The 139,836-nt window shown below is 50.8% G+C and overlaps 4 protein-coding genes across 35 annotated transcripts; 2 read left to right on the forward strand and 2 right to left on the reverse strand.

Moving 5' to 3' along the window:
• Positions 1-11,668: 11,668 nt before the first annotated feature.
• Positions 11,669-65,998, reverse strand: SENP1 (SUMO specific peptidase 1). Of its 4 annotated transcripts, XM_089304832.1 has the most exons (19): positions 65,865-65,998; positions 58,890-58,937; positions 57,003-57,133; positions 54,895-54,979; positions 54,050-54,091; positions 49,880-50,039; positions 44,149-44,320; positions 36,845-36,948; positions 36,476-36,762; positions 32,902-32,956; positions 30,033-30,071; positions 29,427-29,511; positions 29,062-29,217; positions 26,923-27,054; positions 16,325-16,528; positions 15,724-15,803; positions 14,798-14,882; positions 14,198-14,293; positions 11,880-13,345 (listed from the first exon to the last, which is right to left on the reverse strand). In XM_089304832.1, exons 1-19 carry the CDS (start codon positions 65,914-65,916, stop codon positions 13,283-13,285), a joined length of 2,076 nt encoding a protein of 691 aa, XP_089160958.1. In that variant the 5' UTR covers positions 65,917-65,998; the 3' UTR covers positions 11,880-13,282. The 4 variants fall into 4 exon arrangements, with proteins under 4 accessions (XP_089160957.1, XP_051706402.2, XP_051706401.2 ...); XM_089304831.1 differs by lacking the exon at positions 54,050-54,091 and having other exon boundaries at positions 11,669-13,345; XM_051850442.3 differs by lacking the exon at positions 54,050-54,091 and having other exon boundaries at positions 11,669-13,345; positions 65,549-65,902.
• PFKM (phosphofructokinase, muscle) lies at positions 65,082-98,834 on the forward strand. Of its 19 annotated transcripts, XM_051850433.3 has the most exons (25): positions 65,942-66,079; positions 66,464-66,554; positions 67,101-67,223; positions 81,980-82,072; positions 87,243-87,316; positions 87,884-87,961; positions 89,882-90,071; positions 90,280-90,445; positions 90,788-90,832; positions 91,198-91,306; positions 91,403-91,498; positions 91,690-91,782; positions 92,247-92,372; positions 93,306-93,370; positions 93,685-93,748; positions 94,186-94,335; positions 94,653-94,723; positions 94,935-95,022; positions 95,456-95,608; positions 95,946-96,110; positions 96,792-96,853; positions 97,025-97,136; positions 97,836-97,935; positions 98,014-98,119; positions 98,328-98,834. In XM_051850433.3, the coding sequence occupies exons 2-25, from the start codon at positions 66,473-66,475 to the stop codon at positions 98,470-98,472; spliced, it is 2,556 nt and encodes an 851-aa protein (XP_051706393.2). In that variant the 5' UTR covers positions 65,942-66,079; positions 66,464-66,472; the 3' UTR covers positions 98,473-98,834. The 19 variants fall into 19 exon arrangements, with proteins under 19 accessions (XP_051706400.1, XP_089160950.1, XP_089160954.1 ...); XM_089304824.1 differs by lacking the exons at positions 65,942-66,079; positions 66,464-66,554; positions 67,101-67,223 and adding exons at positions 65,083-65,222; positions 80,161-80,266; XM_089304828.1 differs by lacking the exons at positions 65,942-66,079; positions 66,464-66,554 and adding an exon at positions 65,154-65,222.
• Positions 98,835-100,840: 2,006 nt separating this feature from the next.
• On the reverse strand, positions 100,841-108,709 carry ASB8 (ankyrin repeat and SOCS box containing 8). Of its 11 annotated transcripts, none has more exons than XM_002723441.6 (4): positions 108,656-108,709; positions 107,267-107,426; positions 103,421-103,525; positions 100,841-102,544 (listed from the first exon to the last, which is right to left on the reverse strand). In XM_002723441.6, exons 2-4 carry the CDS (start codon positions 107,381-107,383, stop codon positions 101,912-101,914), a joined length of 855 nt encoding a protein of 284 aa, XP_002723487.1. In that variant the 5' UTR covers positions 107,384-107,426; positions 108,656-108,709; the 3' UTR covers positions 100,841-101,911. The 11 variants fall into 11 exon arrangements, with proteins under 11 accessions (XP_002723487.1, XP_089160959.1, XP_051706405.1 ...); XM_089304833.1 differs by having other exon boundaries at positions 103,070-103,525; XM_051850445.3 differs by having other exon boundaries at positions 107,267-107,873.
• Positions 108,710-124,539: 15,830 nt separating this feature from the next.
• CCDC184 (coiled-coil domain containing 184) lies at positions 124,540-126,423 on the forward strand. The gene has a single exon (XM_008251863.5). The coding sequence runs from the start codon at positions 124,833-124,835 to the stop codon at positions 125,376-125,378; it is 546 nt and encodes a 181-aa protein (XP_008250085.1). The 5' UTR covers positions 124,540-124,832; the 3' UTR covers positions 125,379-126,423.
• Positions 126,424-139,836: the final 13,413 nt, after the last annotated feature.

Below are 139,836 nucleotides of genomic sequence, written 5' to 3' on the forward strand. Positions count from 1 at the left end.
TGACACAGATCCACAGAGGAGGGAGAGCCGCTGGAGTCCAGGATGCCTTGCAGCAACTCCTGCAAGCGGAAATGAAAACCTGAGACTGCAGGAAGCTCTGCCTTGGGGGTGCACATCCAGGCAGCACAGCTGTGCCCTGAAGCCAGCACAGGGCCTGGAGGCTGCAGAAGCCGGTGTCTGTGACCTGAAGCTGAGCAGAGGCCCGAGACATGAGGGACAGCCCTGTGCTGTCTCCTCACAGCCTACATCAGCCTCTGAAGGAGCTACCAGCAGCCCTGCTCTCACGGACCAGGGCACAGTGGCCGCCGCTGCGGTGCAGCAGGTTCAGCCGCCACTTGCACAGCCAGCGTCCCGTGTGAGTGCCTGGTTTGAGTCCCAGCTACCCTGCTTCTGATTCAGCTTTCCAGCTAATGCACCCTGGGAGTCAGCAGATGATGGCTCAAGTGCTTGGGCCCCTGCCACCCATGTGGGAGAACAGGATGGGGTGTCTGGCTCCCGGCTTGTTGTTGTGTCTGTCTGGGAGTGATCCAGTGGGCAGAAGACCCCCCTCTCTCTGTTGCTTTGCCTTTCAAACAAATCTTAAAACAGAAAACACGGACAAGGGAACAGAGGCTTAAAGAGGTACAGCAACATGCTCACCATCATGTACTCATAGCTCTCAGAGCAAGAGAGTGAGATCTGAATCCAGGTCTGGGTAAGACCCCGGGTGCAGGGCCTGCTCCTGTCTTTGCAGAGGGTTTGCCTGGTCCCCACCAGCCCTGCCATTCCAGAGCCAGGCTCTCCTGCGCAGGCCACCGGTGTTTGCTCAAGGCGGGCTTCAGGCCTAGCAAGAAAAGCCTGCCTGCCTGGGCCCAGGCATCTCCATCTTACGGTGGCTGGGGCAGGACCAGGTGAGGGCTGGGGTCCGGGCCAGCTCTAACATTCCAGCGCTCTGGAATTCCCGGAGGCGGGCCTTGAGGCCAGGGTCTCAGCTGGGGGAACAGAGGCCCTGCTGTTTGGCTGGCTTCACAGAACAGTGCGCTTCATTGAGCTCGAGGTTCCTGAGACAGAAAAGGGCCAGGCGGAGCAGCGAGATTGGACAGAGCCGTTGGGTCTGGTGCAAGGCGCTGAAAATAACGCAGTACTGGAGACCTCCAAGGAGAGCCCGTGTCCAACCTGTAGCTGCGCCTGTGACCCCAGCGGCAGGAGCAGCCGCCTGCTCCCCTCTGCCCTGCCGAGGGCTGCCTGAAATCTTGAGCAGCCCCCCAGCCCCGGGAACCAGCCCCTCTGGATGCAGGGCTCCTGGTGGCAGAGCCCTCTCCCCGATAGGCCTGGGTTGGGTCTCTGAAACAAAAGAAGTCCTTTAGGAAATTCTCCTCGAACTTAATCCACTGTTGTCATGCGACCAGAAGGAGTCATTTCAGCAACAAGAGACCACCCTCGCCAGTTTGAGCCCAGAAGTAGAGCAGGCCTGGGATGACTTGCTGAAGGCAGTGTCCAGGAGGCAGACCAGAGGCCACCATGAAGCTTCTGGACCTCCCCTCCATGCGCAGGAGTGACCACTTCTGATGATCCATTTTGGCCTTGGCAACCTCATCTGACCTTTACCACAGCCCACTGAAATAGCTGGAAATGTGGTGCAGACAGATGCCAGGCAGGCAGGTGACACTCGGTGCAGCTAAGCCGCAGTTCTGATTGCGCTAGAGGCCCCGGCCCAGAGCCACTGCCGTGCTTCTGCAGCACAGGCCTGTGAGGCTGAGGGTTGACATCCTCAGAGCCGCGGAAGCTGAATGCATACCACCCAAGCGGCACTGGTGTTTAAAGCCAAAGCACCACTAATAGCAAAGTAGGAATAAAGGAACCTCACCAAGTTCTGACTTTGGCCAGGGTGATAGCTTTGATGTTTTTAAAAAGTCAAAATTAATTACGGATCATGTACATGGCACCCGCCCCAGAGCCCTTTGCCACGCCGCCCTGCACGGAGGGGTCTCTGGGATGGTCCGTGGAATTGGGCCAGGCTTCCACAGTGGGAAAACAACGGCACAGGAATAGAGATTGGGGTACCTGAGACAGGTGTTCTGAGAGTGGCCCAGGGGCGCAGGAAGAAGTGGATCTGTGTGAGCACACTTGGTGCCCTTCCTCATGATGGGAAGGGGAAGGCCGGAAATGAAGCCACAGCCAGGGAGGCACTTGCCCTACGGTGGCAGACCTCAGCCCAGAGGGCCAAGGCGAAGAGTGAGGAGGCCCTGGTCCCTGCTGGAGTCAGCTCCACCCACAGCACCCTGTTCCTGTGGGCCTGTCTGGGGACAGAAGAGCTGCGGCTGAGTCCAGGGCGTCCACTAAGAAGCCAGCTGACAGCCTCTCAGCTTTCCCTGTCCTTTGACACCCCTGAGACTGGAAGGCAGCAGTGGGAGGAACTGGGTGGGGGAGGGGGTTGAATAGCATGCAGAGTGGCTGGGAGAAGCCTGAGCCCTCAATAATTAATAATAAACAAATTCTGTCAGTCCAGATCACAAATTAATATTCATGTACGATTTGAGAAGCTCTTTTAAGTCACATAAAAGGAGTACAATGTGTTTGATTTGGGGGCAGCTGGCGTGCAGGCCCCCGGGCGCCACTCAGAAACCCAGGATGGGGGGATGGCTGCTCTCTGCTGAGCCCCCTGCTCACTGGTAGAGCGACCCAGGGGCCCTGAGGACCAGGGGAGGGAGCGCTGCCTGTGCAAGCCCAGGCAGGGAACAAAGTGGCCTTTGAGCCAGGTCTTGGCAGACGCTCTGTGGAGCCAGGACGCCCGGCCCCGGCCTCCTCGCTACCCGCACACCCCAAGGGCTGGCTGGAGGACGGTGGGCCCCGGCCTCTTCTCCCCAAAGGGGGTTCCTCCTGCAGCTTGTGCCCCAATTCACCTGAATCGGCACTGGGAATGTGTCATCATCTCTCCCTCTGGAGTGGAGGCTCGGACAGTCCCCCCATTTGTACAACGGGAGTGATGCTACCACCACTCCACTGGTGGTTACGTGGCAGGCGCTCAGCTAATGTTGGAATCATGGTGACTGTCCGTCCCTCCGCCCACAGCCCCGGCTGGGCTCGGCCCTGGGAAGCAAGTGGGTCTGTCAGAGAGAAGAAGGCACGGACACGTGACTGCACAGCCTGCGGCTGGGAAGGGAGCGGTGAGGGGAGCTCCGGCACCAGGGAGGGTGAGGTTGGCACTGACCTTGCATGAACTTGTGGACTAGAGAGACAAAGAACTAAAGAAACTGGACTCCTAGGAGTCCTGGAAAGTATCAGAACTTCCCTGGTTCTTGAATTCTGAAGAGCTTCCAGGTACTAGCTAGGGGCAGCACTTCAGACACCACTTGGGACACCCCCATGTCCTATCAGAATGCCTGGGCTCACGTCCTGCCTCTGCTTCTGATCTGGCATTCCTGCTAAGGCACACCATGGGACGGGAGGCAGCAGGTGGTGGCTCAAGTGGTTGGGTCCCTGCCACCCAGGTGGGAGACCCAGACGGAGTTCCTGGCTCCTAGCTTCAACCTGGGCCAGCCCCAGCTATCGCAGGCATTTGAAGGGTGAATCAGTACATAGAAGATCCCTGTCTCTGCTTTTCAAGTAAAATAGAAAAAAAAAAAAAAGTTCCAATAAAGGAAAGGATGTTGGCTAAAATTAGGACAGCCATTTCCAGCAGAAGGTGGGGTCTGTGTCTCCATATCACCCCTGTGGGCTTCTCCGTGACGCAGGCGGCCTTCCCATCTCCCCAGAGTCTGGAATCCAGAGTAGCAACAACCTGTGTGGAGTCCCATGGCTGCCAGCGGCACAGCCTGACTTGAACCTGAGTACTGCTCCCGGGCACTACTAAGCTCTGCCAGTGCCCCAGCAGGCTCCTGGGGTCCTGGGGTCCTGGGGTCCACGGCTGGGCGAAAGGGACTAAGAAGGACAAAGCAGAGGCCAGAGCCCCAGCACCTGGGGGAGCACGGCCGCGTGTGCGAGGCGCACGTCCCTCACTTGCGCGTGTGGGTGGCACAGGACCAGGACTGCAGGCCAGTCTGGGAGAGGGGCCGCGGTGTTCCTGGCATGAATGGGCCTCTGTCCTCAGGCTGTGTGAGCTCTGTGTGTGAAGGTCCCATTAACTCATCCTCAGCCATATGTGGAAAGGGGAGGAGAGGCCCAGAGAAGCCCAAACAACTCAGAGACCTCGAGTTTAGAATGAAGGAGACACAGAAGAAATCACAGAGGCCTGAGCTCTCAGCTGCATCCCCCACACCCTCAGTGCTGCCACAGCCTGCTCTCCCCAGCTCCATTGTCAGCCTCCTGGAATCCAGGTGGGCACTTCTGGGGGAAGAATCCTCAGCTAACACACAGATTCCAGAAGGCAGGTCCTGTTTGTTTCCCTGGCTGCCTCAGCTTGGCGCTGTGTTTGCCTTGACGCAGTGAGTCCGTGAGGTCCTTTCTTCCGCTGCACCTGCAGCTCCCGGGGTGCACACTCACTCCTCCGTCCCGCCAACAGGCCTCACATGCACTTTTGTGCCTGCACTGGACAGTCCAGTTCAAGTCTTCTCCTGGTCCCTGTGTTCCCACTCCCTTCCAGTCCTCTCTGGGCCTGGGCCGCTGTTGCCCTTGGCTATGGTTCCTTTAGTGGAGTGCCTCCTGTCTGGGGGCAACTCAGAGCTCAGGACACAGGGAGACAGTTGTCTGAGGTTCCTATGTTTTTCACCAGAGGAGCCAAACCACAGTGTGGGCTCAGTGGCCTGGCTAGGTGCCTTCCTCACTCCTCCAACCGCTAGCCTGGCCTCCCTTCCTTGTTACCAGTGGCCTCTGGCTCAGGACTTCAAGTCACCCACTGCAAGACCTTTCACACAAGGTGAGAAGGCAGACCTGGGTTCTGAGGGAGTAGCTGTGGCGCAGAGTCATTCCAGAGAACAAAAGCCAGGTCTACAAAGAGCAGCAACCGTACATATCCTCCCCTCTCTCCTAGTCCCTGGCACAGAGTAGGTTCTAGAAGAGGTGAGAAGCAAGAAAGAGTAGACCGGATGCATGAACAGATTTGGTAGATATGTGGATGGAGAGATGGATTGATGAATGGATGGGTAGATGGATAGGAAGACTGGTGGGTAGCTGAGCGGGTGGATGGGTAGGTGGTGGATGGTTGGGTGGGTGGACAGATGGATAGATGGATGGATGGAGGGGGGATGGATACATGGGTAGGTGGACGGATGGATGGAAGGATGGATGGGTGGGGAGATAACTGGGTGAATGGATGGACAGATAGATAAGTGGATGAGTGGAGATATTGGGACATATCTAGATGGGTAGATAGGTGGAGATACGATGGGTGGGTGGATGGGTGAATTGATGGGAAGACGGATAAATACTATTAGATCCATAGAGACATTCTAATCTGATCCCCTGGCTCAAACATGGGAGAGTCCAGGATCAAGAAGGTGCAACCATCCCATTCCTGAGCTAAAAATAAGTATGGCATGCCTTTGAGGCTCCCCAGGTCTGCAACCAGCAAAAAACTGGGTTTTCTCCATCCTGTCTACTACTACTTTTTTAAAAAGATTTATTTATATCTTTGAAAGGTAGAATTAAAGAGAGAGGAGAGAGAATTTTTCATCCACTTGTTCACTACTCAAGTGGCCACAATGGCCAGTGTTGGGCAAGGCCAAAGCCAGGAGCCGGAAGCTTCATCTAGGACTCCCATGTGGGTAGCAGGGTCCAAGCACTTGGGCCACTTCCGCTGCTTCCCGGACATGTTAGCAGGGAGCTAGATTGGAAGTAGAGTAGCTAGGGCTCGAACCGGTGCCTGTATGCAATGTCAGCCTCGCAGGCAGTGGCTTAACCAGCCACACCACAATACCAGCCTCCCGGGCCTGTTCTTGCAGAGGCTGAAGTGCTTCCTAAAATGAGCTCTGCTGCTGGGAAAAGTGGTGATGAGCTGGGGGAGAGCCCGAGACGGGGCTCAGGATGCTGTGCGTGCCAGGTCCCACCGAACTGGACTCTGGCTGGGGCCAGAATTCTGTGCTTGGGTGAGGCGATGTGGACGTTTCCAGCACCTAACACAGGGGCCAGGCATTTAGTAGGCACTCAGTCAGTATTCACTGAATGAATGAATAAAACATTTCTGTGTCTTCCATTCTCTGGCTGACTCCCCCAGATCCTTTCCTAGAGGTAGATAGGATTCTTAAGAGCTCTGGACCACCAGGGACCCACCTGCCTGGGGAAAGGTATAGAATGAAGCACTGCCAGCACACCCTGAAGGAGAAAGGCACAGTGTGCACAGTACCCCAGTCTCTAGGGCTCCCCTCCCTCACACTCACCCTCCAGCCCCAGCCCCAGCCCCAGCCCCACTACTATTTACCATGGCACTCATCCAGAAGCTGGGGGCACCAGGAAGGAGCAACACAAAGCCACCTGTGTGCCTGAACATGCGTATGCATCGGGGCATGTGTGTGCACACGTGTGACTGAGTCTCAAGCTCCGGGAGAATGCTCATCGCTATGGCTGGGACCAAGAAGAGCAGCACAGGGACTGGGCAGAGTGTGGCCCCCTAGGTGGGACTAGCTTGGCAGAGGGAACAGGCAGCCCATATCAGCAAGGCGAGCGCTGCGGGGCCTGGAGGCTCCTGTGGTCCCTGCCCGCTGTCATGCAGAGATCTTCGGGGAAGGCAGTGCTCAGAGCTCCCAAGGGCCAGTTTCCTGGGCAGGCAGCCTTGGGAGTCCCTCTGCATCAAGTCTAGAAGGCAGAGTTTGAGACCCACAGGGCCTCTTTCTGGGTGAGCAGAGGCAGGAGTTGGCTCAGGCAAGCAAGGAAAGGCTTGGTCAGTGAGCAGGGGAGACAATTAGGAGCAATTACCATCAAGAGAGGCCTCCCCTTGGTGGGAGTGCGGAGGCCACTGGGGAGGGGGAGGGTGAAAGCGCAGACTGATCTGGGGGAAGTGGGTCAAGAGTATCTCTGTCTTCACTGAAAGAGGTGCATGACAAGCCCCCCTCCCCCGCTTCGCTGCCCCCAGTCTCCAGCTAGGACCAAGTTCCCTTACCTCTAGGAGCAGAGGTCGGGATATGGAGTGGGAGGGAGGAGGGCCCTGTGCTCTGCATTCCTGAGATTCTCAAAGCAGAAGGAAAGCTGGAGAAAACTCTGAGCTGAGGAGTGGGGAGGAGGTCCCCAAACATGCCCCATCCCATCTGGGCACGCCATGCCTCCACCTCCCCTTTCCCAAGAAGGGTTTCACTGAGTTTTGAAGACCAGAGGGAGGGGAAGGGGCTTTGTGTCTGGAGAAGCTGAAGAAAAAGGGGTCCAAAGGCAAAGCAATAGGCCGGCGCCGCGGCTCAATAGCCTAATCCTCCGCCTGTGGCGCCGGCACACCGGGTTCTAGTCCCGGTCGATCCTCTTCCTGTCCAGCTCTCTGTTGTGGCCCGGAGTGCAGTGGAGGATGGCCCAAGTGCTTGGGCCCTGCACCCGCATGGGAGACCAGGAGAGGCACCTGGCTCCTGGCTCCGGATCAGCATGGTGCACTGGCTGCAGCACACCAGCTGCAGTGGCCATTGGAGGGTGAACCAAAGGAAAAGGAAGACCTTTCTCTCTCTCTCACTGTCCACTCTGCCTGAGAAAGAAAAAGGAGGGAAGGATGGATGGAAAGGAAGGAAAGGAAGGAAGGAAAACAAAGGCAGAGCAATCTCTGTACCCCACTCTGCTCTCCAGACCACGGTGACAAGTGCCAAGAAGGGGGGACCATGTGGCCCTCAGGAAGCAGGCCCGCCCCGGCTCACAACAGGGGAGTCCTCTGCCTTCACTCAGGAGCGCCCCGGAAGTCCAAGCCAGGAAGCAGAGACCCTTGGGCTTTGAAGGGCGGTCCTATGCTCCTGTGACTCTGGGAAAGTTAGTCTCAGTGCTGGCAGCACCTACGTCAGAGGCTTGGTGGGTTAAAGGTCTGAGGCCAGGCCTCAATAAACATTTACTGCAATCATTCATACTAACGGAAGATAGCTCTGCCAAGTGGACAATGAACCTGAAGCCAGAGACCCAGAGATAGGGTGCCCTGTAAACCACAGAAGCCAAGAACCTGGAGGTAGATGGAACCAGCCGAAGGGGAAGTGAGGCCGCACAGAGATGCTGAGAATAAGAGCAACTCCACAATTCTGTCAGCTGCTAAGGCACGCAGGACACACAATGAACACACACAGGGGAAACAAAACAGCAAGTCAAATGCCAGGAAGTACTGTGGTGAACAAGGAGTGCAGGGAAGCTACGGAGCCTGAGAACTGGGGCCGACCTCCCACCCCTGCCCAGCGGGAGCTTTGACGGCAGGGGCCCTGGCAGGCACTCCAGTCTGGCTCCCAGCGAGCCAGGGAGCACGGTGGGGCTGCTGCCCCCAGTCAGGCAATGCTCACTGGCCAGTGGTGGCAGACACAGGGAGGTAAGGAGAGGGCACCCTGCTCCCAGAGAGCAGGCACCCAGGGAGCAGGTGGGGGCTGTTCTGACGCCTGTCAGCCAGGCTCCCACTGACTGTCTGGTGATAGGCAGGGCCATTCAGACCCAGGCAGGCATGGGTTTCTGTAACCACATTCATGAATCGGATCTTCACTCTCCATTTGCTAATGCTACAAAAATCACAACTATGCCCCCCAAACCATTAGACTGCCCTAGACACCGTTTCTTGGTGTTTCACTCTCCTGAGAGTTCCAGACAGAGCCCGTGGGAAGCACTTCTTTGAGGACGTGCTGCAGGGAGGGGTGGGAGCAGCACAGACAAGGGGCCAGCCGGCAGGGTGGGCTGGAGCCTGGCTGGCGGCTTTGGCCTCAGAAGGGCTCTCTGGCCAGCTTCACAGACAGGTTTGGGTTTTAAAAGTGCCAGAGAGCTGCGGATTTGCATGTTATTTACGTTCCAGGCTTCACTTCCAGGTATGTGGAATGAAATGAATGAATGAACAGTATTGAGACTCCTGGTTAAGGGGTGGGCTCAGAGATCCAGGCCACCTGGGGCACCCAATCACCGGCCTAACATGGATCAGGAGACATAGACACAGAGCAACACAGAGACAAATATCACCCAGTCCTTCTGACCAGGGAGTTTCCAATCAAAGCAAGGAGGCAAAATCCACAGAATTTATTTTAAATAAATCACCTTTTAATAAACCGGGGAGTCACAGAGACAGGCTAATAAAGGCGACACCGTCCCTGACTTATGTCCATCTCTGCTCTTCCAGCCTGCCCTCTGGCTTCCTTTGGAGCCAAGTGTGCTTGTCTGGACCCAGACGCCCGAGCTAGCTCAATGATGAGGTCCATAGACACAGCCCCCCCAAGCAGGGTGGCTTTCAGGCCGTTGCTCAAACCGTGCCCAAGCCCAAGGCCTACAGGTCCACTTGTAAGAGACCCCGTGCAAGCGCCACCTCAGGGGCTGCCTTGGAAGGCTAAGGCAGAGAGAAGACAAGGGACACAAACCACCACTGGAGATCCAAAGGGAGGAGAAAGCTGCATTTAGCATGATGTGTGGTTTGAAGACTTTCATGAGCCCTTGGAAGAGAGATGGAGAGCCCTGAAGGGCACGGTTTAGCTGAGGAAGGCAACCCAGCTGAGGGCAGAGCGGGCACTGGACTTGGCCCACAGAGGAGCCTGCGTGCAGCGTTCTCTCGCCCTGTTAGAAGGGACCTGCCTTGGTCTGCTCCTGACGCACAAGACAGATTGGGGTTCCTGATTCTGAGGGCGGCACGTGTTCAGACAAGAGCCTCAGGGAATGTGATCAGCAAGGGCTTCAGGATGGGACCTGGGTGTAGGCCAGCACCCTGGACCCTGCCACACCCTCTTCTCCTGGCACCTGAGCTCTGTGATGTGCAGGGAAGTGTCCAGAGGCCAAGGAAGTGACGGCCACTCCTCAGCCCAGAATGGAGGTTTGCAGCGAGGGACAGGACTCTGACCAATGCCTTAACTCTGAATCAAGACAACGTCAACATCAGCCTTAAAATTTACAGCCCAGAACCCAACTTGAGTCCAACAAGACCCTGAGTATGTGCACCAGGCCTGAAGCAGCCCGCACAGGAAACTGGGGGTGCACCTGCACACTGCTCCCAGCAGGACCTCCTATTCTCTCAGCACTTCCCAGCCTTGGAATGGGGTCGGCAACACCAGGGTTCAGCACAGCTCGAAGCAGGGCCCAGGCCCTGGCCCTGGGCTCCACGGAAGGTGCTAGGATGATGCCCTACCTCGAATTCTGGGACAAATTAGCAGCTGAGTGTGTGTGGGCAGGGGGGCATTGTGGTGTAGTGGGCTAAGTCTCCACCTGTGCTGACATCCCATACAGGTGCTGGTTCAGGTCCCAGCTGTTCCTCTTCCGATCCAGCTCTCTATTGGCCTGGTAAGCTGTGGAAGATGGCCCCAGTGCCTGGACTTCTGCATCCACGTGGGAGACCCGGAGGGAGGTCCTGGCTCCAATCAGCTCAGCTCCAGTTGTTGCTGCCATTTGGGGAGTGAACCAGCAGATGGAAGACCTTTCTTTTTGTCTCTCCTCTCTCTCTATGGCTCTCTCAAATAAATAAATAAAAGCTTTAAAAAAACAAAAACACGTGGTAGGTACAAGTGCAGCATGCCGCCCGTTTGGATCGACAATAGGTCAGGCAGCTAAGACTGCCCTTTCAGCTCTGAGGGGAGAAGCAGTGGCAGGACAAGCCACGTGCCAGCCGTCCCTCCTCTGGCAGGGCCACAGCAGAAGCACTGGGGCTCCTGCACAAACCCTCCCCTCCAGCACCACAGAAAACCAGCTGTTAACAGGCTGAGGTGGTTCTGTCCACCCTGGGCCCACTATACCCTGGGGTGGCACTGCTGCGGCAGCGAGTGGAAGCTGCTTGTCTGACCACAGGAGTGACAGCACATAGTGGCAGGAGGCACCTCACAGAGGAGTCAGCCCTAAACAGGACTCCTGGGACCAACAGGATGTGACCAGACACCGTGCCCGACTGTCCTGTCCCCAGGGACGGGGCGGCTGCCCAGACTGGCATCTACGCTTTTCACCCAAGTACTCCCTTTCTGGTGGAAGAAGACTATCGTGAGGGCCGAACACACAGGGGAGCGGAGGGTGGGACAAGAAAGCAGGAGCTACACGACAGCAGTGATGCCCGCAGCAGGGGATGCATCAAAGCCCACCCCAAACGAAGGACACGGCTCCCTGATCTGGTCCCACTCCCACTGCTGGAGCTCCGCATGTGGTTCCCACGGAGCACCAGGCCACAGCCTCTGCCTCAGACTGCCCCATCCCTACCTGGTCTGGGGTGGTGGTGATGTCAGGGTCACTCCCTTCTGCCCTGCACAGAACTGCAATGGAGAAAGGGGTCAAGTGCAGACCGGCTCAACAAGTCCTTATATATTTTCCAAAGTGCTTCTCTTGCATGTTTCATTTTCTGCTACACATGGCAATAAATACTTTTGCTTTGGTCTATACAAAAAGTCTCTGAGAAAGGTAAGACAGATGTCTAAATGGAAACAATAAATACAGAACTATCTTCTTTAGAATCTCCTCAGACAAAAGTGAGATAGCCTGAAAAATTCAGGTCTTTCGCTTTGCAGTACAAGTCCACATCACAGAGCCACCTTTCGATGATCACTTAAGTACAGGAAGTACCAGGAACTGGACAGTATTCCAGGAATCTTGCAGCAAGCCTGGAAGTCACAGCTTCCTAAAAGAGACTGTGAAAGGTCCCAGTAACTCATGTACAGAAAGCTATTTATTTCCTACAGAAAACATAAAGGGGGGGGGGTGGGAAAGGAGGAGAGAAGTAGAGAAGGAAGACAGCGAGGAGGGGGTGGGGGAAGAAGCACACACACGCGGCCCCCAAGGCAGGCAGGTATGAGAAAAGCAGGACGTCAAGACACCCAGTCACTGGAGTGAAAACAGGTACCATTCAGTTAACAATGGAATATTTAAAAAAAATAGTTTTCTTTTCAAATTGTAACTTGTGGTAAAACATAGAAAAATGTACTAAACAAGCTTGGTATAAAACAGAGTAAAATCTTCCATAAGCCCAGGGAGAAAGCACAACGCTGCAAAGGGTGGGTCCAGGGAGACTTCATACAAAACTACCTATGACGATACAGAAAAGTAGAAAACGTTCCTGTCTGGGAATGAAGTACAAAATGACACTGGCACAGGGTCATCTCACTATCTAAGCCTGAGGAGCTCTCAGGGTGGGGGAGGTGCCAGGAAGAAAAAAGGAGCCGCCGCTCTAGGCCTCAGGTGCATCAGCCCAAACCCCACGCCGCCACAGCCTCGGCCCCTCAGCCGGAGCTCATCCGGGCCTCAAGGCGCCCTGTTGGGAAGTACACAGACACCCTACGCATAGGGCGGGAGCTGTGTGTGCTGAAATTTGGAAAACGGGAATCAATCTACAGGCTAAATGGTGAACACATTCAGTCTTTCTTTTTTAAAAAGCATATCCCTGTAAAATATATAAAATTCTCTGCGGTCAGAAATGCAGTTAAACTAAGTCGCCACAGACCAACCAGACCTGCATTTATCTAGTGTGGAATTTCGGGCTCAAGACTGAGGCCCTTCTTCTTGGCCAGGGGCAGGCGGCAGTGTGAGTGGCTTCCCCACTTGGCTGCTCTGCTGAGCTGCTCCTTGGTGGGTCTTCCCTGTTATCATGTTCCTTCCCTATGCAAACCCTACTTTTAAGGAAAGGACTGCTTGGGACCTTGGGGGTCCGCCCAGGGCTCAAGTGCTGTGCCTCAGGGTGGGAGCAGCTACTGATGAGAAACAGCCTTGTCTCACACACGGGGCACTGAACAGCAACAGTCCTGGAGGAGGGCTCAGCACCCCAGAGTCCAGCTCACAGTCACATTCCTGACTACGCAGGGTGGAAGTTGTCCTCGTGTGTACGGATGCTCGTGCACGGATATGCTGGTGGTTCATAGCCCTGCCTTCCGCCCATGCCCTTTCCTACATCCTAGTAAGGCCAGAGAGGAGTTTATAGGGAACCAAGATTCTTTCCAAGCTTTTCTCAGTGCCCGCATTAGGGGCCAAGTGAGGCTGGAGCCCTTAGAAAACAAGATGGCAGAACTGAAGACGTGAAGAGAGACGCTCTTCAGCTCAGTCAGGGATGTCCCTCACCCCTTTCACAGCACCAACATTTCTTTGCAAAAATAGTATCTGAGATACAAAAGGAAAGGCAGATGTGCTTGTGAACGCATCTCGCCAGGGCCTGGTCCGGAGCAAGGGTTCTACAAGAACAGAGGGCCGGGAGCAGCTGTTTCCAAGGTCTCTGGCCACAGACAGCAAAGATCTGGTCCCTCACAAGGTCGACGCCTGCCGACCAGGACAGTCTTCACAAGAGCTTCCTGTGCAGGATCTCCCAGGCCATCCGCTTCCGGAAGTACGGCATGTGTTGCTGTGGGGACAGAGACAGCCTTAGTTTCCACTCCCTTCACCTCCACCCAGGTCTGTGTCCCCGCGTTCCTCTCTTCCTCATGGCATTCCACTATCACCATCACAGGTGTGCTTTGGGTCTTTCACCTTTATCCATTTTTGATGACGTGTGGCTTTTTTCTTTCCATTGCTTTTTTCTATTGCTAGTCCTATTGCTGCAGCCTTGGAAGTCACACTGGACGTGGCCAGGAGTTCCCAGGCTATGCAAAACTTTTGAGTGGTGTCCAACAAGTCCTCTCTGTTGAACTTTTAAGAGGAGATGACCCTGAGGCCTAAAAGGAAAAGCTCACCTGCCAGGAGACGAGTTAAGGGAAACTCAAGACCAGCTCAGTCTGCCAAAGGGTTAATGTGAGAAAACCTGACAAAGCCACTAGTTCAGACACAGGGAGAGAGACAAGTGGAGAACACATCGGAACAAGCCTCCACCCACCTCAGTCCCTGAAGGACCACATGGACAGAAATGACCCCTGTGCACTAACGAGAGGGCTGGCCAGCGGCATCAAGGGAGCAGCATAACTGGACGAGGGTGCGGCCTGCTCTGAAACCTGAGGCTCACCCTGAACAGAGCAAAATGGAAGGAAACCTGCTCTGCTCCCAGCTCTGTTTCTGAGAGGCTCTGAAGAAGGCTGGGGGAGGCAGGCAGAGAAGAGGGCTCTGTACTCAGCTAGCATTCCTTAACTCCAACAGTGCGGGATGCACAGTCACCCGATGCAGCCCATCATTGCCTGTCTTCTGTGATGGGTACAGGCAAGGGAGCACCAGTCAGGGCAGAGTCCCCCATGGAGAGCGTGTAAGCTGCCGGGGCTCAGTTCACCTGTGTGAAGTTGATTGGTCTGTCTTTGGTAATACAGTCAGCATATTTGCAGGCAAACATGCCACAGTCACTTCCATTCATCTGCTGTGGAATTTCCTGAAAGATCAACAACAAAGACAAAATCTGTCCAACTTTCCTTCTTAGATTAAATTAGGAACCAAAGGGTATACATTTTACAGGTTCCCCTATTCTGAGTGGCTGACCCTGGTCTCCTGCTCAGGACAACAAATGCACACAGAAAACAAGACACTGGTGTTTCAGCCGGGTGCGTGCATTGTGTGTGATGAACCACAGACGCAGCTCAGATTTCCACGGTTCCCAGGGTGTAAAGACTGGTCCTTCCTCCACAGGTCCGTGTGTCAGCAAATGTTTCCCATAGGAGTGAAAAACGTGGCAGTACTGTTGTGCACTTATAAAAGGCAGTTCTACATCAGAAACTACCACCAGATTTCCCACAAAAGGCTCGATCAGGGCCAAACAACCAAGATGAAGTCAGGCTGGGAACTAAGAGAGAAGGGGACCCAGGAACCAAGAGGGGAAACCCTTTCCTCCCCCAAACGTAAGCTCTCCGGGGCTCCACCTCATCTGCATGAAATGTACCTGGCTTTTCTTGCTGAAGAGCTGCCAGCCGTTGGTGTCAAACTCTTTCCTTTTCTTGTCCATGCTTTCTTGCTTTAGGTATTGCCTAAGGTGTTGGAAGAGAATGAGATGAGCTGTGGGACATGCAGGACAGCTGCTCCCCAAGAACAGGCACAGTTCTGGAGAAGACGGGCCCTGACTGGCAAGCTCCCTCTGGAGCAGTGCTGCCTCTCCCAACTCCCACAGCTGACGCCCCCAGCCCACGGGGGACATGGCCCCAGACTATGCCACCCAGGCTCCTTCCACTTAGTGCCCCTTCTGAGGAAGAACCTCTGGCTCTTTGCCCTGGTTGTCTACGGTCTTTCAGGACTCAATCTAATAGACAGAAATCCATGTCTGCCAATGTGGAGGCACCTGCTGGCTCGGCCTGGCTCTCCTGTGTGAATCGCAATCCCAACTGCCACAACTCAGGAGAACGAAGAGCACAGAGCGTGCAGAGACTGCAGATAGCCTGCCTTTCTGGATCCGACCTCTTCCTCCCATTCAGGCTACACTGAAGAATGGCGCAGAGACTGGAGTGCTACAGTGAGCAGTGGGACGGGGCATATGGACTTTGCATTCTGGTTCGCAGCAGAGCCACTAGCTAGGATCTGGCAATGCACAGTCAGCGCTGTGGGTCTTGGTTTCTCCGTGTGAACATCAGGAGCTTGGATTCAAAGATTCCTAAGAAATGCTGGCATCTCCATCTACCCATCCACTCTGCATTTTAGTGCACCAGGCCAGCAACTGCCCCATGTTTCTGGCAATGTTACATTATGTTTACAGTTTACTTGGATTTAAAATATCCATTATTACTAAGTAGGAAGATTTTTTAATCACCTCACTGAAGAAACACACAGTTGGATTCGGTTGCCAGAAACAATCTAAGCCCTCAAAGGCCTACTTACAAGAGGGTCCTGCAGGCTTCCGTGTTTACCCCTCCCATCGAGTCGTAATACGTAATGCTCTTCTTTCTGAAGTCCACCACCTAGGAATAAGAGGAAATCTATTTAAACACTGCAAAAGATCGGTTTCTCAGCTGGACCCTGGAACCTTCTGCTAGACTTCCTGCAAAACCACAGCAAGTGCGGCTGGTGCTCCACTCACAAGGAAGAGCAAGGGCAGTATTTACACAGACCCACGGGTGGCCCCACTGCCACCCTGAAGCCTTTCTCTGGTGCTCCTGGCCTGCTCTTAAGAGAGGGAAGACGGACACCTTGAGACCCTCCCCCTTGCAGACTCAGAAAGCGGGCGAGGACTCTACCCGCAGAAATTTCCTTTCAGCTTTATCAAGTGTAATTCAAATCAGATCGTGAAATAACTTTTACACCTTTATTACCACATAAAGTATCTGCCACTCTTGACAAGAAGCACATCAACTGGCTCCTTAGCCAACCTGCTGCTGAATGCTGCTCTCGGTGGTAGTGCTTCTCATACCAGTGCCAGTGCCGTGCTCCCCGACGATGCACACTGCTTCTAGATAGTATCCAAAGTACAGGATGTACTCACGGCAAGACACCAGTGCACTCCCAGGTGAATGGGCACCAGAAGAATGTCAACAGAAAACACATCCACTTTCTTTGTCCAGCGCTTCACTGCCTGATAACCGGCTGTTTTTAACTTAGTGAAGAAAAAAGTGTTGAATGCATGTACACTTGGAAATCCCTTCTCTTTACTTCGCTCCATCAGCATATTCATGTAGAAATTGATGATCTGTGGGAGGAAATGATACGTATTAGAAGACACACAGACTTTTCAAAATGGTTCCAATACATAAGGAAAAACCAGTTTCTTACATTATTGTTTCCTCATCAATCCCATTAAATCTTCAATACCCAAGAGTCTCCTTTCCCTATATCAAATTCTCACTAGAAGCAAGAGGCTCACGTAGTTGCTACAACAAGAGGAGAAAGAGCCGGTGTGTTTCCTAGGCCACTGGAGGCACAGACGGACAGATGCCAGCCAGAAGACCAGTACAAGAGTGAAAGTCGGGGGCCGGCACTGTGGCATAGCGGGTGAAGCTGCCGCCTGCAGTGCCGGAATCCCATATGGGCGCCAGTTTGAGTCCTGGCTGCTCCACTTCTGACCCAGCTCTCTGCTATGGCCTGGGAAAGCAGTAGAAGATGGCCCAAGTGTCTGGGCCCCTGCACCCACACTGGCAACCTGGAGGAAGCTCCTGGCTCCTGGCTTCAGATCGGTGCAGTTGCAGCCAACTGAAGAGTGAACCAGCAGATGGAAGACCTCTCTCTCTCTGCCTCTCCTCTCTCTGTGTAACTCTGATTTTCAAATAAAAATAAATAAATCTTTAAAAAAGAAAACAAAAAGACTGAGAGTCGGGAGGAAGGACTGTCCAGAGGGAAAAGGGAGGCAACGCGGGCAGCTGATCAAACACATTAGCTGCTACTTTAAGTTACAGGGACTGCGAGAGTGAGCGGAACACCAAAATGCTGAGTTCAGGTGGAGCTCATGCTAATTCAGCGCCCATCAAGAATTTAAACCTAAATGAGGGTCCCCTGCTTTCGCACAGGGACGAGAGCGCTGCTCCTTGACTGAAGACTGCCTTTTCAGCCTCAACAGCTGTGCTGCAAAGGCAAACTGCTTCTGTTTCAAGTAGAACCAATTCCTAGGACCAGCCACCAGCAGTAAACTGACAGCAGCTCAGCCAAATCACATGGCTGTGGGATAAGCAGGAGTCTGCCCTGTCCGTTCTCTCGTCGTCTTCATTTCTGCTGATGTGCTTTCAGATGCCAGACGGGCGAGGGCTGTGCCTTGCTGTTAACGAAACAATGCCTCTGCGGACAGTGACTCTTTGGTCTTTGGTTCCTTTTAGGCCCAGGACTCCCTGATACCAAACCCTGAAAGTTTCTGGGCCAGAATGTACTGCAAGCGGACTTTACGTGGCCAGCTGAGGCCAGGCCGGTGTCTGTCAACTCCCAGGAATGAATGGCCTGACTGATCCAGAGCTTGGAAATACGACCAAGAAAACAGGCACATTTTTCAGAATGCGCTTTGAGAAATGGGAAAAGGCCCCCATCCTTTGACAAATATTTACACACCAGGATGCCAGAGCAGTGAGCTACCGCCCAACAGTAGGCAACTGCATACTAGGTAGGCAGCAGGGAACTGCCAGGAACACACCGGAGCCCGGTCTGGACCAGAGAAAGGGCCTACAGAGGAGGGTGCCAGGCAGCCACAGGGAAACCACTCAGCCCAAGGCAAGGCTCTGAGGACTGAAGGAGGACACTGTTCTCCGGCTGCTGTGCTCACGAGGGCATACCAGCCCTACAGACCCAGAGGACCCAGATGTGGCAAATTCTCTAACACATGGTACCTGGTAGAAAACTGGAGCTTAGCTGTTTTAAGCAACAACAACGAGTCAAGGAACAGTGTCTCAACTCCAGGTTTGTTTCCATCCGAGTCTCCCTGAGACCACAGTGTGGAAGGTGCCTCCAGGTCTGCAAAGGTACCAGGCACACAGGAGGGCCCAGCTGGTACGCACGGGTTTCCAGAGCATAAACCACACTCCCCAGTAAGCAGGGGCCAACTGACTCCCCTGGTTTCCCAACCATCCCATAACGAGCCATGTTATGCTATACCCTCAACCAAAGAGGAAGTGAGGATACAGGGGATCTGCCAGACCTATGAACCAAACCTTCCCAAGGGGCAGACAGATTACAACCTAACAGGCCCAATGACTAGAGGGAGGGGAAGGGAGTCGTCAGGCAGAATTAAGGCCAGCCACAGACGGACCTCCATGCACGAAAGCCATGCAGGTGAACGAGTGCCTCCCCCTCCAGGGCAATCCGAATCCTGAAGGACACCGACAGTATCGTGTATGCGTGAATGTTCTGGTTTTCATCAGGACGGAGCTCCAGAAACCAAATGACAGCTGGCTGGACTTCTACGACCTGAGTTTCTTTCTCTTCACATTCAGGGTAGGCAATGAAGCTGGAGACCGGAATGGCAGAGCAGCAACAGAGCTGGTTCAGGGTGAGCAGAGACCAGCACAGCAGAGCCGCAACAGAGCTGGTGCTTCCTGGGAGCACCTCCCTTCACTGCTGTCCTCGCCAAGTGTTCTCCACTGACAGCAACAATTTCCTCCACAGCCAACGGGCTAATCCCTGCTTGAGGGAGACCTGCCATCTTTCTCAGTTCCTGCGTCCCAGCAGGAGGGAGTATGGTGGCCTCAATGTTCCATCCCTAACTTAGCTAAGAATGTGTCATCTGACTGATACCTGGGGCAGAAGTCACACCCAAGTCTCTCGCCTCAGTTTTTCAGCTACTGCTGTGTTCGAAAGAGCAAAATGCCTGTCGTTCAGCCAAAACACAATCACACCACAAAAATCAGCTATGGCCGAGTACAAAGAGTGCTCCATGCCATCTCACAGGCGAAGGCTGAAGATGGAGGAAAAGGAAAGGAAGCTGTGGTGGTCACAGCACTTGCCAATGCTCTGTGAAGACAAGGGTCGCCCTCTTCTGCACACAGACTCTCTGAGCTATAGCAGACCCTAAGTCCCCTTTGAACAGGGGCTCAGAGCCGACGGGCCCATGACATCACTGCTCGTTTCTCTTCCTGGAGCCCACACTTGCCCTGTGCGCTGCTGCAGCTCCTGCTGCCTTCACAGCCCGGGTCACGAGCGTCTGCTTGTCTATGCAGTTCTGTTCGGGGTTGGCAGGGTTGTTTATAGTGTCCCGTTCCTTTGTGATTTTATTTGAAGCACTGCCAGGCTGAAGCTGAAAAAAACTCTTTAAAGAAAAGCTTACAATGTTTCAAACTAAGGATTCAACCCTCTTCCTGTGTGTGACCACGAGGACACAGATGACCATCTCGCCAACCCTGAAGTCTTGATTTTCAACCCTTCCCATGTTTATATTTTGAACCCTTCTATTTGGCTTGAAACAAGTTTTCTGGCAGTCACAAGAATGACAGTACTTCTGAGCAGAGACCAGAGCAACTTGTAAGGCACCACAGTCATTTTTCTAATTTTATTTCTCTAGACTGTCATCTTGACCTTCCCATCCTGACTCTTCAACTCCAGTTATCCTTGTCAATCACAAAGCCCAAAGATGAACCAAGCAGCAGCACCTGTGTGGCAGTGCAGAAGGCTGTTCTCATGACGGCTGACCTAACAGTAGCAAAGCCAAGAGGGCAGGCGTCCCTCACAGTGCACATGTACACAGGTGCTTCTCAATGCGAGGGTTAGTAAATTACTAGAACAACTGCTAAAGCCAGAGAGAGAGGACAGGCAGCACTCATTTTCATAGTCATTTATGGAGACTACTCTTCTCCATGCGACCTTGCACAAATACTGGACTGGCTCTAAGAACCTCTTCAAAGACGTAAACTCTAACAGTGTGGGAGTCAAAGAATCCTTTCCGTCTAACCCACCACACCCGCTAACCAACCTTCCTCACATGGCCTGATTTTTTCCCTTCTGCATTCAGTTTTGATTCCCTAAGGAAAACTCCTTCCAGTGCTGGGTTCGTCTAGCTGGATTAGCTGTTCCTTGTCTTTACTGAGTGCATGCTGACTTAACTCCGCCTCAGAACAATTCTGAGGCTATGACCCATGTTCACACAACTGCACTCCACAGCCAGGCTGCCAGACACAAAGCACCTACCCTGTTCCCAGCTGACTCTGGTCCTTCCTTACCAGTTCCTGCTCCTTGCCCACTTGTCCCCATTCTCCCGTCGACAGACCAGCCTAGTGATGCAGGACCTCCTTCCAGGGATGACGCTTACCAGGCAGGCAAACACCCACCCAGGCAGCCAGGCCTCTGTCTGAACTCCTCTTCCCCGTCCCTCACCCCTTACATTTCCTGATTTTTTTTTTTTTCCTCATGCTACTTCCCTAGTAAGTAAACTGAAAAATACAGTATCCTAGTGGCCTATTGCTTTTCTGATCTGAAAACTTGTAATAATTAATATGGATTTGCAAAGTAAAACCAAGAGAGGTCTGTTGGCTATTTTTCTGACTCATCCACATAAATCAGCAGCGAGGACCTGGAGGGAAGGGACAGAAACAGGCAATACTGCACAGTCACCATGCTTCTCCAAATGGCACTGGGCACAGTGGGCTCTGTCAGGGAGAAAGAGTTCCCAGCCTCAACGTCTGAGTGCGTGGATTCACCTACCTGTTTCCGTCTTCCATGGCTTACTGCTCTTCTGTCTATTTCTTCTATCAATGACTGAGAGCAAAACCATGCAACCTAATTTACGCCATTTGCCTACTTCTCCTTTCAGCTGGCTCAGTTTTTGCTTCTCACATTCTGAAGCTGTTTGTTACTGAGCTTTAAGTATTCAGGCTGCTAAGCCTTCCTGATGAACTGACCCTGGCATCATTACATGCTCCCTTGATCACTGGCAATATTCCTCACTCTGAAACCCACTTTGTATAGTATTTAGTCACTTTTCTCTTTCTTTTGCTTACTGTTTGGAGAGTATATTTCCCATTCTTTCATTTTCATAAATTTTTCTGGGTCTTTACATTCAAACTGGGTACTTGTAGACAGCCTTTTTATTTATTTTTTTTTAAACTTAATCTGATCACCTCTGCCTTCTACCTGGATGTTTTCCCTACTCTGTCCAACATGTAAGCACCAGCCAAGGTGCTTGAGCACCTAACTATGCCTGACTCACCTCAGGTGTGCTCCACGTGTAAAATGCACACATTTCAAAGAAATCTCTAATGAGATTTTAATATTGATCATACGCCAAAAGACATATTTTTGATATACTGAGCTAATAACATACATAACTGAAGTTAATGTTACTTGCTGATTTCTATTTTAATGTAAAGTAGACAGTTTCAAATTAGACATGTGGGTCAATTTTACACAAACGTTTACACAATCCCCTGGATGACACACATTTAATATTGACAGGGACAGCTCTTTTGTTTTGTATGTCCCATTTGTTACTTGTATTTTTTTCTACTTTTGGATATTTATTTCACTTTTTCCTTCATTATTGACTTATTAACTCTCTATTTTGCTTTTTGGAGGTTGCTCTAAGGCTCACACTCTGCTTCTAACTTTATATCTAACTTCACACGATACCACGCCCCCTCACATACAGCCTAAGAAACCTACAGCAGAAGTATACACGTCTGTTGTCTCTTCCTTTGTCCCACCCCGGACGATCTTACTTGCTGGTGAAACAGACCCCACAGTGAGTAGCTTCAGTTCTGCTTCAGTCAGCTGTCTTAAAACGAGAGCATTTCCACAGTTCCTCCTTCCTCTGTGTAGACCGACCGATATTTTCTTTCTCTTCAAAGAATACAAGGTTTCGGCCGGTGCCGTGGCTCAATGGGCTAATCCTCCGCCGCGCTAGCACACCGGGTTCTAGTCCCGGTCGGGGTGCCGGATTCTGTCCCGGTTGCCCCTCTTCCAGGCCAGCTCTCTGCTGTGGCCCAGGAGTGCAGTGGAGGAAGGCCCAAGTGCTTGGGCCCTGCACCCGTACGGGAGACCAGGAAAAGCACTTGGCTCCTGGCTTCGGATTGGCACAGTGTGCCGGCCGTGGCGGCCATTGGAGGGTGAACCAACAGTAAAGGAAGACCTTTCTCTCTCTCTCTCTCTCTCACTGTCCACTCTGCCTGTCAAAAATAAAATAAATAAATTTAAAAAAACATTTAAGAATACAAGGTTTCTTATACGTGTCTGCTGGTGATCAATTTTCTTAGCATCTGTGTGTCTGAAACAGGAGAGCTTATTTCTTGAAAGCTGACACCTCTTTTTTACCTTCAGACTTCCTCCCTGGCCTGTCTGGTTTCCAAGAGTTTAAAGAGGTAGCACGGTTTCTGACTCAATTTATTCTTATCTTTGTTCGTCTATACCTAATGTCTTTTTCCCTGTGGCTGCACCTAATGTTTTTCTCTTGATCACTTGGTTTTCAGTAATTTGACCATTACACACTTTAACGTAGTATTTCTGCTACTTGGGAGTACAATGAATTTCTTCTATTTGCCAGTTTACTGGTTTCAAATTTGGAAAATTCTCTACGGTTACTTCTTCCAACGCTTTTTCTGCTATCACCCATGCCCCACCCTTCTCTCTGCTTCGAGGCCGGGTGCCACTCACAGCTGCCCGATGCTCATGTCACCTTTCTCTTGCTCTTTCCCGTTTCATTTTAGATGGTTTCCAATGCTCCATCTTCAAGTTCACAATTTTTTTTCTTCTGAATTGCACAGGTACTATTACTGATATCACCGCTTGTACTTTTCTTATTCCAGATACACTTTCATCTCTGGAAGTTCAAAGTGAGTCTTTCACAGCCCACAGTCTTCTCCTGGTAACATCTGCTTTCTGCCCCTTCCTGAACACCTGGAGTAACCCTCTCATACCTGCTCTGATACTGTTTGCCAGCTCTATCATTTTGTTCATTTCTGGGTGCTTCTAGAGGTTCATTTTCCCCCTGATCCTAAATCCCATTTCTGTTCCTGTTTGTGTACCTGGTAATTTTTTATTGGATGCTGGGCACTGGGCATTTTATGCTGCTGGGTTTTGCTGTAGCCCTTTCAATATTGCTGGTTGTTTTCTGCCACACATTACTTGGTCAGTTTCCAGTCTGAGGCTTGTTTCTAAGTTGTGTCACAGCGGGTCCAGAGCAGTCCCACTCCTGAGGGCTCTGTTCCACACCCACTGACTTAGCAGGATATCCTCCCTGACTGCTTAGAACATGAACTGTTCTCATCACCTGTGCTGGCCGTGAGACCGCTCAGACTCCATCTCTGGGCAGTCTTATCCCCAGCCTTTTAAAGCTGCTTCTCATACTCACACAAATCAGTTTCTGCCAAAGACTCGGGAGCTCCCACGCACAGTTCTGTCAGGCTGGAGAAATCACACTGCTTCACTCACCAAGAGTCTCTCAGGAACTGCTGTTCTGTATTGCCTGTTACATGGGATCTGAACATTCCATTGCAAATGAAAGGGTCACTCTTGTCCCTTGTCACACTATGACCTGGACTTGCACGTCTGAGTCAGGCCCACATCTGTCCAGTGTTCTGAAAAACTGGCCTCAGAGCTGCAGAGACACCTGGCCACAAGCAGAAATACAAAGCCCACAGGAGGCTTCTCAGCTCACTGACTTCACTTCTTTAAGAGCCAGGGACTCCGGAGGTCATCTCAGGACTCAATCTCTGGGAGTCACTCGGTAATTTCTAGTATTGACAGCCATTTGAAATATTTCCCTGTGTGTCTTGGGACTTATGGTCTCCTTGTACAACTAATTCCTTCTCTCTTTTACCTTATCCTGTCTACCTATCACATGTTTCTATGAGTAACAGATCTCCTGATCCACACAAAAATCTCCATCTATAACCTCCCTCTCATTTTATCAGTCCTCAGCCTTTTGTAGTCTTTCCAAGGTATGCAGTTTCTACAGGCCACTTTTGAGAAATCAGATTTTCTTATATTGAGGTAAAATGTCAACCCCGTTAATCATTAGTCCTTTGAAACTATACAGAATTTAACCAAATTCCTTATATATAAACCTATTCAAGAAAAAAATTTTTTAATTTATTTGGGAGTCAGAAAGACAGCAAAAGAATGACAGACAGAGTTCTCATTTGCTGGTTCACTCTACAAATGCCTGCAACAGCCAGGCCTGGGCTGGGGACAAATCCAGGAGCCCAGCACAATCCAGGTCTCCCACACGGGTCTCAGGAACCCAATCACCTGAGCCATCACCAGTGCTTCCCAGGGACTGCATCGGCAGGAAGGTGGAGTCAGGACCTGAAGCTAAGAATCAAACCCAGGCATTCCGACGTGGGATGCAGGTGTCACAATCACTAAGCTAAATCCTTGCTCTCACAGAAAAGAAAAAAAAAAAAAAAACAACGTTTGAACGCATTACAGGCACAGGCACTGCAGTATGTTCTTCTGTTAGGAAAGAGACCAGAGAAAGGGTATCCTAATGGCTTTCTGTACATATACATCAAATGTAAGGTTTTTGGATTTTATTTTCTCTGGAAGTGAAATCTAACTCTTTGAATTCCTGGTTTCATATTCCTCAACTATAAAATGTAAAGCATAGTATATCAGCAGCTTATTTTGGGAAAAGCTTTAATATGTCCTGTGAAACTGACAAGATACATATAAAAAGGGAATGGTTTATCAATGAAAACATCTATTTGAGGGAAGAATAGGACTTAAGAGAGGGCAAAGTACTTTCAAAAGGAGACTGAGTTCACAATTGAGAAAAAGAATTAAGTGTCTATAAGTGTGTACCAGCACTTTAGCACTAACACTCCATCACAAGGTAGCTTCTGCAGGGCACTAACTACAGCCTGAGAGGTGTGGTACTTTCAGACATACTTTTCACGATCAGCCGGGACACTTTGAAGGTTAACATTATTCTGAATTCAGAAGAAAAGCCCTCCCTAAAAAGGTATGGGTAGGTGTGGAAGGGATAAAGCAGAAGGAACCTCTCTTTCCTCTCATCTCCTCTGCACGCTAGAAACCCAGCCTCTGCCGGTCCAAGGAATGGGGAAATTGTCCCGGTGGCTGTTGCTCCTCATCCAGGCAACTTCCACAGGCAACAGCATCAGCTCAGACCCTGCTCATTGGTGCCCCCTAGCAGGTTCTACAGAAACCACTGCAAACAGGCAACAATCCCTTTAAATCTACCTCTCCAACAGTGGCAGGCAAAAAAATGGCAAAAGACCCAAGATCAAGAACAATTTATGAAAGGACACTTTTGATTATTCTGGATTTTTAATTCCCCTTTTGATTTGGTAAGCTCTTTTTTTCCCCCTATGATTTGACTCAATCTTCTAATATATATACGAGCCAAAAGAAGGGGAACTTCCTCCAAAGAAAGACAATACCAAACCAAGCCTTCACTACGGTTCTGGGTCATAAATATTAGGGAGTGATGAACTTCGGAACCTTTCATGTTATAAACTGACCAGTGGCAAAGAGATGGAAGCTAGTCCACCGGGCCCCAGAGAAAATCAATAATACCATGTATGTGAAACACAGATCCTAAATTCTGTACATCTCATTTTGAGACAGAATCCAATGTAAGATTCTGAGGCAATATGACACAGTTTGGTCTGAATCTTGGCTCTGCTACTTACTGGCTGTATCACCTTGTTTCTCTATCTGTAGAATGGAGATGATGAGACGACAATATCTACGTCCAAGGGTGTGGTGAGTATTCCAAAAGCAGAATACAGACACACTTAGAATAGTGCCCGTGAGGTAACATGTGCTCAAAATCTATGCTCCAACTCCATTACTTAGATCGCTGTGGGCACACAAGAAAAGGACTTGGGTCTCTGGAATGTCTGGTGCTTACTACTCTGACAAAGCAAAAACCCGCCACAGCTGTGAGGTCTGAGTACACAACGGATATCAGGCAAGGACACTCCCAGAGGCTTAGGAGAGGGGGTATTCAGGAAAAGGTAGCCCAGCCTGTTTTCCTCTTTTGTTGTAAAAACAACCCTGTGAGACGCAGAGTGCTCCTACAGGGTTAGGGATAGGACACATCAGTTTAAGGACTGTAGTGTAATCAACAAACTTAAAGTAACTGAAATTGGAAGGTGAGGATCCTGATTTACTTTTTCTTGCACTATTTAGTTAGAGTGTAACTTTTTCAGTAGCAGTCTAAAAAAATACCATGTACAAAGGGAGGCTATCTTAGAAAAATCCATCATTCATAATGTAAATGAGCTAAAACAAGTAGACACACAAAGGGACGTATCGACTTATCCCTATAGAAAAGTCCCAACGTTTTCCTTCGTGCTGCAACATGGTCAACTATTACATATTTGCTCAGAAGAGGCAATTTGCTCAGTAGGTGCTTTAAAAAAACATGAGAACACAAATGAGTGAGTGAGCTCTCCCTCAGTGTACAAATGTTACTGTAAGAAAAAGTAAATTCAATGTTTTCAAGACTTCAAAGTGCACATAAATCAACTGAGATGTCTGTCACCAACACCTGGCTCCCCGACATGGCCTCAGCCTGAGGAGAAGGGAGAGGGCTGAGAGGGGTTTCGCACAGGTCACCTGAGGACCACCTCTTAACAAACAGTGAAATACCGTCTTAATTCAGCTTCTACCTCATGTTCACTTCCTAGTTGTCTATAAAAACAAGTGTAGAAATACCTCATCATTGAGCCAATTCAGATGGTTTAGAGTCTGAATATCTTTGCGGGTAATAGTCAAACGGAATGCTTCACTGAGAACTTCATCCTGGTTGCCATTACGAAATACATTCTTTATTTCTTTCTCCATTTCCTAAAGGAACCAAAAGGTGTCAGAGATTAAACATACGCAAGTACATGGCTTTGAACAAAACAGGCTTTTCACCCAGCCGCACAATCCACAGACTATACAACAATAAACTAAGCAACAGTTTATCAATTTGCTGTTAATCAATTTACTTCCATTTAACATTCTGGTTCCTATTCTTCCAAACCATCTGATCCTCCCTTCTCTTTTTCAGAACGCGTTCAGATTCTGCTTCAAATTAATTTTTTTAAAGATTTTTTTTTAATTTGAAAGTCAGAGTTACACAGAGAGAGAAGAGGGAGGCACGGAGGGAGGGAGGGAGGGAGAGAGGTCTTTCATCTGCTGGTTCACTCCCCAGATGGCCACAACAGCCGGAGCTGTGCCGATCCCAAGCCAGGAGCCAGGAACTTCCTCTGGGTCTCCCACATGGGTGCAGGGGCCCAAGGGCTCGGGCCATCTTCTACTGCTTTCCCAGGCCATAGCAGAGAGCTGGATTGGAAGTGGAGCAGCCAGGTCTCGAACTGGCGCCCATGTGAGATGCCGGTGCTTCAGACCAGGGCTTTAACCCACTGCACCACAGCGCCTGCCCCCTCAAATTAATCCTTTAAAAAAATTTTTTTTTAAATTTTTTTTGCCAGGCAGAGTTAGACAGTGAGAGAGAGAGAGACAGAGAGAGAGTTAGACAGTGAGAGAGAGACAGAGAGAAAGGTCTTCCTTCCGTTGGTTTACTCCCCTAACGGCCACTACAGCCGGCGCTGTGCCGATCCGAAGCCAGAAGCCAGGTATTTCCTCCTGGTCTCCCATGCAGGTGCAGGGCCCCAAGTACTTGGGCCATCCTCCTCTGCCCTCCCGGGCCACAGCAGAGAGCTGGACTGGAAGAGGAGCAACCAGGACTAGTACCCGGCGCCCCAACCAGGACTAGAACCTGGGGTGCTGGCGCCACAGGCGGAGGATTAGCCAAGTGAGCCACGGCGCTGGCCTCAAATTAATTCTATTTTTTTTTAATTTTATTTATTTTTGACAGGCAGAGTGGACAGTGAGAGAGAGAGAGAGAGAGACAGAGAGAAAGGTCTTCCTTTTGCCATTGGTTCACCCTCCAATGGCCGGCGCGGCTGGCGCACCCGGCGCACCGCGCTGATCCGATGGCAGGAGCCAGGTACTTATCCTGGTCTCCCATGGGGTGCAGGGCCCAAGCACTTGGGCCATCCTCCACTGCACTCCCTGGCCACAGCAGAGAGCTGGCCTGGAAGAGGGGCAACCGGGACAGAATCCGGCACCCCGACTGGGACTAGAACCCGGTGTGCTGGCGCTGCAAGGCAGAGGATTAGCCTAGTGAGCCGCGGCACCGGCCCTCAAATTAATTCTTGAAGTCTAAATTTGCTATTGAATTTTCTAAGCCTAAGAGATGACTTAACTGTATTTTCTGTTTCTGGTCCAAAAGACTCCCTGAGAAAAAGCAGCTTTCACAAAAGGCAGTAAGGTAGTCAGAAAAGTATCTTTAGCAGCTGGTGGTGTAGCACAGGAGGTTACAGGAGTACCAGCTCGAGTCCTGCCTGTTCTGCTTCCAGCCCAGTTTCCTGCTAATGCTCCTGGGAAGGCAGCAGATGATGACCCAAGCACTTGGACCCCGCCATCCATGTGGGAGACCAGAACGGCCTTCCTGGCTCCTGGCTTTGGCTTGACCCAGACTTGGTTGTCGTGCCCACTTGGGGAAGGAAGCAGCAGATGGAAGATCTGCCTCTCTATCTCTGTTGCCCTGAGCCAGGAGCTTCTTCCAGGTCTCCCATGCGGGTGCAAGGGCCCAACGACTCAGGCCATCTTCTACTGCTTCCCCAGGCCGTAGCAGAGAGCTGGATCAGAAGGGGAGCAGCCAGGACTCGAACGGGCGCCCATATGGGATGCTGGCACTGCAGGCGGTGGCTTTACCTGCTATGCCACAGTGCTGACCCCAAAGCATTCTTTCTGAACAGAATAAATACTTACTGGTACAGGAATCCACAGTATGTAACTCACCTCTGTAATTTCAGGAAATTCATCTTCACTGTCAGTTAATTTATGACTTTTCTTTTCTGTTTCTTGGACGATCGTGACAGGGATCTCCTTCTCAAGAGGTACACGAAGACGCAGTTCTACTGAGTCATGAACTGAATGCTCCTGCTCGTGCAGTCTCTGGAAGACAGAACTTCAGAGTAAGTGGGATAAAGAAATCCACTATTTGTCTCGGGCACACTGCATATTACTGGCTAGAAAGATATAATACACTGTGCAATTAAACAGTAAATTATTCACAACTAAGTAACTCTTCCCGAACAGGTTCAGTTTGGATGTGATGTTTCTAAGTCTACCCCGCATGACCGACTGACTGATTGACTGGTCACCTGGTTTTGAAGCTGTAATGCCAGTGCTTTCTGCTCTTCAATCTGGCGCAACCTTTCCCGTGCTCGAGAATCATAAACACTAGTTCTAGGGAAAGAAAAGGGAAGAGACACAAACGTTTATCCCCTCATAGAACCATACACTGGGGCCGGTGCTGTGCTGAAACCATATGGTACAACTGAAATTCTTCCATTTTTATGGAAAAATTACAAAAATCAGAGAAGATGACACTGAGATTTTAATTTAAATGTTATATTTTGATTTTTAAAAAAATCACCAAGACCAGGAGGTCTGGATAACTCAGGTTCTTGAAATTGGACACTAAAGGCTTCCAGTGATTTTGAAAACTCCACAAACTTTACTTATTCAAAAAAATCAGTTTCACCAATGTCAAATAAGGGTGTTTACTTTCCTTCCTACATGGTAGCTAACTCTGAAACATCTTCCAGTTCAATTTAGCTTCAACAATTGTTATAGTTTTAATAAACCTGAGTATACAACTATATCATTTACAATAAAATTTCTAAAAAGTCAACAACCTAATTGGTAACACTTATTGACTGAAGTGAAGTGATTGAGAAGGAAAAATAGTATAAAAAACTGCTTACAATTCTTTGATCCACAGCTCTGCCTGGAAGAAAGTTGGGCTATGGGAGGGAGAGGGGAAGAAAGTGTGAAAAATGAACATGCAGCTTCTGAGAAAATCCACATATTTCACCAATCGCAGCCATCATTCAATAGTTTATAAGAACATTTTACAAGTACAGAACAAATAAAAGCTACCTAAATGATGGAACCTGGAATAATGGATGCAAATATTAATCATTTGCATACATATTAGTAAAAAGATGACCCAAACTTTAGCAGAGAAATTAAGTTTAGCATTGTTCCCTACTCACAGGAGAGGCCCACAATATGCAGAAGAGCAAAACACTTCTCAAGAGAAGATGTTGGCTACAATGTTACTTTTCCCAAGGACCCAGAATAACAGAGTCCTTCAGGATCTAACCAACTCTTAAGGGTTCGTGGGCTTTTTGCTAGTCTAACTGAACCAAAAGGGACCCAATCAAGCCACAAAATCACCCGTTCCAACAGCGAATGATCCAGTGAGCGAGGGCAGGGAGTCTGCAACACACCCCACTCCAAGACAAAGGCCAATACTGCTCCACAGGGCTCTTGTGGACAGTTCTGGTCACCTGGTGCTCAGCAGAGTCATAGACATGTGAACTGTCCTAGGGTCTTTGCTTTTCTCAAATTTCCCCAACTCCTTGAAAACCCCCAACTAAAGAAATCTACGAGAAACACATGGAAGACCAACAAACACTTCTCCAGAGGAAACAAGCGAACAGAATGTCTGCCTGGGAGTTAAGAGATGTGGAGTCCTGGAGCTGCCCCTAATTAGCTTTGGGATTCTGAGCCAGTCACTTCCATCGTCTCCAATTTCCAGATCTGTAAGATATGGTGACTACAGTCCTTTTCAGCTCTCCGATGTCTAAAACCTGTCTCTGTGAGAGCAAGCACAAGGGCTCCCAGGCCTCCCTGGCTCTTTGGCCTAACTCTTGTAAGCTTTTTTTCTCAACTAAGCTCTTTTTCCCAATCATCTTGTGGCTGGGCTTTGGCAAGAGAAATGCTGCCCTTCTTTTTTTTTGTTTTTAATATGTATTTATTTATTTGAAAGTCAGAGTTACACAGAGAGAAGGAGAGGCAGAGAGATCTTCGATCTGCTAGTTCGCTCTCCAATTGGCCACAACGGCCGGAGCTGAGCCGATCCAATCCTTAGCCAGGAGCCAGGAGCTTCCTCTGGGTCTTCCCAAATGGATGCAGGGACCCAAGGACTTGGGCCATCTTCTACTGCTTTCCCAGGCCACAGCAGAGAGCTGGATTGGAAATGGAGCAGCCGAGACTCAAACCAGCGCTTGTACAGGATGCGGGCACTGCCAGAGCGCCAGCCCCGAAATGCTACCCTTCTAATGCCTCCCTATTGTCACTGACGTTACGGGAGCCTATCCCCTTGGTTTCCTTATCAAAGAAATTTAACTTGACCAAAGTTACCTAAGGCTGAGAACAGAAGCCAGGTCTGACTTCAGAAATAAGGAATCCAAACTATAACATCTCTCTGACTTAACAAACAAAGAATTTTTAAAAATATCAAACACTCAGAACATACACAGGAGCCACCAAGAAGTAGGGGAACTGAAATGAGGAAGACTGTTGAGTGACCGCTAACCTTCTCAAGGGAAAACCCGTATGTGGCAAAGGCATAGCAACCTAAGTAGTGACCTACTGGGTTACAGATGAGAAAATACTTGATCCCTCCCTGAGAAGTAAGGCTTCATCCACAGAAGCCCACAAATGAGTGGAGACTTAAAAAGATGACTACTTCCAGATACACAAGCTCAGGAAGAGAGCATATTCCACACAGAGGGACCACAGAATGTGAAGGCCACAAAATGAATACCACACTCAGAAACTGAAAGCAACTCAGCACACAAGAGTGTGACACAGAGGCTGATGTTGTGGCATGGTGGGTTAAGCTGCTGCTTGGGATGCTTGCATCCCAAACTTTAGTGCTGGTTTGAGTCCCAGCTACTCTGTGCTTCCAGTCCAGCTTCCTGGTAATGCACTGGGAGGCAGCTGATGATGGCTCAAGTGCTTGGGCCCCTGCCACCCATGTGGGAGACCCTGAGGGAGATTCTGGCTCCTAGTTTCAGCCTGGACTAGCCCTGGCTGTTGTGGGCATTTGGACAGTGAACCACTATATGGAGGATCTGCCCCTCTGCCTTCCAAACAAAATAAACTTTGAAAGAAAAGAAAGAGAGGGACAGAGAGACCCACATTTCCACATGGCTCTCTCTGGTCAACTGTTCCGGGATCCTAGACTTGCCCTGAGCACCTAGGTTGTGAACCCAATCCGAGGCTTGTTTCCTTCACAGCACATACTACCAAGCACATGACAGCACCTCATAAAGGTTGTGGGAAAACAGAATCAGAAAGTAAGTTCATTTTGGTGCAAAAAACTTTGAAATACATGCAGAGTTCTTTTGTAACACATTTTCCACAAACTTGCAGAAGACTTCCATGTTCAATATCTGTTCCCCAATATTACCCTAGACTAACATGCCACCTCTTGGAGAGCAGGCACTTCAGCTTGTCCTCCGCACACAGCAGGTACTCAACAAACACCTACTATAGCAAAGGATGCAGGACGGAAAGTGAGACCTGTGGTAGAATTGCTCTGCACACCCATTTCAGAGTCTGGTCTTAACTCGACACCCAAGAGGCCAACCCCGAAGGGATTTAACAGATGACCATCAAAGGAATCTCATGAATGAAAGCTCCATCTGTCTGCAGGATGCAAGATCAGTTACAAAGTCACTGAAATGACCCAAACAACACACAACAGATCTGAACGCAGGCAGTGAAGAAAACACGCGTAAAGAGAGGAAAAACAGTAAGAAGACCTTTTTCCAGAATTACCTGGGAGTGGGAGTCTGGGAATCTTTCACTTTGAGTAAAATCACAGAGTCTGATCCTAAACAAAGAAACACAAGAGCATCTCATTACTAGCAGAACTCCACACAGCTAACACTTTGTACACGTCTTAGTTTAAGTTTTCATACTTTGTTACACTCTATTTTCACAACTCTTTGATATTTTATGAATATAAAAGCAGCATAACATCTAAGGACAAAGATAGGATGGGAAAGGGAGAGAGAGAGACAGAGAGACAGAGAGAGGCAGGAGACCAGAGTGAGCCTGCTTCACAAGGACGGAAGCCACCTGGACACAAGCATCAAAGGCTTTCGTGTATCATCCGCCGTGAAACTGATGAGGAGCAAGAGAAGGAGAAGGGAGGGGCTGTGGAGTGAAGAGGGAGGAGGAGGAGCAAGAAATGGCACTACAGGAAGAGTCTAAAGCAGCAGATTAAAAAAAAAAGATACAGAATCTATCATTTATTCTCTGTGACAGGAATCCCACAGTGCTATGAGCAGAACCTCATTCAGAGTATTTACCAAATCGCACAAAGAGGGAACCACACACTGCACTGCAGTGCACTTGCTCCAGGTTACCTGTGTCTAAACATCTGCCACACAAAGTACATTTATGAAGTTAAAGAGCATTCCGGGCTTTTCTTAAACGACAGTTCACAGGAAATCACCTCACAAAATGAAATTCACGTGTTCACGAGTATCTGTGGCTATACAATGATGCCACCAAAAATTTTAATCCCTAAATGAGAATTTTCAGAATGTGATGAAGGAAAGGATAGTATCCAAGAGAGTGCTCCATCAGCCAAGGTCGCAACATCAAAACCTGTTTTAAGTTATGCACCTAACTACATAACAAATATATACACCATGTATCCAAAGGAAGAGGAAACTAAGAAAACAAAGAAACCCACAACAGTAAAATCTTTTTTTTTTTTTTTAATTTATTTGACAGGTAGAGTTAGACAGTGAGAGAGAGAGAGACAGAGAGAAAGGTCTTCCTTCCGTTGGTTCACCCCCCCAAATGGCCGCTATGCATGGAGCTATGCCAATCCAAAGCCAAGAGCCAGGTGATTCTCCCTGGTCTCCCACGCGGGTGCAGGCACCCAAGCACTTGGGCCATCCTCCACTGCCATCCCGGGCCACAGCAGAGAGCTAGACTGGAAGAGCAGCAACCGGGACTAGAACCCAGCACCCACATGGGATGCCAGTGCCGCAGGCGGAGGATTAACCAAGTGAGCCACGGCACCAGCCCCTGCCACAGTAAAATCTTACCTGGAATACTAAGAGACTAAATATTCTGGTTAACTTAAAGTTAGATAAAGACTGCTTTTGTTTCTAAAACTTGCTGACAACAATTCTAAGATGCATAAACCCACTACAGAGGTACAGTATTTTATATACTTAAGTATTTATAATACTCACTTGATGTCTCAAAATTTCAAAAACCTCAGAGCACTTCATTTTCATTGCAAAGTAACAAAAACAGAGAAAGTGCTGAAGAAATTGGGCTGAATATATTGTATATTGTGACTCCAGACTCTGCTCAGGAAGTCAGTTCTTTTTTTTTTTTTTTTTTTTTTAAGATCTGGCCGGTGCCGTGGCTCACTAGGTTAATCCTCCACCTGCGACACCAGCATCCCATGTGGGTGCCGGGTTCTAGTCCCGGCTGCTCCTCTTCCAGTCCAGCTCTCTGCTGTGGCCGGGAGGGCAGTGGACGATGGCCCAAGTGCTTGGGTCCCTGCACCTGCATGGGAGACCAGGAAGAAGCACCTGGCTCCTGGCTTTGGATCAGTGCAGCACTGGCCGTAGTGGTCATTTGGGGGGTGAACCAAAGGAGGGAAGACCTTTCTCTCTGTCTCTCTCTCTCTCACTGTCAACTCTACCTGTCAAATAAATAAATAAATAAAAAAGATTTGTTCATTTGAAAGCCGGAGTTACAAAGAGGAGAGGAGAGGCAGAGAGACCGAGAGAGAGAGGTCTTCCATGCGCTGGTCGACTCCCCAATCAGCCACAACTGCCTGAACTGTGCCGATCTGAAGCCAGGAGCCAGGAGCTTCTTCCGGGTCTCCTACATGGGTGCAGGGGCCCAAGGGCTCGGGCCATCTTCTACTGCTTTCCCAGGCCATAGCAGAGAGCTAGATTGGAAGTGGAGCAGCTGGGACTTGAACCGGTGCCCATATGGGATGCTGGCACTGCAGGCGGCAGCTTTACCCGCTCTGTCACAGTGCCAGCCCCTAGTCAGTTCTTAAAATATCATAGGGGGGCCAGCCCTGTGGCATAGTGGGCCAAGCCTCAGCCTGTGGTGCCGGCATCCCATATGGGTGCGGGTTCCTAGATTGTCCTCTTTTGATCCAGCTGTCTGCTATGGTCTGGGAAAGCAATAGAAGATGGCCCAAGTGCTTGGGCCCCTGCCCTTGCGTGCAAGACCTGGAGGAAGCTCCTGGCTCTTGGCTTTGGATCAGCCCAGCTCCAAAGGTTGAGGCCATCTAGTGAGTGAACCAGAGGACAGAAGACCTTTCTCTCTGTAACTTTAGCTGTCAAGTAAATAATAAAATCAAATCTTAAAAAAAAAAAAAAAAAAGTAACTGTTTACCATTTTAAAAAAAATTTACAGGGGCCGGGGCTATGGCATAGTGGGTAAAGCTGCCTCCTGTAGCACTGGCATCCCGTATGTGCATGGTTCGAGTCCTGGCTGCTTCACTTCTGATCTAGCTCCCTGCTAATGCATCTGGTAAAGCAGAAGACACCCCAAGTGCTTGGACCCTGCACCTGGAAGAAAGTCCTAGCTTCTAGCTTCAGATTGGCACAAGTGGCCATTGCAGCCATTTGGTGAGTGAACTAGCAGATGGAAGATTTCTCTCTCCCTCTTTCCTTTTCTTTAACTCTTTTGAATAATTAAATAAATCTTTTTAAAAATTATATCAAATTGGGGCTGGCAATATGGTGCAGTGGGTTAAAGCCCCGGCCTGAAGTGCAGGCATCCCATATGAGCACCAGTTCTAGTCCCGGCTGTTCCTCTTCCAATCCAGCTCTCTGCTATGGCCTGGGAAAGCAGTAGAAGATGCTTTCTCCCTGCACCCACGTGGGAGACTCGGAAGAAGGTGCATGTCTTTCAAAACCATAGGAAAAAAATGATCTGTTCAAGGAAATAAAGAAAGAAAAAAATACAAAGTAAAGGGAAATGCAAAGCTCTAACGTGAAAGTGATTTACTCATCGAAAGACAATTCCCACACTGAATTAAAACGTATGATCTAGCAATACACAGTCTGGAAGAGACAAGTTTTTAAAAAGGGTAGGACAAATAAAAACAAAGGAATGGAACAAGGCAAATATGAACCAAAAAAAAAAAAAAATTATAACAAATCACTGCATCTCAATGGAAGAAAACAAGACTCTGTAGGTTTAATTTACCCATGGCAACGGTCAGCTGAATTAACTATATTTAAAGTATCTTATATGCTATTTAAGTTATATGTGTATTATAATGTTGCCTGTGATAGATGCAAAATAGTTAGTTGGCTATTAAATTAAAAATGTAGTGGTGCAACACCATTTTTACCTTCAGATTGTGAATTTGAAGCTGGTAAGTTGTCTGGCTGATGTGGAAGAGGGTGATGACGGAGGGGTTGATGAAGAGGGTCTGGATCTTTGGATCCAAATATAACAACATCTGGGGTGTAAGAGGAGAGGGAACATACACTGTGGGGTGGCTGTTCTTGTGCAGCTACAATGCTGGCAGATCCAGAGGACGAAGTATCAGAGCCAATTATCTGAGATGCACAAGAGCTTCCATTTTTAAATAGTGAGTCTTTCAAAACATTCTTACTGGAACTAAGACATCGAGACCTAGCAAAAGAAGAAAATAGTTTGACTATCAGGTAACAAACTGTAGAATCAAATTCATCTGAAATGTACTTCTGCAACTTACAAGTGCAAAGGAAAATGTGTCGTGGGTTTTGCTACAGAAAACTGTTTCCCTGTGACCATCTGTAGCAGCTGTCTGTAGATCTCCTTTTCTTCTTCTTGAACTGTCTGTGGGAGAAAACAAAACTTTTACACAATTCAATGATGCAAGTACTTCTCAAAGGATCATCCAGATGGGGTCCCAGAAGCTTGGCCAAGACTCAGGCACAGCCATGAAAATGACTGAGAAACACAGTAGTACGTTAAGGGTATTCTAGAAAATTATGAAACATGTGGAAGAGGAATTGAGTAAAGTAAGTAACAGTATACTTTGGAATATTATGCGGCAGCCACGTGAGAGTACACAGACTATACGGTATGAAACCAGAAGGCTAGTCATTTTTGCCAAAGGACAGAGTCCTACAATGAAAACATGTGAGGACCTCCACAGTAAGATCTCAACAAATCCCTTGGCTCCTGAGATCCTGCTAGAAACACAAGAAAGTAAGCAGAGCAGACACAATCAGTTAGGATGGGAGAGCTCGCCCACAGCGCCCCACTCCACCCAAGCACAGCGCTTTCCAGACCTGACTTTCATCTTCAGCACTCACAAGAGCATTTCAAAAACTTCAAGGAAAAGTTTATCTTGGTGAAAAAATGTCGCAACCCCTGGGGCATTCAAAACAATCATGAAAATGTTAATTATGAAAAAACAATGCAGTTCACAACTTTTTTGCACCAAAGTATCTTCTAATTGTTTTTTCTATGAACTTTCAAAAGCACCCTCATGTTTACTTTCTGTTCTCCTGTAAGTCTCAATGCTAAAGTCAGAGAACATCACACAATCCCTGACACTCACATGTTGACTGTGACACCCACCACGCTCCAGTCATCGGTGACACTACTGAGTAAAACAAGGCTCCTGCCCTGGGGAGCTTGTGTGGCAGGTTAAAGGGACTGACAGATGAAGACGCCCAATCAGGCAGCAGGGACCATGAGTGACAGAGGGGACTTCAGGAAGGGCTGCGATCTCTCGGTAAAAGGTGGTGTTTCAGCAGACACACCGAGGGAGTCACTTAAGTGTACGAAGGGGTATTCCAGGTAGAGGAAGAGCACACGGAAAGCCCCAGAGGCAAGTGCTAGAGCTGTGCAAGAGGTGGTAACGATAGCGAGAATGAGCAGGGTCTGCAGGGACTCACAGCACTGGTGAGGCCTCTACACAGAACCCCTGAAGCATTGGGCAACTGCATGAACTAACAGGCTCCAGTGTTTTTTCCTTACATAAACACAGAAAAATAATTTCAAAAACTGTGCCGAAATTAGCAATTTGCACTGTAACATAAGCATCTTACTCCATTATAAATGCCTGATAAAAACAGAAAAGAATTAAGCAATTAACTGTACAAAGCTAAGTAGGTGCTAAGCTTCTCCTGTGTATATGTACATACACATGGACATCTATTTTGCTACACAGTAAATGACAACTGTACTGTCAGTACAATGTTGCTCACCTACCAGAATAGGGCTCAACTGTGAGGCATGGCAATCCCCTCGGGAGCATTACCCTTCACCACGCATAGCTACAGGACCAGAAAATGAAGAACTGGGGACTGGTGTTAGACTGCAGCAGTTCAGACACCACCTGGGACGCCTGCACTTCGTATCAGGGGACCTGGGATCCAGTCGCCATTCTGCTTCAGACCCAGCTTCGGGCTAATTGCGCACACTGGGAGGCAACAGTGATGACTCAAGTGGTTGAGTTCCTGCCACTTATGTGGGAGACAAGGATTGAGTTCTCTGACTTCAGCCTGGCCCAGCAATGGCAGCTGTGTGACACTGGGGAATGAACCAGAGACCGGGGGATCTCTATGCTCTATCAACATGAAAGTGCTTTAAGCAGACAGCAAAACGAAGCAACAGTGCAGACTGTTAGGTTGTGAGAGATCACGATCGACTGAGCTGTGATCTATAAACAGAAAGGTGGTGCTATCTGGCACTGACCAGAGCTTTGGAATGCCTTCCATATAAATACTGATTTTACTTTTCCACTACAAAAAATCATGTAATCACAATACCACAGGGTAGCAAGGGATTCAGGGGCAGTGAGCTAGAGAAGGGAAAGCCAGGCTATGTGGTTCATGGAAAGGAACTCTATTACCCATGAACTCTAGTTCATTTTCACAGCAGTGTCAAAAAGACAGAAAACTTTGACTATCACTTAAGAGAGGAGAGCAAGGTGGACAGACTGGTGTGAGAGGGTACTCTGCACAGTACCTTTTAGTACCAGGGGAATGCTTAAAAAAAATCATTCCCATTCTGAAAGATCTCCAGAGAAGACTGAAAAAGTAAAACAGAAAGGGTCTCTGTGCTACCCTTAAAGACATCCATCACAGAAGTTAAAAAACACTTCTTCCTCACATCACATAGCAAAATGTTTAAACAAACTTTTACACTTTTAAGTATGACAAGAACCAAGAGATCATGAAGTGACTTTGCTAATGAATATTATGAAAAATTAATTCAGTGTAGAAGTTAACTTAACACACCCAAGTCCCCTCAAATCATTTCCACCAACACACATATCTTTGAAGAAAAATTCTGGGGCTGGCTCTGTGGTGTGGAGGGTGAGGCTGCCACCTTGGACACTGGAATCCAATATGGGTGTTGGTTCTAGTTCTGGCTGCTCCACTTCAGATCTTGCTCCCTGGGAAAGCAGTAAAAGATGGCCAAAGTGCTTAGGCACCTGCACCTATGTGAGAGGCCCAGAAGAAGCTCCTGGCTCTGGCCTGACCCAGGCCTTCCTGGCCCATTTGGGGAGTGAAACAAAGGATGGACGATCCCTCTCTCGGTAACTCCTTAAAATAAATCTGAGGGGGGGGAAAAAAGGAAAGAAAAAGAAAAGCTTCTGAGTCCAACAACCCCAGAGTCACAGATGAGGCTACCTGAACAGGAATACAGCACCGTGCTGCAGAGGCCTCGTCATGAAACCCCATGCATCTGAAGCACCGTGCCTTCAGTTCAAGCTGATTTATGAGCATATCAGGATGAGGACTTTTCACTGTTCTACATGTAGAACAGTGTAATGTAGAGGTCACAAGGATCTTTTTTTTTTGACTGGTAGAGTTATAGACAGTGAGAGAGAGAGAAAGAGGAGAGAAAGGTCTTCCTTCCGCTGGTTCACTCCCCAAATGGCCGCTACGGCCGGCGCTGCGCCAATCCGAAGCGAGGAACCAGGTGCTTCTTGCCGGTCTCACGTGCGGGTGCAGGCACCCAAGCACTTAGACCATCCTCCACTGCCTTCCGGGGCCACAGCAGAGAGCTGGACTAATGAAGAACCAAGAAAAGTTTTTAGAAGCATAAGGATAATTAATGTGCAGAATTTTATTTTAAAAAGAACAGATTGCTGCAAATGTTTCTATTCTTCTATTAAAAAGGCTCCACTATAAATATCTTCAATTATAACAATTTAACAGAACACAAAATGAATTTTAGAAATTAGTAAGCAATTTTATTAAAATTACCCTAATCTAATTTTAACACAATAAATTTCATTTTGTTTAAATAACCTATATGAAAAGTACACAATTTGATAATTTTCTGCTAAGTCCAAATGCTTAGTTTATACAGCACACTGCAAGAAGAAAAATCTCGCTGACAGGCTCTCTCGAAGCCCAGCTCTCTCAAAGGCTGCTCAGCAAGGTGCAAAGCAGTGTTTCTGGCAACACATAACTGAAGAGAATTACTTGGTTTTTTTTTTTACCATTTTAAATTTTTACTGTCACTAGTATTTTCTTGTTCCAAACAGAAATTTAGAGACTCTAACAGCATTACCCAAACTTTTTTTTTTTTAAGATTCGTTTCTTTATTTGAAAGGCCGAGTTTACAGAAAGAGACAGAGAAACATAGAGAGAGAGGTCTTCCATCTGTTAGTTCACTCCCCAAATGGTCGAAACATCCACAGTGAGGTCAATCTAAGCCAGGAGCCAGGAGCTTCTTCTGGGTCTCCCACACAGGTGCAGGGCCCCACGGACTTGGGCCATCTTCTGCTGCTTTCCCAGGCCATTAGCAGTGAGCTGGATCAGAAGTGGAGCTTCGGGGACTTGATCCTGTGCCCATTTAGGATGCCGGCTTTACCTGCTATGCCACAGCACCAGGCCCTAGCCAACAAACTTCTGTGACAACAAAAATGCTATCTGCCCTGTCCAATATGATGGCCAGGAGCCACGTGTGGCTACTGAATACTTGAAACATGGCCAGTGTGACAGAGAAACTAATTGATTTGTCATTTTAGTTCACTGGAATCAGCTAGTTGTGCTGGTGGCTGCAGATCACCCTCAGGATGACACCGCTCTTAACAACTGCCCTTCAAGACACTGTCTCATAGCCACCATGTGCCCATTTCCAAATTCTTCCTTTGTTGTCCTTGAACCCTCACAAGACTAAATGGTGGCACAGAGGGTTAAACTGACCTCTGCAGGGTCAGCATCCTATATGGGTGCTGGTTCATGTCCCGGCTGCTCCACTTCAGATCCAGCTCTCTGCTAACACACCTAGGAAAGCAGCAGAGGATGGTCCAAGTGTTTGGGCCCCCGCACCCGCGTGGGAGACCCAGAAGAAGCTCCTGACTCCAGTCTGGCACAGCCCCAGCAATTACAGCCGTTTGGGGGAGTGAACCAGCGGATAGAAGACCTCTCTCTCTCTCTTTCTCTCTGTAACTCTGCCTTTCAAATGAAGAATTAAATCTTAAAAAAAAAAAAAAGAAAGAAAGAAAGAAAGAAAACTGAATGGTGCGGGGGTAGCCGCAAATTAATTATTACTCTTAGTAGATTGTTTTATAATCTTGAAGCTGATGGACAAATGCAACCTCTACAGTAATATAGTCTTCCTTCTTTAGCCTAGGATAAATGCAAGTTTCATGGAGATCCCAATATTTTCTTTCTTTTTTTTTTTAAATATTTATTTATATTTATTTGAAAGTCAGAGTTACACAGAGAGAAAGGCAGAGAGAGAGAAAGGCAGAGAGAGAGAGAGAGAGAGAGAGGACTTTCATCCGATGGTTCACTCCCCAATTGGCTGCAATGGCCAGAGCTGCGCTGATCCAAAACCAAGAGCCAGGAGCCTCTTCCAGGTCTCCCATGTGGGTGCTTTCCCAGGCCATAGCAGAGAGCTGGATCAGAAGTGGAGTAGCCGGGTCTCGAACTGGTGCACATATAGGCGCTTTAGGCCAGGGCGTTTACCTGCTGCACCACAGCACCAGTCCTTTTTTTCTTTTTTTAAATATTTATTTATATTTATTTGAAAGCCAGAGTTACACAGAGAGAGGAGAGGCAGAGAGAGAAAAGAGAAAGGGGAGACCCCAATATTTTCATGGAAAATAACTTTTCCTCCATTTTATAAGTTCCCATAAAAAATTCTCCAATCCAAGGAAAATAAGCATTGTGCATGGGTTATCTGTAATATCCAATACTAAATATATAAAAATTGGTTGCAAGTTTCCTAACACTCAGCCCAACAACACTCTGTCTTTCTCTTATGGTTTATTCTGTAGTACAGGTAATTTTCCTGTCAAAGCAGAATACCGACCTAAAAACAACGGAGGCAGGATGTCCTGGTCCTCTCTGCTTCACAGGATTCAATCCTCAGCATCTTTCTTATGCCACAGGAAGAAGAGACTCCAGCTTCCTGTTCTCCACTGGCCAGTCTGTGGCCTAGGGATTGGTTACTAGTGTGAAACACATCAGCCTCAGGTCCTCAGGCTGGCAGAGGTGGAAGGAAGTGAGGCTGAGTGGTCCACAGGACTGGCAGGTGGGAGGAAGGCAGGCTCCAGGTGAACACACAGGCAGCACCCCACCGCTCCTACCTCCTCCCCACAGCCTGTGTTCCTTGTGCTCCCTAGCATTTTTACTAACCATATCACAGATAATCAAGTTTTGCTGCCTATGCGATCTTCAATTACCAAACTGTTTGGCATGCAGTACCACCTTGCTGGCTCCAAGCTCAGTACACTCCTTTGCATGCTCATGCCAGGTAACAGAAAACACACCTCTAAGAGCTGGTGCCAGACCCACTGCTCCGAGCTGTGTCATCTCTGACCTTTCCCATCACAAATTTTAAAATATGGTGTTACCTCATAATTGCCTACCTCACTTGGTTAAAGGAATTGTAAATAATATATGTAGGGCCGGCACCGCGGCTCACTAGGCTAATCCTCCGCCTTGCGGAGCCGGCACACAGGGTACTAGTCCCAGTCAGGGCGCCGGATTCTGTCCCGGTTGCCCCTCTTCCAGGCCAGCTCTGCTGTGGCCAGGGAGTGCAGTGGAGGATGGCCCAAGTACTTGGGCCCTGCACCCCATGGGAGACCAGGAGAAGTACCTGGCTCCTGCCATCGGATCAGCGCGGTGTGCCGGCCGCAGTGCGCCAGCCGCGGCGGCTATTGGAGGGTGAACCAACGGCAAAGGAAGACCTTTTTCTCTGTCTCTCTCTCTCACTGTCCACTCTGCCTGTCAAAAAAAAAAAAAAAAAAAAAAAAAAAAAAAGTAGGATACACACTGGAAACTATAATGCTATGCAAATGTAAGGTCATTATCATTTGTTTGCATCTTCACAGCAACCAGTCCAAAGCTGATTAGATGCACAATAAACATGTAACTGAGCAGAGATAAGTATACTCCCTACCATGCAAGCTATAGGCTGTTTTACACTCATCTCCTGGAGGACTATGGAAACCCAAGAGTCGACATAACATATTTGAAGGGCTGATTCTTGATTTTTCTTTTACACTGAGGAAAAATTTCTCCTAGTAAAAAGGGCAGGTATTTTATCAACTCAAATTTTATCAAACAAAAGTTGTTTAGAGGGGCAGCTGTTGTGACACAGCAGGTTAACCTGCCACCTGCGATGCCAGCAGATGGAAGATTTCTCTCCCTCTGTCCCCTCTATAACTCTGCCTTTCAAATAAGTAAATAAATCTTTAAAACAACAACAACAACTGTTTACAGCAAGGCTATCAGTTTTGCTATACAAAACAAGAGTCAGAAAGTGTGTAAAAAGAGGGAAGAGAGAAAAAGAGTCTGATACACGACAATTCATTCAGGAAACATGGAAGATCAAGTTGGCTGTCCTCAGAAGAACGATGAGAAAAATACTGAAGTCCTGCTAAAACACCTCTTTACTTCCTTAGAACACATGACTGCACACAGACAGGGTCATTAAGAAACAGCACAGGAAGGACTAGGTACACAGACAGCCAATGACCATCTAAGCAGAGGGCTCGAATGGCTCCACGGAGAGCGCCTGACCTGCAGCAGCTCCCCCGGCAGGTGTCCTTACCTCTTCTGCTGTACTGACATGTCGTCTCTGAGTCTTCTTGGGGCTCAAAAGACTTCGACGGCATGAACCACTCCAAGATGGACTTGGAACAGGCTTAATAGGAAAAGATTTTTCATATGCAGACACATGGCAGTGATGGTTTGACTTTCCCGTGTAAGTGTTTGATAATCCACTAAAAAAAATTTGTAAGAAAGATAACAGTTAAGCAAGACAAATATAGTGATTATTTTCACTTTAAAGAAAAAAAAAAAACACCACCAGAAACAAACTGGTAGAATGACAGGGATCAGATAGGAAATGGCAGATGCGGCTGCTGCATCAGGTTCTTCTTAGACTGCCAAAGTAAATATCAAATAATCAGAACTGTTTCTTGGTCAGGAACCAGCAGCCAGTATGCCAGTCTGGAGCTCCTCAGGACCCTGGGCTCTGGTGAGCTCTCACACACACACACTGTCTCTGATTCCCACTGCCTCTCCTAAGCCTCTTACAGGAAACCACTGCAGTTGAATGTGTAGACGGGTGAAGCAGAAGCCTCTCCAAGAAGCTTCAAACTGAATCTTTCCTGAAAGACCAACAGGGTGCCTGGCCTTCACTGCAAACCACCAGAGGACACAGTCTCCTTTCCATGCCACTGTTCACCCCTTTGCAAGAACTTTTTCTTTCCTTATACGATTTGTGCCTTATCTAACAGGAAAAACTAGCATGAAAATATTTTTATGAACTCAAAAACCCAGTCTTGCTTCTAAGGCTTAGTAATTTTAAGTTCTTTCTGGGTGCTCTTCTGTACATACTGCTACTCAGCAATTATGAAGTAGTTTCAGCATAACGAACTTTTTTTTCCTCTAACAAGGACTCACAATAAAGGTAAACAGCTAAGCTGAGTTCAATGAAATCAACTCTTTAAATCATTACTTCCTGTCTGGACCCACATAAAGTCAGACTAGGTCTAAAGAAACCAAAAAATCACTTCTACTCTAATTCTTACTATGGTGGGGTCTGTGTGTGTGTCTGTGTGTGTGTGTGTGTGTGTGTTAAAGAAGAACTCAGATTTTAGGAAGGATAGATGCAGATAGGAAGAGACAGCAAGGGCAATGTAACTGGGGATGACAGAATGGAGTTTCCAGGATGTCTTCCCAGAGTGAGCACATCTGTGTTTATAATGAAAAAGACTTTTTTTTTTTTTAAAGGATAGCAATGTTTGTTTATTTGTTTGTTTAAAGATTTATTTATCTGAGAGGTTGGTGCTGTGGAGCAGTGGGTTAAAGCCCTGGCCTGCAGGGCCAGCATGCCATTTGGGCGCCAGTTTGAGTCCTGCCTGCTCCACTTCTGATCCAAATCCCTCCTAATGCACCTAGGAAAGCAATGAGGATGGTCCAAGTCCTTGGGTTCCTGCACCCGTGTGGGAGACCCGAAAGAAGCTCCTGGCTCCTGGCTTTGGACCAGTGCAGCTCCCGTGTGGGATTCCCGGAAGAAGCTTCTGGCTCCGGATCAGCACAGCTCTGGCCATTGCGGCCAGTTGGAGAGTGAACCATGGAATGGAAAACCTCTCTCCCTCTCTCTGTCTCTCCTCTCTCTGTGTAACTCTGACTTTCAAATAAATAAATCTTTCAAAAAAAAAAAAAATGTATTTGAAAGGTAGATATAGAGAGGAGAAAGGGTAGAAGTAGAGAGAGAGAATCTTCCATCCACTGGTTCACTTCTCAAATGGCCTAAATGGCTGGGGCTGGGCCAGGCTAAAGACAGTAACCAGGAGCTTCTTCTGGGTCTCCCACATGGGTGCAGGGGCCCAAGCACTTGGGCCATCTTCCACGGCTTTTCCCAGGCACATTAGGAAGGAGCTGGATCAGAAGCAGAGCACCTGGGACTTGATCCATTGCTGATACAGGATGCTGGCACCGCAGGTGAAGGCTTAATCCTCTACACCACAGCACTGGCCCCTGAAAAAGATTTTGCTATAGAAACAGTGCAAAGGCATCCTACAATGCCAGAAAGCAAGGGTACGACCAAAAATTAACGAGACTGTAGGCAAGCCTCAAGGGGCTCCTATGGGTCAAAACTGTGAGAAGAGCACTAAAGAAGTTACAATGGTAGTGGACTGAAACACACTGAATCTATAATGACATCCAAAAAAACACAGAAAAAAGATAATTTGAACCAAACTAACTGGCTATTTTTTTTTTACAGGCAGAGTTAGACTGTGAGAGAGAGAGACAGAGAGAAAGGTCTTCCTTCTGTTGGTTCACCCCCCAGATGGCCACCACGGCCGGTGCGCTGCACCGATATGAAGCCAGGAGCCAGGCGCTTCCTCCTGGTCTCCCATGCGGGTGCAGGGCCCAAGCACTTGGGCCATCCTCCACTGCCTTCCCGGGCCATAGCAGAGAGCTGGACTGGAAGAGGAGCAACCGGGACAGAATCCGGTGCCCCGACTGGGACTAGAACCCGGAGTGCCAGCACCACAGGCGAAGGATTAGCCTAGTGAGCCACGGCGCCGGCCAAACTGGCTATTTTTAAAATCACTTTGAAAATTGTCAATGAAACAAGAAAAGATTGAGCCATTCTCCTGCATTTCCCCGAGGAACCCACTTCAGGGTAGCCAAACAGCTTCAGCAAATCAAAGAGCAACCAGAGGGCTCGATTCCTAAGCACAGAAGTGATGAAATTGGAAAAACACCATTTTATTAACTCTAATGAAACCAAGTCAGGAGAGGACTATCAACTGACATTAACAGCTACTAGACAGAAGGCTGATCTGTTCACAGTGAAAACCCAACCACAACAATGGACCAGACTTTCATCTCCTTGGTCCAGAAGTCATGGCATCACCAGCGACAGAACCTGAACAGCGTTATCATCTGCTTCCCAGTGTGATGTAACACATCATCATTGCCTACTCAAGCCCAAAGTCTAGTTTACAAAAAAACACAGGGGCTGGAAAGCACAGCTTTATACCACGAGGAAGCCATGTTTCAAATCCCAAAGGTGGGGCACAACCCACAGAGTCACGTCATCTTAGAAAGGGGTTCTCGGGGCCGGCACCGTGTTGCAGATTAATCCTCCGCCTGCGGCGCCAGCATCACATATGGGCACCAGTTGTAGTCCCAGCTGCTCCTCTTCCAATCCAGCCCTCTGCTGTGGCCTGGTAAAGCAGTAGAAGATGATCCAAGTGCTTGGGACCCTGCACCCACATGGGAGACCAGGAAGAAGCACCTGGCTCCTGGCTTCAGATCAGCACAGTTCCAGCTGTGGTGGACATGTGTGGAGTGAACCAATGAAAGGAAGACCTTTGTCTCTGTCTCTTCCTCTCACTGTCTGTAACTCTACCTCTCAAATAGATAAATAAATAAAATCTTTTAAAAAAGGTGGGGGGAGGTTCTCCTGGCACCAGCACTATGGTGCAGCAGGCTAAAGCCCTGGCCTGCAGCGCCGGCATCTCATATGGGCACTGGTGGGCGTCCCGGCTGTTTTACTTCTGATCCAGCTCCCTGACAGGGCACCTGGGAAACCACTGGAGGATGGCCCAAATGTTTGTGCCCATGCACCCATGTGAGAGACACAGAAGCTCCCAGCTCCTGGTTTTGGACCTCTCCCCATCTGTACCTCTCTCTGTAACTGTCATTCAAATAAATAAAATAGATCTTTAAAAAAAAAAAAAAAGAAACAAAGAAAGGGATTCTCCTAGGCTGGTGCTGCGGCACAGCAGGTAAAGCTGTTACCTGGGATGCTGGCAAGCAATATGGGTGCCAGTTCAATTCCTGGCTGCTCCACTTCCCATCCTGCTCCCTGCTAATGTGCCTGGGAAGCAGCAGAAGATGGCCCAAGTCCTTGGACCCATGCACCCACATAGGAGACCTGGATGAAAACCCTGGCTTCAGTCTGGCCCAGCCCCACTGTTGAAAGAAAAACTTAAGGACAGTTAACTACAACATAGAACCCTAGAATGGACAATGGTGTGGACAAACTAACTCTAGAAGATACTTGGGAGTCAATGGGGAACATTTAAATATAATTTAGTGTATCAGATAAAGCTTATTGAATTGGAAAGGAGATGAATGACTAAAAAAAGCAGATTACAACGGAGTATATACTGCAACGAACTTGTTTTTGAAAAAAAAATGTGTATGTCAAGGCAGAGAAAACTATCTGGAAGGATATGTACTTTTTTTTTTCAAAGATTTACTTATTTATCTGAAAGGCAGAGTTACAGAGAGAAAGAGGCAGAGAGAGAGAAAGAGAGAGAGGGAGGGAGGGAGGGAGGGACAGGTCTTCCATCCGCTGGTTCACTCACCACATGGCTGCAACGGCCAGAGCTGTGCCGATCCGAAGCCAGCAGCTAGGAGCTTCTTCCGGATCTCCCACAGGGGTGCAGGGGCCCAGGCACTTGGGCCATCTTCCACTGCTTTCCCAGGCCACAGCAGAGAGCTCGATGGGAAGCGGAGCAGCAGGGACTTGAACCAGCGCCCATATGGGATGCCACTACCAGGCAGCAGCTTTACCCACTCGCCACAGTGCCAGCCCCAGGATATGTATTAAGATACTACAGAGTGGATCTTACACTGGTTGTAATGTGATACGTTTATTTTGTATCTGCTTATCTTTATTTCTGAATTTTTACAAAGCCTATGTGCTGTTCCTGTAATAATGAAATTTTTAAAAAAGGAACGGAATTGGTGCAGCAGATTAAGCCACTGGTGATGCCAGCATCCCATATGAGTGCCAGTTCTAGTCCCAGCTGCTCCACTTCCAATTCAGCTCCCTGCTAATGCTCCTGGGAAAATGAACCAAGTGCTTGCTCCCCTATCATCTAGGTAGAAGACATGGATGGTATTTCCAGCTCCTGGCTTCAGCCTAGCCCAGCCCCAATTATCGTGGCCATTGAGGAATGAACCAGAGGATGGAAGATCTCTCTCAAATTCTGTCTCTCAAGTAAAATAAAATAAAATAAAAGGAAATAAAATAAATAAATAAATGTATGGCATTACTGAGTTTAAAAAAGAGCCGCTTGCTGAATGATGCATGTAGAAAATTTTTAATGACAAAATAGCATCACAGAATTCACAATATTCACAGCACATATATCATGCTACAGCAGTGAGCAAGAACCAAGCATAACAAGAAAAGTGTTAGAAGAAAACACACAATGGCAGAGGAATGAGACTATGGGTAGTGATCAAGGAATCTTTAGTTATTAGTCATGTTTCCATTTTCACAATGTGAGTAAATTAATAAACTCATGAATAACTAAAATTAAATTACGAAGGGGAAGATGAGGGGCTGCACAGGAGGGGCTCAGGAGCCGAGACAATGAGGTTCATGAAGCTCTCCGCAGCCCTTCTGTGCTGTGGACAGAGGTAGCCTGCATCTGCTGACCAAGGCAAAGGGTACAGCTCGCACAGGCTGGGCCAGGTCTCCGCAGTGAGCTGTACTACCCTCTGCTACTGGAGTGTGCAGACTGATTGATCTTCCCTTTAAAACATTTAACAGCCACAATGGTCCTGATACATTCATACTCACCAAGACTTCCCCCCAAATCCTCTCTACTAAAGGTACAAATTGGCTATCACCGATATTCAGCACCAAGTACATCTGAAGTTGAAGGTTGAAAATGGACTCATCTACTTTAAAATCCAAAAAGGGTGTTACAATTTCAAAATGCCAATATAACAACTACCCACAGCCATTTTCCCTTGTATATGAGGAAGGGTTTTAGAACTAAGCAGAGAAAATAACAAACCTTGAGGTCTTTCGGGCTTCGAGGTAAAGACTTCGGCTGTTTCTTGATTTCTGTAAAGCTGAACTTGACGTGGGAGTGGAGTTTCTCCACTGTCCATTGGCACTGTGGCCAAAGGTTCTTAAGTCTCCTGAGCCAAGAAAACTGTCTAAGGAAGGGTTGTCTAAAAAAACAAAAAAGTTTGAACAATTAAACAAATAACCACAGCTGGTTCTCCTAATGCCTGCAACCATGTCCAACATCCAACACTGTATTCCTAAGTAATGTAGCATATCACCATGTCTCTCATGGAAGAAAGGTCCCAGTCTGAACTGCCAGTTAAGTCTGCAGCAAGGGAACATCTACAAACTATGACGACTCAGCCATACTAACCTGAAAATGGGTGAAGGAGCTGAATCCTGCCACAGCCATGTGCCTGATCTGCATCAATGTGACTCCGTGGTGTCCACCAAAAGTCAACATTTTACCCCAACTATATCTTGCAAGCACTCCCAGGCCTGGGCCTGAAAGAAGGTAGGCCAGACCAGTAAGAAAGCAGGCGGAGGGCCAAGGAGAATGTAATTCAAATGAACAACAGTTATCGCTTAAGAAGCAGCTGATGTCACTTTCTTCTTTTTAATTATCATGTTCAAGACTCAGGGACTCTCACAGAGCAAACACCCCCTAACTGCAGCCTACTCTGGCTGGCCCAGGGCAGCACGACCCACCGTATACACCTGGTTCTGGGACCACACTCTTCCGTCACTTCATGCCATTGTCATCAGACACGTGAATACTCCAACACTTGTGAATGCAATCAGACAGATTATTTTTCTATGTGTGGATCACAGCTTGGGGTGACAAAACCCTTTAGATTTCAGCTGAGAGTAGTAGAACAATTTCTGCACTCCTCTCCTTATTAGCAGGACCGGAAAATTTAAAGCAGCTCCTTTAAAGGAACTTCAGATATTAGCTTAAGAACTGTTGGGAACTCCAGTGAGAAAAACGAGAATGAAAACTCTTGATTCCTTCAATTTTGTTAAAGCTGACATCTTTTTGAAGATCCCTTTTCAAAGCTTATTACTAGAGAACTTCACACAATATTGTATACTTATGCTGTTTACAGCATTTAAGGCAGCCTTCCAAAGCACAGTTTTGTTATTTCTTAAATTAACCAGGATATCAGGATTCAGTGAATGAATAAGATGGCAAGGGAAGCAGTTGGGTGGTACTAGTACCAGTTCATTCACCGGTAGGAGCTTAACATACTAAGTATGCTACTCATACTTCAGGAACAGAGAAGTGAGGCTACTAGAAATGAGTTTCAGAAAATTAGTAACTACAAATATATAGTATTAACAGTAGAAATCTTGTCTCACAACTTTTGGCTAAAACCTGATTAGGGAAGTAATCTAACTTGAAAAGTGTTATCTGAGGAATAGTCTGTCAAAAATGCAAATTACTCTACCAGGTGTAAAATCTGTAGCTCTAGTACAGAGGGAAAGCACAGCACAGGAGGGGGACAGTGGGCCTCCCAATTCCCCAAAACCACCCACAGCCCTCTGCTGCTGATGGCATCAGGCAAAGACAGAATGAGAGAGGCTGCAGGGACTTTCTTCCTAGTGAGGGCTAAACCTGATACTCTGTCATTACTAAGAAATCAGGATTGCAAAGGATGCATACACACACACTCACACATACAAAACAAGAAGGAAACACACTACAAATTTAATTACGGCTGTGTTTTCAATGATAGGATGACATGTATCTTTGGACTTTGGTCTACACATTTTCTTTAGGGACAGGCAAAATTTTCATGGACAGAAAAAAATAAACCTGAGGGCCAACACTGTGGCTCAATGGGTTAAACCCCGGGCCTACAGTGCTGGCATCCCATATGGGCACCAGTTCAAGTCCTGGCTGCTCCATTTCTGATCCAGCTCCCTGCTAATGTGCCTGGGATAGCAGCAGAGGATGGCCCAAGTGCTTGGGCCCCTGCACCCATGTGGGAGCCTTGGAAGAAGCTCCTGGCTTTGGCCTGGCTCAGTCCTGGCTATTGTGGCCATTTGGGGAGTGAACCAGCAGATGGAAGATCTCGATCTCTCTCTCCTCTCTCTAACTCTGCCTTTCAAATACATACATAAACCTTAAAAACAATCAAAAAAAGAATGAAGCAAACTTTACATAAAAAACAAGTGACTCAGATACTATGAAAGTAACCATCAGGTGCTCATGTTAATGTTAGGACTCAATACTACAATAGTGGGGTGTTTTAATTCCTTTTACTGCTCATTGCCAGCTTGGCAACCTAATTTATCATTAAAAATAATTCTAAGCATAAGCAAAATCATCTTTCAATTGAATCCACTTTTCTTGGTTGAGGATTAAAAAATGTTTTGTTACTGGGTTGGTGGTAAAACTGGGAGTCTTGAAGCCTGAACACTACTAAGTAAAGTAAGACAACATTGCACCAGATTTTTCATAGTCTAATCTTGAGTGGACTGACAAACAGGTTTTTAAGAACCTTGATCTAGAGAGGTGGATCCAAAAAAAAGGTAACTAATGAGAAGCTCCAGATCCTGACTCTAAAGTCTGGCCCATCCAGCTCATTTTCATCCTGGGACAGTCAGGTGAGAGCTTAGAAAATAACCCAGCTGAGATCAGAAGACTGGGCGGGCAGGGCAGGATGCACATTCGGCCCTGTCCAGAGGGAGGAATGTGACTGACCAGAAACATCAGCATGAGTATCACCAGAAAAGAACACACACAAAGTGCGTAGCAGTCAGACATCGGTTGACTTGCAATGGACAATGAAGAAAAAAGCATATGGAACCTTGGCATTCAGACCTAAATTTCTAACTGCTGGGGAGTTATCCCTGAGGTCTGTAATGTGCCATAAGCTTGTTTCATTAGGGGCTAAATGGAATCTCACAGAGGCCCAAGCTTCAAATTCTAAGTGAGAGAGGGAGGCTGGCAGAGAGTTTGGCTTCCCCATTTCAGTATGAGTTTGTTGTTTCTGGGTATTATCATGTAGACAGTAACTATTATGAAGTAATTTCTTTCTTTACCTAAAAATTGCTATCAACTGAGAGAGAAAACATTACTGTCAGATTTTTGATACAGGGATCATTTGTGGTAGGAAAAATAAACCAGAGGAATCCAGTCGAATATTGCCACATCAGGAACACAAGGATGGAGCTGACCTCAGATGTATCCTTTGTGAGTATCAAGGGTCTACTGGAATTTAAAAGCAATTTACAAGTGCTTTAAAGTAATATTATTAATACTAGCTGCAAATGATGATGGTAAAGTGGACCTAAATCACAGGGCAAATGATGAAGCAAATGAAGGCACAGGCCCATTATCTGGGATCAGAAAGCCTATTTCTGAACTTTAACTTTTGGAATTTGAGGAAGATAACCTGTATACCAAGTAACATTTCTAGCACCCTGTCATTTTGAGTACTGATCTATCTGCAGTAAAATGTGGAAACGCTGACAATCAGAGATGAATAAGATAAACAGTTTCATGTAAGTTCACGGAGATTTTGCCAAGGAATGAAGCCAGTTCAGGTACTGATGCCAAATGAATGATTAAACCTTTTTTTTTTATTTTATTTTTTTGAGCTTTAAGATTTTGGAATTGTACGTTAGGGATGGTATATGTGCTTAAAAATTCCACAAATTAGAAATCAACAGAAAATTATAAAAAAATTTAAAGAGATGGAAAAGTAGAAATACTAAATTAAAGATGTGTCCAATTATACAATGTGCACCATGTATGTTACACACAGATAAAAATCGAGAAGCCACAGAGAGATGAGTGTAGTCAGAATGGAGTTCATCATTAAGCAATCATTCTCAGCTTACAGCAAGGTTCTCCCCAGCGAGAAGCAGGCACACGAAGTCACAAGCACGTGCAGCCTGTGTTCAGAGGGACGTACTCGCCTGCGCCTCTCAGGGTCAGTAATGAGTATTCACACCACAGCGCAGGCGTGAGGGCCTTTTCAATTACAACGACAGCACAGCTCCCTTCTGAGCAAATTAATTTATGATTTTCCGTAAATTATGCACATACTATGTAGAGACCACCGCCCACCCCCAAGAGAGGGATTCCAGTGACCAGAGTAGTAAAGTGCCACCCACCTACGTCACATTTAAGTATAATGCAAATCTAAGAGAGCACCATACTAACGTCTGTTTAGGGGAGGAGATCTCATCTTGCTGACAAAGAATCCTGAGGAAGCCAAATAACAAGAATAATTATTATTTCATGTCATATTTATCAATTCAATTTACCCTTACAAAAACCCCAGTTAGGCAAGTTCAGTGGTATGACTAGCCTCCCCACATTTATGGCACAGGGTGACAGTGACTCGAAGTCTGAGAAGTGAAAAGGCCTGGGAAGGCCATCGGGACGCTCCTCACTTAAACTGCCAAGAGGCTAAGCACCAGGATTCTCAGCTCCCTGGGCAGAGGCAAAGGACTAGTGGAAGTCCCAACCTTAGGAGAAGGGCAGGCGCTCAGGCAGGCAGGCCAAGGGACAGGAACAGCCTAGAGAATGCTGACTTCTGTGGTGTCTCACAAGCTGCCTAGGCAAGCACATGGCTGTGGCAGGTGCTGGATGAAAACACACAGTTAACATTTCCTGCAGAGATGGGGAACAAACTTGGGCAGAGATACACTTCCAAGTTTCATGGCTTCAAATCAACACAAAACACACACTTTTGTATCACATACACATATGCACAAAATAAAGGTAAAAAACAAAGCTGCACTGCTTTTACAATGGCATAATGTACGAGAAGAAAAAGTTCTAAAAAAGTTTTCCACTAAAAGATTAATATCTGGTTGAGACAAGCTCAAAGTCTTATAGCAACCACATACACGCACACCAAATGCTTATTAAAATGTTGTTTTAGTGAGAAAACATCCTTTTGATTTTGACAATATTTTTTCTTTTAGAAATGGTAAATAGATCATTTGCTAGGGAGCAACCTGAAACACACATGTGTCTTGACTCCAAGCAAAGCATCCTACCTGAGTCATAATTTGGGTGGTAAGCTGTACTTCTTGTGGGGCAAATAAAAGATGGGTCCAAATTTCCTTGCCTGGAAGGTAAAATCTAAACAAAGCACAAGATTTTTCTTAAATTACATCTTTACAACAAAACAAAATAAAAGTTTACATTAAGTAAAACATACTACCAAACAAGATGATGCCACATTTTAGAATCTACTATAATCAATTATGTTACATTTATGTACATTGTAAGTGAACTACATACTAGTAAAAAATGAAAACATGTGGACACTTTGATAAAATGATTCAGGTTTCAGTGAGAAAAATGGGTAAAATGTTACACTATGGAATTCAAAGAATGTTTATTAAAAGGTTACTACATATTTAGATACCCAGCCTGAAAGCCAGTTATAACAAATAGGAAAGAGGCAGGGAAAACCAAGCTGGTTTTTAATTCTTGTGATAACTTTATAGTTGTCATCAGAGGTGGTGCTGTGCTCCCAAGACAAATCTGGAAACATGCAAGTAAGCAGTCATCAGCAAAGCTACTGGGCTGCAGGGGGAGATGCTGGATTTTAAATGCTGGGGGGCCAAGAATGCATAGTACCCTACCCTGCCCAGGACAGGTTCAGACAGAAGAATTACCTCACCCAAATTACAAATGGCTCTTCTCATGAGAAAGGCGCCTGTATTAACAATGTTCCTGGGATATTTACAAAATACAGATCGTGGGGTAGGGATTTGGTGCAGGAGTTAAGATTCCACTTACAAACCCCTCAACCCCATATCAGAGTGCCTGCTTTGAGTCTCAGCTCTGCTTCTGATTCCAGCTTCCTGCAAAGACAGACTCTGGCAGGGAGTTAGTGACGGCTCAAGTACTCGAGTCCCTGCCACCACGTGGGAGACCCAGATTCAATTCCAGACTCCAGGTTGCAGCCTGGTACAGCTCTGATTGTTGTTGACATTTGGGGAATGAATCTATAGGTGGAAGATCTCTCTCTCTGCCTTTCAAATAAATTTAAAATGATAATATTTTTAAAAGTATGTTAAATACAACATTCTGATTCAAAGGTAGAGGGTAAGGCCTGAGATTCTGTGTTTCTTTTTTTAAATTTACTTGAAAAGCAGAGTTAGAGAGAGAGAGAGGGGGAGGGAGGGAGGGAGAGATAGAGAGAGAGAGTGAGATCTTCTGTATGCTGGTTCACTCCCCAAATGGACACAATAGGCAGGGATAGGCCAGGCCAAATCCAGGAGCTTCATCAGAAGTCTCCCACATGGGTACAAGGGCCCAAGCACTTGAGCCATCCTCCACTGCAATCCCAGGTGCACTAGCAGGGAGCCAGATTGGAAGTGGAACAGCCAGGACTTGAATGAGTACCCATATGGGATCCGGCATTTCAGGCCACGGCTTAACCCGCTGAGCCACAGCACTGGCCCGAGAATCTGAATTTCTTTTTTTTTCTTTTTTTAATTTATTTGACAGGTAGAGTTACAGACAGTGTGAGAGAGAGACAGAGAGAAAGGTCCTCCCTCCATTGGTTCACTCCCTAAATGGCCACCACGGCCGGCGCTGCGCCGATCCGAAGCCAGGAACCAGGTGCTTCCTCCTGGTCTCCCATGCAGGTGCAGGGCCCAAGCACCTGGGCCATCGTCCACTGCCCTCCCGGGCCACAGCAGAGAGCTGGACTGGAAGAGAGAATCTGCATTTCTAACAACCTCCCAAGGTGTACTGACCCAGCTAGTCCTGGACCAGACCTTGAGAAAGGAAGCTGAGGGCACAACAGGTACCTTCAGAGGGGATGTGTGCTTGCTCCCTCCCCACCACCCCTAGCCCCAAGTCTTGGCAATTCTAAGGCACCAGTTAAAAAGAACACTCATGTCTGTATTGGCAACTCTAACGCTTAGGAACAACAAAGATGCTCCCAGAAGGTACTGTTCTCAAAGAACTCATGTACTAGCCTGTCTTGTGTTAATCTCAATGTATCAGGCAGAATTCCCAATACTGAGATTACTGACTCTCAAAAATTTAGAAACACTTGAAGTGGAGTGCATCATTTAAGCTACAGACAAAAACTTACAATGAGCTAAAATAATTGATGAATTAATGAAAGAAAATTGTTCCTAACCTGCTGGTCAGAACGTGAAAGCTGGTCCTCGGGAACGCCTGTCTGTGGCAGGAGGTGAGATTTGAGGATGGAGCCGTGGTTCACGACCGTCACCTCGCCAGCATCCATCCTCACCCTGTCAGCAGGATCATCTGAGGAGAGAGACCCCATCAGCTCAAGCCATGTAATTCTTCAACACTTTTTACCTACAAACCCACTTTCTCATCTAACAAAAACGATTCACAAAGATCATCTCTACAAACATACCCCCACCCACGCCTCTGCTTCATACCTAGTCACTGGCAAAAAAAAAAAGTCATTGTCTAAAGAGGTCCATATACAGAAACCAGCTCGTCTGGAACTCAGATTACACATCAAATAGTTCACAAAAATAGTCTTAAGTTTTAATAATCATGAAATTTTCTCAGTTTTCATATAAAAGAAATTGGAGCAGGTGGGACCAGCACTGTGGTGTAGTGGGTTAAGCCGCTGCCTACTTAACTGGTTCATGTCCCGGCTGCTCCCCTTTCGATCCAGTTCTCTGCTAATGGCCTGGGAAAGCAGCAGAAGATGGCCCAGCTGCTTGGGCCTCTGCACCTGCGTGGGAGACTAGGGAGAAGAAACTCCTGATGCATGGCTTCAGATCTGCCTAGCTCCAGCCACTGCAGCCATTTGGGGAGTGAACCAGCTGATGAAGACCTTTCTCTCTGGCTCTCCCTCTCTCTGTAACTCTCAAATAAACAATACAAAATAAAAATATTTTTAAAAAAGTCAGAGGAACTGTTCACCATTCAGAAACAAACACTGTTAACACTGCCTTATTTCCTCTCTGCTAACTCAAAAAAGTACTTTAAAAAAATGGGGCCTGTAGCCGGCGCCGTGGCTCAATAGGCTAATCCTCCACCTTGCGGCGCCGGCACACCGGGTTCTAGTCCCGGTTGGGGTGCCGGATTCTGTCCCGGTTGCCCCTCTTCCAGGCCAGCTCTCTGCTATGGCCAGGGAGTGCAGTGGAGGATGGCCCAGGTGCTTGGGCCCTGCACCCCATGGGAGACCAGGAAAAGCACCTGGCTCCTGGCTCCTGCCATCGGATCAGCGCGGTGCGCCGGCTGCAGCGGCGGCCATTGGAGGGTGAACCAACGGCAAAAGGAAGACCTTTTTCTCTGTCTCTCTCTCTCACTGTCCACTCTGCCTGTCAAAAAAAAAAAAAAAAAAAAAAATGGGGCCTGTGCTGTGGCACAGAGGGTTAAAGCCCCGGCATGCACACTGGCATTCCATATGGACTCCAGTTCGAGTCCCAGCTGCTCTACTTCTGATCCAGCTCCCTGCTAAAGCACCTGGGAAAGCAGCAAGGATGGCCCAGATCCTTGGGCCCCTGTAACACTTGAGAGACCCAAAAGAAGCTCCTGGCTCCTGGCTTCGGAGCAGCTCAGCTCTGGTTGTTGCAGCCATTTGAGGAGTGAACCAGGGAATGGAAGACCTCTCCTCTCTCTACCTCTCTCTGTAACTCTTTCAATAAATAAAATAAATCTTAAAAAAAAAAAAAAAGGCAATCAGAGAGGACAGCACTGTGGCACAGCCAGTTACGCTGTTGCCTGTGATGCTCGCATCCCCTGTAAGCGCTGGTTCATGTCCTGATTGTTCCGCTTCCGATCCAGCTCCCTGGTAATACACCTGGGAAAGAAGCAGAAGATGGCCAAGTGCTTGGGCCCCTGTTTTCCACATAGGAAACCCAGACAGAATTCTGGGCTCCTAACTTTGACACTGCCAGCCCTGGCCATTTTAGAATCAGCAGATGGAATATCTGTCTTTTCTCCTTCTGTAAGTCTGCCTTTCAAATAAAGAAAGAAATCTTAAAAAATTAATCAGGGCAACTAAAAAACTGAACCACTACTTTATGGTTAGTCTTACCCATGTCAGGTCTTTTCACATCACTGACTTTACCAAAGATACAAAGTCCTATAAAAAAAGACACAAAAGAGAAACATTACATACTGAAACACACCCACTTCATTTAATTACAGAACATGAAGCCACTAGCAAGTATCAGCTGCTTGTCTCTTCAGTAGTGACAAGCCTAAGGTTATGGCAAGGAGGGTTGACTTTAAGGGAAAAGAGAGGGAACTATGGTCTGAGATGCTTCCAAACATTTTTGAAACTTGTGCTACACCAAACAGCAGTCACAGCCAATCTCCAGAATTCCAAAGCAAGCAGCCAAGCTGTGAGAGTCACCCCCAAAACATATGACTGTACCGAAGTCACAACCTGGGTTCTTCCTGACCCACTGCTCTTTCTGTTATGCTGAACTATTTTATGAACAACTGAAAGACCTAATGATGGCCCTTATGAATACAGCAGGGTTAAGCCATCACTTGCAATGCTGCCATCCCACATGGGCACTGGTTTGAGTCCCGGCTGCTCCACTTGTGATTCAGCTCCCTGATAATGAGCCTGGGAAAGCAGCAGAAAATGGTTCAAGTACTGGGGTCCCTACCACCTACATGGGAGACCCAGGTGGAGTTCCACAATCCTGACTTCGCCTGCCCCAGCCCCAGCCATGGGGGCCAATTGGGGAATGTACCAGCAAATGGAAAACTTCCCTGTCTCTCTGACTCTTCCTTTCTCTGTTAACACTGCCTTTCAAATAAATTTTTTTTAAATTTATTTGACAGGCAGAGTTAGAGAGAGAGAGAGAGAGAGACAGACAGAAAGGTTTACTCCCCAAATGGCCGCTATGGCCGGCGCTGCACCTATCTAAAGCCAGGAGCCAGGTGCCTCTTCCTGGTCTCCCATGCGGGTGCAGGGACCAAGCACTTGGGCCATCCTCCACTGCCCTCCCGGGCCACAGCAGAGAGCTGGACTGGAAGTGGAGCAACCGGGACTAGAACCCGGCGCCCATATGGGATGCCGGCACTGCAGGTGGAGGATTAACTAAGTGAGCCATGGCGCGGGCCCCCTCAAAATAAAATTTTTTTTTTAAAAATTATTTTTAAAGAGTTCTCTCCATACATGGTACTCAGGGCCAAATATAAAGCTACTGATACCAAGAGGACAGGCAGGAATGTTCCACAGTTTGAACAGAGCATGATCTCCCCCCACCTCATCAATCAAACTGCAACAAATCAAAGCCCGTCTGCCTACAAAGTATGGCCCCTCTCAGTGGATACGGGGCGCTGCAGATTATGCCGAACCCTAGATATCCTGTTTTCTCCTGTAAGAGAGTACTCCAGGGGCTGGTGCTCTAGCATACTGGGTAAAGCCACTGCCCGCAGTGCTGGCATCCCATATGGGCACCGGTTCAAGTCCCAGCTGCTCCACTTCCAATTCAGCTCTCTGCTATGGCCTGGGAAAGCAGCAGAAGATGGTCCAAGTCCTTGGGCCCCTGCACCCATGTGGGAAAATCTGGAGGAAGCTCCTGGCTCCGGATCTATGCAGCTCCAGCCGTTGCAGCCAATTGGGGAGTGAATCAGTGGATGGAAGATGTCTCTCTCTCTCTCTGCCTCTCCTCTGTGTAACTCTTTCAAATAAATAAATAAATCTTTTAAAAAAAAAAAAAGAGTACTTCAAAAAGGTCATAGCAACTAGAATTTAAAGAAGTTTATTTTGGAACAAGAAAAAATGAAATGCATGCATAGTTTTTCCAGACTATGTGCTTACCACAATTTTTGAAAAAATTTACTTGAAAGGCAGAGTTAAAGAGAATGAGGCAGAGTGAGAGGGAGAGACAGGTCTTCCATCTGCTGGTTTGTTCCTGAAATGGCTGCAATGGCCACAGCTGGGCCAGGCCAAAGCCAGGAGCCAGGAGCTTCTTCCAAGTCTCCCATGAGGGTGCAGGTGCCCAAGCACTTGGGCCCATCCTCTGCTGCTTTCCCAGGCATATTAAACAGGGAGCTGGATTGGAAGTGGAGCAGCCAGGACTCAGGTGCCCTCATGCGATGCCAGCACTGCAGCAGGTGGCTTTACCTGTTAAATCCACAACGCTGGCCCCTCCACAAATTTTTTAAAACTGCTGGTTTGCATGGATTTCAAAATCTTATTTTCCCATAAACTTTCTTAAGTGCACTCATACATACAGCTGATGTAAAGTTCCAACATAAATTAGGCACAGTTACAGAGTAACAAACAATGAAACAGAACAATTCTACCAATATACTACAAGAAAAGTACGTGAATATGGTCTCTCAAAATACAGAATAATCAAGGGGCAGGTGTTGAGCCACTGGGAGTTAAAATGCCACTTATGACAACAGCGTACCATATCAGAGCACTGGTTCAAGTCCTGTCTACTCTGCTTCCAATCCAGCTCCCTGCTAACCTGGGAAGGCAGTGGAAGATAGCCCAAGTCCTTGAGCCCCTGTCACTATGTGGGAGACCCAGATGGGAGTTCCTGGCTTCAGCCTGGCCCAGCTCTGGCTGTTGTAGCCAACTGAGAGTGAACTAGCAAATGGTAAAAATCTATTCCCCACCCACCCCGGCCCACATGCCCCTCTTGGTTGTTCTGCCTTTCAAAGAAACAAATAAATATTTAAAAACATAGGAAATCTTTCCCTTAATGTTTCTGGACCAGAGCTGATCATGGGTAACTAATACTATGGAAAGCAAAACCTTGGGTAAAGGGGACTGTTGTACAAAAATACTTTCTCTTCTGATGTATTCACTTTTTCCAGAAAAACAGAAGTGAAAAACCTAACTTCTTGAACCTAGGTTAATAGATGTGCCCTTGGCACATTGCTTCTTGGAAGAGACAGCACACCTGCATCTATACAGGATCTCAACAGCCTCTGTGAAAAGGATGGAGCACGACCTCATCCTCACACCAGTCCTAGGGCACCAATGTTGCTGACGGGACGGGTGTGCTTCATGGTCGCCATGGCGAAGGACACGCACAAAGGGAGGGTGACAGCCAAGCACAGTTATCACCACCTCATTACCTAGTCCTGCCAGACAGGATCCCCAAAGAATCTAGGCCTTAGATTTAGGCTTCAAGTGCATTTCCAAATGTTCAACCTAAAAAAAGGCTTCTATGTGTAAATTCTCCAGGTCATTCTTCCCTTTCTCTCTTCTTTTAATGGAGAATTCCCTGGGTTCCACATTAAGGGAGAAATCACATCAATCAGTAAATTAGTGCTTTTTCCATGTTTCACTCTTTCAGGTCACTTCAACTTCTTTGTGTTGTTTGTTTGTTTGTTTGTTTTTTATTAAGAAGATGCCAATCTAAAAGTTTGAAGCCCAGCACAATCCAATGCTACTGCCCTCTGCATTTTGCTGACATAGATGTGAAGAGGAAAGCAAGTTAGAAACCCAGAGATTATGCCCAAAAAGGTTAAATGAGCCATCTGAAGTCACCGAGATGGAACCAAGGAAAGACCCAGGGAAAATGCACATTTCCAACCTCACACTTCCTTTCCTTTAACCCATCCTCATGCAAAGACCGTATAGTTTGCAAGTAATGCTTAGCTAAACCTGGGACTCCACACCGATTTATCACTTTAAACAATTAAAGCCCTACATTTACAGGGTCATACAAACCTATCTGGCTTCTCTAGTGTGCCATCAGTGGTTCATTTTTGCCAGTTTGCACTTATATTGGGAGAGGGAGTATTTCACCCCAAGAATTTCCATGCAATGCTGGATCTGGCACCTTTCAGACCACCAAATGCTTTCAAGTATAAGAATTTTCCCCAGGGGCCGGTGCTATGGCATAGCAGGTAAAGCTGCCACCTGCAGTGCCAGCACCCCATAGGGACGCTGGTTTGAGTTCCCGCTGCTCCACTTCCTATCCAGCTCCCTGCTAATGCACCAGGGAAAGCAGTGGAGGATGGTCCAAGTCCTTGGACTCCTGTACCCATGTGGGAGACTAGGAAGAAGCTCCTGGCTTTGGATCAGCCCAGCTCTGGCTGTTGTGGCCATTTGGGGAGTGAACCAGCAGATGGAAGATTCTTTATCTTTGTCTCTCTGGCTTTCGAATTAAATTTTTTTTTCCCTCGGGACCAGCACTTTGGTATAGTAGGTTAAGCCACCACTTGCAGAACTGGCATCCCATGTGAGCTCCAGTTTGAGTCCCAGCTACTCCACCTCCAATCCAGCTCCCTGTTAATGTGCTGTGGAAAGCAATGGAAGATGGCCCAAGTGCTTGGGCCCCTCCCACCCACATAGGTGTCTTGGTAGGAGCTTCTGGCTCCTGATTTTGTCCTGGCCCAGCCCTAGTTTATGCAGCCATTGGGGAGTAAACTAGCAGATGGAAAAATCTTTTTCTGTGTAACTCTCCATTTCAAATAACTATGTAAGTTTTTAAATAAAAAATTTTTTCTCTTAAAAACAATTTTAGTAATTTCCTTGTACATACTGATCATTTAATTTACTGAAAGGATGTAAGCGGCCGGCGCCGGCATCCCAGGTTCTAATCCCAGTTGCTCCTCTTCCAGTCCAGCTCTCTGCTGTGGCCCGGGAGGGCAGTGGACGATGGCCCAAGGGCTTGGGCCCTGCACACGCATGGGAGACCAGGAGGAAGCACCTGGTTCCTGGCTTCGGATGGGTGCAGTGCGCCGGCCGTGGTGGCCATTTTGGGGGGTGAACCAATGGAAAATGGAAAACCTTTCTCTCTGTCTTTAACTCTGCCTGTCCAAAAAACAAAAAAGGATGTAAGCAATTACAGTATTTGAGGTGAATCAGATTAGAAACTGAGCAAAAGATAATTAATTGAGGGCCGGCGCCGCGGCTCACTAGGCTAATCCTCCGCCTAGCGGCGCCAGCACACCGGGTTCTAGTCCCGGTCGGGGCGCCAGATTCTGTCCCGGTTGCCCCTCTTCCAGGCCAGCTCTCTGCTGTGGCCAGGGAGTGCAGTGGAGGATGGCCCAGGTGCTTGGGCCCTGCACCCCATGGGAGACCAGGAAAAGCACCTGGCTCCTGGCTCCTGCCATCAGATCAGCGCGGTGCGCCGGCCGCGGCGGCCATTGGAGGGTGAACCAACGGCAAAGGAAGACCTTTCTCTCTGTCTCTCTCTCTCTCACTGTCCACTCTGCCTGTCAAAAAAAAAAAAAAGAAAATTAATTGAAAATCTAAAAAATGATACAGTTCTGACTGTAACATAGTGTAAATGTACAGGAAAACATGTCTGAGTTCACACAAAGAGGGGATTACAATTGAGACTGTTTAGGCTATAATGAAGTCAGTCGAAAACATGTACTTAGGGCAGGCACCGTGAAATCCACACTACCCAGGACCAAGATGAGGCTGGGACAATTTAGGGTATCACTCTACCCTGGGAAGCAACTGTGTGTATGACACTGTACCACACCCGCCCACCTCGGTCATCTCTCCCAGTTGGCCCCTAGCATCTTGAAGGTCCTAAGCACTGGCTATTTAACATACACGGACATACACTGTGCACCAGCTGCACGGGCGGTTGCGGGGGACACCAACAGAGCAAGGACAGGTCTCTGCCTGGGAGAAGCCAGGGACGGTGAGGCGGGGCCTTCCTAGGTGCGCAGGTGGGGGACTTGCGGGGCCGCAGCCAGGAGTTACATCACCGAAGCCAGAAGCAGCAGAACCTGTTTGTGTGCCATCCACCCCCTGACTTCACCCCTCAGCGAACAGACACCAGTGGGGTAATTAACTGAACAGGCAGGAATGAAGCTTCCACGACGCAGGGGGAGGGGTCGGTCCCTCGGCCGGGGGAAGGTGAAGGGAGCGCATCTCAGCAGAGGCTCGAGACCCCCGAGTCAGAGTCGGCGCGGCCAAAACCGAGGGGATGGGGAGCTCTCCCCCGCCCGGAAGAGCCCACGCCAACAAAGACCCCGGCCAGAGTCGTGAGCCCCCACCCGCGGCTTTCGGTAGATTTCAAGGAATCACCACCGCCCCCGGACACAATGCGTGAACTCCACGTGAACCGCAACAACTAACGAGGCTGACTCCAAAGTGATAAAGGAGCCGGCTACTGCCGGCCAGATAGTGGGAATCCTGCAGAGGCGCTGATAAGCAGAAATCACCAAGCTCGGGACCTGCTCGGATCCGGAGGGCTCACGTCGGGGTCGCCGGGGAGGCGGCGCCCCAGGAATTACCGGGCGGCGATGAGCCGGGTCAGCGGGTCTCCCGCCTGGGCAGGGGCGTCCGGCGTCTCTGTCTGGCGGCGGCACTAGCGGTCGCACATCTCGGGGAGGGACCGCCGGGCAACCGCGCAGGGGAGAGGCGCGCGCGGCACGCACGAGCAGTCGCGAGCCATCACTGGGTCAAGGCAGGCAAGAGGTGAGCGGGGGCGCGCCGCGCGGAGCTCCCCGAGGGAGGAGCCCCGCTCCGGCGGGAAAGCCCCACCGGGGGGCGGCGCCGAGTGGGGCCGCAGTCGGCGGCGCGGCGCGCGGACCCCCGGCCTCGCGGCGCCCGCGAACCGCCACCCGCCGGCCCGCGGCCGCCGCGCGGCGCGCCAGGGGAAGGGGCGCCGGGGGCGGGGCCGGGGGGACGCGCCGGCCCGACGCCGCCTCGCCCCCTCCCGGCCGGGGCCAGGCGGCCCGACTCGGCCTCGCGGCCCAGCTCCCGCCATCCTCCCCCTCCCCCTGCTTCCCGCCGCCACTCACCGAACCGGAACCGGCTGCTATGCGAGGGGGTTTCCGGCCGGTCGCGGGACGCAAAACCCGGGAACCTCCGCGAACCGGAACCGCTTTCACAACGCCGGAAGGCCCGCTGGCGACAGCGGCGGGGGGGGGGGTCAGCGGGCTCCGGGGCCCGCGGGACGCCTGCGCGGTGCGGCGAGGCCTCGGAAGGCGAGGGAGCGTTGACTGCTGCGGTCACGACTTCCCTGCTGCCCCCTGCTTGTGCTGTTTCTCTTCCTCAGGCTCGGAATACTTGGCGCGCCCTTGGTCCTTTCTTTTCTCTGTCCCTCGGCCCCCTTACCCGCCGCTCTCTGGTTCCGCCCCGCCGTCCCGGCTCGCGCTGCGGTTTCCATGGCAGCCCGTTGGCGGCCCGGGATCTGCGGGAACTTGCGGGCGGCTGCCCTGAGAGGAGGGGACCCGGGGTCCCGATAGGTCTCAGTTTGTGGCGGGTCCCGTGGAGGCTTACAGAGCGTGCGCACTCGAGAAGAGGCAGTCAGAGCTGGCTGAGGCTAGCAGGTTCCTCACTTGGCAGCGCACCGCGCTTGATTAAGTCGGGGGCGCGGGGGGCGCTTTGGGGGCGGCCCTGGCGGCGTGTGGAAACGCAGGCCTGCTTTCCTGGGTGGACCCGGGCCTTCGCTCCGGGAGCACACTGGCTGACCTGCAGCCCGTGCCATGCTGAGGGGGTCCGGTTGTTGGTTCATTCAGACTGGCGGGCCTTGCCTGACCAGGCCTGTCCCGCGGTGCTGAGGCGGGCTGGTGAGGGCCACCTGGCGCGCCAGTGTCTGGATGGCTCCACGCTAGGGCCTCGTGCCGGTACCGTTGGACATACCTGCTCCTGCCAGTCATGGACACCTAATCATGGCGCGATCTGCTCATTTGGACTTAATTCTGTCTCTCTAGGAGACAGCCATGCGTGAAGAGGAATTTCATCTGAAATTTTTCATGTGTGTGATTCGGTCTCACCAGGTAGTCAGGACTCCTCAAAGCACAGGTACCTGAGTCTCCTGACGGTGCTCCTGCGCACTGCCTGGGTTCTTGGATGGGAGTCTCAGAGCAGGCGTCAGGGGCAAGTGGCCAGGTGTGTTCCCTTGTCTTACCTTTTCCTAACACAAGCACCTGCATAAGTGTGTGGATAGGCCCAAGCAGGTAAGGAGGATTTGGGAGCTGAGAGAGAACCAGAGGCAGAGCCCACGAGCTGGCTGTTGGCTTCTGGGTCCTTAGTCTAGGCTCACCTCTGGGAGTCCCAGTTCCCACTGTCACTGACACCCCAAACCTGTAAAGTCAGTCAAGCCCCAAGGAAAAATGACCTCTTCCTCGGCAAGTATCTGGCTGTGTTCTGCTTTTCCCGTTTATGTCAGAGGGATAGATTGCTTTGGACGAAAGATGGTTGTTGAGAAGAGTCACTGCTTCTCTTATTTTTCACTGGATTTATGGAAAGAGTGTCATGGACAGCTGAGAGTCAGAAAATGAACGGGAGGAAGGAGTGCTCCTCCCTGAGTCTCACCTCGAGGGTAACCCAGGACTCTTTGCTTCTCAGCTGTGGAAGCTTCGACTTCCAACAGGCTCATACCAAGGCCACCACCCAAGACAGATGCCTCCCAGAGTCTGTACACTGATGATGACCCAGGCACCGAGGAAGGCATACCTCATCTTCAAACTGGTGAGGCATGCGGGGAAATGAGGGGTAGCAATGTGCAAAGGAGTGTTGGAGAGTGAGGTACTCAAGCGCGGGTGATCAGCCAGGGTAGACCTACCAAACTTGAAATAAGAGCTAAGACACAGGGAGAAAGTGTGAGTGTGTGAGAAAGGGGAAGAGAGAGGTCGTTTGGAAAACTAGAGAAAGGAACACCCACCTCAGGAAGCACAGGTTTTTTTCCTCTTTACTGCATCAGTTGTCCCCTCATCTGTGAGTTGCTGGTTGGCTTCCCGAACTTCCGTCAGCAAGTTTGATATACAAGCATGTGAAATATTATTTTTAGTTAATGTTTATTTATATATTTATATCTACTTGAAAGGCAGAGCAACAGAGAGAGATTGAGAGGGAGAGAGAGAGAGCTTCCATCTACTGATTCACTTATCAAATACCTGAAACAGCCTGCCTGAGCCAGGCCAAAGCTGGGAGCCAGGAACTCTACCCAGGTCTTCCATGTGGTTGGCAGGGACCCAAGCATTTGAGCCGTCACTGCTGCCTCAATGTTGAGTTCACAAGCAATTTATATTAAAGCTTAGAAACAATTCTTTTTGATTAGGACAGGGCTTGTGGTGCAGCAGGTTAAACCACTGCTTGGGATGCCACATCCCATGTTGAAGAGTGGTTTGACCCTGCTTCCAATCCATTGCCCTTCTAATGTACACCCTAGAAGTAAGCAGGTGATGACTCAAGTACTTGGGTCCCTACCATCCACACAGAGACCCAAGTGGAGTTCTAGGCTCCAGACTTTGTCCTGGCCCAGTCCTGGCTGTTGTGGAAATCTGGGGAGAAAGCCAGCATATGGAAGAACTCTTGTCATTCTACTTTTTATAGTGGATGAAAATAAGTAAATATTTTGAAAGTATGTGTATATCAGAATCAGTTGACTGCAGACATGTGTTGAATTCCCTCTGTTGTCTCCAGTAATACACTAGAAGTGATAGTTTATGATGCATGTGGTAGGCCTGCCCTTGTCATTGTTCTGATGGTTTACCTTAGAGAATATTTAGTTCAACTCTTGTATTTTCAGAAGGAATTTAGGACTAAAAAGGTCTTCCTTGAGATTCAGCAATTTCATTAATCACTCCCAGCACCTATTAAATATATAACAGTATTTGCTCATAATTTTTAGCATTTGTCATTTGAAATCATGACTGGGAGAGCTGGTGATCAAGGAAAGGAAGTGGAAGGAGCAATGTGTAGGGTAAGAGCTTGGGAACATTGGTTCACAATGTTGAATTTCAAAACGAGATGCTCTAGAGATGGAGAGAAAGGAAGGGCTTGTTTGTGGAGGCTGGCACTGTGGTCCTGCACAGTCTGCATTAGTACAGTCTCCTTAGTGTACCCAGACTCGACCACACTCACGGGAAAGTGGCTTCTCACAAGAATTCCAATTTGTTCAGGTTTGGGCATTATCTATCTATCCGGAGCCACTCTGTGTGGTTTCGGTCCAAAGCCTTGCTTTGCCCATGCATAGAAGGCATCTAGAAACAAGCATTAAACCCAGCTGCTGGCTTTCTTGAATTTGTGCTTGTGATTTTCCATTTGTCCTCATCTTTCCTGCCTCCCCGTTCTCCTGCTGGCTCTAGTCCCAATACCTCAGACTTCCTACATTGAACCTGCTTCTGTGGTTTGAGCTCAGAATTATCCCATGGACAAAATACTGATGTATACTTCCTGTCTTTAAACACTGGGGCTAGGCTGGGTGTTCAGCTTAGCATTTAGGTTTCCACTTAGCATGGATGCATCCTGTATCACAGCACTTGATTTGAGTTGTGCACCCCAGGGAGGCAGGAGTGGTTGATGATGGCTCAGGTACTTGGGTTCCTGACATCCACGTGGGAGACCCAGATTGAGTTTTGAGCTCATGGCTCATGGCTTCTGCCTGGGCCAACCGGAACTGTTGTGGGCATTTGAGGGGTGAATCGTTCAATGGAAGCTATCTCTCTCTGTCTTTCAAATGAAAATAAGTAGATAAAAAATTATAAAAACTATCACTTAATCAAATTTATCCAATCCGTTATTTTCTTTCTTTTCTTTTTTTTTTTTTTTTTAAGGTTTTTGTATTTATTTGAAAAGCAAAGTCACAGAGAGAGTGATCTTCCTTCTGTTGTTTCACTCCCTAAATGACCACAGTGGCCAGGGCTGGGCCAGGTCAAAGTCAGGAGCCGGGAGCCAGACTTGAGAGTCTCCCCTGTCAGAGCAGTGGCCCAAGCACTTGGGCCATCATCCGCTGCTTTCCCAGGTGCATTAGCAAGGAGCTGGATTTCAAGTGGAGCAGCCAGGACTCTGACTCATGTTCATGTGGGATGCTGGTGTCACAGGTAATTGCTTAACCCATTACGCCACAATGCTGGCCCCCTAAGAACCATTCTTAACCCTTCCAGTTTTGCCACTAGAATGGAGTATGGAGCCTTTTCTCTGCCAAGGGCCTTTTGGATACTTATAACATCATTCATGAGCCATACAAAATGATCAAATGCAAAATTACTTTTCTATAGATTAACTGAATTTCTTTTTAATAGGCTTTTTTAAAAGATTTATTTATGTGTTTGAAAAGCAGAGTTACAGAGAGGCAGAGACACAGAGAGAGAGAGCAAGTGAGGGAGGGAGGTCTTCCATCTGCTGATTCACTCCCTAATTGGCTGCAATAACCAGACTAAGCCAGTCCGAAGGCAGGAGCCAGGAGCTTCTTCCGGGTCTCCCATGCAGGCACTGGGGCCCGAGGACTTGGGCCATCTTCCACTGCTTTCCCAGGCCATAACAGAGAGCTGGATTGGAAGAGGAGCAGCCGTGACTCGAACCAGTGCCCATATGAGATGCTAGCGCTGCAGGCGGTGGCTTCACCCGCTATGCCGCAGCACCAGTCCTGATTAACTGAATTTTAAGTCCTGCCTACAGTTGCCTAGGCAGGGCCAGACCAGAAGATTCATGGCTGTTATGTGGCACAGGGGCCTGATGTTCCACGGCCCTGCTCTGGAGAAAGGTAATCGAATATCTTTCCAGCCCCAGTGGGGAACTCCATTCCTTCCTTTCTGCTCTCTCTCCCTCCTTTTTTTTCCTTCCAAGTAAATTTGTTGAACATACTGTGTCAGGCACTGTACTTAGCACTGAGAATATAAAGCAGCAAACAAGGCCGGCGCCGTGGCTCAATAGGCTAATCCTCCGCCTGCGGCACCGGCATACCGGGTTCTAGTCCCAGTCAGGGCGCCGGATTCTGTCCTGGTTGCTCCTCTTCCAGTCCAGCTCTCTGCTGGCCCGGGAGTGCAGTGGAGGATGGCCCAGTGCTTGGGCCCTGCACCTGCATGGGAGACCAGGAGGAAGCACCTGGCTCCTGGCTTCGGATCAGCGTGGTATGCCGGCCACAGCGTGCCGGCCGTAGCAGCCACTGGGGGGTAAACCAACAGAAAAAGGAAGACCTTTCTGTCTTTCTCTCACTGTCCACTCTGTCAAAAAAATAAAAATATTTAAATAAATAAAGCAGCAAACAAAACAGGTCCATTGCTTGCCCTCAAAGCCAGTGAGGAGCTCTGTCCTCAGTGTGATTCACAGAGGTGCACATGGAGTCGCTGGCACCAAAACGTGTAAAATCCTGGCTGCTGGCCCTCAGCTGCTCCTGCCAGCCTGAAGCGTCCCTGGAGAGTCCCACCGGGAGTCCACTCCTGTGGCGGAGCGGCTCTGCGTGGAGAAGCCGAGTGCTCTGTGCCTCTGCTCTACACGTGGCAGTGAAGCAGCCGCAGCAGCTCCTTGCCCCTTATCTGGATCTCAGCTGAGGATGTGCCGTGCTGGGGAGGACACCAAGGGAGTGATCGCCAAGGCCTCACTCTTCATAGAGAAAGGTGGTTGGGGTCCCAAGGAGCTGAGAGTGGGACAGCTTCCTCCAGGACAGAAGCACTGGGACAGCAGATGGCCTTGTGTGCCCGCACTGGTCCAGCAGCTACAGCTGCCCACCATGCCTAACACCTCTGTCTGCACCAGGGCAGCAGTGATGGGCAGCCTGCCCAGGAGGCCAGTGACCCCTGAGACTGCTAAGCTGCAAGTGGCGGCGGGGGGACTGTGTAAGGGGGAGGTGCCACACCACCTGCCCCTTCAAGACAGTTTCCCCCGGGGGATAAGCTGCACTGTGAGGCTGTCTGTCGCCAGCGTCGCCATGCCCCCTGCTGCCCTTTTGTTCCTTTTTATTTTTTTAAGATTTCACTTATTTATTTGAGAGTTAGAGTTACAGTGAGAGGAAGAAACAAGAGAAAGGTCTCCCTTCCGTTGGTTCGCTCCCCAACTGGCCACAATGGCAGGAGCTGTGCTGATCCAAAGCCAGGAGCCAGGAGCTTCTTCCCCGTCTCCCATATGGGTGCAGAGGCCCCAGCACTTGGGCCATCTTCCACTGCTTTCCCAGACCATAGCAGAGAGCTGGCTTGGAAGAGGAGCAGCCAAGACTAGAACTGGTACCCATATGGGATGCCTGCACTGCAGGCAGAGGATTAACCTACTGCACCACGGAGCTGGCCCCTCTGTTCCTTTTTAAGCACACTCAGGCCCAGGTAGTTTGTGTGTGCCGGGATGTTCAGTGAGCCCACACTGTGAGCCTAAGTGGTGTGTGGAGATGACGACTATTGTCCTTGGCCCACATCCCTTGGAAGGTGCACTTCTTTCTGCATCAGATTAAAGGTTTCCATACAAGTGCAAGGGTGCCTCACACAGCTCATGGAAAGTAGAATTAAAAATAAGTTTATTTTGGTGCGGAAAAATTGAAATCTGTACATAATTTTCATAATATGTTTTCCGTGAACTTTTTCAAGACCCCTTGTATAGCCTAGGTATAGTGGTCTCTGCCGTGGAGGTCAGTTCAGGTATGCTCTGATGTGTGTGTGGTGACAGGATCCCCCGAGAGTGCCTGTGTCTGAATGTATCCCAGTCATTAAGTGATGCACCACCCTTCTCTCGGTGGTCCCATAAACTCTCAGTTACCAGGGAAATGTATTTAAGAGCCTGGTCGTGTGTTCTTTGGGCTGTGTGCTTACTAAACAACTGAGGCTTCTGCGTCCTGGTGATGAGGGTGGGCAGATCTGATGTGGAAGACTCCTAGGACTGTCTTCAACCATGGTGATTTGTCTTCCCTGGCTGAACAAGCTTATCTGGGTCTCAGCTGAGGATGTGAAAGTGGTGCCTTCGCCCCATAGGAGGGGTCGTCTTGCCGCCTGTGACCACTTCCTTAGGCTCGCTCTCTCTCTGGTCATGGACCCTGGTTCTGAAGTCGCTCCATAGGAGCCGTCCGGGCCTTTGCGGCAGGCAGAGCTTTCTTCAAGGGCCAGTGTTCCAGGACCTTTACAGCATAGCGCAAGGGTTTTTAAACTTCACCTCGTGTCAGTATCCCCTGCAGGTGTGTTAAAACACACGGTTGCCTCCCCTGCCCCCAGAATTTCTCACTCCGCAGGCCCAGCTAGGGGTCATGAATTGCCATCTCTAACCAGCTTTTGCTAGACTGGAGTGGAGCTGAGAACCATTGTCTCAAAGCAATCAGGCCACACAGAAACTCTGCCTGCTTGTGCCAGGTGGGGTGGGATCGCCAGACAGGTGCCCTGTGACAGAAACGTCACTGTCGGTGCCTGGTGGCAGTTGCTCCATCTCCAGAAGGCGTCCTGTCCCAGCTGGAGCTGAAGTGCAGACCTGCTCTTGTGCCTGGGGTCTGTCTGGTGGAGTTCACATTCCAGTGGGGAACAGATGATAAACAGTACGCCAGCTGGGTAGGGTAGAAATGTGAGGGCCAGAGACACGTTTGGAGAGAGGGCTGCACCTCATGCCACAAGCGCTTCGCATCACTCCCCACCCCCACGCCCCTGCTTCCCAACCACCACTAAGGCACCGTTGTCCCTTAACGTTCTGATTCGAGTCAGACAACACCTTGGTGGTCCTCTGGCCCCCGGCCTGCGCCTGCCTCTGATACGACCCCGACTTGTCCCTGCCTCCCTGGAAGCTGCCTGCAGAGCTCACTCAGCAGCATTTTCTCCCTTGCTCCTTCAGGCCTCTTAAATGTCATCTCCTCAGAGGGGTCGTTCTGGCCCAGGCTGGTTAATGAGCGTACTTGTCCCTCGGTTTCATTTCTCTTCAGGATGTGGCTGGTGTGTTTATCATGTGCCTTGCTCCCTAACATGTAAGCGCATGAAGTCAGATGGAGTTGTTTGCTTTGGTTTTGGTTTCCAGTTCAGGATCCCCTGGAGCCAAGAAGAGTGCCTGAATGTCACAGGGATCCTGGGTTGGAGTCACAGCTGAGTGACTGCCTCACTTCATATATTTTTTTTTTTTATTTTAAGATTTATTTATTTATTTATTTGAGAGGGAGAGACCGAGAGAAAGAGATATATCTTCCATCTGCTGGTTCATCCCCCAGATGACTCAAACAGATGACTCGCCGGGCCAGACCAAAGCCAGAAGCCTAGAGTTCCATCTAGGTCTCCCCTATGGGTTGCAGGGGCTCCGTACCTGGGGCATTGTCCACTGCTTTCTCAGGCACATTAGCAGGGAGCTGGATCAGATGCAGAGCAGCAGGGACTCGAACTGGACACCGCCCATATGGGATGCCATTGTCTTAGGTGGTGGCTTAACCCACTGCACCACAGAACTGGACCCTACCTTACTTACTTCATTCCACAATTCCCTGATACGGCACCAGCAACACCTTCTTTATCTTTTTTTTTTTTTTTTTTGGACAGGCTGAGTTGGACAATGAGAGAAAGAGAGAAAGGTCTTCCTTTTTCCGTTGGTTCACCCCCCAAATGGCTGCTATGGCCGGCGCGTGGTGGCCGGCACACTCTGCCGATCCGAAGCCAGGAGCCAGGTGCTTCCTCCTGGTCTCCCATGCGGGTGCAGGGCAAGCCCTTGGGCCATCTTCCACTGCCTTCCCGGGCCACAGCAGAGAGCTGGACTGAAAGAGGAGCAACTGGGACAGAATCCAGCGCCGCAGGCGGAGGATTAGCCTATTGAGCCTCAGCGCCGGCCACCTTCTTTATCTTTTCATCACTGTGGTTTTAGTGCAGGTCTTGCCCATTCGAAGGTCATGACTCCACCCTAATGGGGTGAGTGGGAGCGTGAGTGTGGCCCTTAGCACCTTTGTTGCTTCCACCCACGGCAGCTTCTGGTAATCATTGTCAAAGAGATCTGTCTCACTACATTTGCTTCCTGGTAATATTGTCTGCTTTTTATCCTGATTTGAGTGTTTGTCCAAAGCTCTCCACATCTTCACTGTCTTGTCTGTGACACGGCGGTTAACGATCGGGCAGAGCCTATAAACCAGGTGTGTTAAATGTTTAGTTATTTATTTTCAATTCAGAGACAGATCTCCCTTCCTCTGGTTCACTGCCCCACATGTCTCCAGCAGTCAGGAGAGAGCTAAGTGAAAGCCAAGAGTTTGGAACGCAATCTGGGTCTTCCACTGATTGGCTGGCATGGACTCTTGAGCCGTCACCTAATGCTGTCCCTTTTGCACATTAACAGGAAACTCCATGAAATTGGGAGCAGGATGAAAACTTGAACCCAGGCCCTCCTATGTGGGATAGGGATACCTCAACTGGTATCAGTCACCTGCCTGGAACAGGTGCTTTAGGATAGGTCAATGGCTGTACTCAAGTGCTCTTTAAATATATTTCTGGGGCCAGTGCTGTGGCATAGCATGTAAAGCCGCCGCCTGCAGTGCCGGCATCCCATATGGGCTCCAATTTGAGTCCCGGCTGCTCCACTTCCTACCCAGCTCTCTGCTGTGGCCTGGGAAAGCCGTAGAAGATGGCCCAAGTGCTTGGGCCCCTGCACTCACGTGGGAGACCCAGAAGAAGCTCCTGGCTCCAGACCTCTCTCTCTCTCTCTCTGTCTCTCTTTCTCTCTGTGTGTAACTCTTTCAAATAAATAAATAAATCTTTTAAAAAATAAGTATCTGTATTTCTCTCCACCACTCCACCAGGGTTCTTTCTTCCATAATAATTACAGTTTTACCCCTACCGTTTACATGAACTTGAGGCCAGCACTGTGATAGTTCTCTGATCCCTGGAGAGCTCCGGGAAGCACAACCATACCCTCAAAATGTCCTCCTGTACACTGAGGCCAGCACAGAGAACGTGTCTTGTGGCTGGGGCTGTGGTGTGACACCTAAGTTGAGGTATCACCTGGATCTCCCCGTACACATTAGTATTACCTGCTGTATCAGTCTGGTTTTCATTACTGTCACATAATGTTGGAAGCAGGCTAGTTTATAAAAGAAGAAATGCGGCCAATGTTGTGGTGCTGCCTGCATCCCATATCGGTGTGCTGGCTCAAGTCCAGCTACTCCACTTCCAATCCAGCTCTCACGTACCTGGGATCCACAGCAGAAGATGACTTGACTACTTGGCCCTGCCACCTGTGTGGTAGACCTGGATGGAGTTCCTGGCTCCTGGTTTCAGCTTGGCTGAGCCCTAGTCATAGCCACTTGGGGAGTATGAACCAGCAGATGGATGAAAGATGCTCTTTCCCCTCTCCCTCTTTCTCTGTGTCTTTCAAATAAATAAATATTCAAAACTAAACAAAAGAGGATTTCTATATTTTCAGAATATTTTTATCTTTTTTTTTTTTTAATTTGCAGAGAGAGAGAGAGAGAGAGTGCTCCCATCTACTGGCCCATTCCTCAAATGCCCATGATGGTCTAGACTAGTCATTCCAAAGCCAGGCGCTGTGAGCGCAGTCCAGGTCTCCCACATGGATGGCAAGAACCCAGTTACCTGAGCCATCATCACTGCCTGCCAGGATCCACATTAGAAGGAAGCTGGGGTCAGGAGCCACAGCCAGGCGTGGAATCCAGGCACTCCCATGTGGGACCTGAGCATCATAACTGCTGGGTGAAACACCCACCCTCCAAAATAGATTCATTTAACGGATCACAGTTTTGGAGAATGGAATCAAAATTTGGGCAGCCCCACCACTTTAACCTCTGGCAGGATTCTAATAGTATGGCAGGAGTCTGGGTAGGAGCAACTGACCACATTGTCAGACAGGAAGCCAGAGAGATGAGGGGTCCCACAGCATCTCCCAGCCCTGCTGCCCTAGGAGCCAGGCTTCCAGTGCATGAACCCTGGAGGGACAAAGCCCCTCCTCACCACAGCACCTGGCTGCAGGTGGCAGGACTAGCAGCAGGCCAGTGAAGGTGGAGGGAGTTGTGCACTTTAACCTCTCAGCCCCTGGTGCAGCTGTCCTTCCTGTGCATTCAGTCCTCACTTTTCCCGCATTCCCTGTCAGGGCCAGCTGCCCTAAATTCTGGATTCTCGCTACCAACCTCAGTGATGGAAGAACGCTGAGCATAGCTCAGATAAGGTTTGCGTTTCCTAGCGGTATTATGGTTAGTTCCCATGCTTCAGTTGTTGGAACAGACACCAGCCCTCACGAGAAGCTGATGAACTCAGGACAGAGATGGGGACCGCAGTGTCCTTTTCCGCCCCTTTAGCCACACTGCAATCAAAGCAGTCTTGGAATGACTTGCCAGCTGCCTGCTTAGTTGGGCTGTCTCAACGGTGTGGGTGCTGTCTCTCATTTGCCAGACCTGCTGCTTTGCTCCTGTGACCCGTACTCTTCTTCCTGAGTCTTGGGGCTCCCTGGCCCATGGCAGTGCCCAGACCCCTTCCTCATCCGTCTGCAGGCTTCATGCGCCTGCACCTTGCAATGCGGAGGACTGCTCAGCCTCCCCATTGCAGGAGTGGGAGTTGGGCAGATGCCCTCTTTGCTACAACTGCCCACATGTCACTCTCCCGTCATGAGCCACCTCATTGATCAAATAATAAATTCAAAAAGCACAGCTAGCCAAAGTGCCCCTTCCACAATGTTAGGACTCCTAGGAAGTGATATGTGGAATTTTAAAAAAAGATGTCTATGGAGGAGGAGAAAATTAGGAAAAAGAGAAATGCACTATCTTGGATTTTAGGGTTAAACTGGAAGAAAAGTCATCCCGTATTGGATTTTAGTTTTGAGAGAAGTTTTAGGCTTACAGAGAATTATGTAGAACAGAGAGTTTGCATGTACATCTCTCTTCCCCATTCAGTTTCCCCTGTTATTAACGTCTTGCATTGATGTGCTGCAGTGGTTGCAAGTGATGAGCCAATAGTGGTACAGTGTTTCTGACTGAAGTCCATGGTTAACATGAGCCTTCACCTCCCCCTCCGCTCCCTGTTGGATGTTTCTGTGCGTTTAAACAAGTGAGTAATGTCGGGTATGTTCACCCTTACAGCACGAGGCAGAAGAGTTTCCCTGTGTCCCACCTGTTCTCCCTCTGTCTCTTTCCTGAGCCCCAAGTAACCACTGTTCCTTTTCCTGTACCCATGGTTGTTCCTTTTCCAGAATGTCAGGTAGTGGAATTTGAGGGTGTAGCTTTTACCGACTGGCTTTTTCACTAAGCAATAAGCACTTAAGGTTCCTCTGTATCTTTTCATTGCTTGACAGGTAATTTCTTTTTGGTGTTGAATAATATTCCTTTGTATAGATGTTCATTTATGCACATTTTGAGGGAACTTTTTGTTTCTCCCATTTTTATCAGTAAAGCTGTAAAAGCTTTCATGTGCAGGCAGGTGTTTGTGTGGACATAATTTTCAACTCACTTGGGTAAATACTTAGGAGTACCATTGCTGGGTCATGTGGTGAGGCTGTGCCTCGCTTTGTGAGAAGCTGTCAGACTGGCTTCCAAGCTGACTGCACCAGTGTACCTTCCTGTCACCACTGATGGAATGGCTCCGCATCAGTATTTGGTATTTCCAGGGTATTGCCTTTCTGTGTTTTGGATTTTAGTTACTCCAGTTGGTATGTGGTAGAATTGGATGTTCTAATTTGCAGGTCCCTCATGAGATACGATGTTGAACACCTTTGTGTGTGTTTATTTCCACATGTGTATTTTCTTTGGAGCAGTGCCTGTTCCGATGTTCTGCTCATTTTTGGATGGGCCCTTTTCTTTCTATTACTGAGTTACAAGAGTTCTTTACATATTCTGGATTACAGTCCCTTGTGAGATATATGATTTGCAAATATTTTCTCCCTTTCTGTGGGTTGTCTTTTTAAACTTTTTTGATGGTATTTTTGCATTACAGAAATTTTAATTTTTTTCTTAAGATTTATTTTACTTATTTGAAAGACAGTGACAGAGAGAGATCACTTCCCAAATGGCTGCAACAGCCAGGGTCTTCGCCATCTTCTGGTGCCTTCCCGGCGAGCATCAGCAGGAAGCTGGGATGGAAGCAGAGTGGCCAGCAGTGGAACCTGCTGCTCTGAGAGGGCTGCCAGCATGCCAGACAGAGCCCACACACTGTCCCGCAATGCCGGCCCCAGAAAATTTTAATCTTGTGTCATCCGGTTTTCATCTGCTGGTCAATTGCATTCTTACTGTTTGCAACTGGAATGTGCAGGTGCAGAAACCCCAGTGCGCCAGAGGAAGAGCAAGGAGATAGGACCCTGAGGAGGCAGGGGCAGCCTGGGTGAGCACGGGCAGGAGAGCCTGGGCCCGACCAGGGGAGCGGGGGTGTCCCCGCCTGCTCTTGCCCCCGGGTCCTCCACAAGGCTGGCTGACAAGGCAGTGCGAACGGAGCGAGTGGAGACTGCGGGAAACGTTGCTTGAGTTCAACGAGGGACCGAGCCGGGGCGGGGAGAGCGGAGGTTTTGTTACCAGTCTCCTAAGATGTGTGACTTAAAGGGGTGGTCCTACTGAGAACAGGAGGCGCACGGAACCGTCTGGTCCGCCCCTGCGGGGAGCCCAGGCCGCTGCTCACTCCTCGCCGGGGCGGAGCCTCCCTCTCGTCCCGCCCCGCGCCCGCCGGCGCCCCTCCTCCAGGACGCGCTGCGGGTACCCAGGCCGCGAGAGCGGGGAGAAGCTGGGACTGAGGCGAGCGCGGCCTTCGGTGAGCAGGGCCGGGGCTGGGAGGCCGAGAGCCTGGAGGGCGGCCGTGCGGGGCGGGCGGAATCTATAGAGCGCCACAGAGCGGGGGCCGCGCAGAGGGACCCCCGCCGCCTCCCTCCTTGCGTCGCACCGCCTCATCCTGCGGCCGGGTTTGGCGGGAGGCGCTGGGGCCACGTCGCCCCCCACCGGCAGCCAAACCTGGCCCGGGCCCAGTGGCTCCGCACCTGCGCACATGCGTGGGTCTCTGTTCACACGCATGGATTGCAGGACCTGTGTTTATCCGCATGTGTGGGTTGCGGGACCGGTGTGTGTGCGCATGAGTGGGTGGTGGGCCCATGTGTGTCCTCGTGTGTGCATCGCTATCCACACACGTGGGCTGAGCGCTTCTGCGTGGGGTCTGCAGTGTTCGTTCGTCGCGAAACTCCGTCCGGAGCTCCTTGCTAGGATTTCTCCTCCGTGAGAACGCTGGGCTTCCGCCCGGATGACCTCCTGTCCTTGGGACAGGACCTTGTGATTTTCCTCCAGCAATGAGGAGAAGAAACGGGGCCGGGGGGTCCGAGTGGTGAGATGCCTTGCTCCTCCCTGTTTGCTCCAAGTCCTCCCACTTAGCTTCTGCGCGTTCTCTGTGCCTTTGTGGTTTGTCACTGTGCTTGCTTCGGTCTCAGTGCATTTTTAGAAGTGGAATGCAAGGGGTATATCTGTGCCCAGGCCTGTTTTAAATTTCACCTACTTGATGTTTGCTACTTGCATTGCACTTTCAGTGGTTATTTATTGGGCTGTAATGTGCCAAGACCTCGCCAGCTTTTAGTAGCCCTCCCGTCCTCGGGGTCATCTGTCCAGTGGTGGGCAGACTCCTGCGAAAGGCCACAGAGCAAGTGTGTGAGGCTTTGTGGGGTGGACGATCTCTTGCAGTACCTGTTCTGCCGCCGTAGCACAGCGCAGCCATGAATCCTGTGTGAATGGAGGTGTAAGGATGGTCTCTGAATCTGAATTTCCTCTGTTCTTCACCTGTCACAGCTCTCCGGAGGTATAAAACGTGAGAGGGGCAGGCTGCTGACCCCCAATCTAGTCCAAACCCTTCTTAGTGCATAAGAAGCAGTTCAAGTCCCACACAAGGTATTAGGTGAGTGGTAACTGTGTGGTCCCGTTGAATGTATGTCAGTGAAGGTTTCCCAGGCCAACAGGTGTGTCTCCAGCAGTGGGTGGGGGTCTGTGCGAAGGCCCAGGGAGCCTTCTGGATAAGAGTGCAGGGCGCCTGCACAGATGTAGGGTTAGAGCGGGAGGAGCAGGTTGAAGCCATAGGCAAGGTCTGGATCATGGAGGCTTTGCGAGCCAACCCCAGCAGTTGAACTTGATCTGTCAGTGCTGCTTCTGTGTGGTGTGTGCGTGTTAATCTGTGTCTCCTAATGCTATGTGTGTGTTGTGTGTCTCATTGCATGTGTGTGGATTTGTGTGTCATGTGACCTGTATCTGAGCAGTGCCCTGATTGCCCTAGATGTGGGGTGGAAGCATGAACTTCCGTTCAGCTCCTGTTCATGTGAGGTGATGCTGTACATGGAAGCCTCCGGGGCCTGTATCCTTCCCAGGAGGGGCTGGCACTGTGGCGCAGTGGGTTAAGCTGCCATATCCAGGAAACTTGCATCCCATATCTGAGTGCCAGTTTGAGTTCTGGCTGCTCTGCTTGCAGTCCACTTTCCTGCTAGTGCTCCTAGGAAGGCAGCAGAAGATGGCCCACGTGCTTGGGCCCCTACTGTGCGTGTGGTAGACCTGACGCAATTCCTGGCTTTGGCTGTTGTGGACATCTGGGGAGAGTGAACCAGTGGATGGATGACCTCTCTGTTTCTCTGCTTCTCTCATTCCCCCGCCAAAGTCGCTCAAATAAATAAGTGTTTTTTAAAAAGAGAAAGACAGGAGCCCAGCAGGGGAGACCAGCTGTTACAGGGAGCAGGTCAGGAAGACAGGCGGTGGGGGGGAGAAGGGAGTTGGGGAGGACGGCACTGCAGGGGGCGGTGGGGTTGGTGGCAGTTTTGGTTCTGAGAGAAAGGGCGGAGACAAGTGAAAAACAGCAGGTGTTTGCCTGGATGCCCGGAGAGTGATGACCCCACCAGCGTTTTGAGGGCACAGAAGTCTCCTGTGCTCCTTTGGGAGACAGCAGCAGGAGTCCCTGTGTCACGTGTGTGCGTGTGTGCATCTGTGGCAGCCACCTGTTGCTTTTCACATTTAGTTGTGTGCAGTGTGAGAGGCAGGGGCAGGAGGGTTCTGGGCCCTGGAGCCTGGGAGGTACAGGGAGGCTGAGGAATGGCCCAGGGCTTCCTGAGCCTTTGAAGAGTCTTGGCAGTGGTGCCTTCATAACCCCAAACTCCAGCTTGAATCCCAGCTCTCCCGATGCTGCTAACTGTAACGCAGCTTGTCCTTGTTTTTCTGCTTTGTTGGTGCTTTCGGGGTCCAGACCTCTGACTGCCACCCTGTCACCGCCCTTCGCTGAGAAGGAGGAATCTTCGAGGCTCCCTTGCTGTTTGCTTTCTGTTCAGTCATCTGCCCTTCTCCCTGACCTTAGCTTATCCTGCAGATGGGTTCCTCTCGGGGAGGGAGGGATCAGGGAGGGATTAGCCAGGACTTTTGAGTCTTGGGCTTGATTACTGTGGCATTTCAGCTTGTCATTCCACAGGGTGTGGCTCTCCCTGGAAGAAGTCCAGAGTTCCCAGGCTGCAAAGCTGAGGTGGTGGAGTGGGAGAGCCTGCCTGAGGTGGCTCTTGCCAGTCTGACGAAGCTGTCGCTTGAGCTAGCAGCACCTTGACCCAGCTGTGTCCTAACTGACCATCGTCTTGCCTTCTAGAGTGGATCATGACCCATGAAGAGCACCATGCAGCCAGAACCCTGGGGGTCGGCAAGGCCATCGCGGTGCTCACCTCCGGCGGAGATGCCCAAGGTAAGGAGGAGAGAACAGGAGCCATGGCTGGTGGCCCTGGCTTGCTGGGTCCCTTTGCCTGCACACTGGAGCTCCCCATCTGTAGCTTCACACTGGATTCCTCGGCTTCCCTAGAAAACTCTCCTTGTCCGAGTCCCCACGTTCATTTGTTTTTTTTTTTTTTTAATCCTTTTTTTTTTTTTTTTTTTTAAGATTTATTTCTTTATTTGAAAGAGTTACACAGAGAGAGAGAAGGAGAGGCAGAGAGGGAGAGAAAGGTCTTCCATCTGCTGGTTCACTCCCAGTTGGCCGCAGTGACCAGAGCCATGACGATCCAAAGCCAGGAGCCAGGGGCCAGGAACTTCCTCTGGGTCTCCCACATGGGTGCAGGGGCCCAAGGACTTGGGCCATCTTCTGCTGCTTTCCCAGGCCATAGTAGAGAGCTGGATCATAAGAGGAACAGCTGGGACTCAGAGCGGCACCCATACGGGGACCACAGCACCAGCCCCTCTTTTAGGTTTTATTTGCTCTACTTTTACTTCGGCAAAACTTCCTTCCAGGTTTCTCCGACAGCTTGGGGCCGTTTTGGTCCTTTAGTACCTAACAAAGTAGAGTTTTCTGATGCAGTGTGGGAAAAGAAATGGAGGTCAAGTTGCTGAGGGGGCTTTAGGCAGGTTCTCGTCAGGCACTTTGGGAATGGTGGGGCGGGGGGAAAGAGGGGAACAGTCATTGCAAATGCCTGTTGGTCTCATGTCTGGGGGTTTTCAAGCCTCTATGATAACTCTCTGGGTTGCTGTTCGAGGGTCTGTAATTTTCAGTCCCATTCACGTTAGAAAGCACAGTATACATTTAACAAATGTTTATTGTTCCTAATTGTTTCTTATTTAGAGTTAAGGTAGAAACTTTATAGCATCAGCTCTCAGAAAGCCATGACCAAGTCGTGATGAGTTTTTTCTGTCCCCCCTCACAGGGACCATCCCCCATGGCTGTTCTCCCCAGAGCCTATTCCCAGCAGGCTGTAACTGGAAACCAAACTCCGTGCTTGCGATGTTCTCCACAGCGTCTCCTGGACGCTGCCTGCAATCTTATCCTTCATTTTGCTTCTAACGAGTCAGGCAGCTGCTCATGGAGGGCTATTCAGGGCAACATGGGACAGCCAGGGAGACTGGCCAGGACTGGCTCAGCGCACAGCAGCGAATGAGCTGGGGTAGTCTGAAGAACGACTGGGACTCATAGGACAAAGTGTCTCCACGCCCTGGCCTGGGAATTTTAGACCCAGGTGTAGGGAAGGGGTCCTCGGCTCTGATTTCCAGGAAAGCACTGAGACACTCACCCTCAAGGCAGGAGGGTGGCCTCAGGCCTCAGGGGTGAAGTGAAAAGAAGGCAGAGGGAGGTGAGCAGAGACAGGTCCCTGCTGTGGGATTGTTCTGCCCGCCCTCCCTGTTCATTCACCTGGAGACTGTTTAAGTCGTGGTTTCCTTTAAATCATTGACACAGGTTGGGAGGAGGAAACAGTGCTCCAACTTAGGTGTTTCAGAAGAGAGTGTTTTCCTCGTTTCTAAGGTGACAGGCAGACTCCAGAGCTGCAGGTGTCTGTAGAGAACCCTGCAGGCCTGGTGACTGCTGTTCTGATCTTGCTGAGCTGACGGCAGCGTGGATGGCTCTGGGTGACTCTGAGCTTGTTCCTGTCTCACACAGGCTGTTCCTGGAGCTTCTGAGAAGCCTCCCTTTGCAGACCCCTGGTTTTGAACCCTTACACGTCAGTTGGTGAACTTAGACTCGATGGGATGCCTTCGCGGGGTGGCAAGCCCAGCCTTCCAGGCATTGACCTTCTCTATGGTGCTTTGGGCACAGTTCCCGCCTCTTCATAGTGTCCACTTTTGGTTTCCAAGACATTGCTCAGCTCTGCTTTCCCCTAATCTCTCTCGGTGCTCCTTGCTGGTCTCCCTCCTGGAACCCTGTGGTCGGTGTTCCTGGCCCCAGTCTCAGTGACGTGTGCCTCACGCCCACCCCAGGGCACAGACCAAAGCCTGCCTCTGCTCGATCCACCCTGTGCTGTGCCCCGTCAGTCACAGGCTCTCCCTTTCTCTCCAGAACCTCAACATCAGATCACAGGCTGCATTAGGGTGAGGCCCTTCTGCTCCTGTCCCTAGAGGTTTCCCAGCCAGGATCTGTTTTGTCCCAAAGGCCACTTCCAGTCCAGGCCTCCTCATTCCTTGTCTGGAATGCCAGGGAGCCTCCTGGGCCTGTTCCTTGGCGTCTGCACTGTCTCCCAGCGGCTGCTGAGCGTCGTTGGGACACATGGGGCTCATTGTATCCTGCTGCTCACACAGTTCTTCAGGAATTCTTCGTTGTGTACACCTTCTCTGTGTGTGTGGTGGTGGTGGTGGTGGCCCTTTAAGAATCAAGGGTGGCTGGCGCCGCGGCTCACTAGGCTAATCCTCCGCCTTGCGGCGCCAGCACACCGGGTTCTAGTCCCGGTCAGGGCGCCGGATTCTGTCCCGGTTGCCCCTCTTCCAGGCCAGCTCTCTGCTGTGGCCAGGGAGTGCAGTGGAGGATGGCCCAAGTGCTTGGGACCTGCACCCGCATGGGAGACCAGGAGAAGCACCTGGCTCCTGGCTTCGGATCAGTGCGGTGCGCGGCGGCCATTGGACCATTGGAGGGTGAACCAACGGTAAAGGAAGACCTTTCTCTCTGTCTCTCTCTCTCACTGTCTTAACTCTGCCTGTCAAAAAAAAAAAAAAAAAAAAAAAAAAAAAAAATCAAGGGTAAACTGTGAAGCTTCTCCCAGAAGAAGTGTCTGTGGTCCCAGCACTTCTCAGAGTTCCACAGGGATCACGGATTCCCTGTTAAGCCCTGGCCTCCTCAGTGAAAGCCACACTTTCCCCGTGGCCCGTGGTGCCTGTACACCTGTGTAGCTTCATTTCCCACCAGCCCCTACCTCACAATTTAGTCTTTATAGCACTGAATTACCTAAAGTCATTTCTTGACTCTCCCTTTGTTTGTCTAGCCCTCCCTGCCTAGAACACTCCCCCAAATTGTCCACCGGACAGATTTAAAGGGAGTGGTTCCAAGGTCTCAGACAGATGCCATCTTTGCTATCCACCCTTCTCTGACTTCCTGTGGCAAGCACAGGGTTTCTGTGGCGTCCCCACCAAGTGCTGTGCCTGTTTCTGCTCTAACGTTTGTGCACCCTGTGGTGATTCCTCAATGTCTTGAGCCCCACCACCAAGTCCTCTCTGTGTTCCCAGACTCGGCGCTGCCCACAGACGTGGCTCCCGTGCCTGGCGTGGTGCTGCTGTGGCAGTCCTTACCCAAGGAAGGGTGCCCTCACTTTGCATTGCAGCCAGTACCAGTCTTTTCGTCTGCCACAGAAGAGACATTCTGATATATATTTTAACTCCATTCTGCTGTATTCCAGACAGCTTTGGATTACTCAGTGGTCTGTGGTAGCTGTAGTCTGTGCTGCGCAGTCCCCATGACTGGCTTCCCTGGTGCTTGCTGGTCTGGCTGGTATCCAGGCAGGCTGAAGACCATGTGTCTGCAGTGGGATGTCTGTGAGGTGGTGGCTGCTCTGAGCGTGCAAGGCGGGACGGGCCGCCTCCCAGCTCTCCAGTGAAGTGGTGCTCGGTGCGTGTAGGTCGCATGGTTCCCTGGGGAGGAAGTGCGTGTGGAGCCCCACTGTGTGCGGTGCTCTCTGACTGTGCCTTAAAGGGCGTCTTGGCCACCGAACAGCTACTAGGAAAGGACAGAACCCATGTGAACGAGGGACAAGGCCCCCTTCTGTGAGTCCTCCTTTCTTCTCTGAGTGGAAGCGAGAGGATAACTTGCACTGTAATTCCTAAGTTCCCCGCACCCCTCGGCTGCAGGGCCTTCGGGGGAGGCAGGTAGTGTGTGTTGTCTCACTGAGCGAATGCTGGGAGAAGGCGGGGGAGAATGCAGTCCCCACTGATTCTTCCCACAGGCTTAGTCCCAGTCTCTGTCCACGTGGGAGCAGGGGATCACAGCGGCGAGACACCCAATAGCTGTGTGTGTGGACTGGGAGGATCTACTGCCCAGGAAAGACTGCAGCTCACTGCACCACGCAAAATCAGGCCTGGGGCTGGTGCTGTGGCGTAGTGGACTCCCAGCTGCTACGCTTCTGATCAGCTCCCTGCTGATGGCCTGGGGAAGCAGCGGAAGATGGCCCAGGTGCTTGGGCCCTGCACCCACATGGGAGACCTGGATGAAGCTCCTGGCTTCAGCCTGGTCCAGCCCTGGCCATTGTGACCATTTGGGGAGTGAACCAGCAGATGAAAGATCTCTCTCTCTCTCTCTCTGCCTCTGCTTTTCCCTCTCTGAAACTCTGACTTTAAAATAAATAAACCTTTAAAAAAAGAAAAAATCAGGCCTTTGTCCCAAAAAGCCTGGCAAATCTGGGTGTCTGGATTCTGTGCAGAGTAGAAGAGAAACCTAGCAGGCCGGCGCCACAGCTCGCTAGGCTAATCCTCCACCTGTGGCGCCGGCACACTGGGTTCTAGTCCCGGTTGCTCCTCTTCCAGGCCAGCTCTCTGCTGTGGCCCGGGAGGGCAGTGGAGGATGGTCCAGGTCCTTGGGCCCTGCACCTGCATGGGAGACCAGGAGGAAGTGCCTGGCTCCTGGCTTCGGATCGGCGCAGTGTGCTGGCCACAACACACTGGCTGTAGCGGCCACTTGGGGGAGTGAACCAATGGAAAAAGGAAGACCTTTCTTTCTGTCTCTCTCTCTCTTGCTGTCTAACTCTGCCTGTCAAAAAGAGAAAGAGAGAGAGAGAGAGAGAGAGAGAGAGAGAGAGAGAGAGAGAAACCTAGCATGCCCCTGGAGGCTGGTAGGGCATAGCACAGAGGCCCGGTGGTGTGACTTGGACTCGACCAGGAGCTTCCTGAGAGCAGCTCCAAGGCCTGGCCCGGAGCATCAGTGCTGGGTGGAGTGAGATGGTGCCTGACAAGCTGCTCTCAGTGTCTCCCACAGTTCACCCTCGGGAGGTGCCTCCTGCTGGCCTGTCCTGGCAGAAAGGCTGGTGGGGGCACTAGGTGTGGGAACTGGGGCCCCCTATGTGAGCGCACTGATTGGGAGTGGGGAAGCCGTGCGAGGAACTCTGTGGACCCACAGCCGTGACTGTGTGAGTCCTGTGCGGCTTCCCTTAGGAAACCTCTCCTGACTGTCCCCGCAGGTATGAATGCTGCCGTCCGGGCTGTGGTTCGAGTTGGCATCTTCACTGGTGCCCGGGTCTTCTTCGTCCATGAGGTCAGTTCCCTCCCTCACTGTGTGTCACTTCTCTGACCTCTGCCCCCACCCCCTCCTGGCTGCGCTGCTTGCTCTGTCTTGGCCCCCAGTCCCCAGGGTCGCTCGTCCCACTGTTTGCCCAGTGATGACGTGGGGACCCAGGACCTGCACACTGCTGCTCCCTCTACCTCTCCCACAAAAGGAGCAGCCGGCATGGGTGATGTGGGCATGGCTGGGGTCGCCCTGTGACAGGGGCTGCCTGCCTCTCTGAGGCCCTCCTGGGCTGCCCTGCTCCTCGCCTCTGCGTTTCTTCCCCTGCCAAGTCTCATTTCTCTTCTTCCCTCCCTTTGGGGAATGAGATGCGCCCAACGTGAGAGGAATTGGAAGTAATGAAGTTGGAGAAACTGGAGCAGGATGTTGGAAGGCTGCCTTCTCCTTCCCTGGACCGTGTGAATGGGAAGCCGTGAACACTTGGGGCACTGGGGGGAGGGGTGCCTTTCTCTCACAGGGCCTCTTCCCAGGGATCCCGTCTCGGTCCTGAGGACTCAGGGCCAGTGCAGCGAGGCTGACGGGTGCTGTGTCCCACAGGGCTACCAGGGCCTGGTGGATGGCGGGGACCACATCCGGGAGGCCACGTGGGAGAGCGTCTCCATGATGCTGCAGCTGGTAGGTTCTGGCAGCACCCGTCCTGCTCTGCCCGCTCCAGTTCCTGCCATGTGGCTTGAGGGACAGGAGAGGAGCTTGTGTTTGCCCTTTAGTCTGCGTTTAAAAACAGCACCCTGGTTTCCCGGAGGAGGGAGTGATCACAGGATTCTGTGCTCCTCACGGAAAGGTCACAGGCGAGACAGAACTGCACGTCAGCAGGCCCCACGCGGGGTCACGGGGAAGGTCTGGCCCTGAAAATAACCTGCCGGGGCTGGAGCCAGAGCACAGCTGAGCAGGCCAGCCCCATGGGAAGTCCTAGGACTGTCCTGGGCATGTCCAGCGCTAGCTCCATCTGCTGTGGAGCACCGCGGCCAGCCCAGCAGAAACGCAGCTGTGAGCTGATTGACTTAACGTCGACCGCTCTGCTCAGCCCCCAGGTGTCTGTGGGAGAACGGAACTCAGTGGCCGTGAAGGCTCTGTGTGGTCTGGGTTTGTGGGGAGCCTGTGTGTACTCACCCTCTGGCCTGCAGGGCCCTGCACACCTAAGGCTTCCCATACCCAGAGCTGTTTCTCCTCTGAACGCCTGGGTGCTGTGGCTCCTGCCCCTGGTGCCACAGGTCCCAAGGGGCTCAGAGAAAAGGAGCAGGCGCCCTACCCATTTCTTACCTGGATTGGTTGTGTTCTTGTTGTTGAGTCGTCTCATTCCTTCTATATTCATTTCTCAAAAAAAGAAATGCAGGTGGGCAACAAATATACAAAAACATGCTCGGTACCACCAGCCACTGGGGAAATGCACACCGGGATCACAGTGCGATATCCTGATGCCCATTTTCAATAAAGCAGAAGGATACAAGTGCTGCTGAAGAGACCTCTGTACACCTTGGGTAGGAATGTAAACAGTACACCCGGTACAGAAAACAGTATGGAAGTTTCTTAAATAACTACAAGTGGAGCTGTCACGTGACCCAGCCATCTCATTAGTGGATATAGATCCAAAAGACACAAAATCAGAGATACCTGCTCCACCATGCTTATCGCAGCACTGTTCACAATAGCCAAGATGTAGAGCCAACCAGAGTGTCCATTATCAGCTGAATAGATAAAAATGCAGTCAGGATACACACTGGAACACTGTTCAGTCATGAAAAAATGAAATGTTGTCATTGGCAGCCCAACGAATGTTAAGTAGAATAAGTCAGACACACAAGGACGCGTGCTGCATGTTCTTCATCCTGTGTGGGGGCTGAACACAGAGTGGTAGCTCCTGGAGGTGGGGAGTGCGGGGGGACACAGGGTCCCTAGTCAGAGCTGGGTGGAAGGAAAACACTCTGGGCCATGCTTCCCGAGCAGGTAGGAGAGAGGAACTCCAGGTCCACAGTCCCACAATGATGGCACAGTGGGGACTGGCAGTCGCTCCAATTAGATCTGAGATGTCACTGTTGCCCATGAATGTGTACAAAGACTGTCAGTTAAACTTTTTTGATGTTATTTTTTAAAAGTAAATTTTTAAAGAGAAACTGTAGGCACAGCTGGGAATTTCGGTGCTGAAGAGGGAAGCCCCACTGGGCACATGGCATGGGCCATCAAAGGCTGAGGTCACTGCTGCTTTTCAGGACGTCTGAGATGTGAGCAGTTGAGATTATTCCAGAAGCCCTGACCACGTGCATTTGTCTCGTTCTGTTTGAGGATGATCCCTTTGCTGAGGCTTTCAGTGCAATGGTCGGTGTCAGTTGTCGTCTGAGATGGGCAGGGGGAGAATGGGACACGGGAGGTCTCAGCCCTCTGCTGACACCGAATGCACTGATTAGGAGTGCCTGATGCCTCTGGAGCCTTGCCGGGGCAGCTGACTCAGGGTCAGGGAGCTTCCCCAGGTGTCACTGTGCTGGGAGAAGGGATTTGGCCATGTCAGCAGAGGGGCCGACTTCTGCCTCTTTCTCAAAGGGAGGCACCGTGATTGGAAGTGCTCGGTGCAAGGACTTCCGGGAGCGAGAGGGACGTCTCCGAGCCGCCCACAACCTGGTGAAGCGTGGGATCACCAATCTGTGTGTGATAGGCGGTGATGGCAGCCTCACTGGGGCTGATACCTTCCGTTCTGAGTGGAGCGACCTGTTGAGTGACCTCCAGAAAGCGGGTGAGACATGGTTTGGAACAGGATTATGCGTGTGCGTGTGCACACAGGCACCCTTGTGCCGCACATTCGCACATGCCCACACCCTTCCTCCTGCTGGAGATGAGCAGGCAGCCTGTGCCCTCCTCCTCTCTGTGTCATTGCCTGCGACGTCCTTGGCCTTGGCTCCCTCCCTCCTGGAATCGGCTCCAGGTTTGCTTCTTCTTGTCAGGTAAGATCACAGCCGAGGAGGCCACGAGGTCCAGCTACCTGAACATCGTGGGCCTGGTCGGCTCCATTGACAATGACTTCTGCGGTACGGATATGACCATCGGCACCGACTCTGCCCTGCACCGGATCACAGAGATTGTGGATGCCATCACCACCACTGCCCAGAGGTACACACTATGACGGGCAGAAGAGCTGGGGCCTCGTGGGTGAAGTGAAGTCTTTGAGCTGTGGTGACTGATGGCCAGTTTCCTGGGGCTGGTATGCTATTTTTAGCTGCAAGTGATTCCTAGAGCGTAGGAATGGCACTGGTCCCTAAGCACTGTGAGATTTGCCTTTTGCCACCTACCAGCCTCCTGTGCTGCATGTGGCTCCTGGGTCTCCTGAGTGGCCAGCTGAATAGCCAGTGTCTAGACTAAGACAACTTAAGGAGCTGAAGACCTGAGCCCGCCTTTGCAGCCATCTGGTGGGGTGGCCTGTGTGCGGGTGTAAGTGCTGTCTCTCTCTTGCAGCCACCAGAGGACATTTGTGTTAGAAGTGATGGGCCGCCACTGTGGGTAAGGTCCCCGTCCTGGTCCCAGCAGTAACTCCTCCCTCCCATGGGTGTCCAGTGAGGTCCCAGTGGCAGCAGGTGCGGGGGCAGGTGTGGCCTCGCCCCTGCCTCCACCCCACCTTCCCTCTGTTCCCACCTGGGCTCAGGCACATGCCAGTCACAGCATGGACAGTGCTCTGGGAGGGGCCACGCTATGGCAAGTGGGTGTGAGTGGAAGGTCTCCTCAGGAGACCCAGCGATCTGACCTCACCCTGAGGTGACACACAGGATCAGCAGACCTTCCCAGCTGTGGCACCCGGAGAGTTTGCTGCGTCTGGGGAGCCTGTTGAGGGGTGCAGCTCTGAGTGGGGTGCCCTGGCTCTCTCTCAGATACCTGGCCCTGGTCACCTCTCTGTCCTGCGGTGCTGACTGGGTCTTCATTCCTGAGTGTCCTCCGGATGACAACTGGGAGGATCACCTGTGTCGCCGGCTCAGTGAGGTGCTGCCACTGCTTGTCCTTGCACGGACACCATGCCCTGTCCCACTGGGGCCCGCCAGGTTCCCTCATTCTTGCTTTTCCTCTGTCCTTGACCAGACACGGACCCGTGGCTCTCGCCTCAACATCATCATTGTGGCCGAGGGTGCAATCGACAGGAACGGGAAACCGATCACCTCAGAAGGCGTCAAGGATGTTAGTGTGCAGGAAGCTGAGGGGCCCTAGCATGGAGGCCCCAGAATATTCCCTAGTGGTTCTGTGTCTCCCCAAGTCCCTGCCTGTCATTCCCTCTGCACCACGAACCACTATGGACAAGGGGCCCAGCGTTCCTGGTCAGCCCAGTCCCCTTGACTCAGCAGACCCCTCTGTGTGCTTGGTCCCCTCAGCTGGTGGTGAAGCGTCTGGGCTATGACACGCGGGTCACCGTCCTGGGGCATGTGCAGCGAGGTGGAACCCCCTCAGCCTTCGACAGGATCCTGGTGAGTCACAGGCTCTGTGGCCCCTGGATCCCCACCAGACAACGCTCCTGCCACCCTCTGGCCCATGAACTGCAGTGCCCCTTGCACTTCCTCCCCACATGTGATGGCAGGTGCCCCCCAGAGAGCGAGGTCCAGGATCTTCGAGCTCTCAGCAGCAGTGATGTTGTATGAGTAGGTGTTCCGTCTCAGCCCTTCCCACTTGCACTGGAGGGGAGAGGCGAGTCAGATGGGGAATCTTGTTTCTCCGGAACCGAGGAGAACCCTTGGGGTTCTGATAGGGAGCGGACACAGTGACCTCCAGCTTGAGGTGTGACCTGGGTAGGGAGGGACAGCCCACACTGCCTGGCTGCAGCCCTTCCAATGTGGACTCAGCCCAGGGACTCAGAAGGGCCCAGCGTGGCCAGCTCTCCAGGTTGAGCTAAGATGGCAGGCCTGGCCAGACTCTGTCCCCTGGGCCTCTGCAGGGCAGCAGGATGGGCGTGGAAGCAGTGATGGCGCTGTTGGAGGGGACCCCGGACACCCCGGCCTGTGTGGTGAGCCTGTCTGGTAACCAGGCCGTGCGCCTGCCGCTCATGGAATGTGTCCAGGTGGTAAGTCCCAGCCCCAGCCCCTTCCCAAAGGCCCAAGCCCCCGTCTCAGAGCCATGGGGGAGGAGGCTGCCCTCTGCGGCCGCTGGTCCAGGAGCAGGAGGGAAGGAGGGCAGTGGGAAGGACACGTGGCCTTTGCCTGGGAGCTGCAGCATCTCTGAGTCGGTTTCCTCATCTGTAAAATGTTCCTGAGGAGGACAGAGGTCCTGCAGCCTCCCACTGAGGACACTCAGCACCGTGGAACCCCAGTCCCAAACCTCCATGCCCTTTGTGCGGGAGAAGCTCAACCCCTCCTCATGCCACTCCCAGCAAGAGCATGGCTGGGGGGCTTTGTCTCCGTGACCTGCACCTGGAACGTGTTTGTCTGAAACACCGAGGGTTAGATTCTCACCCTGGGTTGTAGAGACGCGTCCGAGGACCAAGGCAGTTTCTGGGAAACGCTGAGTGCTTGGAGCACGGCGGCCGTGGCCCCCAGAGCACAGAGCACGTGCGCAGGGGCTGCTGGAAATGCCCCCCACCCCTGGCTGCTTCCCTCCGAGACTCGGGGGTCTTGCTCGAGACTGTTTCTCTAGTGCCAGCCAGAGAGCAGAATTCGGGTGGAGCCCAGAGCTGGGCCAGCTGCTTCCCCTGGGCTGTCTGTGGGGTCTTCCTCATTCGCTCCCCCTTCTTCATTCGAGGCCACGTGAAGCTGGGATTGGGTGTGGAGCCAGGGAGATGCGGGCACGGCCCCCTCCCCGTGGTTCTGAATAGAGCATCAGGTTGCCCTTTTCTGTTGCTACTCATTACTCAGAAAGTTAGGGAGAATAAAGGTAACTTCTCTGAAAGTTTTGGAGACATCAGAAAGGTGGAGTGCACCTTTCTCGAGCAGGGACGGACAGGCTGGTGGGTGGAAGGCAGCCCTGCCCTGAGCCTTGCCCTACTCTGCTCCTCCCTCAGACCAAAGACGTGACCAAGGCCATGGACGAGAAGAGATTTGATGAAGCCATGAAGCTGAGAGGCCGGTGAGGAAATGACCAGACCAGCTACAGAAATGAGATACCAGGATGGAGCCCAAAGTCTGCCTGGCTCCAGACCCAAAGCAGGAGCTTCTGCCCCCTCCCCTTCCTCCCTGCCACAGCTTCTGCCCAGCACAGATGGCTCAGTCCTCTCCTGGCCATTCTTCTGGCTCTAGGCGAGGGGCCAGCTCTGTGCTGTGAGCACAGGGCCCGGGAGGAGAGTGCGCAGGGAGCATGTGAAGGACCAGGCCCCTCTGCAGCCCCGTCCTGCCTGCTGGCCACGGGGAATGGGCTGAAGACCACCTCTCCACTTTTCACAGGAGCTTCATGAACAACTGGGAGGTGTACAAGCTTCTGGCTCACATCAGACCCCCAGCCCCCAAGGTACGAACAACGTGGGCCCCTCACTCTTTCCCTCCCCACCCTCAGTCCCACCTAAGCCTTGCCAGCCTGTGCAACGCTGGATCTCAGTTCCACCGGGGCGGTTTTCTCTTGGCCACCCCAGATCCTGGCCCTGTGTTCTTAGTGTGTCCCGGATGTCTCTGACCCTTGCCCAGTCTGGAGCAGGCGGATGGCAGTGGACGGGCAAGAGGGTGTCTGTGCTTTACCCTCTGGCAACAATCACATGCGCCCCACCCCCGACAGGAGCAGAGGGTCTCGAGTTGGAGCCCCCGAACACACACGTGGAGCTGATGGGGTTGGTCTTGGGGCAGCGGGGCTCTGGAGGGGTTGCAGACAGACCCTCATCTGCCAGCTTCCGCAGAACGAGGGAGCAGTGGTGCTGGTCCCCTGGGGCCTCAGTCCTCCTCCCCGCTGTGTAGAGTGGCTCGTACACCGTGGCTGTGATGAACGTGGGTGCCCCGGCGGCAGGCATGAATGCAGCTGTTCGCTCCACTGTGAGGATTGGCCTGATCCAGGGCAACCGGGTGCTGGTGGTGCACGATGGCTTCGAGGGCCTGGCCAAGGGCCAGGTATGGAACTCCGAGAACAAGGCCACATCTGGGGCCCCGGGGCTGACGTGGGGAGACTGTCCCTCCCTGCTGATCTCAGGCAGAAGCAAATGCTTGATTTCCAGGCAGTAGGAAGAGGCAGGCGCCTCGGGAGTGAAGCTGTGCAGATAATTGTGTCCCACTGTGTGCACAGTGCCGGGCACCAACAGTTGCGTGGTTTTCCCGAGTGAGCAGCAAGGGCGCCTGGTGCTGCTCTCTGGGCCGGTAGCTCACAGGGCAGGTCCCACCCAGGCCCCTGGTGCTATGGGCACCATGCAGCGTGTGGCCTTTTCCTGCAGATTGAGGAAGCCGGCTGGAGCTACGTAGGGGGCTGGACCGGGCAAGGCGGCTCCAAACTGGGCACTAAAAGGTGAGCAGCCCTGCCCCCTTCAGGTGACTCGGTCTGGGCCCCCTGCAGACATCTGTAGATGGCTCCACAGGCTTGGCAGGATCGGGGTGGGTGTGGGGGAGAGGGTGGGGTGGGGCAGGAAAGGGGCACCAGTTGGTACTTGGAATGGTAGCCTTTCCCTTGATTTCCCCAAATCCCCATGCCGCTCCTCCTCCCTCTCCGGTCCAACTAGGACTCTACCCAAAAAGAGCTTCGAACAGATCAGTGCCAACATAACCAAGTTTAACATCCAGGGCCTGGTCATCATTGGGGGCTTTGAGGTGAGTGTCATCCCGCCCGCCGCTGTTGGGGGCTTTCGGGGTGAGTGTCCCCCTGTCACTGCTGGGGGCTTTGGGGTGAGTGCCCCTCCCTGTCACTGCTGGGGGCTTTGGGGTGAGTGCCCCCTCCCTGTCACTGCTGGGGGCTTTGGGGTGAGTGCCCCCTCCCTGTCACTGCTGGGGGCTTTGGGGTGAGTGCCCCCTCCCTGTCACTGCTGGGGGCTTTGGGGTGAGTGCCCCCTCCCTGTCACTGCTGGGGGCTTTGGGGTGAGTGCCCCCTCCCTGTCACTGCTGGGGGCTTTGGGGTGAGTGCCCCCTCCCTGTCACTGCTGGGGGTTTAGGCTGAGTGCCCCTCCCTGTCACTGCTGGGGCTTTGGGCTGAGTGCCCCCTCTCTGCCCTCCCCCGACCCCATGAGTCCTGCTGCTCTCCCGTCAGGCTTACACCGGGGGCCTGGAGCTGATGGAGGGCAGGAAGCAGTTTGACGAGCTCTGCATCCCTTTCGTGGTCATCCCTGCCACAGTCTCCAACAACGTTCCCGGCTCAGACTTCAGCGTCGGGGCGGACACGGCGCTCAACACCATCTGCACGGTGAGAGCCTGCCCCGCCCCGCCCCTTCCTGCGAGGCTGTGCGTGTGGACCAGGTGCGGTCCTGGGACCGAGCTCCAGGCATTTGAGCAGCGCCCTCCCCTCCATGAGAGAGGTGTCGGAGGGCCCGCGGCCTGTTCCCCGCCCTGAGCCAGAAAGGATGGGCGCAGCTTCCCTCCCAGCAGAGCAGTTCTGCGTGGGGCTGGCGAACACGCCTGTTGTCTAGTTGTGGGGAACACACGGGGCCTAGGGCGCTGCCGGCCCGAGGGGAGAACCCTGGGGCTCCAGGGTAGGCTCCAGCAAGGTCCAGAGAAGTGACTCTGCTTCCCCGTGCCTGCAGACGTGTGACCGTATCAAGCAGTCCGCAGCGGGCACCAAGCGCCGGGTGTTCATCATCGAGACCATGGGCGGCTACTGCGGCTACCTGGCCACCATGGCAGGACTGGCAGCCGGGGCCGATGCTGCCTACATTTTTGAGGAGCCCTTCACCATCCGAGACCTGCAGGTAGACAAAGACCTTGGCCCCTGCTACTTGCCCTGGTGACCTGTGTTGTGTTGCTCAGGGTGAGGGTCTGTCCTGGTAGGGCTGGAGGGAGCACTGTGCAGGCCACTTCGCAGTGTCTGCCGTAGCCAGACTCTGCTCTGCTGAGACGTGTTCTGAGCAGGCACGTCCTCTGTACTGTGGATGAGACAAGCTGAGAGAGGCCCTCATGGGTAGCTGGCCTCTGCAGCCAGCTCTGCACGGGCTTGCCGCTGTTTGGCTTTTCAGGGAGGTGTTCTCTCACCTCCTGGGCAGGGCCTGGACCCCTACTTCACAGAGCACCACAGGGTCCTTATTTTCCCAGATCCCAGTTCAAAGTGTAGTGCAGGAGCTGAGGGCTCTCCCAGTCCAAGAGCCTGGCCAGCCCTTCCCGGAGCAGGGGGCAGCATCTGCACCCTGCACATCCACCTTGGCACTCAGAGGACCTCGCTGCATCCAGGCGCCTGACTGCTTTGCATCGGCAGCACAGTGTGCCCCGGGATGAGGGAGGCTGGAGGTGGGGTGGGCGGCTGAACTGGGGTCCTGCTGCTGTTGCACGGAGCTTCTGGAAGGGGGCAGAGCCCAGGCCAGGGCTGTCAGTGTGCCCTGTGCACTCACCAGCTTTGCCCACTCCCAGCTAGGCCCAGGGTTAACTTTGGCTTTCAGGCGAATGTTGAACACCTGGTGCAAAAGATGAAGACGACTGTGAAGAGAGGCTTGGTGCTGAGGTACTGCACCTGCGGCTTGTTCCGGGGGAAGAAAGGGGAGGCAGGCTTTGGCCCTACCTGTGGAACGGGTCCATGGTTGGGGTGCCCTGAGGAATCCATTGTGCATGGGGCGGGGGGGGCAGGCACAGAGCCTTTGGTGGCAGGAAGTCAGGCCTGGCCCCTCCCTGGCAGGAACGAGAAGTGCAATGAGAATTACACCACGGACTTCATCTTCAACCTGTACTCTGAGGAGGGGAAGGGCATCTTCGACAGCAGGAAGAACGTGCTTGGCCACATGCAGCAGGTATGCGCTGCGCTCGATGGCCACGCCCAGCAGCCTGCAAGGCCGTCCCGGCTGCACCACTGGGCAGGGTGTCGTTGGGGTGACCTGGTGCTTCGTTACTTACCCCCGATGTCACAGAAGCACCTCTGGACATCAGGAGATCGTCTCAGATGAGGACGGGGGCTTTAGAGAGAAGTTAGTTTTCCAGGTGGTGCAGGGCCTTCTCCCCACCGTGCTCATCGGGCGGGGAGCCTGCTGGTCTTCCAGGGGAGGGAGTCCCCTGTCCAGGCAGGCCGTACTCACAGCTCCCCCCACAGCAGGTGTTCTCTTCCACAAGTGGACCCTGGTGTCTCAGCTGGAAGGGGTATTCTGGGGTCAGGTGCCACGACCTCTGAGTCCAGAGGCTTTCTTTGATGTTTTACCTCCTCCTGAGGGGCAGCCCTTGGCAGTCCCTTGTGGCCATAGGACTCCTCCCTGTCGTGGGTGATGGTGGCTGACCAGACAGCACAGCAGTGGCATGAGGGGCAGCTGTGGGACTGGCAGCCCCTTCCCTTCCTGGTTCTCTCCTGCCAGGGAGACGGCCAGCTCCCCTGGCTGCTGACACCATCCTAGGGCTCCCTTCACAGGCAGCATCTGGATTTCTGTGTCTGCCCACTGTTCCCTCTGCTTGTGTATCCATGAGTCTCTGCCATCCCTGCCACCTGTGTAATTCTTTTTCAGGGCGGGAGCCCCACTCCCTTTGACAGGAACTTTGCTACTAAGATGGGAGCCAAGGCCATGAACTGGATGGCTGGGAAGATCAAAGAGAGTTACCGCAACGGTAGGTAGGGTGGGAGTGCGTGCCCTGTGCAGAGGCTGGGTCCCCGGTGCGGCAGCTCATGGGTTGTTCTGATTGCAGGGCGGATCTTCGCCAACACCCCTGACTCCGGCTGTGTTCTGGGAATGCGTAAGAGGGCTCTGGTCTTCCAACCAGTGACTGAGCTGCAGAATCAGACGGACTTTGAGTGAGTGCACTGCTGTCTCCAGTGTCCACATCCTGTCAGACGGTGCTGTCCTCCACCTGGCCACTGTCTTCAGTGCCCTTTTTTAGAAGCAGTGCTGTCACCTTAGCCACTTTGGATGTGATGCCCAGGGCCCCCTGCCCAGCTTCTTCCCATAAGCTGCTGGTAGAAGCTGAGAAATTTTATCACCATCTCCCTCATTCTTCTGTAGGCACCGAATCCCCAAGGAACAGTGGTGGCTGAAGCTGCGGCCCATCCTCAAAATCCTAGCCAAGTACGAGATTGACTTGGACACCTCCGAGCACGCGCATCTGGAGCACATCTCCCGGAAGCGGTCTGGGGAAGCCACCGTCTAAGCCTCGGAGCGAGGGACAGGCTGTCTGATCACATCAAAGATGCACGCCGTGTCCATGTCGTAGCTCTTTAGTCATTAGGGTCCCTGTACTTGTGCACCCAAGGCCGTGACCAGCTCTGGCCGGGAACCGGGAGCAGCAGTAGGTGGAAGCTCCTGTAGTAGACTCGGTCATGACCCGCACCCCAGCCTGGTCTGTTACACAGGCAGGGTCCTGTAGTGCTCCTGCTGGACCACACAGGTAGAACTCCCCTTTACACGCGCTTTATTTATTTCTTTGTGTTAACAAAGAGTGTCGGCTCCTCCACCACTCCTGCTGCAGTGACGCACTCTGACTACACAAATAAACGCCACCTGGCCACTGCACTCCTGCTTCTGCTGTTTGCTCCTCCCTCGGCCCCTGCAGACTTCACGCAGCCAGCCTGTGGTCGTCCGCGTACTTCACTACCTCTGAGGCCCAGAGCTCTGCACACTGAGCCGCCTCCTCGTCCTGCTCACTGCAGCCCTGACCCTGTGCGCCCCTCCCAGCCCCGTGTGAGAAGGGGTGAAGGAGGGTTATCTCAAGTGCATCCCTTTTGCTGGCTGAGATGGTTCCTGCCATACCCTTAAAACAGCTCTGAACAGTGACTGAGGTGGTCTGGGTCAGAATCAGAAATTAAAGCAGCCAAACGCTCCTTGCTTGTTTCTTTAGAGAAATGAACAGCAAATAGGCCTTTACGTCATCACTGAATCCCACAAGTAGCTGTGAGAGGGGGCAGCTCCCCTTCAGAGGAGAGCCCCACCAGGAGGGCCTGCCAGGCACGAGGTCTTTCACAAACCTGGTCTCAGACGCAGTTCGTTTCAGACCTGCGCCAGTTCCCTCTTTTCCATTCCTTGTCTCCTCAAGTTCAAAACACCAGGCTGAGAAAACGAGTGAGAGAGCAGCTCAGGCACTCACTGCCGACATGTATAGCGCTAACTGCTGTGAATTTACAGGTTCTTTTTTCTATCTTTAATTCTAGAATCATTTCTTGAGAAAATGATGGCAAGGCAAGGGCCATCTGGGTGGAAAGCTAATCACAGAAGAGAAGTATCACTCTGGAGAGAAAAGCAAGCTCAGGATCGTAATATGGTCTGGGGGTGGAATATGTGGTGAAGACCTCTTAGAAATCTATGAAGCACATGCTGTTTCCCCCAGCTGCAGACAAAGTGGGACCCAGTGCTGTGGTGCAACAGGGGAAAGCTACCGCTTGCAACTCTGGCATCCCACTTTGGAGCTGGTTGTGGTCCCGGCTGCTCCACTTCCAATCCACGTTCCTGCTAATGCATCTGGGAAGGCAGCTAGGTACTTGGGCCGCTGCCACCCACCTGAGACCTGGATGGTGTTCTGGGCTCCTGGGTTTGGCCTGGCTCTGCCCTGGCTGTTGCAGGCATTTGAGGAATTAACCAGCAGATGGAAGATATGTGTCACTCTGCCCTTCAAGTAAATCATTAAAGATAAGTGAAACTAAGTAGAGGTAGACAATTAGCCACCAGCAACCCAAGTGATTATGAGTAACAGAAAACAGGTGACACCTTTCCCCACATGTACAAAATATTTTCCTCTTCCCAAATATTCAGTGGCTGTGATGAAAATCAAAATTACCTGAAGCAGTGTGAGCCAGCCTCAGGTTAAGAATCACCCAGTCTTGAAACATACTAGTGCCCATTAATCAGTCACACTAGTGCCCATTTGGGACCAATCAGTCTCAAACAGCCTGCTAAGACCCAGCTCCACTCCTAACTCTGGCTTCCTGCTAGTGTGCACATCAGGAGGCCATGTGATGGCTCAAGTACTTGGGTCCCTGCCACTTACGTGGGGAACCTGGATTGAGTTCTAGGCTCCTGGCTTCAGCCTGGCTTGACTCTGGCTATTAGGCACGTTTGTGGAGTTTGAACCAGTAAATGGAAGATCTCTCTCTGCCTTTCAAATAACATGAAAATAAATAAATAATAAATAAATATTTTTAAAAATAGCCTTTGCTGTGGAGCTTGGGTCTTAAGTATTTTAAGAACTTCCCTGAGTGGTTCCTGTCCATAGCCACCCACCAAAGCAGTAGATCTCACTCCTGGTACCACAGAAGCACTTGAAGAACCTCAACTGCCTGGCCACACGGCAGAGTTTCTAAGTGAGATCTTGGCATCCCTGTGTGTTAAAAGCTTCCTTCGTGGCTCAACATGAAGCCATTGTGGAAGACAAAAACAGTAATCTCAAATTTGGGGTGGGGAGGTAAGAAGGAAGGGGAAGCCCAAGCCCTCTGTTCTCTCCATTAGTGTCCAGAATCACTGCTGCCCAGGAGCCAGGCCTAAGGAAAAGCCGTGGGAACACATAGTAACTGTAGAAATTACCAAACTTGCCTTTAGAACTATTTATTTCTTCTCTTTTTAAATGGGCAAAAAACATCAACGGCAAAGGACAAACAGACCACACTATTCCAAATTAGCTGTGTCAGCAGATCCCATTCAATTGGTTTTAAAAAAAAAAGTTTCTTCAAATTTGCATACAAGCATCTAAGATCAGTGATGATTGGATCCCCTTTAGGAACATGAAAAGGAGCAGTGTCAGTGGCTATGTGTTCACCCAAACCGGTGTTTGGGTAGGCGGGCCATCTCAACGCTCTCTATGCTCTTTTCTCATTCTCTGCAACTCTCACCCAGGTCAGAATTCCCAAACAAGACAAAGAACACCAGCTCTCAGCAGAGTGAGTTTTCCACAGGGAAAGAAGGTGACCAAGAGGGAGGGGTCCAGGTCACCCAACCCCTCTGCTGCCACGAGCACATGGAAACGCCGTGGCCACGCGTGCACAGTGGCTGCCAGGGAGCGAAGGCACTAGAAGCACTCAAGGGAAAGTTCTCAGCACTGCAGGGATTCTTAGGACTCCACAGACCCTGCTACCTGTCACGTGGCAAGCAGCGAGATCATCTTTCTGAAGTAACACAGCTGAACTCCCATGAGCCCTAGGCACACCCACAGCAAAGATGAGGGGAAGGCCCGTCCCCTCTGAGCGCCCCTTGACAAAGCACCGCTCTGCATCTGCACATCTTCATCCTGGAGGTGCAACTGCTTTGGGCTGGAATTGTGCTTTTCTGAAACTTCTGCCCAGATCCATAAAGAGCTTTCTGAAAGGGCTCTGCAGTATTAAATCATGCCCCCAAAGGAACCCACACACTCTTCACACTCTCCCTCTTCCCAGAGATTTAGCTGGGGAGAATGGGGGTTGGGGGGGGTGTTTCCCTCTTGTTTTGCAGGGGGCACTGTAAGAAGCCAAGTAAGCAATAAACGGAAAACAAGTGAGAGTTTTTTTGTTTGGTTGCTTGCTTTGGGTAGGGGAGGTGGTAGTTACTGTTGTGACGCCTTGCCTCGAAATCTATAAACGGCACAACAGAAACAAGTGCTGTTCTGCAGCTGCCTGGGATGCTCCCGGCTATTCTAGAAGCAGCAGGTACTCCTTCAAAGAAGCCGGCAGCGGAAGGCCCTTCACCGCCTCCGGCAGGTACTGGAGTCCCAGGCTACGGCGCACGGCGTAGCGAGAGAGTGTCTTTAGAGTTCCCGGGGCTGAGCACAGAATGGTCAGCTTTTCACACAGCTGCTGGTCTCTGGCCACCTCTCGCGGCATGGCACCATTCTTCCTCAGTTCAAAGTGCCCGACAGCCCTGTGGAGCAGCTCAAAGCAAGCGTCCTCTTTCTCTGTTCCAAGCCCCCTGACGAGCAGAGCCACGAGGCGGGAGATGGGTGTCTGACCCTTGAGGTTGATGACTCTCACCTCTGCGCCATAATCCAGCAGGATGCTGACGCTCTCCAGATTCCCCTTCATGGCCGCCCAGCTGAGTGGAGTGTCGTTGTTGTAGTCCAGGGCGTTCACAGAGGCCCCGCTCTCCAGGAGGGCCCGGACGCACTCAGCACTGTTCTTGAAGGCCGCCCAGTGGAGCGGGGTGTCTCTGTTGCCGTCCAGAGCATTGGGGTCTGCACCATACTCCAACAGCACTTCCACACAAGCCTCATCCTTCTCGGCCGCGTAGTGCAAGGCTGTTCGGTGGTAGCCATCCAGGGCATTCACCTGTGGAAAGGGAGGAGCTACGTCACAGTGGACAGGCGACTGGAGGAAGACAGTGGGACAGCAAAGAAGTGTGCGTGTACCCACCACGTGTGCTACACCACCCTCTCAGCCAGGGGCTGAGGAGCAAGCAGGAGAACCACCCAGACCAGCAGTGCTCTGCACGTGCACTCTCCTGCTGGCCAGCTCTCCATGGGCGTCTGCAGAGTGAGTCCCGTCTCTGTGCATTAGAATCTACCAGAGGAAGGCCTAATGCGGAAGGATGAAGTCTGAGCCCTTGTCACACAGAGCATGGCTGGAGTACTCCGCACAGAAAGAGTTCTGCATTACCTCACTGGTCCTAACTTGGAAGCCTGTTAACATCAACCAGAATGGAAACGAGGAGTCCAAAGCCTTGCCAGTTTGTGGGGCCTTCTCAATGTTCATAGCAAACGCACATTATGAGAAAATCATGCGTAATTTCAAAGTCTTTGCACCGAAATGAACTTAACTTCAAGGACTTTCTGGTTTCCTTACACTAAAACATACCATAGCGAGGGGAGGAAAACAGCACGAGTACCCCGCCCTTCGGACAGGGGTGCCCCAGGCAAGCTCCCAGCAGTGTCAGAGTCAGGTCTCATCCTTCAGATTTCATCAGTCAACGGGCAAGCAGAGGATTCAGTGCAAGTATAAAGTACTCCTAGAAGATAAGCTGGGGCCATCGACAGCTTAAATCCAAGAGAAGAGAGAAGGGCAGAGGGAGGAAGCCCCAGGATCGCTGGCTGCTCTGCATCTGTGCAGATTCTGCGCGGAGGTCACACTCAGGGTGGGAAGAGATGGAGGAAGACGGGGGAATTCTCAGGAATCAGTGACTCACTGGTGTGAGGGTCGGAACATTACCTCAGCCCCTTTCTCCAGGAGCAGCTCTGCACAGTCAGCGTCTGACACCATACAGGCACAGTGCAGGGGCCTCAGCGTGCCGTGGCTGCAGTTCACATCGGCTCCCTGCACGACAAGGGCGCTTTCGTCAGTGGGCTCCACTCTGGCTCACCCAGAAGTGAAGCAGGGTAAAGACAGTTCCAACCTGCTGGAAGTGTGAACCTGCTACTGGCTCCTGCTTTCCATTCCTACTAAGGGAACGATTCTATCATACCAAGTCCAAGCCAAGGGGACACTCTGAAGACGAAGCAAAGGAACCATCAACTCTTTCTCTACAAGGTAGCCAGCCAAAAAATCATACGGATATCACTCAATGAGTGAAAGAAACAAGAACCTTTTCTTTCTTTCGTTTTTTTTTTTTTTTTTTTTTTTGACAGGCAGAGTGGATAGTGAGAGAGAGAGAGACAGAGAGAAAGGTCTTCCTTTTGCCATTGGTTCACCCTCCAATGGCCGCCACGGCTGACGTGCTGCGGCTGGCGCACTACACTGATCCGAAGACAGGAGCCAGGTGCTTCTCCTGGTTTCCCATGGGGTGCAGGGCCCAAGCACTTGGGCCATCCTCCACTGCACTCCCGGGCCACAGCAGAGAGCTGGCCTGGAAGAGGGGCAACCGCGACAGAATCTGGCACCCCGACCGGGACTAGAACCCAGTGTGCCAGAGCTGCTAGGTGGAGGATTAGCCTATTGAGCCGTGGCGCTGGCCAGAGAACCTTTTCATCAGGCAGGAAACTCACTTTGTGCAGCCACCATGCTCTGAAAAAGTCAGGGAGTCAGAGGTCCAACCAACAGACAACCATCACTAACAGTAGGTCCTCTTAACATTATTTTCATGTGTAAACATTTTTCTTTTTTAAAAAGATTTATTTATTTTGTGAGGCAGAGTTACAGAGAGAGAGGGAGAGACAGAGACAGTGATCCACTGACTCACTCCTCAAATGGCCACAATGGCCAGAAAGCTGGGCCAATCTGAAGCCAGGAGCTAGAAGCTTCTTCTGGGTCTCCCACACAGATGCAGGGGTCCAAACACTTGGGCCATCTTTCACTGCTTTCCCCGGCCACAGCAGAGAGCTAGATCAGAAGAGGATTCGAACCAGCGCCCATACGGGATGCTGGCACCGCAGGCGGCAGCTTTACCCATTATGCCACAGCCTCCCCCCCCCCCCCCCTTTAAAATAGGTAAAATAGGTTAATTTGAAAGGCAACAGAGTCAGAGAGATACATTTCATCTACTGGTTTACTCTCCAAATGGCTCCAACAGCTAGGGCTGGGCCAGGCTGAAAAACAAAAGAGAGTAATAGAGAGACAGATCTTTCCACTGAGTCGCTCCCCAAAAGGCCACAATAGCCCGGGCTGGGCCAGGCTGAAGCCAGGACCTTTGAACTCCATCTGCCACCACTTGTGTGTCACGGGCCCGAGCACTTGGGCCATCTTCTGCTGCCTCTCCAGGCTCATTAGCAGGCAGCTAGATTGAAAGCAGGGCAGCTGAGACCTGACCTGGCATTCTGATACAGGTGCTGGCAGCCTAGGCGGAGGCTTGACCTGCTGTGCCACAACGCTGGCCCACTTACAAGCATTTCTAAAGCAGCCTCTTAACCTCAGCATTCTCTGTACCAGGCCCTGCTGGTCCTTCTATTCCCAGTCTGATGATGGGGGGAGACGGCAGTCAGACCTAAGGCCCTGAATGACTCAGCAGCAGAGCTGGAATTAGAAAGTGACAGTGTTTCTACGGCTGAGCCTTCTGACACCACTTCTGTGGGGAACAAGCCTACACTGCAGGACTCTGTCTTCTCTGGCTGCACCACATAACTGTGCAGCAGCTACAGCGCTCAGCCCTGGACTGCAAATGAGGAATAATGTGCAGAGTATGGTATCAAAGACCTTCTAGGATACTGGTCATATAACAATTACTGAACAGCAGAGGTTAGGTATCAGATATTCAGGATGTCTTCATCTATAATTACCATGCATTTCAGGGATTAACTTTGTCTTCCTGGAGTGCCTTTGTCTAACCCTGGAGTGCCTGGGTTCAAGTCACAGCTCTGCTCCTGATCCCAGCTTCCTAATACACCTGTACCGAAAATCCCTGGGAATGCCCTGGTAGGCACCAGATAATGACCCAAGTACTTAGGTCCCTGTACTGATCTGGGAGACCCAGACTGAGTTCTGGGCTCCTGGCTTCAGCTAACCCCAGCCCTAGCTACTGAGGTCATCTGGGGAATAAACCAGTGGATGGGAACACTATGCCTTTCAAATAAATCAAAATGAAATAAATTTTTTAAGAGACAGAGGACAAAGGAAATCTCACATGTAATTTTTTTTAATGATTTATTTATTTATTTGAAAGGCAGAGTTACAGAGAGAGAGAGAGAGAGAGAGAGAGAGAGAGAGAGAGAGAGGTCTTCCATCCACTGGTTTACTCCTCAAATGGCTGCATTGACCAGAGATGGGCTGATCTGAAGCCAGGAGCCAGGAGCTTCCTCCAAATCTCCAACGTGGGTTCAGGGTCCCAAATACTTGGGCCATCTTCTACTGCTTTCCCAGGCCATTAGCAGGGAGCTGAATTGGAAGTGGAGCAGCCAGGGCCCATATGGGATGCCAGCACCACAGGCAAAGGCTTAACCTACTACGCCACAGTACTGGTCCCCTCACATGTGATTTTAACACAGGAGTGAGCTCAGAGGGTCTGAAGCCACCTCGGCTTTGTTTGCCTCTTCCTCTCTTAGAAAGCAGGGCTGAGCTGGGCGGGTTCTACACGTACCACCTCCAGACAGATTTTATGGAAGGCATGAGATGACCGTCATCCAGAACATATTTCATGAAGAAAAATATCAGATGGTCAAAGCAAAAAGGAGAAGGGAAGCAAGGCAAACATAGGGAAAAATATATTTTGATGGTCATGTTGATAAGCATTTGAAAGCAATGGACACAGGGCAGCATTGTGGCATGGCGTAGTGGGTAAAGCCGCCGCCTGCAGTACCAGCATCCCATATGGGTGCCAGTTCGAGACTCAACGCCCCACTTCCGATCCAGTTCTCTGTTACGGCCTGGGAATGCAGTGGAAGTTACTCCAAGTCTTTGGGGCCCTGCACCTGTGTGGGAGACCCAGAAGAAGCTCTTGGCTTCGGATCGGCACAGCTCTGGCCATTGTGACCAACTGGGGAGTGACCCAGCAGACGGAGGATCTCTCTCTCTCTCTGCCTCTCCTTCTCTCTCTGTATAACTCTTTCAAATAAAGAAACAAATTTTTAAAAAGATCAATCTCTCTTTCATTCTCTCTTTAACTCTGCCTTTCAAATAAATAAATCTTTAAAGTAGTTCAAGGAAGATGGAATTAAAAAATAAGTTTATATTAAAAAATGGAGGGGCTGGCACTGTGGGGTAGCAGGTAAAGCTGTTGCCGGCAGTGCTGGCATCCCACTTTGGCACCAGTTCGAGTCCCAGCTGGTCCACTTCCTATCCAGCTCTCTGCTATGGCCTGGGAAAATAGTGGAAGATGCCCCAGTTCCTTGGGCCCCTGCACCCATGTGGGAGACCCAGAAGAAACTCCTGGCTCCTGGCTTCTGATTGGCCCAGCTCCAGCTGTTGCAGCCATTTGGGGAGTGAACGAGCAGATGGAAGACCTCTCTCTCTCTCTCTGCCTCTTTCTAACTCTGCCTTTCAAATAAGTAAATAAATCTTAAAAAAAAAAAAAAATGGAGACTCCCTGTGCTCTTGTGCTAGCGGAAGCTTTCAATCTGCAGTCTATTAGGGTTTACCAGTTTCCCGACTCTGCCTCCCAAAAGACTCTCCCCAGGGGATGGCACTCACCCCCCTGATCAGATCCTCCACGTTATCATGCGGGAAGGAACGGATGGCGGCGATGGTCCGGATCAGGCGCTCCGAGAGGGAGTACTTGCTCTGAATGCTCTGCATGATGTACCACATACTGGACTCACTGGGCCCCGAGTGTTCACATGCTCCACAGCACCTGAACAAAGAGGTCGCAGGGGCACACAGGGACACCGCTGAGCGCCTCCGCCCTTGGGAGGCCTTCCCCAGACCTGGAGATTTCAGATCTGGACGCAGAGCGGATGACAGGAGCTGACAGGACCCTGCTCAACTCTGACCCAGTCCACACGAGGACCCCTGAGGAGCTGTGTGGTTTCCAAACAAGACAAGGCTGCCGGCGCCAGAATACACTCCTTCCCTGTGGATCTCTGCAGTCTCTGCGCTCGGCTCCCCTCAGGTAACTGCAGCTCACTCATGCGCCCCTTTCCCCCCCCTGGGAGCTGGAAGCAGCGGGAAGGCCGGGGTCTGGCCAGCAGAGAACTCCAGAGTGCAGGTGTTTCACAAACACTGGCTTCTGCTAAGGGTATGGCAGCGAAGACAGGCAAAAAGGCTACGGGACAGCACATCCATGTTCATGATAAGGCATCTGTGAAATATTGTTAAATGTCTTCAGCAGAGAAAAGAGTGGGAATACTTGTGGCACATCCTAAGATAAGGAAGAAAGCAAAAAGTGGAGCTACTCTGAAATCATCTAAAGTTGTAAAAACAAAGCAAAGCTCAACAGCACTGAAGGAGCGTTTTGTTTCTAACGAGCGAGACTTAAAGCGAATTAAAAACTAACAATTGGCTATTCGCGACAACTAAGGAATAGATTTGGGCAAACGTATCTTAAAACGACAACATGACAGTAGGAAGCTGGAAAAAGAAACTAAATGCAATCGCGGAAAATGCGTTTTATGAGAAACACACTGATCTCGATTTTTCTGTTCTGCAGCAAAATCTACTCTTCCAGCTTGTTAAACACGTCTGCACAGGACCGAGTGTGACGGCAGGATAAGGCGCAGCTGGAGAGACCCCCTATGGGAGCAACCCGAGTTCTGCTGGAACGGAGACAGACATCCCGTACGCGGCGAGCCGTGGGTGGACACACGACGAGACCACCGACGCTCCAAGAAAGCCGCGACCCGCCCTCCGGGGCCTCGTCCCCCTGCTGCCCTTCGCTCCGGCCGCGAAGCCCAAAGCCTAGCGAAGGCGGGGGTGGGGGTGCCCGGCCACTTGGTGCACCTGCTCGGGAGGCTCCCGGCCCAAAACGCGTGGCGGCCTCGACGGTCCGCAGACCTCAAGCGGGAGTGGTGGACACGTTCTTGGGCGCGGAGCCTCGGGCTGGGGCCCGGCTGCAGACCCTCCCGTAACAAGGGCCGCACTCACCGGACCCGGGCCTAGGTGGTTCCCGACAGCCGCTTTCAAGCGTGACCCGGAAGTAGAAGTGTCACCAGCGACCCCTGTTTACGGGACTAGGCTGACTGGGACGTGCGCCTGCGCACTGGCAGTCGTGGGGAAATCTGCGGGCTGCGCCTGCGCAAAATCAATCCCGTGAGACTCCGGACCAGCGTCTCTGCGCAGGCGTGCTTGTGGCGGTCCGCGGCTGCGCGTGCGTGGTCCAAGGATGCGTGCTTCCGGCCTGTGGTGGCTGCGCCCGCCAGCCCTCTCCTCGGCGCTGGATCGCCATCGGAGGTGGTGCCTGGGTTATGGCCGGCCACCTCCGGGTGCTCCCGAACGCCGCTGTCTCCTGGGAGTCACCAGAGCCCTCCGGCGCCCACCCGCGCTCAGCCGGGGTCCGGGTGAGAAGAACGGAGCCGTGCGGCGAGGCGAGAGGACAGGCTTTTTAAATGGGTTCTCGCCGGTTGCCAATACTGGCACTTTTTTTTTTTTTTTAAATTAGCACTTGAAGGGGTCGGCGCCGTGGCGCACTAGGTTAATTCTCCGCCTGCGGCGCGGGCATCCCATATGGGCGCCGAGTTCTAGTCCCGGCTGCCCCTCTTCCACTCCAGCTCTCTGCTGTGGCCCGGGAGGGCAGTGGAGGATGGCCCAGGTGTTTGGGCTCCTGAACCTGCATGGGAGACCAGGAGGAAAAGCCTGGCACTTTAAAATCTGGGCCCCGCGCGGCCTCCGCGGCCAGTCTTGCAGACGTCGCAGCCCGGGAAGCGCTCTGCCGGGGCTCCACGCCGCGCCTTCCCGGAGGCCGCGCTGGCTGGATTCGGTGGCCGATGGGATTAGCCGAGGCGTGCTCCACACCAGACCTCTCAAGCTAGTCCAGGGTCTTTGTCCGCATTCTGCGAGTGGAAACTTAGTTTCTGTCATTGCTTGTGAACCAGGAGCTAGTATTAGGGCCCTAAAAACTTCCAGACTTCAGGGGCACTTGGCCTAGCCCCTGGTTTCAAGTCCAGCTCCAGTTCCCAGCTGTGGCTCCTGCTGATGGCTCGAGTGGGTGTGTCCCTGCCACCCACACGGGAGACCCCGGTGCTTCAGCCTTCACAGCATTTGAGGAGTGAATCCGTGGATGAGGTCTCTCTTTTTTCCCTGCTTCTTGAATAATTTAAGTGGAGAATGTGTTCTGGGAACCTAAAGTTCCAAGGCTTGAGGCAGAATTGTCAGAAACAGCATTTCAGGAGGCCACGAGTCCCCAGCAGGGGGTGCTCACCTGGCCCACCCTCGCTCTCAAAGTGGAGCACTAACTTCATCCAGCTGACCTACGAAGAGTGTGGTGATGGCCCTCGTCTTGTGAAATCGCGCTTTGGTGGGTGCACTGCTCTGAGAACCCACTACACAGCGGGAGGAGGTTGCCGCCTGTTACTCAGAGCTGAAAGAGCCACAGGGTCCAGCAGATGAAAGCCCTGTCCCTGAAGAGTGGGTCTGCCTTCTCCAAGGTTCCATGCCTTGGCAGCTCTTGGTCAAAGTCATGCCAGCGACAGTGGTAGAAGTGTGAGATCAGAGTCCTTTATTTTTTTCTTAAAGATTTACTGATTTATTTGAAAGTTAGGGGCAAGGAGGAGAGTCAGAGCTTCCATCCGCTTGTCCACTCCCCAAATGGCTGAACCAGCCAGGGCTGGGTGAAGCTGAAGACGGGAGCTTCTCTCTGATAACCCATGAGGGTGGCAGGGGCCCATGCATTTGGGCCATCTTCACTGCTTTCCCAGGCGCATTAGCAGGGAGCTGCACAGGAAATGGAGCAGCTGGGTCGGAAATGGGCACCGTATGGAATGCTGGTGCTGCAGCTTAAAGCGCTGCACCACAGTGTCACCGTACAGCTTCAGTTTTTAAGGAGACTTTATTATAAACATGTTAAAATATACGGAGAGACTAGAGAATCCTATGAGGAGCATCACCTGAGTTAATTACATGAACATCCTGCTAACTATTGTAAATATTTTTTTCTTTGTCTTGTCCAGTGATACTAATAATAAAAGCTTAAGCTCCCACAGCTTTGGGGAAAGTTTTTTCAGAGGTGGTTAGATTTGGCATCCTAGAACTTCCTAAACACGTGAGCTATTTCTTACTCATTTATTCAGTACTTCCTTGAGGAAAGATTTTTTTTCACCCTGTGTTTAATCATCTTTCAAATTTCTTGGTTGGCAAATGCTGAGGTATATAAATTATGTGAGGCTACCAGCCTCTTATGAATGTAAGAACAGTTGGAGTCTCCCAGGGAGTACTAAAGTGGGTGTCCATTTAGGTGTCTCAGAGACTTACTGCCCCACAGAAGCTGGTTTCAGAGCCACCCAGTTGCCCATTCATTAAAGTGTGACTCAGCACCTGCTTTATTCTACGATTTGTACTCAGCTGTTGGAAGAAGAGAGACAGAGACAGGCCCTGAGAAGCCCAGGCTGCGAGACAGATTGGAACACTATCAGCTGCAGGTGAATACCGGAACAAAGTTTCCATGAACGAAATCAGTGTTGTGTGCAGAGGCCAGGGGTGAGCCCAGGCTGAGCTTGGTCCAGGCTCCTGTCCTGTGCCACGAGGAATTCAAGGAAGAGATGTAGGGAAGGTCAGCAGGGAAGCAGGACTTGTGACCGGCAGAGGACAGCCAGAGGGAAAGGTTCAGAACCTTGCTTTTACGCTGTCGCTAGGCAAGTGGTTGGTGTCTGGAGCAGGTTTAACTGAATATTCCAACAGCATGGGGTTGGGGTGATGCTTGAGTACTGCCTGCCTCCAGAAACCCATCATGGTGTGAGGTGCATGATGGGATGGGTGTCAGCCATGATAATTTTACTATAATGACAGAAAGGTCACTGCAGAAACAGCCCATATTGGATATTAACAGCCAGAGCTGGACAGCTTGGGCTGCATGTGCTGGTAATCTCCAGCTCCTCTTGGCTGAGCCATCTCCCTGCCCACCTCAGTTCTGCTTCTGGGGAGATCAACAGTCTGGGGAAGGAATTCACAGATGCTGTTGAATTCCCACCCTCCTCCCACCTGGAGGGAAGTGCTGGTGCTGCCTCCTTGTCTGCAAGCCTCAAGAGAGGCTTCTGTGAGGCCAGGGATCTTGAAACTTGCACCTCCACTCCCAGCCCCAGGAGAACAGAACTGGCTCTTGCCCATGAGTTAGAGAGTGGCCAGAGCAGAGGTGGCTGTTCTGGGGTCTGCCTGTGCTCCCAGAGCCAGCACGGTGATCAGTGTGTCTATGTTTCCCTGGGCCAGGGTGGGCCTCAGACCAAACCCAACATGGGATTGCCTTTGATCTGCCTCGAAATGTGGCGCCAGCACCCCAGGTTCTAGTCCAGGTTGGGGCGCCAGATTCTGTCCCGGTTGCTCTTCTTCCAGTCCAGCTCTGCTGTGGCCCGGGAGGGCAGTGGAGGATGGCCCAAGGGCTTGGGCCCTGCACCGGCATGGGAGACCAGGAAGAAGCACCTGGCTCCTGGCTTCGGATTGGTGCAGTCCACCGGTCGTAGCCGCCATTTGTGGGGAGTGAACCAACGGAAGGAAGACCTTTCTCTCTGTCTATCTTTCTCTCACTGTCTAACTCTGCCTGTCCAAAAAAAAAAAAAAAAAGTGGAGGGAACCAAGAATCCTAGAATGCACAGGAAGCTGCCTGTACTTGTGTAGGCCAAAGGGATGAGGGGAAGGGCTCTGGTGACAAAGAGTTTCCAAAGGACCTTTAAAAGCCCTACAAGAAAAAGACCCAGGTTGTACGGTCCCACCATAGCAGACAAGAACTGACCATCCCCTGGGCTGTCCTGGGCCCTCCCAGATCAAAGAGCAGTCCCATAAGTTGGGGAGAGAGCCGAAGGCAGGTAGCTGCCAGCCAGGACCCTTCTGTGGGGAGGAGAAGTGGATACCAGAGTGACTTAGAGTGAAGACTGATGGAGCTAGCTACCATCTTGCACAGAAAACATTTTTTTTAAACTAAGGTCTATTTTCAATAGAAAACATTCTAAAACGAGACTTCCTTTTGACTTAAAGGGGCCATGAAAAGATTGTCAGTTATCAAAGAGTGAAAAAGGCAATTTATCCAATTTTCCATTTAGGAGCACAATAATCTACCTGAACCCTGCTCAATAAAAATATATAAAAGATGGCAAAAGTCAAAAACTAAAGTGGTATTTTGATTACATCCAGTGACTCTTGTATTCGGCACCCAGATTCCATCTCGATAGAATGTAGTTGGTAATTCATGAGTTTTTTTTTTTTTTTCATCTTTTTTCTTTTCTTTTTGGTGTGCTTTGCTCCTGTAAGACTTTCAGGAAATTATTTATTCTACCCTTCTCCTAATCCCAGTTTTGCACTCCAGAAGTGTCTGTGAGATGGTGTTGATTGACAGCACAACTAGTGTTCCTATTTTCAGACCCTGGCATGAATTTGGACTGGAAATTGGATAACAGCATGGGGTGGTTGCTGCTGCACTGTGTGCCATTCTTAGTGCCTAGCCACGGACTCAGCTATGTCCTGAGATGCCCGTCTGACCTGTCAGGTGCATTCTCACCATTGGACTGTGTGGCCCTGCTTTTCCCAGTGTGAGTGCTGGAGCACTCTGTTTCTGTCTGGAGAGGAACCTATGCATTCTGTCGGATGCCCTACCTCATTAAACCTTTCTGCCCTGTTAGCAGTGGTGTTTGTCTCACATCTGAATTCTTCCTTGGGTGAAGACAAGAACCTGGGGAGGCCATCTCTGCTAACAAGATTGGCCCTCAGATTTAGAAACAATGTAGTATCTCGGAAACATCATGGGGACCAGTGTTGCAGGTTTGATTCTGGTTACTGATCTGTACCACCTGATGAGGGGAACATCTAACTCCAAGGTTGATTTCACAAAACCAGGTCACATTTGTGAAAAGAGGTTTTGCAAACTACATAAATGTCGGTTAACTATGTCATCTTTGTATTGTTTCCTACTTGACAAGGAAATTACCGAATGCCTCATCCTCTTTGTGAGCCCCTCTCACGCAGACTCAGACCCACTGCACTCTTCCCCTCCCCAGCAGCACAGCCCCATGCCCACAGTGGGCACCTGTTAGATGCCACTGAAGTGAGGATAACAGCACTGGAAAGAAAATCGAAAAGGAAGCTTCGTAGCTGGAGCAACAGAAGACAAAAAAGAAAATCCAAAGCCCATGGAACGTTTCTTAACCCTTGCCCTGAGAAAGCAAATCCAGCTGCGCCTCCCTAGAGGGGGCCAGAGCTGGACAGGGGCGTCCTCAGAAGCTGTTCAGAGCCAAGTGAGCTCTGCAGACTTTCAAACTCCGCTCTTTCTCCTGCCACCTTGCCCCAAGGACTGGGGAAGTTCATAAAGTAGTGTGCTTTTAAAAGCTTCTGATCGGCATAACTCTGGCCATTGCAGCCATTTGAGGAATGAACCAGCAGATGAGAGACTCTCTCTCTCCCCCTCTCTTTGTTAACTCTGTCTTTCAAATAAATTTTAAAAATAAATCTTTTTTTTTAAATTAGGTTTTTGTTGGTGTTTATTGTTTTTGTGGTCCTACAGAACCCCAATATTTTCACTATCAGAATAATTTTAGGGGCCAGTGCTGTGGCATAGTGGATTAAGCTGTGTCCTACAGTCCTGGCATCTCATATGGGTGCTAGTTCGAGTCCCGGCTGCTCCACTTCCAATACTGCTCCCTGCTAATGCACCTGGGATAGCAGCAGACGATGGCCCAAGTGCTTGGGCACCTACACCCTCATCTGAGACCCATAAGAAACTCGGGGCTCCTGTCTTTGGTCTGGCCCCACCCTGGTATTGCAGCCATTTGGGGAGTGAACCAGCAGATGAAAGACTTGTCTCTGTCTCTGCCTCTCCTGCTCTGTAACTCCGCCTCTCAAATCTTTTTTAAAAAATAATTTTAAATCATTTTGTACTTTGGGAAAAATGCAGTAAAGCTACAAATAACATTACTGAACACATTGAAATGAAATATACACATTATTATTTCTCCAAGAATGCAGGCACTTAGGACTTCATGACCTGCAGACCAGGACGGAGTGCGCCCACTATGGCGGAGAGATTTCAGGACTGCCCCAGGCGGACTTAACTGAGCAAACACCCATGGCCTGAGACTGTTGAGCAGTCCAGACTGATCTTCAGAGTCTGGCTAGCAAAGAAAGGATCTGAATCTCCCAATGCCTTTCAGGGGCTCCACGGGCAAGCTGAGGTTCAAGCCGGCATCGCCCAACTGGAGCCTGTGCTGTTCTGTGGGCGCATGGTGCCCTCTGGAGGGAAAACAGAGCATTTACACTTGCCTTCTTGCCAAAAGTTCAATCATTAGTTCCTTTCTTTTCTTTTTTAAAAATTTTTTAATTTGGAAAGCAGAGTTACAGAGAGGCAGAGAGAGAGAGAGAGAGAGAGAGAGATCTTCCATCCGCTGGTTCACTCCAAAAATGGCCGCAACGGCCAGAGCTGAGTTGATCTGAAGCCAGCAGCTTCTGGGTTTCCCACAGGGGTGCAGGGGCCTAAGGGCTTGGGCCATCTTCTGCTTTCCCAGACCATAGCAGAGAGCTGGATTGGAAGTGGAGCAGCCATGACTAGAACCAGCGCCCTTATGGCATGCTGGCACTTCAGGCGGCATCTTCACCTGCTATACCACAGTGCCAATCCCAGGTTGTAGTTTTTAAAATCATCCTAAAAGTATCCAGGAAAGCTTGCAATGGGATTATTTAATCTGCAATCCCAAGTCTACTCCAAGACCCTGGGAAGTCCAGCTTAACAAATTTTAATGAAATAATTGAAAAACTGAATCAAAAATCCGACAAAGATTACATTAAAAGACTGTAGACTAGGGGCCGACACTATGGCATAACCACTGCCTGCAATTCTGGCATCCCATTTGGCCACCAATTTGAGTCCCGGCTGCTCTACTTCTGATCCAGCTCCCTGCTAATGGCCTGGGATAGCCGTGGAAGATGGCCCAAATCCTTGGGCCCCTGCACCCATGTTGGAGACCCCAAAGAAGCTCCTAGCTCCTAGCTTTGGATAGGCTCAGCTCCTGCCATTGCAGCTGTCTGGGGAGTGAACCAGTGGATGGAACATCTCTCTCTCTCTCTCTCTCTCTCTCTCTGCCTCTGCCTTTCTAATAAATACATAAATAAACCAATCTTTAAAAAAAAGATTCAGAGTAGAAACAGGACATAAAAGCAAACCTGTAACAGCAAAACCAAAAGCCACGCCACAGTTACAAAACTGTCAGGCACAGCACTGAAAAGAAGTCTGTCAAAGGTCTGAGGCTAGCTTTGCATGACTCCTCAAACACACTAAAGGCGCCATAGACAGTGGAAGACACACCCTCAGTCAGCATGCGAATTAAATGATTCAAACCAAAGTGTTGGCTGTTTCTGTTTTTGCTTTTTCTTCTCAGGTCGACGACCCTTAAGTTTATATAGAAAAAAATAGCCGGCGCCGCGGCTCACTAGGCTAATCCTCCGCCTAGCGGCGCCGGCACACCGGGTACTAGTCCCGGTCGGGGCGCCGGATTCTGTCCCGGTTGCCCCTCTTCCAGGCCAGCCCTCTGCTGTGGCCAGGGAGTGCAGTGGAGGATGGCCCAGGTGCTTGGGCCCTGCACCCCATGGGAGACCAGGAAAAGCACCTGGCTCCTGGCTCCTGCCATCGGATCAGCGCGGTGCGCCGGCCGCAGCGCGCCAGCCGCGGCAGCCATTGGAGGGTGAACCAACGGCAAAAGGAAGACCTTTCTCTCTGTCTCTCTCTCTCTCACTGTCCACTCTGCCTGTCAAAAACAAAAAAAAAAAAAAAAAAAAAAAAAAAAAAGTTTATATAGAAAAAAATACACAAGAATGTTCAGGAGAGCCCTGAGAAGGTCAGTGAGGAAGGGCAGGTCTCGCTGGTCACAGAAAGCACTGCCAAGCATTCATATTTCCCCCGGGGCAGAAACAGCTCCAATGGGAAGACACACTCATGGAACCTGCTGCTGTGTCCAGGTGTTACCGGAGAAGCTAGAGTTCTGTCTTCACGCAAGAAAGAATTCAGGCTTGAGACAGAGAGTAGTGGAAATCAACATAGCAAGGTTTATTAGGGTAGAGACATCTGTAAGAACGGATGGGCACCTCTCCAGACAGAGCCTGAGAGAGAATGCCCAGTCCCTAGTCGCTTAGACTGGGGAAGAGTGAGGTTACATGGTTGAGTGGAGAGAATACACCTGGGCAGGCCAGGTGGGTGACTCAGCAGAGAGGCAGAGAGCTGAGCGTGCAGTCTGGTTGAGGCTGGGGGTTTTTAAGGGGATCAGTCTTGCCTCCCCGCCTCTGCTCCTCCTGGAACAAAGGATTTTTTGGATGTAAATACGAAAAGTTCCTATCTGAGTTTTCCCCCTGAAGTTATCAGACGGGGGAAGCCTGGCTGGCCTCACCCCACCTTAGAGGAGCCTTAGAGGAAGGATGGTTATCGGGTAGAAGGAGCAGGGCATTTGAAGTGCAGATACTGGGCTGTACCTGGAAGGTTATCAGGATGACTTTGAGATGCGGAGGCTGGACCTAGATGTCAACTCCTTAGGCCTTTGTCACATACACATAAACTCATATCTGACTTCCTACCTAACACAGGTAGTAATCCAAGCACATACAATATTTAATAATAAAGTTTTGTAAGATGCTGGAAGAAAAATGAACTTTCAAGAGAAATGTTGTTGAGATAACGGGGTTACATCTGGAAAAAAGGCAAAAAATATTGGATTCATAGCTTATACTGCACACCCAGATAAATGCCACATGGATCAGTTAAACATTACAAAAATGGAAACTTCTGCAAGTTCTGGAAGAAAACTTTGTTAGACTTCTAAATAACATACCTAGGGAGTGGTGGGCAACGCATTTCTATGACTGGAAACCCAGAATCAGTGAAATACTGACAAATTCCATTACATAAAGTCTGCATGACCCAGACAGCATAAACAAGCCCAAAGAGAAATGAGTCACAGAACAAAATGTTTGCAGCTTATACAACAGGAGAAAGGCAAACCTCCCAATACTTATGGAGTTCGTAGAAATAAAAAGACAGATGTCTACTAGAAAAATGAGCCTAAAATGGGAACAGTTTTTTTTTTTTAAATCATGAAAGTGGCCCTTAAAACATACTTGCCTCAAAAAAGAAAGATGTGGGGCTGATGCTGGGGCACAGTGGGTTAAAGCTCTGGCCTATAGCACAGGCATCTCATATGTGTGCCAGTTAGAGACCTGGCTGCTGCACTTCCAATCCAACTCTCTGCTGATGCACCTGGGAAAGCACTAGTAGATGGCCAAGTGCTTGGGCCCCTGCACCTCATGTGGGAAACCTAGAAGAAGCTCCTGGCTTCGGATCGGAGAGCTCTGGCTGTTGTGGTCATTTGGGGAATGAACTAGCAGATTGAAGACCTCTGTCTCTACCTCTCTGAGACTGTCTTTCAAAGAAAATAAATTTTTTAAAAGCAACAACAACAAAAAGTAAGGTATGTTACATTACATTAAATTAGCATTGGTTATTGTGTTGACAGAAATACAAAAGTCTGGGAGTGTACCCAAACTTTACTGTGTTGCCAGAACTCTGAGGGAAAAGACACAAGTGCTCCTGGTATAAGTGGAAGTCATCCAGACTCCAGGAAGGGAAATCTGATACAGCTGGCAAAATCCCAAGCAGAGAGTTTCTCCTTTCACCAGCAATAATGTTTTCCAGAAAATATATATATATTTGATAGGCAGAGTTAGACAGTGAGAGAGAGAGAGAGAGAAAGGTCAAAATCCCGGCTGCTCCACTGCCGATCCAGCTCTCTGCTATGGCCTGGGAAAGTAGTAGAAGATGGCCCAAGTCCTTGGGCCCCTGCACCCACGTGGGAGGCCCGGAAGAAGCTCCTGGATCCTGGCTTCGGATCAGCTCAGCTCCGGCCATTGCGGTCATCTTTGAAAAAAGGTATCTGCCCAAATAAGAAATAATACATGCATACGTTTATTCCTGGTGGTATTTTTAATGGCAAAAGACTAGAAACATGCCAGATATCTATCAATGGGGAGGAGATGGGTGGTTTAACTCTGTGATACAGTGGAGCCTTACAAATCTATAAACATAAGGAGGAGTATTTGTATGTTTTGCTATAGAATGATTGCCACAATCTATTATGTGAAACAAGGCATGGTAACTCCCTTTTATGGGAAATGAAGCAATGGAAAGATGGTCCAGAAGTGAATAAAAATTGTGTCTAGGGGTTGGAGTTGTCGGATAGCAGGTTAAGCAGGCTCATTTGTGTCCTGGCTGCTCCACTTCCAATCCAGCTCCCTGCTAATGGCCTGTGAAAAGCAGTGGAAGATGGCCCAAGTGCTTAGGCCTCTGCTACCTCTTTGGGAAATCAGGATTAAGTTCCAGAATCCTGGCTCAGGCCTGGCCCAGTGCTAGCCACTGCGGCCTTCTGGGATGGAAGATCTCCCTCTCTGTAACTCTGACTTTAAAAATAAGTAAATAAATCTTTTTTTTTAAAAAAAATGGTGTCTACAGGAGGTGAGGGGGAACTGGGGTCGGGAGGTGGAACAGAAGGGAGTGGCCTCTGAGTAGCTTTGCACATAGTTTTATTTTGGAATCGGGCAATTGTTTCATGCATTCAAAAAGTTAATTATATCAAAAAGGGGGGGGGGGAAGCAATCCCTAATGCTGAAAATCAATGAGATAAAGAAACTTAGGGGCTGGTGCTGTGGCGCAGCAGGCTAATGCCCCGGCCTGAAGTGCCGGCATCCCATATGGGCGCTGGTTCAAGACCCGGGCTGCTCCACTTCCAATCCAGCTCTCTGCTATGGCCTAGGAAAGCAGTAAGAGATGGCCCAAGTCCTTGGGCCTTTGCACCCGCATGGGAGACCTGGAAGAAGCTCCTGGCTCCTGGCTTCGGATCGGCGCAGCTCCAGCCATTGCGGCCAATTGGGGAGTGAACCATCAGATGGAAGATCTCTCTCTCTCTCTCTCTCTCTCTCTCTGCCTCTCCTCTCTGTGTAACTCTTTCAAATAAATAAATAAATCTTAAAAAAAAAAAAAGAAACAAACATGCACAAAATTGGTTACATAACCAAAATGAAAGATTAATTTCCAATGACTTTGGAACACAGGACTGTCCTTTCTCAGTGGAATATGTTGTATGAACAAAACAAATGTCCAGTCACCCTTGACTTCATTCTGTAATTTTACCACCTTATCTAAGTCCTCATATAAAGCGTGTAGTATTTGCTTGGCACCTCTGCAATCCTCCAGAATACTTTAAATCATCTCTAGTTTACTTATAATGCCAAGTTATAACATAAGTGCTCTGTCAGTGGGTGTTATGCTGTGGGGAGCAACTCGGACTAGACTAAGTTACTGGAATTAAGACTTATTCTTTGCATCTGCTCTCCCACAATATGGCGCTGGGAGAGGAGGAAACAGCTTCTACGCAGCTGCCTCTCCCCAACTTGACAAGCTGCAGGAGCTGCTCCTGACTGGAGGAGAGCAGTGTGCTCGGCGTGTGGGTAGCAGAGTTGGGATTGGTGGAAGAGGACTATAAAGGAGGAGAGAGACAACATGCACCAGGAACACCTGAGCAGCCCCCGAGAGAGCCGGCCGGCGGTGTGCCGCTCCCCCGCGGAAGTGGGGAAAGTGGCAGGGGGAACCGCCCTTCCACGGAGGTGGAAGGACGGCAGCCAACCCGGGAAGGACCAGCAGCAAACCCGGGAAGGGCCGAGCAGACAAAAGAACAGCGCAGGGTCCTGTGTCGTTCCTCCACGAAGAGGGGGAGCGACATTTGCTGTGTTTTGCTTAGGCATTGATGACAAGGAAAAAGTGCACACCTTCAGTACAGAAGCAAATTTTTGAGCATTTTCGATCTGTGATTGGTTGAATTCATGAATGTGAATACAGAGGGATGACTGTGCAACTATTTTGTGTATTTTACAGAAAAAGCAGATAAGCTCAGAGTAAGAATCACCCTAAATTACTACAGTCCACTGCTTCAGGACACAAGGAAAAGAGAAATATTAGCTTCAAAGCACAGTAATCTTTATATTTGGAATAGCCCTTGCTTGGCTAGCTACCAAGCTTATAACCAGCAGCAGGGTAATTTCTTTGCGGCTGAGTCCAGCAAAGTAGGAGTACAAGTCAGGAGTTCTCCTCCGTAAGATAAAGTATGGGGGGCTCCCTCTCTCTGAACAATGCTGAGCGGGGTGGGGGGTCGTACAGCCCTTTGAGCTGAAGGGCTGACAGAGGGCCACAGTATCATTTAGATTTTGATGGGGATACTGGTGATAGACCGGGGGTGGGGGTGGGGGGGAAGTAGGTGGGCAGGTGGCAGTTTTCATTCTGATTTTGTTGTTTTAAAGAGAGGGGCAGGAGAGCAACTGAGAGATCATCCATTTGCTGGCTCACTCCCCTAAATAGCTGCAACGGCCTGCCTAGGTAGAAGCCCGGAGCCAGGAACACCATCCAGGTCTTCCACGTGGGTACGGGGGCCAAGCACCTGGGCCATCTTCTGCTGCCTCACAGGCACATTAGCAGGGAGCTGGACTGGAAGCAGAGCAGCCAAGACGAAAACCAGGCTCAGATATAGGATGCCTACATTCCAGGCAGTGGTTTCAAGAGTGTCCAAAGTGAATATTACTAAAAGGGCCACTTGATTCTGTGAATACAAGCCACAGATCACTGAAACAGATGACTGACACCAAAGGAGTTAAAATGCTCTGGGAAATGAGGCAGAGTTGGAGATGTGCACGCACATTGTTTAGGGAGGTGTTTCTTCTTGAGACTTCACTCACTCATCTGTTCAACAAATGTTCACTGAGTGTCTACCATGTGCCAGGCACTGAGGCCACTACTACAGATACAGTGTGTGCATAAACACACACACACACCCCTAGGATCCAACTCCCCAGCTGAGTTTCAAAACCACAAGACAATAAGTAAAACTCTGAAAATGCAGTCTAAGAAACATGGATAGTGGATGTGGAGAAGAATGAAGCAAAGGAAAGGGATGAGAGAGTCGCAGAACGATTGGAATCCTTGTGTGGCCTCAGTTTAACTGTGGACATGTGGATGGCCACAGAAGATCGAGCTAGACTTGCCCAGGGCTCAGCTTCTGCACAACTCTGAAGACATAGGTTACATCTTGAGGGTCTGAGTCACGAGGTCACCACAAGTACTAGTGCAGTCCTACTCGTGTCCTGGAATAGAAACACAGTGCAGCCTTGTAGTGGTTGCTAAACCGCAGCCCACACCATCTTTCTAGTCTTGGGATATATACCTCAGAGCGAAAGGGGTGTGGTAGAAACCACTTTCTGTGCCATTTTTAGGGTCTTTGAGAAAGAGGGCAAGAGTGTAACTACACACATTAGCGACAGTGACATTCCTGAAAACAGCTTGAGGTCACAAAGCAAGCAGCTGGAAGGCCAGCTCAGGCCTCAAGTGAGGAATGGGCCGTGAGTGGCTACAGACTTGTGAGGTGTGAGCTGTTGGACCACTCTCAGTTAGAGGCGCCTAGGGGCCTAGGCCTTTGCAAGCCATTGTACCCATTTCTCTGGGCTGGTTAAGGAGAGATGAGACCTCGAGTCTCTGAAGGACAAGACCACAGTGCAGGTTTTCTCAACCTCTCGGCATTTTCCACCCTCTGAGAAGACCGCTGTAATTGACTGTGGGGGTTGCCAGAGTGGAGAAGATCAGGGGAATAAGCAGCAGATGTAAAGGAGTCAAAGGACAGGGAGTTTCTTCTTACAGCAGAGATGAATTATACACCCCAGAAGTGAAGGGAGTGGGGAAGTGAAAAATTAGAGCCAGGCTTGAGAGAAAGTTGAGGGGGAAAGCAGAGAGACCAGCAGCACAGCTAAGCCATCATGCATGAACTAAGCGGAGGAGGTCAGGATTCCTGCTCTGTGCTGACAAGGTAAGCCCCTTGAGTCTTCCCAGAGACTGCAATGAAAATTTAAATTGCTTTCTCCTTCTTTCTGGCTATTGGATGTCGTCTGTTTGAATGTGGTATCATGCTGAGATGGGCATCATAAAAGTTATTTAGGGTATTGTCTGGGCACCTGGACCTGCAGAGCAGCACTCAGCCTCAGCTTTATTTAGATCACTGAGATCTGTCAGGTGAGCACCTTCATTGGATTTATGGTTCAGAAGACACGACAGCTATCTAACATAAAGCCAGACACCAGAAACTACTGAGAATCACTCAGGAAGCGGGTATGCCTCATGGGACTTGTTTCCGCGCAGCATGGGGTCTCTGCGCCCACGGACTGATGAGACTGGAATGAAGGAACAGAAAGCTAAGGTGGTTCCCAGAGGATGAGAGAAAGGCAGGAGGCAGAGGGCAGGCGTTATTTTCTCCTGCCATCTGGCAGTTCCTATGAATACTCTAGGAAGTTGCCTGGGGCACCCATCAGCCCCCACCTTCTGCTTGGGGGTGGTTCCATGCACTATACTCCAGGGCACTGGGGTGCACAGGGCCCAGCTGGGGAACCCAGGCAGCTCAGAGGCTACCCGTGGATCTCCGGAGTCCAGCTCCTTCTCCCATTTTCTCCTTGTCTCAGTTTCACACAGAATTCCTGAAAAGATCTGGTTCTGAATCCAATGCACCAGCTGGCCCACTCCCTGCGCTCCCACCTACCCTTAGCTCACAAGCGGCTGACCTGGAGCTTGCTGAGGTCAGCCACCCCGCCTTGACCTGCGCACCTGTTCCCAGGGGGCTTTTGTGCATCCCCAATAATTTCGCCTCTGGGACCTCACGGTCACTGCCTCGGGCAGCGTGGTGTAATCTGATCCAAAGCCTTTACAAACTTGGTGTGCTCACTAACAGCAGCAGAGGGCTGGCATAACCCAGCTGCCACCCACGGGGTAACGTGAGGGATTGTCAAGATGGGAGCAAGGCAGGGCGAGCGAACCAGCGAGATGAAACCGTGCGACGCGCTGGCCGAGAGCTGAGAAGGCAGGGGCTCAGCCCCGCGAGCTTCAGGGTCCCTTCCGGCTACTCAGCACTCTCCTGGGGAGGATGAGTGCGAGGTGAACCCACAGCCTCTGAGAACATGATAAGCGACTGGTGCAGCGCCAGCGCAGCTGTTTTTAATGGGTCCTGCCCGCTCCTGGCTATCAGAAAGCCGTTCTGTGCACACCAGGCAGACTCGGCTCTGCTTAGCGCAGCGTTTCTGCGCTGTCCGACGCTTTAGGAATCACTTACAAAGTTCTTACCCACGCGGAGGGCACAGGAGGTGAGAACTGCAAGCAGTAAGGAAGGAATGGACAGCGGATAGGACTGAACGGGCAGTCCGGGAAGACGCGCTGGTAGGAGGTTTTTCACGTTCAGTGTATTCGAATGGCTGCACAAGACTATGAGCGACGCCTTCGACTGATGGACATCTGCGATATTCCCAACCGCTCGGGCACCAATCGCTGGAGCACCGGCCTGGGCGGCCTCGGGCTGCGCGGCTGGAGCAGCAGGACTCCGCGCCCGGCTCCCGTCCAGGAATTCGGCCGCTCGCCCGAACTCCAGTGCTGGCTGCGGACCCCTCGCGGCCTCCTCCCCGCCCTCGCCCTCAGCCAGGCAAGGTTCCGGAGCGGCCGCCGCAGAACACGAGCGGCGCGGGCCTCGGCACACGCGGCGTGAAAAAAGACCGAGTAGAGGCCTCTTGAAACGGGCTCCCCGGGAACGCCGCAGTCGCCGGCCGCACTCCGCGCCCGCTCACGGCCGTGCCGAGCGCCACACGAGAGCGGGCGACACGCAACACGCCGCCCTCGCGAGGCCCGCCGCGCGGCACCCGCTCCCGCACACCCGGCGGCCCCGCCTCGCCCACTGCGGCGCCCCGCCCCTCTCCCCGGCCGCCGCACGTCCTGGTTGCCACGGAGACACGTCACGTACGTGCCGTGCGTCGCCTTGGAAACGGCAGCTCGGCGCGCGGCCGGAGCCGCGCCCCCGCCGCCCGGGCCGCACTCGCGGGCGCCGCCCGTGCCTGGAAAGGGGTCGGGAGCCCCGCGCGGCGGCCTCGGCCTGGACGGGACCTGCGGGCGCGCGCTGCGCGGGGCGCGCTGACTCGGGCGCGGTCCGGAGGCGAGGCGTGCAGGGCGCGCGCGGGAGGCGCCGGCCCCGGTACCCCCGTAGCCGCCGCCCGGCGAGTCCGAGCTGGACGCGCCCCCGACCCCATGGAGGACGGCCCGCTGGAGCTCATGACCAAGGACGGCGGCGACGTGCCGGCGCCCCTGGAGGTGTCCAGCGTGCCGGCCGTGGGCGACGTGCTCTCGGGCGAGTACAACGGCGGCATGAAGGAGCTGATGGAGCACCTGAAGGCGCAGCTGCAGGCCCTGTTCGAGGACGTGCGGGCCATGCGGGGCGCCCTGGACGAGCAGGCCTCGCACATCCAGGTGCTGTCGGACGACGTGTGCGCCAACCAGCGGGCCATCGTGTCCATGTGCCGGATCATGACCACGGCGCCCCGCCAGGGCGGCCAGGGGCGCTGCGCGGGCACCCCCCGGGAGCCCGAGTGCCCTGCGCCGGGGGCGGTCGCCAGCGAGGACCCGGAGGACGGGAACGCCGAGGAGGAGAAGGAGCGGCCGTGCCCCGCCGCTCCCGCCGGCCGCCGCGAGCGCCCCGAAAGCCCCCGCGCAGGCAGCACGGCCGCGCCGCCGCTGGAGCCCCGAGACCCGCCCGACGCCGCCCTGCTGCGGCTGAGGGGCGAGGCCGCGCTGTGAGGCCCCGCGGGCGCCCCCCGGCCGCTGCGGGTCGGACGCCGCCCTCCGACGGCTGCTCGCGGTCCTGGCCGAGGGGCGCCCTCGAGGCGGGGTCTGTTGGGCGCAGGCCCGTGGGAGCTGGGGCCGCTCCCGCCGCCGGCCGCGGAGCCCTTGCGGGCTGCGCAAAGGTGAGCTTGCGGGAGAGGACGCGCCGGCCCCTGCCCTGCCCGTCCCTCCCCAGGTGGCGAGCGGACCGCTGGCCTGTGTAAATAGCACCCTGCCTTTTCTATTCACGACAAGGACTTCTCTAGGACGGTGGCAAACAATCTCAAACGATTTGCCTAGAAATTAAGGAATCGGGGGTGGGGGGGATTCTCTTCTGCCCCTCTGTTGAGTCCAAGACACTCGGTGCTCCGCAGAAACCGCCGCCCCCACCCCGCCGCAAGTCTGCGCTGCCGTTGGTAAAGGGAGCCCAGGACCCGGGTGAATGGGGTTCCCGGGGCGGGCGGGGAGGCGCTGGCTGCGAATGTGCATGAAGACACGGGAATAGCGCAAGCTCTGGATTGTGCATGCAGCGCGGATCCCGCCCGGTCGCTGACTTCGCCTGGGACTGCTTCTCCTCTCGCTGGGGTTAGAGAACAAAGAGCCCAGCTCGCAGCAGCCCAGATGCAGGGGACGTCTGAGGGACTCTTGGGGTCTGCAGTCAGAAACTGTCTCTCCTAGCCACACCTGCTTAGCTGCAGTTCCTCCGTCACGTGTGTCCCTGCCCGCTGCCTCCCGGTGTCGATGTCGCCTCCATCGTGTCTGTCCACCGTGTAGTAGTGTGTGAGCCCTGAGGGGCAGGGCTTGTGGCTCTGGTGTTAGGTCCTGGGGGCTTCAGATCCTTCTGTGAGCCTCCCCCCACCCCACCCCAGGGCATGGAGCATGTGGCTGTCCTGAGGTCCCTTAACTGATGTGCTGCCCTTGCACCTCCCGAGTGATGACCCCGTGCCCTTCCCCGCCTTTGTGTACCCTTCCTCAGTGCTCTCCTCCACGGTAACCTCAATAAAAGGCGTCGTCTCCCCTCCTTGCTGACTGATACTAAGGGACTTTGTGTGTGTGCGTGTGGCTGGGGGCCGGGAGGGGGGCGTCCTGCCTCTGTCCTTGCTTCCAGTCCAAGGAGTTGGCTGTCCTTGCCCTGGCTGGGACAGGCATTGCCAGCTCCGCCTGCTTTCCCTTCTGTCCTGGACCGTGACCTCGGGCTGGGCTGGGTGTGTTGTGACTACGGCATTCACCAGGGTCTGCAGTTGCCCCCTTTTCGGGGCAGCCTCTTGCCCTGGGAGATGATCTTCACGCCTGGGTGCTGGACACCTGTTCGGAGGAAGGAGGGCGGGGTGGGAGGGATTGTTCTGGGGGGATTGCCTGGGATCTCTGGGGGTGGAGTGACACATCACAAAGGAAACACAGTAACTGCTCAGGCCTCTAGTGGAGGATGCCGGTAAGGTGTTCCCCGGAGAGCTGGCAGCTCTGCTGACATCAGCTCAGGCTGCACCCTCGGGCCATGCAGGTTTCCCAGGACTGCCCCAGAGCAAAATTTGAGAGCTAACGAGCTGGGGTACCTTGCGTGTGCCAAGCTGTGTGTGTGTGCACACATGCATGTATGTTCTTGCTGCTGGTTGCTGCAGAGAGGTGGAAAGAGCCCTGAAGGCACACATCTAGGCCTGAATCTGTTCCTACACACAATCATCCCCTTAATTTCTGCATGTATGAGGATAAAATTTGTTGGGGAGAAAAAATGTGCTAATTTCCTTATTCTCTGGAATGGGGTGGTGGTATGATTAGCTCCCCCTGAGAAAGTAAGACTACTCAGAGAAGGTTCTAGAAACTATTTTATATCTTTGCCTATTTCAAGAACCTTCCCCTTCAGGAAAAGGATAGTGACAGTCCCAAGCTAGCACAGGCCTTTTCATGAGCTGTGACCTGGACGTTCTTGATGGAGGGAATGTCACTGGGCGGGGGAGTAGAGGGGGCAGCTAAGCATGGAAGCAGGCCGTTGCCTGGGGACTGGGACGCAGGTTCCTGGTACAGCCGCAGCACTCAGCACCGGGAGCAGCAATGATAGCTGTCACTTAGCAAGCACTTACTGTGCATCAGACGCTGCACAGCTGTAGCTCTTGTTAACCCAGGAGGCAGGTACTATTATTTTTACAGAGCAGTTCAGAAACAGACTCCAAAACTCACTCAAGGTCACAGACTGGAACTGGGCAAAGCCAGCACTAAAACCTGGGTCTGCCTGACCAGTCTGCCAGTTGCTCTCTAAAATCTTCAGAGAAGGACTTCCCTGTTTTCCCAGTGAAGATCCTAGAGCAGGCCTGGAAAGGACTTAGTTTTAGCTAATTTTCATCTTTTGCAGTTGGGACAAGAAATCGCAGTTCGAATTTTGGTTAGTGACCTCTGAGCCCCACCAAGATGGCTTCCTGGACCTGCTGTTTGGGAGGAAGAAGCCAGCGCTCCCACGTATTTCCTGGCACGGCCCTGTCCTTGTGCTCCATGCCCATGCCGTGTGGCTCAGCTTCTCCAGAGTCTGACGGGAATCTCAAGGGCAGCTGAGCTCACCCGCGGCTGCATACATGGTCCGGTACTTTCACCCTGACTCCATTTCAGTCCCCTTTTATGCCCACTGCCCTGTGTGCTCATCCTTTCTCTAGCTGTTTCCCCGCAGTGCAGAGATCTTCCCAGGAGAAGCAGTTCTTCACCCTCTTCAGTCCCGGGCTGCACCAGCATCTCGGAGGGACGCAGTGCAGGGTGCTCTGTCCTGCCCACCCCTCTCGCCCCAATGAGTGTCAGCTGGGATTCCCTCCAGGCTCTTATTGGTAGGGGCACCGTGGAACTTAAGGGACTCATGACTCCCTGGGTGTGAGTGCAGAACTGTGCAGTTATGTACTTTCCCTAGTGAGAAGGTCCACATTTAAACATAATCCTTTAAAACTGAGAAATAAAAAAAAGTGCCGAGTTAAAGGGCAGTGAGACTTCAATTTTTTTTTTACAGGCAAAGTGGACAGTGAGAGAGAGAAAGGTCTTCCTTTTCCGTTGATTCACCCCCCAATAGCCTCTGTGGCCAGCGCACCACGCTGATCCGAAGCCAGGAGCCAGGTACTTCTCCTGATCTCCCATGCGGGTGCAGGGCCCAAGGACCTGGGCCATCCTCCACTGCACTCCCGGGCCACAGCAGAGAGCTGGACTGGAAGAGGAGCAACCGGGACAGATTCTGGCACCCCGACCGGGACTAGAACCCAGAGTGCCGGCGCCGCAGGCAGAGGATTAGCGTATTGAGCCGTGGCACTGGCCAAGACTTTAATTTTAAAAATACCGTAGACAAAGAGAGCCTGCCTGAACCTGGTGCTCCTGGCACTCTGGCTTCCTGGGCCTTCAGAATATTTCTCAAAATGAATTGAAGCCTCACATCAAACTCACTATTTACCACCTGTTCAGCAAATTCAAACTGTGTTGATACCCATTGTATGCTAAAAATTGCCCCCTACTAGTGCCAAATCTTCGAGTACTTGGGCTTTTCCAAGCACTGCTGATTTCAAGGGGTGAGGTAATGACCCCTCTATGGCTTCACATCCAACAAGCTGCTTCCTTCCCTGTCTGCCTGTCCCTCACTGGGCTGTCTTGAGGGGTCTTTTTCTTTCTTTTTTTCTTTTTTTTTTTTTTTTTGAAAGACAGAGTTAGCAATCTTCCATCTTCTGATTCACTCCCCAAGTGCCCACAACTGCCAGGGCTGGGCCAGGCTGGAGCCAGGAACCAGGAATTCCAGGTCTCCCACGTGGGTGCAGGGGCCCAAGCACTTGGACCAGCTTCCACTGCTTCCCAGGTGCATTTGCAGAGAGCTGGATAGGAGCTGGAGCAGCCAGGACTCGAACCAGCACCCACATGGGATGCTGGCTGCTGCAGGTGACAGCTGAACCCACTTGGCCACAGTGTCCACTCCGAAGAGTCCTTCTTAATCTCAAAATGGAAATGCATGTGTGCTGCAACCACCACTTGGTACACCTAAACTGCTCCTGGAGAAACTGCAGTTTCCCAGGTGTGCTCCCTGACCTCGATGTCAGTGTGTGGTTTCACATGATTTCAGCAGTGCTGCAGATTACCATCTTGACTGGGATAATAAAGTGGCTCACCTAGACGCTTTTCCAAAGCTAAGGAACAGTTCTTCCCCAAATATATTTCAGTTAATTTCATCTATGAATAGGAAAGATAGATTTTCTTCCCACATCTGCGTGCCGAGACACAGACACTTAGCCAGCACACCCTGCTGCGGTGAAGTGCGGTGTGGAAGTGCCGGCAGAGTGTTCCTGAATCTCTGACTCCAGATGCCACGTGCCCCTGCCACTTGCAGATTGTCCCCACAAGGTGAATTCCCCCAGAAAAATGGCTTTTCTGCTTAGGAGCCTTATGCTTACCCGAGGAGCCCTGCTGTCAGTCGTGCTGTAATGGCGCCACCTATCGACCAATAACCGCATTACATGGGAGCTTGTGCCAGCGCCACCAAGTGCCAGCTGGAGGCCCGGCCCGCTGCCAAGTGGGTGGAGTTAAAAGTCAAGTGCGATAAACTCCTGACTGGTCACCCCCGGCCACTCCAAAGGTAGATCTTCCCAAGCCAGAGCTCTGAGCATCCCTCTCCTCAGAGATCCATGGCTACCTCTGGGTAACCCTGGGGGCATGGGACAGGGTCAAGGGCCTGCCCAGGAGGGCCCTGGCAGACTGGCCCCATATTCCGTTTCCAAGCTACATTTTCTTTTCTGCTAATTTTTTAAAAAAAGATTCAAGGGGGAGGGATAGCGAGAGAGAAGACAGGAGGGGAGGCAAGAGGAAGGAGAAGAGAGGAGATGGCGGAGGAGGAGTGGGGTGGGAGGGGAGGAATCATCGACTCCCCAAATGTCTGCTACCACCAGGACTGGGCTGGGGAGCCAGGAGAGCCAGGAACAGGGTCCCAAGTACTCGAGTCATCCTCCGCTGCTTTCCCAGGTGCATCAGAGGGCGCTGGATTAGCAGTGAGCACCGGGGTGGAATCAATGCGCTGATATGGGGTGCTGGCATTGCAGGCGGCAGGTTAACTTGAGTGCCACAGTGGCACCCTCCCAGCTACATTTTCTAGACACCATCTCCCCATCACCGAGATCAAGGCTGGAAATTGTTCCTAAGGGTGTCCTGGCTTCTTCAGTCCCTGAATGAGTGAACAGTCACCCCGGCCGTCGAGTGCCTTCTCTGAGTTGTGCATCTTATGTGCAAGCTGCGCTCCAGAGAGGAGACTTGTGCAGTCTGGGCCACCCGCACCAAAGCCACCTCCCCTTCACCTCCGCTGGCCCCCTTTCCTCTCTTATGCCACCTGTAAATGAAAAAATCCTCAGATATTGTATGCAAAGATTTTTGATTATGAATATGTGTTTTTAGTTCTAGAGAAAGGGTTCATAATTGTCAAATTCATAAAGGTGTCAGTGCAGCCAAAAGGGAAACAGAGTGGAAATACGTCCTTGGCTGGGAATATACAAGGAACTTCTGTGAAAGACAGCAATTGGAACAGGTAATCTACTGGAGGAAAAAGCTAATAGGAAGGCTCCTATTAGGAGAAGAGGCGGGAAGACAAGAACCATCCCCTTAAAAACCCCAGCCTAAATGTAAACTGCGCACTCTCCCAGTTCCTGTCTCAAGAGGTACCCATCCGTTCTTAGGGATTTCCCTACCCTAATGAACCTTGCTATTTTGCTTTCCACTACTCTGTCTCACGCCTGAATTCTTTCTTGCGCGAACACAAGGACCCTTTGCTTCTCTGGTAACAGATTCATGCTAAACCAGCAAGGATTTCAGGTAAGAACAGGCACACGCTGCTACCGGCCTCAGCCCCGCCCGGGGAGGTTTCCTGGAGGGGAGTCGGCGAAAAGGGGACGTGCAGGGCATTGTGCTTGCTCCAAGGCCCGTGTGGGGCCAGAGTCACCCAACTGGCTAAGCGGGGCATCGCCTAGAAGCAACGCCAATGGGGCCGCAGACGATCCAGGCGGCACCGGCCTTCAGCCCCGGGCAGGTTCCCGGGCCTCGGGGCGAGCATGTGCTCCTTGGCGCACAGCGGGCGGGAGACTCCGGACGGGATTGGCCCTGAGCGCTGCTGCGCGGCCCGGAGACGGGGAAGCGAGAGGGTGAGGAGAACCCCGGGCCATGTTTTGGGATCAGGCGACTGTCCCTGTGGCATCTGAGTGGTTCCCAACTCGCCGACCTCGGGGGCCCTCTGTTTCTAAGGTTCTGCTCAGACCGCGAGGGTCTTGCAGGTGTCCGAGAGCGCCCGGGTCCTGCTGTGCGGGCAGGGGCGGGAAACCCTCTCGGAACCCCGGGGATAATCTGGGTGTTCGACAGTGCTGCTTTTCAGAAAACTTAAAAAAAAAAAAAACCAAAAAAACCCCAAACCAATAACCCGCTTTCTCCATTGTTTATATTTTATTTTATTTGTATTTGTATTTTTTTTGACAGGCAGAGTAGACAGTGAGAGAGAGACAGAAAGAAAGGTCTTCCTTTTTCTGTTGGTTCATCCCCCAAGTGGCCGCTATGACTGGTGTGTTGCGGCGCTGGTGTGTTGTGGCTGTCTCTCTGCGCCGATCCAAATCCAGGAGCCAGGTGCTTCCTCCTGGTCTCCCATGCGGCTGCAGGGCCCAAGCACTTGGGCCATCCTCCACTGCACTCCCAGGCCACAGCAGAGAGCTGGACTGGAAGAGAGCAACTGGGACAGAATCCGGCGCCCCAACTGGGACTAGGCAGGCATACAGGATAAAATCGATCAGGTTTGTGAGCTGGAAGACCACGCCCTTGTGTGGCCTCATGCCCCTAACTGACTGCACCTGTGTGCCCACTGGCCAATAAAGCTAATTAACCACTACCCCACTTTTTTTTTTTTTTTTTAAGATTTATTTATTTTATTTGAAAGTCAGAGTTACACACAGAGAGATGGAGTGGCAGAGAGAGAGAAAGACGTCCTCCATCCGCTGTCTCACTCCCCAACTGGCCGCAACAGCAAGAGCTGAGCTCTGATTTGAAACTGGGAGCCAGGAGCCAGGAGCCAGGGGCCAGGAGCTTCTTCTGGGTCTCCCACACAGGTGCAGGGGCCCAAGGACTTGGGCCATCTTCCACTGCTTTCCCAGGCCACAGCAGAACCACTCCCCCTTTGAAGTGGATTAAAGACCTGGTACATGGTGGGCCCAGCCCTTTTTCCTTTTGTCCTGGACCCACTTGCTGGACCTGACCCATGCTTTCTGGTCTGCATGCTCCTCCACATGGCTGGTTCCTGGTGCTCTGTATGAATCCAAATTTCCTTCTCTCTTTTAGGTAGGGCCCTCACTCTCCTATGCATTTCTCTCACTGAATAAAAAGCTTAAAACATCATGCTGCCTCATTCATTTGTGCAAGTATTCAGAATTCTTCTCTGAATATTAGGCAAGAACCTATAGACTTACTCATACTGGAAATTTATTATAAGCGCACAGTAATATGAATGGCACCTTATATTCCGATTTCAAGTTGACAGCAGAAGTGGCCTCCAACTTCCAAACGTTCTCCCCAGGGAAGCAGGGAAACAGCGAAGCATGCTCTGTGGGGCACTCGGGCCCCAGCCAGGCTGTGCCGGTGGAGAGCCCGCACCTTCCCCTTTCCCTGGTGCCTGTGGAGCAGACTTCAGGGGGAGGAAGGTATCCTCAGGGCCTAACTGTTGGCCTTGCTGCTCAGATATTTCCCCAAGTTCCAAGTGTGGAATTCTCTCCAGGCAGCTTTGCCCCATCAATTAAGGCTTCACTGCAAATGTGTCTCCGGAACTTAGTTAAGAAGACACCCTCAGGGGCTTTCCCAGTGACAGGCCAGAGATCAGGAGCAGCTGGGATTCCTTAGAAGCGCCAGCATCTCTGTGGGTCTTGTTGAAGCACTTTGATGAAGCTGGCGGCTCTGGCACCAGCTCTGCATACTGGGTGACCTCAGGATGGCCCATGTAAGGCAGCTCTCCCTTAGCCTTCCCTGGGCAGTCACTCTGCACACATCAGGAGTCGGCCCCTGACCTCGGGACAAGATTGTTAGCGTGTTCTTCTCCTCTAGTCCATCCTGGGCACACACGAAAGGATCAAATCTGCTCATGAAAGAATCACTTTCATCTCCATGTGCCCTATGCCACAGAATATTTTTATTAACAAAACCGGTAAACAATTCAATTATTCAACGAGAGGTAAAATGTTAAATAAAATGTGAAACACTCAGGTGATGGCCTCAAAATATCTGTGGTGGGTTGTTTATATCACGGATATAGATTTGCTTGCAATTTTAAGTGAAAAATTATACATGTAATGTGAAAAACTACGTCAAAAATCACAGTTAGGTGATAAAAAATTTTCAAAATAACCATGGAAGTGCTATAGATATTGTCTAATTGTTATCCTTCTTGCTTTTCTGAATGGGTGGTAGGGTGGAAGCACTTGAGCCAACCCCTGCTTCCTCCTGGGGTGCACACTAGCAGGAAGCTGGAATGGAGAGGGTAGCTAGGAATCAGATCCAGGCACTCTGAGACAGGATGTGGGCATCCAAGTGATAGCTTAACCGTCGCACCAAGCACTCACTCCTTTCTCCACATTTTCCTTTTTTTTTTTTTTTTTTTGAGTATCTTTAAGATAGTTGTAAAGTCTTTCAAAGTAGATGCATCATGAGGTCTTTTAAGGGATATTTCCCGTTGATCAACTTTTTTTTTTTGAAGATTTATTTATTTATTTGAAAGTCAAAGTTACTCAGAGAGAAGGAGAGGCAGAGAGAGAGAGAGAGAGAGAGAGAGAGAGAGAGAGAGGTCCTCTATCTGCTGGTTCACTCCCCAGTTGGCTGCAACTGCTGGAACTGTGCCTATCTGAAGCTAGGAGCCAGGAGCTTCCTCCGGGTCCCCCACATGGGTGCAGGGGCCCAAGAACTTGGTCCGTCCTCTACTCTCTTCCCAGGCCATAGCAGAGAGCTGGATCAGAAGTGGAGCAGCTGGGACACGACTAGCACCCATATGGAATGCAGACACTGCAGGTGGCTGCCCCACCCGTTATGCCATAGTGCTGGCCCAAACCTTTCTTTTTAATTTACAGTACTTTCTTGGTTTTTCATTAGCCTTGTCAGCTATTGTTGTTGAAAACTAGACAATTGAACCTAATAATGTAATTCTGGAAATCAGAGTTGTCTTCTTCCCCACAGTTTGCTGGTGTTTTTTTTTTTTGTTATTATTTTTATTTATTTTATAGTCTGTGTCAAAGATCAGTCTGAAGTGTAGGAAAATCTTCTCAAGTCTTTTGTGAGCCTGCTTCTTCCCCTGGTCATGCTCAATCACTTTATAATTTCTCTATATATGCAGCTATTTTTAATATCTTAGACTTTAATGTCTTGCTCCTAAAAAGAGACAAAGTGAAAAAATGAAGAGTGTGGGGGAAAAAAAGCCTAACCTTTCAATTCCCTGGAAGTCACTTTATCTGGAGGATTGGAATATAACACAGCGACTGCTCACCTATTTGCGTTTTTGTCTGTAGCAATCAGCAGAATACAATTAAACTCCTTGAAAGAGAGGTCCCTTTGTCTGGACTCCAGACAGTGTATTCAGGCTGTTCCACATGGCTGAGCAGGGAGGGATCAGTGGGTGCTGCTGTGCTAAGATTGAAATCGATCAGTTGTTGTCTTGAGGAGAGGCAGATTCTCGGTGCTTCCTAGTCTGTCTTCTTCCCAGAATCATCTCCGGCTGCTTGCTCTTGACATTCTACATATTGTTAGGGAGTTAACTGCGAGCCAATGAGAGAGGTAAACATCTATGAACAGCAGAAGACTGCAGTTTACATGCAAGAATTCTAAATTGTTCCCTCCCTAAATCCCTTTAAAATTCGAGCAAAGGGATTTTTTTTAAGAAGACATAAGACTATAGAAAAAAAATCAGCAATAAAATTTTGGGAACAACAGGGAGAAATGAGTGGCATCTAATTTTGCAGAGACAAAGAAAGGCTAATCCCAGCCAGCAGCGAGGCAGGGGTAGAGAGCACACTCTGGAGTCGAGAATGAAGGGTGCGAGGTGAAGGTTCAAGTGGAAGAACTGGTTGCAACTGTTTTTGAAACATTTGACTCTCTTCCTCACTGCTCCCAGGTGTGAGGCTGCTTCTTATCATCCTAGGAGAAAAGTGGAAGCTTATTCTTTCAGGAGAGTAAGCAGAGTGCTTAGTCACACCAGGTCTCCTGAAGGTGTTAATAGTATGCCTCAGATAGTGCGATTAAACACACATGTGGTATTTGAGTGCTCTGATTCCCAGGCCTCTTCTCCCATTTAATTCACAGAATGCTGGCAGCCAGGTCCTCAGCTTCCGCGCAGCCTCCAGTCTGCAGAATCAGAGCATCAAGGCGAAAGACCTAAACATATTGACAACAGGGCTTTCCAATTAAAAAAAAAAGTTTAACCAAGGGAAAGCCCAAAGTTATTAACTGAAATCAAGAAATCATAAATTAAAAGCAAAGACAGTTTTTGTTCAGGTACGGAATAGATTTGTACCTGAGAGACACAGATTCAGTTAGAAACCAAATGTGTCCCATCAGAAGGAAAAAGAAGTAGCTTTATGTTAAGAGAAAGGAGGAATGCAGGAGTGAGGTGAAGTAACTTGTTTTTAATAATTTTTAATAGATTTATTTGTTTATTTGAAAGGCAGAGCGAGAGCGAGAGCGAGAGCGAGAGAGAGAGAGAGAGAGAATCTTCAATCTAGCGGTTCACTCCCCCCAATTGCTGGAACAGCCAGTGCTGGACTGATCCGAAGCCAGGAGCTAGGAGCTTCTATCTGGGTCTCCCACATGGGTGCAGGGGTCCAAGCATTTGGGTCATCTTCTGCTGCTCTCCCAGGCCATAGCAGAGAGCTGGATCGCAAGTGGAGCAGCCAGGACTTGAAGCAGTGCCCATATGGAATACCAGCACTGAAGATGGCAGCTTTACCCGCTATGTCACAGTGGTGGCTCCTGTTTTGAATAATTTTGATTGGTCCTGTTGGTCCTGTTAGACACACAAGTCGTTTTCCACAAAATTAGGTTGGTGCTGGGGATCTGTCCTTATCTGAGGCTACACATGATTGGTTGCCAGGAGGCCATGGTAAGGTGATTATCAGGAAGAAATAAGTCTTTTAAGACAGTTTGCAACTCAGCAGAAATCCCCTAGTTGCGAACTGTATTGATTTGCTGTCTTGAAAGCACATTCTTGGGGCTGGCACTGTGGTGCAGTAGGCTAATCCTCCACCTGGAGTAGCATCCCACATGAGCACCAGTTTTTTTTTTTTTTTTTTTTTTTTTTTTTTTTTTTTTTTTTGCACAGGCAGAGTGGATAGTGAGAGAGAGAGAGACAGAGAGAAAGGTCTTCCTTTTTGCCGTTGGTTCACCCTCCAATGGCCGCCATGGTTGGCGCGCTGCGGCCGGCGCACTGCGCTGATCCGAAGGCATGAGCCAGGTGCTTCTCCTGGTCTCCCATGGGGTGCAGGGCCCAAGGAATTGGACCATCCTCCACTGCACTCCCTGGCCACAGCAGAGAGCTGGCCTGGAAGAGGGGCAACTGGGAAAGAATGCGGTGCCCTGACCCGGACTAGAACCCGGTGTGCTGGCGCCGCAAGGCGGAGGATTAGCCTAGTGAGCCATGGCGCCGGCTAGAGATGAATTTCATCCTTGAAACAAGTACCAGGATTTTATGACAATAATATTTATAAAAAATAAAAAGGATTCAGGATTAAACATGAGAGCATAAATTAAAATATTAATAGACAAATTAGGATCTAAACTTAAGGATATCTCCCAGGAAGTAAGACAAAGAGGCAAAGAGTCTATCACATGGGAGGAAATCATAACCATAATAATTTCTAACATTTCTTAGAACTGAAAACCATGAATACCCAGATTGAAGGGCCCACAGAATTCTCAGCATAATTAAAAAAAAAAAGAAACACACCAAATCACACTATTGTAAAGTTATTGTATTCTAAGACAAAGAGAGGATTGTATAAGCTCCTAGATACCTATATAGAAATACAGGAACTTAAAAACAGTAAGTAAAATAGAAAGGTTAAGAAATCAGAAATGATTTGTACTTCTCAAATTTAACTTTAGAACCTAGAAAACAATGGGTAAACATCAAAGAAAAATATTATTTCCAACCTGTAACACTATACCCAGTAAGCTAACAAGCAACTGTGAGGGTAGAATAAAGACATAAAGACAAAGGGGCCGGTGCCATGGTGCACTAGGTTAATCCTCTGCCTGCGGTGTCGGCATCCCAGATGGGCACCGGTTCTAGTCCCTGTTGCTCCTCTTCCAGTCCAGCTCTCTGCTGTGGCCCAGGAGGGCGGTGGAGGATGGCCTAAGTGCTTGGGCCCCTGCACCCACATGGGAGACCAGGAGGAGGCACCTGGCTCCTGGCTTCAGATTGGCATAGCTCTGGCCGTAGCGGCCATTTGGGGAGTGAACCAATGGAAGGAAGACCTTTCTCTCTGTCTCTCTCTCACTGTAACTCTGTCAAATAAATGAAAAAAAATATTTTAAAAAAGACATAAAGATATATTATTTATTTTATTTTTTAATATTTATTTTATTTATTTGAAAGAGAGTTACAGAGAGAGGTAGAGACAGAGAGGTCCTCCATCTGCTGGTTCACTCCCTAGATGGCTGCAATGGCAGGAGCTGAGCTGATCTTAAGCCAGGAGCCAGGAGCTTCCTCCGGGTCTCCCATGCTGGTGCAGGGGCCCAAGGACCTGGGCCATCTTCTACTGCTATCCCAGGCCACAGCAGAGAGCTGGGTTGGAAGAGGAGGCAGCCAGTACTAGAACCGGTGCCCATATGGGATGCTGGTGCTTCAGGCAAGGGCTTTAACTTGCTGCACCACAGTGCCAGCCCAAGACATATTATTTAGACACACCAGTTCTCACAAGCATTTACCTCCCAGAAGATACTAGAAGATAGCTTATTTCAAAAAATTGCAGTATCTTAAGAGAAGAGGAATATATGGGATGCAGAAAGCAGAAGCTCCAACAAGAAAGAGAGGTGAAACAAATTCTCAGTGATTAAGGGAGATCCTGGGATGAGAACTGTGCTCCAAATTAGAGAAATGTGACTCAGAAGGCCTACCTGGGGGCTGAGGTTGTGGCCCTAGTGGGCTAAGTCACCGCCTGCATTGCAGGGATCTCATATGGTGCCAGTTTGTGTATCAGCTGATCTACTTCCTATCCAGCTCCCTGTTAATGGCCTGGGAAAAGCTGTGGAAGATGGCCCAAGTGTTTGCGACCCTGCCACTCATGTGGGAAACCTGGAAGAATCTTCTCCTGGTTCCTGGCTTCGGTTTGGCCCAGCCTGGTATATTGCAGCCATCTAGGGAGTGAAACACCAGGTTGAAGAATCTCTCTCTCTCTCCCTCTGTAACTTGACTTTCAAAGTAAATAAATTAAAAAAAAAAAAAATAAAGAAGTCATACCTGCCATCTTTTTATCTTGACAAAGCTATCAGTGAGTGTAATCCACAAAGAAGAGAAAGAAATGGGGTCCAGAAAAAAAGGCATTCCTAAGTTGATAGCAAAAGGAAGTCCTAGGCTCACAGCTGTGCACAGGATCAAAGAGTAACGAGATAAACCAAAACCAAAGTCTCTACGAAGAGCTTCTCTACCTGCTCTCTGAGGCTGACAGAGTAGCTGATCAAATTGCCTGCGTGTGAGATTACAGCAAGATGTTACTGGAAAAAAAGCATTGATTGGTAAAAAGAAAAAAAAAACCTATTTAAACATATGAAAAAGTGGCTGGCGCCGCGGCTCACTAGGCTGATCCTCCACCTAGTGGCACCGGCACACTGGGTTCTAGTCTCGGTCGGGGTGCCAGATTCTTTCCCGGTTGCCCTTCTTCCAGGCCAGCTCTCTTCTGTGGCCAGGGAAGGCAGTGGAGGATGGCCCAAGTGCTTGGGCCCTGCACCCCATGGGAGACCAGGAGAAGCACCTGGCTCCCAGCTTCGGATCAGCGTGGTGTGCCGGCTGCAGCGCGCCAGCCATGGTGGCCATTGGAGGGTGAACCAACGGCAAAAAGGAAGACCTTTCTCTCTCTCTCTCACTATCCACTCTGCCTGTCAAAAACAAAACAAAACAAAACAAAACAAAACAAAACAAAAAACACATATGAAAAAGCAAAGATGTTGTAGTAGATTTCTTCTGAGATGATTCATTCTGAGAGGAAGAGCATGGTGGGGGCAAGAGGTGCAGAGTCACCACACAGACCCCGGGAGTTGGGTGAAAGCAGGCCAGAGGCAAGCAGCCCGCAGACTCGTTTATTTCAGTTGCTACAGCTGCTTATATAGCCAACACAGCCAATCTGGTCAAGGGGCAGTGTATGCCCTAACCAATCACAGCCTGTTGCCAGGCAGTTTCCAAAGCCATCCAATCAAAGCTTGTTGCCAGTCAGGCTCT

The sequence above is a fragment of the Oryctolagus cuniculus genome, chromosome 9, assembly GCF_051225735.1.
Source record: "Oryctolagus cuniculus isolate XC-2025 breed Fujian yellow rabbit chromosome 9, ASM5122573v1, whole genome shotgun sequence".
Classification (NCBI taxonomy): Eukaryota; Metazoa; Chordata; class Mammalia; order Lagomorpha; family Leporidae; genus Oryctolagus; species Oryctolagus cuniculus.

What these genes read in the sequence shown, in the direction of transcription:
- SENP1 (XM_089304832.1), bottom strand. Translation starts at nt 65,916, where the DNA reads ATGGAAACCGCAGCGCGAGCCGGGACGGCGGGGCGGAACCAGAGAGCG. An exon ending in TGTGAAAAGACCTGACATGG is followed by an intron (nt 57,134 to 58,889) that starts GTAAGACTAACC and finishes CTCTCTCCTCAG; the next exon opens with ATGATCCTGCTGACAGGGTG. An exon ending in GAGTGCACTGGTGTCTTGCC is followed by an intron (nt 15,804 to 16,324) that starts GTGAGTACATCC and finishes TCTTATTCCTAG; the next exon opens with GTGGTGGACTTCAGAAAGAA.
- PFKM (XM_051850433.3), top strand. Translation starts at nt 66,473, where the DNA reads ATGCGTGAAGAGGAATTTCATCTGAAATTTTTCATGTGTGTGATTCGG. An exon ending in TCTCCATGATGCTGCAGCTG is followed by an intron (nt 87,962 to 89,881) that starts GTAGGTTCTGGC and finishes TCTTTCTCAAAG; the next exon opens with GGAGGCACCGTGATTGGAAG. An exon ending in CAGAATCAGACGGACTTTGA is followed by an intron (nt 98,120 to 98,327) that starts GTGAGTGCACTG and finishes ATTCTTCTGTAG; the next exon opens with GCACCGAATCCCCAAGGAAC.
- ASB8 (XM_002723441.6), bottom strand. Translation starts at nt 107,383, where the DNA reads ATGTGGTACATCATGCAGAGCATTCAGAGCAAGTACTCCCTCTCGGAG. An exon ending in TGGAGGATCTGATCAGGGGG is followed by an intron (nt 103,526 to 107,266) that starts GTGAGTGCCATC and finishes CTTGTCGTGCAG; the next exon opens with GGAGCCGATGTGAACTGCAG. An exon ending in TCCTGGAGAAAGGGGCTGAG is followed by an intron (nt 102,545 to 103,420) that starts GTAATGTTCCGA and finishes CCCTTTCCACAG; the next exon opens with GTGAATGCCCTGGATGGCTA.
- CCDC184 (XM_008251863.5), top strand. Translation starts at nt 124,833, where the DNA reads ATGGAGGACGGCCCGCTGGAGCTCATGACCAAGGACGGCGGCGACGTG.